Source organism: Cyanistes caeruleus, unplaced genomic scaffold (genome assembly GCF_971803275.1).
Source record: "Cyanistes caeruleus unplaced genomic scaffold, bCyaCae1.hap1.1 HAP1_SCAFFOLD_76, whole genome shotgun sequence".
Taxonomy (NCBI): Eukaryota; Metazoa; Chordata; class Aves; order Passeriformes; family Paridae; genus Cyanistes; species Cyanistes caeruleus.
Window position 1 is genome coordinate 977,356 of NW_028255888.1, and position 139,640 is coordinate 1,116,995.

The window sequence follows — 139,640 nt, forward strand, 5'->3', positions numbered from 1 at the left end:
ATTTAGTGTTACAGTGAGCAGCCAAAGCTCACAAATTGGTATTTTCAGCATTATTTCACATTATTGAGTTTTGGTTATATATATAAATATATATTATTGTGTTGTTATTGTTATTGTTATTGTTATTGTTATTGTTATTGTTATTATGTTACTTGCACAAACAAATCTGAGCTCAAGACTAAAACCTTTTTCTGTACCTTCATGTGGGAGCATTCCAAAAAACAACTGTTCCTTCTGTTGGTGCTGTTAAGAAAATCCATCCTTGTCTTCCCAAACCCACAAGTTCTTTTCCTTTTTCCATATGCAATGTTTGGATGCATTTTAAGACATCCTGCGGTTCAGCCTCTTTTAACCGACTGCCCCACTGCTCGCACGGTGCTCCCACCTCAGCCCCACTCCAGAGCCAGTGAACTCTGGGGAGGGCTTCCCTTCTGGGAATTTCAGATGGGACTGATTCCTTACATTTACATTTAAAAAGTGATATTTTGTTGTGATCTGGCCAGACTTTGCCAATTTTGTTTCACCAGTGGGCAGAGTCAGCACCAAAGGCACAAACACCACCTGAAGGAATCAGTGTCACTTACTGCAGCTCCAAGCACCAAAGGATCACAAAAGGAGCAGCTCAGCAATGCACCCAATCATCACTGCCAAAGATTGCCTGCAGGCATTAACAAAGATCCAGTTCCCCTCAGACTTTGCCATCCCCAGATCCACCCATCAGCTGGGGATGCTGTCACAGCCAAGGACTGGAGAGCCACTCCTGGACACTGGGAAATCCTGCAGGTGCCTCCAGCCACAGGTGAGGCTCAACCCCCGCTGTGAGAGAGGGCCCAGCTTTGATAGTGCTGAATAAACAAACTGACAGCACTTCTGCTGTGGGAACATCTGGTTTCATCCTCCTCTTGCGTCCCTACCAAAGCCTGGCCAGGCCTCAAGGAGGAACCAAGGGAGTTGACTCTGTCCATACACCCCAAACAAGGCCAGATGTCGGATTGAATGGCCTTGTCTGGCTTCTAAACACAGAAAGGTCAATCCATGTTTCATTGATGAGTGGATCCATCTATCACAGTGCTAATGACCATGCATATTTCAGTAATGAGCAGACAGACAGATAACCTCTGGTTGGAAGGTTCATCCAGAGGTCACCTTTGGCTCAGGGCCTGTTGTTCAGGCCTCACTCAGGGCCTGTTGTTCAGACCTTGGCACTTCAGGGACAAGGTTTAGTGCTGGGCTTCACACTGCTGGGTGACTGGCTGGACTGGATGAGCTCAGAGGCCTTTTCCAGCAAAATGGATTCTATAATTGCAGGATTCTATCTGCTGCATTCAGCTAGGTCCATTACTTAGCAGCATTACTTTGGCCCAAAAGCCCCCTCTTACTCAGCTCTTGTGGCCTGAGGCTTCAGCTCCTTCAGCTCCTGGTGCTGAGCTGCTCACACTGAACGAGACGACTCAGAGAGAAGAATACAGTTCATCCAATTCCTTCTGGGACACAGAGAGGGGAGGTGTGAAAACAGGAGCATTGTTTGGTGTGGCCTCTTCTCTGCCCTTCACACCTTTCAGGGCTTTGAACCAGCCAAGAGCTTCCTCCAGGAGTTCAATGAAGCAGCTGTTCCTGCTCCCAGGTCTGGCTCTTCCCAGTCTCTGACCTTGACTGCTTTTGTCCCTCTTGCTGTGCCCTCTGCTCCCCCAGGGCTTGGTGGCTGCTGCCCAGGACTGTGGGACTGGCACAGATCAAGGGGTTGAGCCCCTCCTTTCTGTGCCCTTGGAGCTGCCTGGTCACAGCAGCCTTTTCCATCTGGAAGCTCCACATGGGGAGGGAGTCCCCAGCTCTGTTCCTGGCGTAACATGCAGGAGCCCAGGGCTGCCATCTCAAGTACCTGCTGGCACTGAGGGCTCCCAGGTGCCTCAGGCTGCTGTGACACCGCTGCACAGGGAGGGAAGCATGGCAGAGGCTGCACTGAAAGTCAGCTCCATGTGCTGGTGTTGGTACTGCTGCGGGTGCTGGCACTGCTGGTGCTGGTGCTGCTGGTGCTGGTGGTGCTGGTGGTGCTGGTGCTGGTGCTGGTGCTGCTGCTGCTGCTGCTGCTGGTGGTGCAGGTGCTGGTGGTGGTGCTGCTGGTCCTGCTGGTTCTGGTGCTGCCACTGATGCTGCTGGTGGTGATGCTGGTGCTGCAGGTGCTGCTGCTGCTGTGCTGGTGATGCTGGTGCTGATCCTGCCCCTGGTGATACTGCTGGTGCTGCTGGTGCTGGTGATGCTGCTGCTGGTACTGGTGCAGGTGCTGGTGCTGGTGCTGGTGCTGCTCGCACTGGTGGCAGTGCTGCTGCAAATGCTGCTGCTGCTGCTGCTGCTGCTTGTGTGCTGGTGATGCCACTGATGCTGCTGGTGCTTCTGCTGGTGCTGCTGCTGGTGCTGCTGGTGCTGGTCCAGCCCCTGGTGCTGCTGCTGGTGCTGCTGGTGCTGGTGCTGCTGGTGCTGCTCTTGGTGGTGGTGGTGCTGTTGGTGGTGCTGCTGCAGGTGCTGCTGGTGCTGCTGCTGTTGCTGCTATTGTTGCTGCTGTTGTTGCTGCTGCCACTGATGCTGCTGCTGATGCTGCTTCTTCTGGTGCTGCTGCTGCTGCTGGTGCTGGTCCAGCCCCTGGTGCTGCTGCTGATGCTATGGCTGGTGCTGCTGCTGGTGCTGCTGGTGCTGATCCTGCCCCTGGTGCTACTGCTGGTGCTGGTGGTGCTGCTGCTGGTTCTGCTGGTACTGCTGGTGCTGCTGGTCCTGGTGCTGCAGGTGATGCTGCTGCTGGTGCTTCTGCTGGTGCTGCTGCTGGTGCTGGTGCTGGTGCTGCTGCTGGTGCTGCTGGTACTGGTGCAGGTGCTGCTGGTGCTGCTGCTGGCACTGCCGCTGGTGCTGCTGGCACTACTGGTACTGCTGCTGTTGCTGCTGCTGGTGGTGCTGCTGGTGGTGCTGCTGGTGGTGCTGGTGCTGCTGGTGCTGATCTTGCCCCTGGTACTACTGCTGGTGCTGGTGGTGCTGCTGGTGGTGGTGCTTCTGGTGCTGCTGGCACTGGTGGTGGTGGTGCTGCTGCTGCTGCTGCTGCTGGTGCTGCTCGTGCTGGTGGTGGTGCTGCTGCTGGCACTGCTGGTGCAGCTAGTGCTGGTCCTGTCCCTGGTGCTGCTACCGCTGCTGGTTCTGCTGGTACTGCTGGTGCTGCTGGTGCTGCTGGTGCTGGTGCTGCTGCTAGTGCTGCTGGTGCTGGTACTGCTGGCACTGCTGGTGCTGTTGGTGTTGGTGCTGCTGGTGCTGCTGGTCCTGCTGCTGCTGCTTCGGCTGCTGGTCGTGCTGCTGCTGGTGCTGCTTTTGGTGGTGCTGCTGCTGTTGGTGCTTCTGGAGCTGGTTCTGCTGGTGCTGCTGCTGCTGCTGCTGCTGGAGCTGCTGGAGCTGCTGGAGCGGGTTCTGCTGGAGCTGGTTCTGCTGGTACTGCTGGTACTGCTGGTGCTGCTGGTGCTGCTGCTGGTGCTGATCCTGCCCCTGGTGCTGCTGCTCGTGCTGCTGCTGATCGTGCTGCTGGTGGTGCTGCTGCTGGCGCTGCTGGTGAAGCTGGTGCTGGTGGTGGTGCTGGTACTGCTGGTGCTGCTGGTGCTGCTGCTGCTGCTGCTGCTGCTCCTGCTGCTGGTGGTGCTGCTGCTGATGCTACTGCTGGTGCTGCTGGCGCTGGTGCTGCTGGTGCTGCTGGTGCTGCTGCTGGTGGTGGTGCTGCTGCTGCGATCATATTTCCAGCACTGCCCCACACTGAGGGATCAGATCGAGGCACTGCTTCTGCTCCCTCAGGACCAGCCCCACTTTGGTTGTTGCTGTCAGTGCCAGCAGAAGCCGTGGCTGGAGGAGCGGGTGCTGACAGTGCCCCAAGGCCCAGGGCTGGAGGGGTCCCTGGGCTGGGGCTGGGAGGGAGCTGCCCCTTCTTCTCCCTGTGCCTCACGCAGAGCTGGGCCAGGCACAAGTGGGGCAGCAGAGCCAACAGGGAGCCTGCGAGTCTCTTCCAGCTGTGTCTGCTCAGAGTTTGGCCTTGGAGCTTCAGGTGGGCAAAGGCAGCTGCTCTGCTCCCTCTGCGTGTCCCTGTGTTCAGCAGTGCTGCTCCATCAGTCTGTGCCCAGCAACGGGGAAAAGCCTCAGCCCTGCAGGGCCAGGAGCTGCTGGGCTCTGCCTGAGCAGCTCAGCCAGCGGGAAGGGAGCTGCTCCACACAGGAACCAGGAGCAAAGGACACTTCTTTTTCATAGCATGATTTCTGTTTTAAGGGGAAAAATGCAGAAAAATAAAAGAAAAAAAACTTATATAAAATGTGAAAGATAAAAACAGAACCCAAGTGTGCAGTGAAATATCTTCTCTAACTTTGAATTAAGGTGTAATTGGTCTTTTGAAACATAAAACACAGTTATTTACTTTGTAAATGTGCTGATGGCATGATGCATCTTACTGGCCTCAGAAACCTTTCTGAAAAAGTTTTTGGGGTTTGATTCCAATATTGTTATTTGAAATTGTGGTGAAATTGGAGTGAAGCAAGAAGAAAGTGCTTTGCGCCTTGCCAGCTCCAAGCAGCGCTGGGAATCTAAACTCTGTCAAACCCCAAATCCTTTAGAAGGTGCCCTTCCTTCTCACCCTGTGAATGAGCTGCACATTCCCTTTCAAACATTCAGGGGTTTCTTAAAGATGCAAAGTCCCACTTACAGCTTTTTGCTCTGGTTTGGAAGTGCAGAAGGGCGATTCTTCATCCATCAGCTCCAGACTGAACTGCCTCAGGAACACAGCAGTGGCACTTCTAGAGGAGGAAGAAAGTGCAATTGCACAATTGCAGCCAAAAAGAAAGGAAGAGTGGGACACAGAAAACATCCTGTGCAGATGCAGGCATTCAGCTGGGACTGTGGAGAGTTTGGGTTCTTGCCAATTGGATGTGTGTCCCTAAGTGCAATCTCTTGGCCTGCAGGAGAGTCTCACTCACCTGCAAAAGCAGAAAGCTCAGGCGGTGTGCTGGGAACGGGCTCGTGTGATGCAAAGCTGTCAGAGCAATGGGAGGGCAGGGTGAGCCCAGCTGTGCCTGGGGCTGAGCCCAGCAGAGCCCTGGCAGAGCCCAGAGCAGCCTCAGCATCCGCAGAGCCCGGCTGCAAGGAGAGAAAGCAGAAACCGCCCGTCAGCTGAAGGCTCCTGTCCCCTTGTCCCAGCCACCCGCGGTGCCCAGGCCATGCTGGCCGTGCTCAGAGCTGGGCCCAAAGCTGCCCATCACTGCTGCCTTTGGGAGCAGAGCAGGAGGGCAGGCCATGTGCCCAGCCTGCAGCCAGCCACGGCAGACCCAGCCCCTCAGCAGCTGTCCAGAGACAAAAAGCAGCTTGGCAGCCAACTGAAGAATTGCTTGCATCCACCCCAGCCAAGGGGGGAACCTTTGGTGCCTGGCCAGGCTGTGCCATGCCCAGATCTGGGAGCATCCCCTGGCTGTGGACTCACCTGCAAATTGGGCGTGGAGCGAGTCTTTGAAGAAGACATGCCAGAATTGAAATCCATCATCTTCAGCTGGCCAGCTGGAGGAAGAGATTGCCATCCTTGAGGTTGCCCTTGGTGTCTCCAGCAGCAGCCCCAGCTGGTAACAGCTTCTCCAGGGGCTCCTTCTCCTTGCCTAGGGGCCAGACCAGGCTGTCAGTGCTCTGCCCAGGGTCCCAGCCATCAGTGAAGCAGACAAGCAAAAGCAGGGGGAATGGTGGCCACCAGTGCTTGCCACACCAGGTGCCCAGCTCAGCTCCAGCCCAAGAGCTGTGTGTTCCCTTCTGATGACCCCTGCTCAGAGCTACAGGCACGACAAAAACAGCCTGGTTTGCTTTGCCACCGATTGCCAAGAAATGTGTGGAGCTGTTACCTGCCAGGCCCCTGGATCCAACTGTGCATGTGGATCTCTCCCATCTCCTAGGGCAGATGAACAGCCTGCATCCAAGGATCGCGCAAAAGGTCTTCTAAGGATGGCCTGTCCGAGGGTTGCATGGACAAACACCTCTTAATAATATCTTGGCATTCTGAAGAGAGAAACCAGGAATCACCAGTCAGTTGGAGAAGTTGCCGCCCCCTTCCAGTGCCCAGGCCATGCTGGGTGTGCCCAGAGCTGGGCCTCAACTTCCCCATGGATTCCCTGTCTGCAGGAGAGCAGGACATGTGCCACCTCCTCAGCAGCTGCCAGAGCAGGATGCTCATAAGCCCACAGCTGTCTCCCAAGCCTGGTGTTCCCCCTGTGCCCAGAGATGAGGATTCACCTTGGGAGAGCCGTCGTGGGAACAAGATCCGCCCCCAGATGATCTGCTGGCCCCTCATGAATGGGTGCTTCCCTATGACCAGCTGGTAGAGCAGGAGGCCCAGGGACCAGATTGTTGCTGCCTGGCCATGGTAGCGTTGCTGGTGGATCCACTCTGGTGGGCTGTAGGACAGGGTTCCTGTGGAACACAGATGGAGCTCATCAGGGGGATGCTGCTGCTCCCAGAGCCTGGCCCCAGCATCCCTGGGCATGTGGGGGCTGCCCCAGCGGCACACGGGGTGACCCACTGCCCTCTTGCCAGCACCTGGCACTTGGCTACAAACCCAGGGTTGGAAAAGAAGCCACTGCTGCTGGAAGAGGGCAGCAGAAGCACTGGGGAGGCCCAACCATGGCAACCAAATAAAAACACACCCCGTGGTAGAGAAAACACACTCTCCTCCCTGCCTGCATGGCCTCCAAAAAATTGTTAATAGGCCAAGGCAAACGTGGGGAGCAGAGGAGTTCAAGCCCTTCCTCGCTGACTCACTAAACTCTCTGGGGCATGGTGTCAGACCCCTGCCCTCTGCTACCCCCATGGGGGTTTTTGTCAGGCTGGCTGTCCCAGCCCCAGCCCAGGGCACAGTGGGTGCTGAAGGCTCTTGGCAGGGCTGGGAGCTGGTCCCCCTCACACCCCCATCCAAATCAATTTGCCTCAAGCTTTGATCCCATCCTGGCAGCACCACGGGGAATCCCCGGTGCCACAGCCAGGCTGGGCCATGAGACGGCCAGGAGCATCCCCTGCGAGGGCTCACCTGCAAACTGGGTGTAGGCTGTGTCTTGCAGGAAGGCGCCACAGCCAAAGTCGATCAATTTCAGCTGCCCAGTGGCCAGGTCGAGCAGGATGTTCTCCGGTTTTATGTCCCTGTGCAGGACCCCGCAGCTGGTGCAGTGCTGCACGGCCTCCAGCACCTGGCGAAAGAGCCCCCGCGCCTCCTCCTCTGGCAGGAACCTCCGCTCCGCCAGCAAATGCGAGAGGTCCTGGCACCGCTGTGGACGCTCCAACACTAACACGAAGCTGTCGGGGAGCTCAAGCCACTCCAGCAGCTGAATGACTGCAGCACAGCCAGAGGAAACCCTGTCCAGCAGCACAATCTCCATGGGAGCACGGGTGCCGTCGGGCTGCGGGAGGAGCACGGTGCTGTCAGTGGGGCTGAGGCCGGGCCAGGGCTCTGGGACCCCTCAGCCAGCCCGGGATGCTCTGCACACCTCGCTCACCCCACGCCCGCTCTCCCCGCAGGGCTCTCGGCGGCTCCCACCCCGCCTGGCCCCGGCTCATCCCTGCCCGGCACGCCCCGGCTTCTGCCGCTGGCCCCGCACACTCACCAGCTCGCCCCAGAGCCGGACGCGATCCCGCGGCACACATTTGATGGCCACCTGCGAACAAGGAGCAGCAGAGGCTTGAGCTCGCTGCCCGCCCCGCCGCGCCCCCGCCATCTCCTCCGCCCCCTCCTCCTCCTCCTCCTCTGCCCACCGCTCACCGGGGCGCCGTCCGAGAGTCGCGTGGCCGCGAAGACGCTGCCGAAGCCGCCGCGCCCCAGCAGCGGGCCCAGCTCGTAGCGCTGCTGCAGGGCCTCCTGCGCCTTCCCTGGGGGAGAGTCGCGGCCATCAGCGCTCGGCCTGGGGACAGGAACGGCCCCCGAGCGCTCCCCGAGCTCCCCGGGCCGGGCATCCGCAGGCGTTCCCTCATTGGAACGCGGCAGCGGCGGCTCGGGGCCAGCGGCCGCGCTGCTGAGCGGCGGAGCTCGGGCCGGGGAAGCCGCAGCGGAGGCGGCGGCAGCGGCCCCGCCGCCTGTGTCCTCCGCGGGCCCCGGGAGGAGCCGGGGCCGGGGCCGGGGCCGGGGCCGGGGCCGGGGCCGGGGCCGGGGCCGGAGCCGGGGCCGGGGCCGGGGCCGGGGGCAGGGCTGCGGTCGGGACCGGAGCTGGGGCCGGGACCGGAGCCTGCGTCGGGGCCGGGGCCGGGATCGGGCAAGGCGGAGCCAAAGGGCAGCGATGCCGCCCCAGCCCCAGGCAATGATGCCCGCCCAGCAGCGCCAGCGCCAGCACAGCCAGAGCCCAGCGGAGGCGAGACCACGGCGGGACGGCCGGGGCCGGGGCCGGGGCCGCCGGGGCCGGGGCAACCCCGCCTGGGCCCGTGGGCGGGACCGGGGGCGGGCCGGGGGCATGGCCCGGGCGGGTACGGGGAGAGGGAACCTGGAAGAGGGGGGGACGCAGGAAAAGGGAGACCCGGAGGGAATGTGGGTCCGTGGGAAAGGGAGAGGAGAGACAGAAAAGTGATAAATTGGCTGCTTTCGCTGCTTCCACTGCTGCTGCTGCCGCCGCTGCTGCTGCTGCTGCCGCTGCCGCCGCTGCAACTGAAGCACCGGGACAGTTTGTCCCCGTGTCCGTTTGTCCGTTGCCCGCTCGGCCCCGGCCCGAGCCCCGCACTCCCCGGGCAGCCCCTGAGCCTTGCCAAACACGGGAACTTTGCCGTGTTGAGCCAAGAGCCAGAGTCTTGAATCCTGCACAGGGGCACAGGAATGCCCTTGGCTGCTGCTGTGCCTTGTCCCTGCTGAGGGTCAGGCACCATCTGAGCACATTCCCTGAATGCAGAATTTGTACCCGACCCAAGCGCTGCACTTGTGTCTCCAGCATTGCTTTCCAAGGAAAACAGGGCAAGGCAAACTGGGTATAGCTCATGGTATTTTACAGTGTCTAAAACTTGCCAAGTCTCAGATCTTAGAGGTGAGATCCATTTGGAATGAATGGGATGGAGAAAGTGCAAGATGGAAAAGGGGAACATAAAAATAAATAGAGAAAAATAGAGAAAAACATATTGGTTGTTTCTTTTGATTTGATTTTCATTTCATAAGAAAGTTGTTTCAATTTTCCCAGAATCTTCTCCACAGTCCCGTCTGTTCTTTCCAAAAACCTGTCCTGGAGAACAAGGCGCAGCTCCTATCACAAGATGTGCCCCCAGCTGCAGCTTCTCTTGGCTTCCCACACTGTAAGTGACTGCAGCACAACTCTTGCAGCAAAGCAGAACAAATATTTGAAGCACTTGAAACTTGTTCTTTCTTTTCCTTGTGCACTGGGGAGTTGTGCCATTGGTAAGGTTTCCACTGTTACTCTTCTAGCCAAAGAAAACATGATGAGGTACCAGGAATTGTTAGGGAATACAAGCCTGGCTGAATGTGGAGAAAGAATCTCCAGGGTGTGCAGCCAGAAGTGGAGAGCTGATCATTCCAAATCCCCCATGGACACCTTGAAAGTGATCTGGAACATGAAAATGGGCTGACAGAGAGAGTTTGTTTCTGTGTTCAGTTTAGATGATTCTACATCTCTTGCACTGGGAGAAATCAAGAGCACAATCAGTTGATGATAAGCATCAGAACATGATAAGCTGGACCTCTCTGGATGACAGAAAGAATGTGAAAAGGAGAAATGCAGGGAATGACTTGGTGAACTTTGTATATAAGAAGGTACATTTTTTCCTAATAATTTCCAATTCATTCCCTTTGTTTTATCCTTTTAAAAAGGCCAATTGCATCTCAGATTCCCCATGAAATGAGAACCCTGAGCTTGTGGAACTGCCTGAAAGGTGCCCTGTTCCTTTTTCTTCTGCTGCTCGGTAGAAACAGTGAAGTGAGTTGGGGAGTTCTGGGTTTTTTTTCTCCTAGTCGATTTTTTCATTTTATTTGCCACTGTAAAGGCAATTTCTGTGATGGCCTCTGTCAGTTGATTCTATTTCAGCAGCAGCAGCAGCAACAGGGCTGTGTTTGAGCACTGCAAATGTGACCTGTGTGGCTTTAATTCTCTTTGATTTTGTGCTCAGGGAGTTGGGAGCATTTGGAGATCTACTACTCATGAGGCCTTTTTAACAAGCAGTCCGAGTTCCCTGTCAGAAAAGCACAGTGGGTAGCACTGATTGAAAGAGGCAATTGCAGCTGTACTGCTAAAATTCAAGTGGCAAGCAGAAGAGGGGCAAGATCAGCTGGGATCTCCAATTGCCAAGGCCAAGGCACCAACAGCCTCCTGCTGTCACCTCAGGGTGAGCAAAACAGTGCTGAAAACAGCGCTGGAACCCGATCCTTTCTTCCTCTGAGGGCTGGCTGAGGGCAGCAGAGGCGGGCCTGAGGAATCAGGGCTGTTTGTGGGGGATTGTTGCTGTAGTCCAGAATTGCCCTGGCAAAAGCCCTGGGAAGCCGAGGCAGGTGGGAAGGGCCGGCGCTGCTGCTGCTCGTGGCCGGGAGCCCCGGCCGGGCCGGGCCGGCGCCCGCTGCGCTGCGGCTGCTGCTGCTGCCAGAGCCGGGCGGGACTCGGGGACAGGGAATGGACACGGGGGGACAGCAAAGGCCTTGGGGGCTGCAGGGATGTTGGTGCTCGGGCCAGCGCCAGCACAGAGCTTCAGCCTGCAATGAACCCCGAGGGAAACGCTGGGGAAAGGCTCCATTCAGCCTTTGTTTACTCGTCGCTATGAAGGGACCGAAATAAAAGGAGAAAGAGCAGGGCCCGACCCCTTCTCCTTTGGGAGGAGCCCCGCGCCTGGAGCTGAGAGGGGCCGTGAGGAAAAATGAGGGGCCATGAAGGGCTTTGAGAGGCCATGAGGGACCATGAGAGGCCATGAGAGGTTTTATGGGGCCATGAGAGGTTCTGTGGGGCAATGAGGGGCTGTGAGGGGCCATGAGGAGCCTCAGCCCTGGCAGGAGGGGGTCCCACCACGTCCCCAGGGCAGGGCCGCCGTGAGGGGCCGCGAGCGCAGACGTGGCAGCAGAGCGGGCTTGGGGCGCCTCTGGGAGGGGATGAGACCCTTCCCCAGCTCCAAACCACACCAAACCCGGCATTAACAGGATTTTCCGTCTTTAGAATCCACTGGCAACTTGGAGTTGAGTGTCCAGTTTAATTCTGGTGGGAAAAACAAGGGAATTTTCCCAGTGTGTGACATCCAGCATTTGTTATTTATGTCTAAGATTTAAAAGTCTTGACAATGAAAAGTAATACTAAAAAATAATAATAACAACAAGACCAAGAAATAAAGCCCCGAATCCCAACAGTCAGCTCAGAAACATGTTTTTGTTTGTAGTAATAGAGTAGTACTAAAGAAATAAATGAAAGGGATTTAATTTGTAATTCAGACAAAAGATGTTTCATCTTTTTCCAAGGTTCTGGTCCCCTTCCTCCAGGGTCATTTCCTTTACTCACCCACTTTCTAATAGGTAGAAGGGAGTTAAGGCCATTGGAAAAGACAACAGCTCCTGTTTCCAAGATTAGCAGCCACCACTCCAGGGACCCTGAATTGCCCCCAGGCACGTGTGTGCACTTGAAGGGTGAGCGGGTGTTGGGGACAGAGATCTCAAACTCCTTCTAAGGCTGTGAGAAACCCACAAGTGGCAAAGTATCATTGTGGGTCAGCTCCTGCTGAAATTGCATTCCCCCACACCCTCCAAATGGGCAGGCAGGGCTGGGCTCTGGCAGGGCTCAGTTTTGAGTGCCTTGTGCTCCCTGGCATGGAAGTGATCCTATGAACTCTGGCATTGATGGACTGTGGTATGGCTGCTGAAAGAGGAGGGGGAATCTCAGGAGACAGGAATGTCTCTTGTTCTCCCTTCTCCCTGCAGAACCCCCTCTCCAAAGAGAAATGCCTGTGCCGGGTTTCCATGAGACCCCTTCCCTCAGGCCAGTGTCTGAGCCACTGTGTGGTCTGCAGGAGCCAAAGCCAGGGGAGTCCCAATATCAGTCACCCCACGGTCCCCACACAGCAGGAGAAAGCACTGCTTGCAGTGGGGCTGCTGATCTGTGACCTGTCCTGGTTCCATCCACCCCACTCCTCTCAGCCACAGGACCAGAAGGATCCCAGGAAAGCCACAGTGCTCTACCAGATGTCAGGAGCACTCCCTGCTGTGGCCTCAGGGATGCTGGGTGACCTCGTCGATGAGGATCTCTGACTGGTGATGGAATGTACAGTTACAGCAGAGAACGTTGCTTGTTTCTAGAACTAGAACAAAGATCCCAGATGGAACAAGCCTTGCTGGTTATAGTCAGAAGCATCAGTGACCAAAAGTTGTATTTCCTTTGGTTTGGTCACTTCTTTGTTCGTTCTCAGTGTTCAGGCTGGGCTGTGGGGTGTCCTCATTTGCTGCATTTTCTGAGCTCCTCTTGGATCCTTTGAGCAATAGGTTGTGCCCTCTGAGGATCCTTTGTGCTCCTTGGTGACCCAGGAGAACCTTGCAAACAATTTTTGGGGGAGCTGCTGCTGTGATGTCACAGGAACGTTTCCGTGTCCTTGTGGTGTTCCCGTTGCTGTGGGGCACAGAGGCCTCAGTGTCAGAGCGGCTCTGGGCACCTGCTCATTGCCTGAGGATCGTCCTGCCCAAGGCATTCTCAGCAGCCAGCCCAGCCCCTGATGGGTGTCCTTCTGTCCTTGCAGGGGGACAGAGAGTCTGCAGACATGTGCAGCACAGCCAAAATGATCCAGCAAGTGGTTGTTGCAGTTTTGCACTCTGGACTCTGTGGCTTCTTATGGGTATTTTTTAACCCACTGGGCCCTGAAGTTGAGGATTTCCCCAGGTGCACCATATGTGCCTTTGGGATTGCTGTGGGCTTTCTGTTCATCCTTTGGAACGGAGGTGATTTTGAATGAAAATTGCCATTAAGATGCCATTTATTTGGGACAGCTCCTGCCAACAACTTCTTAAAAAAGGGGTTGTTTGTAGCCAGCAGGGTGTGCACAGCATTGGAATGGAGCCTTGGGGGGTTCTGTTCCCCAAGAGGAGAGTCTGTGGCAACGGACCCTGGCGCTCCCTCTGTTTGCTCACCCAGCCAAAAACTGGACACAGCCTTATATTTTGTGCTGTTCTCTTGCTTGCTGTGTGATCCAAAAGGACTATGACCCCAGGAGGGAAGTTGTGAAAGTAAAATGCTCTCTCTTGGCATTGACTTGTTGTGTGGGATTTGCCAGCAGAGGCAGCTTTTTCTCCTAACAGCATCTGGTTCAGGTGAAGGTCCCCTCACACATGGACACTGGGAAGCTCCTTCTTCAGTGGGCAGGAAAAAAACCTTTGGTGTTCAGAGATCCCAGCTGTTCCCTTTCAACACCAGTATGAGTCCAGTAAGCTCCAGTATGATCCTTGTCACATGGCAGCACTCCCAGGATGGTCCCATTTGCCTCGGACTAGATCAACCCAGTCAGTCCCAGTATGATGCCGTTGGCTCCCAGCACGCTCCCAGTTGCTCCCAGTCACCCCCAGTATGGGGGATGATGTGCATGGTATGTTCCCAGTCATTCTCAGATACTCCCAGTATGAGTCCAGTCACTCCCAGTATGATCCAAAACTGGATTGGTGGGAGGCTTCATGGAATCCTGGAGACCATTGTGACACTCTAGGGCCCCATGGAACCGTGGTGACACCAGCTTGGCTGGGAGTGTTGATGTGCTACAGGGTAGAAGGGCTCTGCACAGGCAGCTGGACAGGCTGGATCCAGGGCCCAAACCCAACAAGGTGAGGTTTAACAAGTCCAAGTGTCGGGTCGTGCACTTTGGCCCCAACAACCCCTGCAGTGCTACAGGCTGGGGACAGAGTGGCTGGACAGCAGCCAGGCAGAAAGGGAGCTGGGACACTGATGGACAGCAGGCTGGGCATGAGCCAGCAGTGTGCCCAGGTGGCCAAGAAGGCCAATGGCTCCTGGCCTGGATCAGGAACAGTGTGGCCAGCAGGAGCAGGGCAGGGATTCCTCCCCTCTACTCTGCACTGGTTGGGCAGCACCTCGAGTGCTGTGTCCAGTTCTGGGCCCCCAATTTATTTAGGAAGGTCATGGATGGGCTGGAGCGTGTCCAGAGAAGGGCAACAAGGCTGGTGAGGGGTCTGGAGCACACAAGTCCTGTAAGTGATAGTAAAAGGTCTCAAAATGTTAGAAAATTTGGGGACTTATAAAGTTAGTTAGGTTTGGAAAGGCCTTGGAAAAGTTGGCCCTGGGAAATGTTAGGCCTTGTACTTGCTAAAAATCAGGTCAAAATTGCACCTGTGTAATCAGTAGATGATGATGATACAATTGTTAGATGTGATTAGCTGTAATTATTGTTTAAAGAACGTGAGGAACAATGTTAGGGGGCTGGGGTGGATCAGGAGAAATCCATGCTTGGGTAAAAACAATGCATACAATAGAACAATGTAAGTTTAATAATTAATATGTGAGTTATATAATGCTAGACTATGAAAATATGTTCAACCCAAAACCAAGATGAGAGAGATTTGGGTATGTGTACCCCTGACACCCAGATCTCTTAATAAAGCACCCGCATATAATCATTTGTGGTTATGTGTGTTCCTGAACGCTAACAATTTAATCAGATTTTACTGGAATTTTCGGAGATATTTGTGGAATTTTGTGTAATACTTGTGGAATTCTGTGGGATGTTTCTGGAATTTTGTGGGATTTTTGTGGAATTTTGTGGGATACTGAGGAGACTTGAAAAATTCTGAGGGATTTTTCTTCGATTTTGTGGAAATCCGTAAAGATTTTGTGGGATGGTTCTGGAAAATGGTAGGGTTTTGAGAAGATTTACAGATTTTGTTGGGATGTTTGTGGAATTTTCTGGGATTTCTCTGAAATTTTCTGGGATGTTCCTGGAATTTTGAGGAATTTTGACTAGACTTGAAGAATTTTGAAATATTTTTCTTAGATTGTATAGAAATTTGTGGAGATTTTGTGGGATGTTTCTGGAATTTGGTGGAGTTTTGTGAAAACGTAAAGAATTTTGTAGGAGGTTTCTGGAATGTGCAGGTTTTTTGAAATGTTGTGGAATGTTCTGGAATTTGGTGAGATTTTGAGAAGACTTGAAAAATTTTGAGGGATTTTTCTAGGATGAGTGGAAATTTCTAAAGTTTTTGTGGGAAGTTTCTGGAATTTGGTGGAGTTTTGAGAAGATTTAAGGAGTTTGTTGGGATGTTCATGGAATTTTGTGGGATGTTTCTGGAATTTTGAAGGACTTTGAAGAGACATGAAGAATTTTGACGTATTTTTCATAGATTGTATGGTAATTTGTAAAGATTTAGTGGGATATTTCTGGAATTCGGTGGGGTTTTGATAAGACTTAGGGAGTTTATTGGGATGTTTGTGGAATTTTGTGGGATGTTTCGGGAATTTTGAAGGACTTTGAGGAGACAAGAAGAATTTTGAGGTATTTTGCTTACATTGTGTGGAAATTTGTGGAGATTTTGTGGGATATTTCTGGAATTTGGTGGGGTTTTGAGAAGATTTTTCTGGAATTTTGTGCGATGTTTTCGGAATTTTGTGGGAAGTGGAAGAGATTTTGTTGGATGTTTCTGGAATTTGGAAGGGTTTTGAGAAGATTTAGGGAATTGTGTGGGATGTTTGTGGAATTTCGAAAGACTTTGAGGAGACATGAAGAATTTTGAGGTATTTTTCTTAGATTGTGTGGAAATTTGTGGAGATTATGTGGGATGTTTCTGGAATATGGTAGGGTTTCGAGAAGATTTTGGGAGTTTGTTGGGATGTTTGTGGAATTTTGTGGGATGTTTCTGGAATTTGGTGTGATTTTTCTGGAATTGTGTGGGGTGTTTCTGGAAATTGAAGGACTTTGAGGAGACATGAAGCAATTTGAGGTATTTTTCTTAGATTGTGTGGAAATTTTTGGAGATTTTGTGGGATGTTTCTGAAATTTGAAAGACTTTGAGGAGTCATGAAGAATTTTGAGGGTTTTTTTAGATTGTGTGGAAATTTGTCAAGATTTTGTGGGATATTTCTGGAAATTCGTAGGGTTGTGAAAAGATTTTTCTGGAATTTTGTGGGATGTTTGTGGAATTTTGTGGAAATTTTTGTAGATTTTGTGGGAAGTTTCTGGAATTTGGTAGAGTTTTGAGAAGATTTAGGGAGTGTGTTGGGATGTTTGTGGAATTCCATGGAATGTTTTTGGAATTTGGTGGCATTTTTGAGGGATTTTGCTGGATGTTTCTGGAATTTCGTAGGGTTTTGAAAAGATTTTTCTGGAATTGTGCGGGATGTTTGTAGAATTTTGTGGAAATTTTTGGAGATTTTTGTGGGATGTTTCTGGAATTTGAGAGAGTTTTGCAAAAATGTAAACAATTTTGTGTGAGGTTTCTGGAATTTGCTAGGGTTTTGAGAAGACATGAAGAATTTTAAGGTATTTTTCTTTGTGTGGTAATTTGTAAAGATTTTGTGAGATATTTCTGGAATTTGGTAGGGTTTTGATAAGACTTAGGGAGTTTGTTGGGATGTTTGTGGAATTTTGTGGGATTTTTCTGGAATTTGTGGAATGTTTGTGGAATTTTGTGGAAATCGGAAAAGTTTTTGTGGGATGTTTCTAGAATTTGGTAGGGTTTTGAGAAGATTTAGGGAGTTTGTTGGGATGTTTGTGGAGATTTTGTGGGATGTTTCTGGAATTTGGTGGAGTTTTGCGAAAATGTAAAGAATTTTGTGGGAGGTTTCTGGAATGTTGTGCGATTTCTTTGAAATGTCGTGGAATGTTCTGGAATTTGGTGAGATTTTGAGAAGGCTTGAAGAATTTTGAGGGTTTTTCTAGGATATGTGGAAATTTGTAAAGATTTTGTGGGGTGTTTCTGGAATTTGGTAGGGTTTTGAGAAGACATGAAGAATTTTGAGGAATTTTTCTTAGATTGTGTGGTAATTTGTAAGGATTTTGTGGGATATTTCTGGAATTTGAGAAAGTTTTGCAAAATTGTAAAGGATTTTGTGGGAGGTTTCTGGTATTTGGTAGGGTTTTGAGAAGACATGAAGAATTTTGAGGTATTTTTCTTAGATTGTGTGGTAATTTGTAAAGATTTTTTGGGCTATTTCTGGAATTTGGTGGGGTTTTGATAAGACTTAGGGTGTTTGTGGGGATGTTTGTGGAATTTTGTGGGATTTTTCTGGAATTTTGTGGAATGTTTGTGGAATTTTGTGGAAATTGGAAAAGTTTTTGTGGGATGTTTCTGGAATTTGGAAGGTTTTGAGAAGATTTAAGGAGTTGGTTGGGATGTTTCTGGAATTATGAAGGACTTTGAGGAGACATGAAGCATTTGGAGGGTTTTTTTTAGATTTTGTGGAAATTTGTCAAGTTTTTGTGGGATATTTCTGGAATTTGGTAGCGTTTTGAGAAGATTTTTCTGGAATTTTGTGCAATTTTCGTAGAATTTTGTGGAAATTTTTGGAGATTTTTGTGGGATGTTTCTGGAATTTTGAAGGACTTTGAGGGGACATGAAGAATTTTGAGGGTATTTCTTAGTATGTGTGGAAATTTGTCAAGATTTTGTGGGATATTTCTGGAATTTGGTGGGGATTTGCGAAGATTTTTCTGTAATTTTGTGGGATGTTTGTGGAATTTTGTGGGAAGTGTAAAAGATTTTGTGGGATGTTTCTAGAATTTGGAAGGGTTTTGAGAAGATTTAGGGAGTTTGTTGGGATGTTTGTGGAATTTTGTGGGATTTTTCTGGAATTTATGGAATGTTTGTTGAATTTTGTGGAAATTGGAAAAGTTTTTGTGGGATTTTTCTGGAATTTGGTAGGGTTTTGAGAAGATTTAGGGAGTTTGTTGGGATGTTTCTGGAATTTTGTGGGATGTTTCTAGAATTTTGTGGGATGTTTCTGGAATTTTGTGGGATTTTGACTAGACTTGAAGAATTTTGAAAGATTTTTCGTAGATTGCTTGCAAATTGGTGGAGGTTTAGTGGGAACTTCTGCAATTTGGTAGGGTTTTGTGAAAATGTAAAGAATTTTGTATGAGATTTCTGGAAGGTTGCGCGATTTTTTTGGAATGTTGTGGAATGTTTTGGAATTTGGTAAGATTTTAAAGAGACTTGAAGAATTTTGAGGGATTTTTCGATGATGTGTGGAAATTTTTAAGGTTTTTGACTTTGAGGAGAGATGAAGCATTTTGAAGTATTTTTCTTAAATTGTGTGGAAATTTTTGGAGATTTTGTGGGATGTTTCTGGAATTTGAAAGACTTTGAGGAGACATGAAGAATTTTGAGGGTTTTTTTTTGATTGTGTGGAAATTTGTCAAGATTTTGTGGGATATTTCTGGAATTTGGTGGGGTTTTGAGAAGATTTCTCGAGAATTGTGTGAGATGTTTCTGGAATTTGGTAGGGCTTTGAGAAGGTTTAAGGAGTTTGTTGGGATGTTTGTGAAGTTGTGTGGGATATTTGTGGAATTTCAAAAGACTTTGAGGAGACATGAAGAATTTTGAGGTATTTTTCTTAGATTGTGTGGAAATTTTTGGAGATTTTGTGGGATGTTTCTGGAATTTGAAAGACTTTGAGGAGACATGAAGAATTTTGAGGGTTGTTTTTTGATTGTGTGGAAATTTGTGGAGATTTTGTGGGATATTTCTGGAATTTGGTAGGGTTTTGAAAAGATTTTTCTGGAATTTTGTGGGATGTTTGTGGAATTTTTGGAAATAGGAAGAGTTTTTGTGGGATGTTTCTAAAATTTGGAAGTGTTTTGAGAAGATTTAGGGAATTGTGTGGGATGTTTGTGGAATTTCGAAAGACTTTGAGGAGACATGAAGAATTTTGAGGTATTTTTCTTATATTGTGTGGAAATTTGTGGAGATTTTGTGGGATGTTTCTGGAATTTGATGGAGTTTTGCGAAAATGTAAAGAATTTTGTGGGAGGTTTCTGGAATGTTGTGCCATTTTTTTGAAATGTTGTGGAATGTTCTGGAATTTAGTGAGATTTTGAGAAGACTTGTAGAATTTTGAGGGAATTTTCTAGGATGTGTGGAAATTTGTAAAGATTTTGTGGGAAGTTTCTGGAATTTGGTGGGGTTTTGAGAAGATTTTTCTAGAATTTTGTGAGATGTTTCTGGAATTTGGTAGGGCTTTGAGAACGTTTAAGGAGTTTGTTGGGATGTTTGTGGAATTGTGTGGGATGTTTGTGGAATTTGTAAGACTTTGAGGAGACATGAAGAATTTTGAGGGTTTTTTTTAGATTGTGTGGAAATTTGTCAAGATTTTGTGGGATATTTCTGGAATTTGGTGGGGTTTTGAGAAGGTTTTTCTGGAATTTTGTGGGTTGTTTGTGGAATTTTTGGAAATAGGAAGAGTTTTTGTGGGATGTTTCTGGAATTTGGAAGGGTTTTGAGAAGATTTAGGGAATTGTGTGGGATGTTTGTGGAATTTCGAAAGACTTTGAGGAGACATGAAGAATTTTGAGGTATTTTTCTTAGATTGTGTGGAAATTTGTGGAGATTTTGTGGGATGTTTCTGGAATTTGGTGGAGTTTTGCGAAAATGTAAAGAATTTTGTAGGAGGTTTCTGGAATGCTGTGCGATTTTTTTGAAATATTGTGAAATGTTCTGGAATTTAGTGAGATTTTGAGAAGACTTGAAGAATGTTGAGGGATTTTTCTTCGATGTGTGGAAATTTGTAAAGATTTTGTGGGAAGTTTCTGGAATTTGGTGGGGTTTTGAGAAGATTTTTCGAGAATTGTGTGAGATGTTTCTGGAATTTGGTAGGGCTTTGAGAAGGTTTAAGGAGTTTGTTGAGATGTTTGTGGAATTGTGTGGGATGTTTGTGGAATTTGTAAGACTTTGAGGAGACATGAAGAATTTTGAGGGTTTTTTTTAGATTGTGTGGAAATTTGTCAAGATTTTGTGGGATGTTTCTGGAATTTGGTGGGGTTTTGAGAAGATTTTTCTGGAATTTTGTGGGTTGTATGTGGAATTTTGTGGAAATTGGAAGAGTTTTTGTGGGATGTTTCTGGAATTTGGAAGGGTTTTGAGAAGATTTAGGGAATTGTGTGGGAAGTTTGTGGAATTTCGAAAGACTTTGAGGAGACATGAAGAATTTTGAAGTATTTTTCTTAGATTGTGTGGAAATTTGTGGAGATTTTGTGGGATGTTTCTGGAATTTGGTAGCGTTTTGAGAAGACTTAGGGAGTTTGTTGGGATGTTTGTGGAATTTTTTGGGATGTTTGTGGAATTTTTTGGGATTTTGACTAGACTTGAAGAATTTTGAAAGATTTTTTTTAGATTGCTTGCAAATTGGAGGAGATTTTGTGGGATGTTTCTGGAATTTGGTAGACTGAAGAGACGTGAAGCATTTTGAGGTATTTTTCTTAGCTTGTGTGTAAAATGGAGGAGGTTTTGTGCGAAGTTTCTGGAATTTGGTAGGGTTTTGTGAAAATGTAAAGAATTTTGTGTGAGGTTTCTGGAAGGTTGTGCAATTTTTTTGGAATGTTGTGGAATGTACTGGAATTGGGTAAGATATTTAAAGAGACTAGAAGAATTTTGAGGGATTTTTTTAGATTGTGTGGAAATTTTTAAGGTTTTTGACTTTGAGGAGACATGAAGCATTTTGAAGTATTTTTCTTAAATTGTGTGGAAATTTTTGGAGATTTTGTGGGATGTTTCTGGAATTTGAAAGACTTTGAGGAGACATGAAGAATTTTGAGGGTTTTTTTTAGATTGTGTGGAAATTTGTCAAGATTTTGTGGGATATTTCAGGAATTTGGTGGGGTTTTGAGAAGGTTTTTCTGGAATTTTGTGGGTTGTTTGTGGAATTTTTGGAAATAGGAAGAGTTTTTGTGGGATGTTTCTGGAATTTGGAAGGGTTTTGAGAAGATTTAGGGAATTGTGTGGGATGTTTCTGGAATTTGAAAGACTTTGAGGAGACATGAAGAATTTTGAGGTATTTTTCTTAGATTGTGTGGAAATTTGTGGAGATTTTGTGGGATGTTTCTGGAATTTGGTGGAGTTTTGCGAAAATGTAAAGAATTTTGTGGGAGGTTTCTGGAATGCTGTGCGATTTTTTTGAAATATTGTGAAATGTTCTGGAATTTATTGAGATTTTGAGAAGACTTGAAGAATGTTGAGGGATTTTTCTAGGATGTGTGGAAATTTGTAAAGATTTTGTGGGAAGTTTCTGGAATTTGGTGGGGTTTTGAGAAGATTTTTCTAGAATTTTGTGAGATGTTTCTGGAATTTGGTAGGGCTTTGAGAAGGTTTAAGGAGTTTGTTGAGATGTTTGTGGAATTGTGTGGGATGTTTGTGGAATTTGTAAGACTTTGAGGAGACATGAAGAATTTTGAGGGTTTTTTTTAGATTGTGTGGAAATTTGTCAAGATTTTGTGGGATATTTCTGGAATTTGGTGGGGTTTTGAGAAGATTTTTCTGGAATTTTGTGGGTTGTATGTGGAATTTTGTGGAAATTGGAAAAGTTTTTGTGGGATGTTTCTGGAATTTGGAAGGGTTTTGAGAAGATTTAGGGAATTGTGTGGGATGTTTGTGGAATTTCGAAAGACTTTGAGGAGACATGAAGAATTTTGAGGTATTTTTCTTAGATTGTGTGGAAATTTGTGGAGATTTTCTGGGATGTTTCTGGAATTTGGTAGCGTTTTGAGAAGACTTAGGGAGTTTGTTGGGATGTTTGTGGAATTTTTTGGGATGTTTGTGGAATTTTTTGGGATTTTGACTTGACTTGAAGAATTTTGAAAGATTTTTTTTAGATCGCTTGCAAATTGGAGGAGATTTTGTGGGATGTTTCTGGAATTTGGTAGACTGAAGAGACGTGAAGCATTTTGAGGTATTTTTCTTAGCTTGTGTGTAAAATGGAGGAGGTTTTGTGCGAAGTTTCTGGAATTTGGTAGGGTTTTGTGAAAATGTAAAGAATTTTGTGTGAGGTTTCTGGAAGGTTGTGCAATTTTTTTGGAATGTTGTGGAATGTACTGGAATTGGGTAAGATATTTAAAGAGACTAGAAGAATTTTGAGGGATTTTTTTAGATTGTGTGGAAATTTTTAAGGTTTTTGACTTTGAGGAGACATGAAGCATTTTGAAGTATTTTTCTTAAATTGTGTGGAAATTTTTGGAGATTTTGTGGGATGTTTCTGGAATTTGAAAGACTTTGAGGAGACATGAAGAATTTTGAGGGTTTTTTTTAGATTGTGTGGAAATTTGTCAAGATTTTGTGGGATATTTCTGGAATTTGGTGGGGTTTTGAGAAGGTTTTTCTGGAATTTTGTGGGTTGTTTGTGGAATTTTTGGAAATAGGAAGAGTTTTTGTGGGATGTTTCTGGAATTTGGAAGGGTTTTGAGAAGATTTAGGGAATTGTGTGGGATGTTTCTGGAATTTGAAAGACTTTGAGGAGACATGAAGAATTTTGAGGTATTTTTCTTAGATTGTGTGGAAATTTGTGGAGATTTTGTGGGATGTTTCTGGAATTTGGTGGAGTTTTGCGAAAATGTAAAGAATTTTGTGGGAGGTTTCTGGAATGCTGTGCGATTTTTTTGAAATATTGTGAAATGTTCTGGAATTTAGTGAGATTTTGAGAAGACTTGAAGAATGTTGAGGGATTTTTCTTCGATGTGTGGAAATTTGTAAAGATTTTGTGGGAAGTTTCTGGAATTTGGTGGGGTTTTGAGAAGATTTTTCGAGAATTGTGTGAGATGTTTCTGGAATTTGGTAGGGCTTTGAGAAGGTTTAAGGAGTTTGTTGGGATGTTTGTGGAATTGTGTGGGATGTTTGTGAAATTTCAAAAGACTTTGAGGAGACATGAAGAATTTTGAGGTATTTTTCTTAGATTGTGTGGAAATTTGTGGAGATTTTGTGGGATGTTTCTGGAATTTGGTAGCGTTTTGAGAAGACTTAGGGAGTTTGTTGGGATGTTTGTGGAATTTTTTGGGATGTTTGTGGAATTTTTTGGGATTTTGACTAGACTTGAAGAATTTTGAAAGATTTTTTTTTAGATTGTGTGCAAATTGGTGGAGGTTTAGTTGGAAGTTTCTGGAATTTGGTAGGGTTTTGTGAAATTGTAAAGAATTTTGTAGGAGGTTTCTGGAAGGTTGTGCGATTTTTTTGGAATGTTGTGGAATGTTCTGGAATTTGGTAAGATTTTAAAGAGACTTGAAGAATTTTGAGGGATTTTTCTAGGATGAGTGGAAATTGGAAAAGTTTTTGTGGGATTTTTCTGGAATGTGGTAGGGTTTTGAGAAGATTTAGGGAGTTTGATGGGATGTATGTGGAATTTTGTGCGATTTTTCTGGAATTTGGTGGGATGTTTCTGGAATTTTGTGGGATTTTGACTAGACTTGAAGAATTTTGAAAGATTTTTCTTAGATTGCTTGCAAATTGGTGGAGGTTTAGTGGGAAGTTTCTGCAATTTGGTAGGGTTTTGTGAAAATGTAAAGAATTTTGTAGGAGGTTTCTGGAAGGTTGCGCGATTTTTTTGGAATGTTGTAGAATGTTCTGGAATTTGGTAAGATTTTAAAGAGACTTGAAGAATTTTGAGGGATTTTTCGATGATGTGTGGAAATTTTTAAGGGTTTTGACTTTGAGGAGACATGAAGCATTTTGAAGTATTTTTCTTAAATTGTGTGGAAATTTTTGGAGATTTTGTGGGATGTTTCTGGAATTTGAAAGACTTTGAGGAGACATGAAGAATTTTGAGGGTTTTTTTTAGATTGTGTGGAAATTTGTCAAGATTTTGTGGGATATTTCTGCAATTTGGTAGGGTTTTGAGAAGATTTTTCTGGAATTTGGTGGGATGTTTGTGGAATTTTTGGAAATAGGAGGAGTTTTTGTGGGATGTTTCTGGAATTTGGAAGGGTTTTGAGAAGATTTAGGGAATTGTGTGGGATGTTTGTGGAATTTCGAAAGACTTTGAGGAGACATGAAGAATTTTGAGGTATTTTTCTTATATTGTGTGGAAATTTGTGGAGATTTTGTGGGATGTTTCTGGAATTTGGTAGCGTTTTGAGAAGACTTAGGGAGTTTGTTGGGATGTTTGTGGAATTTTTTGGGATGTTTGTGGAATTTTTTGGGATTTTGACTAGACTTGAAGAATTTTGAAAGATTTTTTTTAGATTGCTTGCAAATTGGAGGAGATTTTGTGGGATGTTTCTGGAATTTGGTAGACTGAAGAGACGTGAAGCATTTTGAGGTATTTTTCTTAGCTTGTGTGTAAAATGGAGGAGGTTTTGTGCGAAGTTTCTGGAATTTGGTAGGGTTTTGTGAAAATGTAAAGAATTTTGTGTGAGGTTTCTGGAAGGTTGTGCAATTTTTTTGGAATGTTGTGGAATGTACTGGAATTGGGTAAGATATTTAAAGAGACTAGAAGAATTTTGAGGGATTTTTTTAGATTGTGTGGAAATTTTTAAGGTTTTTGACTTTGAGGAGACATGAAGCATTTTGAAGTATTTTTCTTAAATTGTGTGGAAATTTTTGGAGATTTTGTGGGATGTTTCTGGAATTTGAAAGACTTTGAGGAGACATGAAGAATTTTGAGGGTTTTTTTTAGATTGTGTGGAAATTTGTCAAGATTTTGTGGGATATTTCTGGAATTTGGTGGGGTTTTGAGAAGGTTTTTCTGGAATTTTGTGGGTTGTTTGTGGAATTTTTGGAAATAGGAAGAGTTTTTGTGGGATGTTTCTGGAATTTGGAAGGGTTTTGAGAAGATTTAGGGAATTGTGTGGGATGTTTCTGGAATTTGAAAGACTTTGAGGAGACATGAAGAATTTTGAGGTATTTTTCTTAGATTGTGTGGAAATTTGTGGAGATTTTGTGGGATGTTTCTGGAATTTGGTGGAGTTTTGCGAAAATGTAAAGAATTTTGTGGGAGGTTTCTGGAATGCTGTGCGATTTTTTTGAAATATTGTGAAATGTTCTGGAATTTAGTGAGATTTTGAGAAGACTTGAAGAATGTTGAGGGATTTTTCTTCGATGTGTGGAAATTTGTAAAGATTTTGTGGGAAGTTTCTGGAATTTGGTGGGGTTTTGAGAAGATTTTTCGAGAATTGTGTGAGATGTTTCTGGAATTTGGTAGGGCTTTGAGAAGGTTTAAGGAGTTTGTTGGGATGTTTGTGGAATTGTGTGGGATGTTTGTGAAATTTCAAAAGACTTTGAGGAGACATGAAGAATTTTGAGGTATTTTTCTTAGATTGTGTGGAAATTTGTGGAGATTTTGTGGGATGTTTCTGGAATTTGGTAGCGTTTTGAGAAGACTTAGGGAGTTTGTTGGGATGTTTGTGGAATTTTTTGGGATGTTTGTGGAATTTTTTGGGATTTTGACTAGACTTGAAGAATTTTGAAAGATTTTTTTTTAGATTGTGTGCAAATTGGTGGAGGTTTAGTTGGAAGTTTCTGGAATTTGGTAGGGTTTTGTGAAATTGTAAAGAATTTTGTAGGAGGTTTCTGGAAGGTTGTGCGATTTTTTTGGAATGTTGTGGAATGTTCTGGAATTTGGTAAGATTTTAAAGAGACTTGAAGAATTTTGAGGGATTTTTCTAGGATGAGTGGAAATTGGAAAAGTTTTTGTGGGATTTTTCTGGAATGTGGTAGGGTTTTGAGAAGATTTAGGGAGTTTGATGGGATGTATGTGGAATTTTGTGCGATTTTTCTGGAATTTGGTGGGATGTTTCTGGAATTTTGTGGGATTTTGACTAGACTTGAAGAATTTTGAAAGATTTTTCTTAGATTGCTTGCAAATTGGTGGAGGTTTAGTGGGAGGTTTCTGCAATTTGGTAGGGTTTTGTGAAAATGTAAAGAATTTTGTAGGAGGTTTCTGGAAGGTTGCGCGATTTTTTTGGAATGTTGTAGAATGTTCTGGAATTTGGTAAGATTTTAAAGAGACTTGAAGAATTTTGAGGGATTTTTCGATGATGTGTGGAAATTTTTAAGGGTTTTGACTTTGAGGAGACATGAAGCATTTTGAAGTATTTTTCTTAAATTGTGTGGAAATTTTTTGAGATTTTGTGGGATGTTTCTGGAATTTGAAAGACTTTGAGGAGACATGAAGAATTTTGAGGGTTTTTTTTAGATTGTGTGGAAATTTGTCAAGATTTTGTGGGATATTTCTGCAATTTGGTAGGGTTTTGAGAAGATTTTTCTGGAATTTGGTGGGATGTTTGTGGAATTTTTGGAAATAGGAGGAGTTTTTGTGGGATGTTTCTGGAATTTGGAAGGGTTTTGAGAAGATTTAGGGAATTGTGTGGGATGTTTGTGGAATTTCGAAAGACTTAGAGGAGACATGAAGAATTTTGAGGTATTTTTCTTATATTGTGTGGAAATTTGTGGAGATTTTGTGGGATGTTTCTGGAATTTGGTAGCGTTTTGAGAAGACTTAGGGAGTTTGTTGGGATGTTTGTGGAATTTTTTGGGATGTTTGTGGAATTTTTTGGGATTTTGACTAGACTTGAAGAATTTTGAAAGATTTTTTTTAGATTGCTTGCAAATTGGAGGAGATTTTGTGGGATGTTTCTGGAATTTGGTAGACTGAAGAGACGTGAAGCATTTTGAGGTATTTTTCTTAGCTTGTGTGTAAAATGGAGGAGGTTTTGTGCGAAGTTTCTGGAATTTGGTAGGGTTTTGTGAAAATGTAAAGAATTTTGTGTGAGGTTTCTGGAAGGTTGTGCAATTTTTTTGGAATGTTGTGGAATGTACTGGAATTGGGTAAGATATTTAAAGAGACTAGAAGAATTTTGAGGGATTTTTTTAGATTGTGTGGAAATTTTTAAGGTTTTTGACTTTGAGGAGACATGAAGCATTTTGAAGTATTTTTCTTAAATTGTGTGGAAATTTTTGGAGATTTTGTGGGATGTTTCTGGAATTTGAAAGACTTTGAGGAGACATGAAGAATTTTGAGGGTTTTTTTTAGATTGTGTGGAAATTTGTCAAGATTTTGTGGGATATTTCTGGAATTTGGTGGGGTTTTGAGAAGGTTTTTCTGGAATTTTGTGGGTTGTTTGTGGAATTTTTGGAAATAGGAAGAGTTTTTGTGGGATGTTTCTGGAATTTGGAAGGGTTTTGAGAAGATTTAGGGAATTGTGTGGGATGTTTCTGGAATTTGAAAGACTTTGAGGAGACATGAAGAATTTTGAGGTATTTTTCTTAGATTGTGTGGAAATTTGTGGAGATTTTGTGGGATGTTTCTGGAATTTGGTGGAGTTTTGCGAAAATGTAAAGAATTTTGTGGGAGGTTTCTGGAATGCTGTGCGATTTTTTTGAAATATTGTGAAATGTTCTGGAATTTAGTGAGATTTTGAGAAGACTTGAAGAATGTTGAGGGATTTTTCTAGGATGTGTGGAAATTTGTAAAGATTTTGTGGGAAGTTTCTGGAATTTGGTGGGGTTTTGAGAAGATTTTTCTAGAATTTTGTGAGATGTTTCTAGAATTTGGTAGGGCTTTGAGAAGGTTTAAGGAGTTTGTTGAGATGTTTGTGGAATTGTGTGGGATGTTTGTGGAATTTGTAAGACTTTGAGGAGACATGAAGAATTTTGAGGGTTTTTTTTAGATTGTGTGGAAATTTGTCAAGATTTTGTGGGATATTTCTGGAATTTGGTGGGGTTTTGAGAAGATTTTTCTGGAATTTTGTGGGTTGTATGTGGAATTTTGTGGAAATTGGAAAAGTTTTTGTGGGATGTTTCTGGAATTTGGAAGGGTTTTGAGAAGATTTAGGGAATTGTGTGGGATGTTTGTGGAATTTCGAAAGACTTTGAGGAGACATGAAGAATTTTGAGGTATTTTTCTTAGATTGTGTGGAAATTTGTGGAGATTTTCTGGGATGTTTCTGGAATTTGGTAGCGTTTTGAGAAGACTTAGGGAGTTTGTTGGGATGTTTGTGGAATTTTTTGGGATGTTTGTGGAATTTTGTGGGATTTTGACTAGACTTGAAGAATTTTGAAAGATTTTTTTAGATCGCTTGCAAATTGGAGGAGATTTTGTGGGATGTTTCTGGAATTTGGTAGACTGAAGAGACGTGAAGCATTTTGAGGTATTTTTCTTAGCTTGTGTGCAAAATGGAGGAGGTTTTGTGCAAAGTTTCTGGAATTTGGTAGGGTTTTGAGAAGATTTAGGGAGTTTGTTGGGATGTATGTGGAATTTTGTGTGATTTTTCTGGAATTTGGTGGGATGTTTCTGCAATTTTGTGGGATTTTGACTAGACTTGAAGAATTTTGAAAGATTTTTCTTAGATTGCTTGCAAATTGGTGGAGGTTTAGTGGGAAGTTTCTGCAATTTGGTAGGGTTTTGTGAAATTGTAAAGAATTTTGTAGGAGGTTTCTGGAAGGTTGTGCGATTTTTTTGGAATGTTGTAGAATGTTTTGGAATTTGGTAAGATTTTAAAGAGAGTTGAAGAATTTTGAGGGATTTTTCTAGGATGTGTGGAAATTTTTAAGGTTTTTGACTTTGAGGAGACATGAAGCATTTTGAAGTATTTTTCTTAAATTGTGTGGAAATTTTTGGAGATTTTGTGGGATGTTTCTGGAATTTGAAAGACTTTGAGGAGACATGAAGAATTTTGAGGGTTTTTTTTTGATTGTGTGGAAATTTGTCAAGATTTTGTGGGATATTTCTGGAATTTGGTAGGGTTTTGAAAAGATTTTTCTGGAATTTTGTGGGATGTTTGTGGAATTTTTGGAAATAGGAAGAGTTTTTGTGGGATGTTTCTGGAATTTGGAAGGGTTTTGAGAATATTTAGGGAATTGTGTGGGAAGTTTGTGGAATTTCGAAAGACTTTGAGGGGACATGAAGAATTTTGAGGTATTTTTCTTATATTGTGTGGAAATTTGTGGAGATTTTGTGGGATGTTTCTGGAATTTGGTGGAGATTTGCGAAAATGTAAAGAATTTTGTGGGAGGTTTCTGGAATGTTGTGCGATTTTTTTGAAATGTTGTGGAATGTTCTGGAATTTAGTGAGATTTTGAGAAGACTTGAAGAATTTTGAGGGAATTTTCTAGGATGTGTGGAAATTTGTAAAGATTTTGTGGGAAGTTTCTGGAATTTGGTGGGGTTTTGAGTAGATTTTTCTAGAATTGTGTGAGATGTTTCTGGAATTTGGTAGGGCTTTGAGAAGGTTTAAGGTGTTTGTTGGGATGTTTGTGGAATTGTGTGGGAAGTTTGTGGAATTTCAAAAGACTTTGAGGAGACATGAAGCATTTTGAGGTATTTTTCTTAGATTGTGTGGAAATTTGTGGAGATTTTGTGGGATGTTTCTGGAATTTGGTGGAGTTTTGTGAAAATGTAAAGAATTTTGTGGGAGGTTTCTGGAATGTTGTGCGATTTCTTTGAAATGTTGTGGAATGTTCTGGAATTTGGTGAGATTTTGAGGAGACTTGAAGAATTTTGAGGGAATTTTCTAGGATGTGTGGAAATTTGGAATGTTTTTGTGGGAAGTTTCTGGAATTTGGTAGGGTTTTGAGAAGATTTTTCGAGAATTTTGTGAGATGTTTCTGGAATTTGGTAGGGTTTTGATAAGACTTAGGGAGTTTGTTGGGATGTTTGTGGAATTTTTTGGGATGTTTGTGGAATTTTGTGGGATTTTGACTAGACTTGAAGAATTTTGAAAGATTTTTTTAGATCGCTTGCAAATTGGAGGAGATTTTGTGGGATGTTTCTGGAATTTGGTAGACTGAAGAGACGTGAAGCATTTTGAGGTATTTTTCTTAGCTTGTGTGCAAAATGGAGGAGGTTTTGTGCAAAGTTTCTGGAATTTGGTAGGGTTTTGAGAAGATTTAGGGAGTTTGTTGGGATGTATGTGGAATTTTGTGTGATTTTTCTGGAATTTGGTGGGATGTTTCTGGAATTTTGTGGGATTTTGACTAGACTTGAAGAATTTTGAAAGATTTTTCTTAGCTTGCTTGCAAATTGGTGGAGGTTTAGTGGGAAGTTTCTGCAATTTGGTAGGGTTTTGTGAAAATGTAAAGAATTTTGTATGAGATTTCTGGAAGGTTGCGCGATTTTTTTGGAATGTTGTAGAATGTTTTGGAATTTGGTAAGATTTTAAAGAGACTTGAAGAATTTTGAGGGATTTTTCTAGGATGTGTGGAAATTTTTAAGGTTTTTGACTTTGAGGAGACATGAAGCATTTTGAAGTATTTTTCTTAAATTGTGTGGAAATTTTTGGAGATTTTGTGGGATGTTTCTGGAATTTGAAAGACTTTGAGGAGACATGAAGAATTTTGAGGGGTTTTTTTTGATTGTGTGGAAATTTGTCAAGATTTTGTGGGATATTTCTGGAATTTGGTAGGGTTTTGAAAAGATTTTTCTGGAATTTTGTGGGATGTTTGTGGAATTTTTGGAAATAGGAAGAGTTTTTGTGGGATGTTTCTGGAATTTGGAAGGGTTTTGAGAATATTTAGGGAATTGTGTGGGAAGTTTGTGGAATTTCGAAAGACTTTGAGGGGACATGAAGAATTTTGAGGTATTTTTCTTATATTGTGTGGAAATTTGTGGAGATTTTGTGGGATGTTTCTGGAATTTGGTGGAGATTTGCGAAAATGTAAAGAATTTTGTGGGAGGTTTCTGGAATGTTGTGCGATTTCTTTGAAATGTTGTGGAATGTTCTGGAATTTAGTGAGATTTTGAGAAGACTTGAAGAATTTTGAGGGAATTTTCTAGGATGTGTGGAAATTTGTAAAGATTTTGTGGGAAGTTTCTGGAATTTGGTGGGGTTTTGAGTAGATTTTTCTAGAATTGTGTGAGATGTTTCTGGAATTTGGTAGGGCTTTGAGAAGGTTTAAGGAGTTTGTTGGGATGTTTGTGGAATTGTGTGGGAAGTTTGTGGAATTTCAAAAGACTTTGAGGAGACATGAAGCATTTTGAGGTATTTTTCTTAGATTGTGTGGAAATTTGTGGAGATTTTGTGGGATGTTTCTGGAATTTGGTGGAGTTTTGTGAAAATGTAAAGAATTTTGTGGGAGGTTTCTGGAATGTTGTGCGATTTCTTTGAAATGTTGTGGAATGTTCTGGAATTTGGTGAGATTTTGAGGAGACTTGAAGAATTTTGAGGGAATTTTCTAGGATGTGTGGAAATTTGGAATGTTTTTGTGGGAAGTTTCTGGAATTTGGTAGGGTTTTGAGAAGATTTTTCTAGAATTTTGTGAGATGTTTCTGGAATTTGGTAGGGTTTTGATAAGACTTAGGGAGTTTGTTGGGATGTTTGTGGAATTTTTTGGGATGTTTGTGGAATTTTGTGGGATTTTGACTAGACTTGAAGAATTTTGAAAGATTTTTTTAGATCGCTTGCAAATTGGAGGAGATTTTGTGGGATGTTTCTGGAATTTGGTAGACTGAAGAGACGTGAAGCATTTTGAGGTATTTTTCTTAGCTTGTGTGCAAAATGGAGGAGGTTTTGTGCAAAGTTTCTGGAATTTGGTAGGGTTTTGAGAAGATTTAGGGAGTTTGTTGGGATGTATGTGGAATTTTGTGTGATTTTTCTGGAATTTGGTGGGATGTTTCTGGAATTTTGTGGGATTTTGACTAGACTTGAAGAATTTTGAAAGATTTTTCTTAGCTTGCTTGCAAATTGGTGGAGGTTTAGTGGGAAGTTTCTGCAATTTGGTAGGGTTTTGTGAAAATGTAAAGAATTTTGTATGAGATTTCTGGAAGGTTGCGCGATTTTTTTGGAATGTTGTAGAATGTTTTGGAATTTGGTAAGATTTTAAAGAGAGTTGAAGAATTTTGAGGGATTTTTCTAGGATGTGTGGAAATTTTTAAGGTTTTTGACTTTGAGGAGACATGAAGCATTTTGAAGTATTTTTCTTAAATTGTGTGGAAATTTTTGGAGATTTTGTGGGATGTTTCTGGAATTTGAAAGACTTTGAGGAGACATGAAGAATTTTGAGGGTTTTTTTTTGATTGTGTGGAAATTTGTCAAGATTTTGTGGGATATTTCTGGAATTTGGTAGGGTTTTGAAAAGATTTTTCTGGAATTTTGTGGGATGTTTGTGGAATTTTTGGAAATAGGAAGAGTTTTTGTGGGATGTTTCTGGAATTTGGAAGGGTTTTGAGAATATTTAGGGAATTGTGTGGGAAGTTTGTGGAATTTCGAAAGACTTTGAGGGGACATGAAGAATTTTGAGGTATTTTTCTTATATTGTGTGGAAATTTGTGGAGATTTTGTGGGATGTTTCTGGAATTTGGTGGAGATTTGCGAAAATGTAAAGAATTTTGTGGGAGGTTTCTGGAATGTTGTGCGATTTTTTTGAAATGTTGTGGAATGTTCTGGAATTTAGTGAGATTTTGAGAAGACTTGAAGAATTTTGAGGGAATTTTCTAGGATGTGTGGAAATTTGTAAAGATTTTGTGGGAAGTTTCTGGAATTTGGTGGGGTTTTGAGTAGATTTTTCTAGAATTGTGTGAGATGTTTCTGGAATTTGATAGGGCTTTGAGAAGGTTTAAGGAGTTTGTTGGGATGTTTGTGGAATTGTGTGGGAAGTTTGTGGAATTTCAAAAGACTTTGAGGAGACATGAAGCATTTTGAGGTATTTTTCTTAGATTGTGTGGAAATTTGTGGAGATTTTGTGGGATGTTTCTGGAATTTGGTAGCGTTTTGAGAAGACTTAGGGAGTTTGTTGGGATGTTTGTGGAATTTTTTGGGATGTTTGTGGAATTTTTTGGGATTTTGACTAGACTTGAAGAATTTTGAAAGATTTTTTTTTTAGATTGTGTGCAAATTGGTGGAGGTTTAGTTGGAAGTTTCTGGAATTTGGTAGGGTTTTGTGAAATTGTAAAGAATTTTGTAGGAGGTTTCTGGAAGGTTGTGCGATTTTTTTGGAATGTTGTGGAATGTTCTGGAATTTGGTAAGATTTTAAAGAGACTTGAAGAATTTTGAGGGATTTTTCTAGGATGAGTGGAAATTGGAAAAGTTTTTGTGGGATTTTTCTGGAATGTGGTAGGGTTTTGAGAAGATTTAGGGAGTTTGATGGGATGTATGTGGAATTTTGTGTGATTTTTCTGGAATTTGGTGGGATGTTTCTGGAATTTTGTGGGATTTTGACTAGACTTGAAGAATTTTGAAAGATTTTTCTTAGATTGCTTGCAAATTGGTGGAGGTTTAGTGGGAAGTTTCTGCAATTTGGTAGGGTTTTGTGAAAATGTAAAGAATTTTGTAGGAGGTTTCTGGAAGGTTGCGCGATTTTTTTGGAATGTTGTAGAATGTTCTGGAATTTGGTAAGATTTTAAAGAGACTTGAAGAATTTTGAGGGATTTTTCGATGATGTGTGGAAATTTTTAAGGTTTTTGACTTTGAGGAGACATGAAGCATTTTGAAGTATTTTTCTTAAATTGTGTGGAAATTTTTTGAGATTTTGTGGGATGTTTCTGGAATTTGAAAGACTTTGAGGAGACATGAAGAATTTTGAGGGTTTTTTTTAGATTGTGTGGAAATTTGTCAAGATTTTGTGGGATATTTCTGCAATTTGGTAGGGTTTTGAGAAGATTTTTCTGGAATTTTGTGGGATGTTTGTGGAATTTTTGGAAATAGGAAGAGTTTTTGTGGGATGTTTCTAAAATTTGGTGGGGTTTTGAGAATATTTAGGGAATTGTGTGGGAAGTTTGTGGAATTTCGAAAGACTTTGAGGGGACATGAAGAATTTTGAGGTATTTTTCTTATAATGTGTGGAAATTTGTCGAGATTTTGTGGGATGTTTCTGGAATTTGGTGGAGTTTTGCGAAAATGTAAAGAATTTTGTGGGAGGTTTCTGGAATGCTGTGCGATTTTTTTGAAATGTTGTGGAATGTTCTGGAATTTAGTGAGATTTTGAGAAGACTTGAAGAATTTTGAGGGAATTTTCTAGGATGTGTGGAAATTTGTAAAGATTTTGTGGGAAGTTTCTGGAATTTGGTGGGGTTTTGAGAAGATTTTTCGAGAATTGTGTGAGATGTTTCTGGAATTTGGTAGGGCTTTGAGAAGGTTTAAGGAGTTTGTTGGGATGTTTGTGGAATTGTGTGGGATGTTTGTGGAATTTCAAAAGACTTTGAGGAGACATGAAGAATTTTGAGGTATTTTTCTTAGATTGTGTGGAAATTGGAAAAGTTTTTGTGGGATGTTTCTGGGATTTGGTAGGGTTTTGAGAAGATTTAGGGAGTTTGATGGTATGTATGTGGAATTTTGTGTGATTTTTCTGGAATTTGGTGGGATGTTTCTGGAATTTTGTGGGATTTTGACTAGACTTGAAGAATTTTGAAAGATTTTTCTTAGATTGTGTGCAAATTGGTGGAGGTTTAGTGGGAAGTTTCTGGAATTTGGTAGGGTTTTGTGAAATTGTAAAGAATTTTGTAGGTGGTTTCTGAAAGGTTGTGTGATTTTTTTGGAATGTTGTAGAATGTTCTGGAATTTGGTAAGATTTTAAAGAGACTTGAAGAATTTTGAGGGATTTTTCAATGATGTGTGGAAATTTTTAAGGTTTTTGACTTTGAGGAGACATGAAGCATTTTGAAGTATTTTTCTTAAATTGTGTGGAAATTTTTGGAGATTTTGTGGGATGTTTCTGGAATTTGAAAGACTTTGAGGAGACATGAAGAATTTTGAGGGTTTTTTTTTGATTGTGTGGAAATTTGTCAAGATTTTGTGGGATATTTCTGGAATTTGGTAGGGTTTTGAAAATATTTTTCTGGAATTTTGTGGGATGTTTGTGGAATTTTTGGAAATAGGAAGAGTTTTTGTGGGATGTTTCTGGAATTTGGAAGGGTTTTGAGAATATTTAGGGAATTGTGTGGGATGTTTGTGGAATTTCGAAAGACTTTGAGGAGACATGAAGAATTTTGAGGTATTTTTCTTAGATTGTGTGGAAATTTGTGGAGATTTTGTGGGATGTTTCTGGAATTTGGTGGAGTTTTGCGAAAATGTAAAGAATTTTGTGGGAGGTTTCTGGAATGTTGTGCGATTTCTTTGAAATGTTGTGAAATGTTCTGGAATTTAGTGAGATTTTGAGAAGACTTGAAGAATGTTGAGGGAATTTTCTAGGATGTGTGGAAATTTGTAAAGATTTTGTGGGAAGTTTCTGGAATTTGGTGGGGTTTTGAGAAGATTTTTCGAGAATTTTGTGAGATGTTTCTGGAATTTGGTATGGCTTTGAGAAGGTTTAAGGAGTTTGTTGGGATGTTTGTGGAATTGTGTGGGATGTTTGTGGAATTTGTAAGACTTTGAGGAGACATGAAGAATTTTGAGGTATTTTTCTTAGATTGTGTGGAAATTGGAAAAGTTTTTGTGGGATGTTTCTGGGATTTGGTAGGGTTTTGAGAAGATTTAGGGAGTTTGATGGTATGTATGTGGAATTTTGTGTGATTTTTCTGGAATTTGGTGGGATGTTTCTGGAATTTTGTGGGATTTTGACTAGACTTGAAGAATTTTGAAAGATTTTTCTTAGATTGTGTGCAAATTGGTGGAGGTTTAGTGGGAAGTTTCTGGAATTTGGTAGGGTTTTGTGAAATTGTAAAGAATTTTGTAGGAGGTTTCTGGAAGGTTGTGCGATTTTTTTGGAATGTTGTGGAATGTTCTGGAATTTGGTAAGATTTTAAAGAGACTTGAAGAATTTTGAGGGATTTTTCTAGGATGAGTGGAAATTGGAAAAGTTTTTGTGGGATTTTTCTGGAATGTGGTAGGGTTTTGAGAAGATTTAGGGAGTTTGTTGGGATGTATGTGGAATTTTGTGTGATTTTTCTGGAATTTGGTGGGATGTTTCTGGAATTTTGTGGGATTTTGACTAGACTTGAAGAATTTTGAAAGATTTTTCGTAGATTGCTTGCAAATTGGTGGAGGTTTAGTGGGAAGTTTCTGCAATTTGGTAGGGTTTTGTGAAAATGTAAAGAATTTTGTATGAGATTTCTGGAAGGTTGCGCGATTTTTTTGGAATGTTGTAGAATGTTTTGGAATTTGGTAAGATTTTAAAGAGACTTGAAGAATTTTGAGGGATTTTTCGATGATGTGTGGAAATTTTTAAGGTTTTTGACTTTGAGGAGACATGAAGCATTTTGAAGTATTTTTCTTAAATTGTGTGGAAATTTTTGGAGATTTTGTGGGATGTTTCTGGAATTTGAAAGACTTTGAGGAGACATGAAGAATTTTGAGGGTTTTTTTTTGATTGTGTGGAAATTTGTCAAGATTTTGTGGGATATTTCTGGAATTTGGTAGAGTTTTGAAAAGATTTTTCTGGAATTTTGTGGGATGTTTGTGGAATTTTGTGGAAAGTGGAAGAGATTTTGTGGGATGTTTCTGGAATTTGGAAGGGTTTTGAGAATATTTAGGGAATTGTGTGGGATGTTTGTGGAATTTCGAAAGACTTTGAGGCGACATGAAGAATTTTGAGGTATTTTTCTTAGATTGTGTGGAAATTTGTGGAGATTTTGTGGGATGTTTCTGGAATTTGGTGGAGTTTTGCGAAAATGTAAAGAATTTTGTGGGAGGTTTCTGGAATGTTGTGCGATTTCTTTGAAATGTTGTGAAATGTTCTGGAATTTAGTGAGATTTTGAGAAGACTTGAAGAATGTTGAGGGATTTTTCTAGGATGTGTGGAAATTTGTAAAGATTTTGTGGGAAGTTTCTGGAATTTGGTGGGGTTTTGAGAAGATTTTTCGAGAATTGTGTGAGATGTTTCTGGAATTTGGTAGGGCTTTGAGAAGGTTTAAGGAGTTTGTTGGGATGTTTGTGGAATTGTGTGGGATGTTTGTGGAATTTCAAAAGACTTTGAGGAGACATGAAGAATTTTGAGGTATTTTTCTTAGATTGTGTGGAAATTGGAAAAGTTTTTGTGGGATGTTTCTGGGATTTGGTAGGGTTTTGAGAAGATTTAGGGAGTTTGATGGTATGTATGTGGAATTTTGTGTGATTTTTCTGGAATTTGGTGGGGTGTTTCTGGAATTTTGTGGGATTTTGACTAGACTTGAAGAATTTTGAAAGATTTTTCTTAGATTGTGTGCAAATTGGTGGAGGTTTAGTGAGAAGTTTCTGGAATTTGGTAGGGTTTTGTGAAATTGTAAAGAATTTTGTAGGAGGTTTCTGAAAGGTTGTGTGATTTTTTTGGAATGTTGTGGAATGTTCTGGAATTTGGTAAGATTTTAAAGAGACTTGAAGAATTTTGAGGGATTTTTCTAGGATGAGTGGAAATTGGAAAAGTTTTTGTGGGATTTTTCTGGAATGTGGTAGGGTTTTGAGAAGATTTAGGGAGTTTGTTGGGATGTATGTGGAATTTTGTGTGATTTTTCTGGAATTTGGTGGGATGTTTCTGGAATTTTGTGGGATTTTGACTAGACTTGAAGAATTTTGAAAGATTTTTCGTAGATTGCTTGCAAATTGGTGGAGGTTTAGTGGGAAGTTTCTGCAATTTGGTAGGGTTTTGTGAAAATGTAAAGAATTTTGTATGAGATTTCTGGAAGGTTGCGCGATTTTTTTGGAATGTTGTAGAATGTTTTGGAATTTGGTAAGATTTTAAAGAGACTTGAAGAATTTTGAGGGATTTTTCGATGATGTGTGGAAATTTTTAAGGTTTTTGACTTTGAGGAGACATGAAGCATTTTGAAGTATTTTTCTTAAATTGTGTGGAAATTTTTTGAGATTTTGTGGGATGTTTCTGGAATTTGAAAGACTTTGAGGAGACATGAAGAATTTTGAGGGTTTTTTTTTGATTGTGTGGAAATTTGTCAAGATTTTGTGGGATATTTCTGGAATTTGGTAGAGTTTTGAAAAGATTTTTCTGGAATTTTGTGGGATGTTTGTGGAATTTTGTGGAAAGTGGAAGAGATTTTGTGGGATGTTTCTGGAATTTGGAAGGGTTTTGAGAATATTTAGGGAATTGTGTGGGATGTTTGTGGAATTTCGAAAGACTTTGAGGAGACATGAAGAATTTTGAGGTATTTTTCTTAGATTGTGTGGAAATTTGTGGAGATTTTGTGGGATGTTTCTGGAATTTGGTGGAGTTTTGCGAAAATGTAAAGAATTTTGTGGGAGGTTTCTGGAATGTTGTGCGATTTCTTTGAAATGTTGTGAAATGTTCTGGAATTTAGTGAGATTTTGAGAAGACTTGAAGAATGTTGAGGGATTTTTCTAGGATGTGTGGAAATTTGTAAAGATTTTGTGGGAAGTTTCTGGAATTTGGTGGGGTTTTGAGAAGATTTTTCGAGAATTGTGTGAGATGTTTCTGGAATTTGGTAGGGCTTTGAGAAGGTTTAAGGAGTTTGTTGGGATGTTTGTGGAATTGTGTGGGATGTTTGTGGAATTTCAAAAGACTTTGAGGAGACATGAAGAATTTTGAGGTATTTTTCTTAGATTGTGTGGAAATTGGAAAAGTTTTTGTGGGATGTTTCTGGGATTTGGTAGGGTTTTGAGAAGATTTAGGGAGTTTGATGGTATGTATGTGGAATTTTGTGTGATTTTTCTGGAATTTGGTGGGATGTTTCTGGAATTTTGTGGGATTTTGACTAGACTTGAAGAATTTTGAAAGATTTTTCTTAGATTGCTTGCCAATTGGTGGAGGTTTAGTGGGAAGTTTCTGCAATTTGGTAGGGTTTTGTGAAAATGTAAAGAATTTTGTATGAGATTTCTGGAAGCTTGCGCAATTTTTTTGGAATGTTGTAGAATGTTTTGGAATTTGGTAAGATTTTAAAGAGACTTGAAGAATTTTGAGGGATTTTTCTAGGATGTGTGGAAATTTTTAAGGGTTTTGACTTTGAGGAGACATGAAGCATTTTGAAGTATTTTTCTTAAATTGTGTGGAAATTTTTGGAGATTTTGTGGGATGTTTCTGGAATTTGAAAGACTTTGAGGAGACATGAAGAATTTTGAGGGTTTTTTTTGATTGTGTGGAAATTTGTCAAGATTTTGTGGGATATTTCTGGAATTTGGTAGGGTTTTGAAAATATTTTTCTGGAATTTTGTGGGATGTTTGTGGTATTTTTGGAAATAGGAAGAGTTTTTGTGGGATGTTTCTGGAATTTGGAAGGGTTTTGAGAAGATTTAGGGAATTGTGTGGGATGTTTGTGGGAATTTCGAAAGACTGAGGAGACATGAAGAATTTTGAGATATTTTTCTTAGATTGTGTGGGAATTTGTGGAGACTTTGTGGGATGTTTCTGGAATTTGGTGGAGTTTTGAGAAGATTTTTCTAGAATTGTGTGAGATGTTTCTGGAATTTGGTAGGGCTTTGAGAAGGTTTAAGGAGTTTGTTGGGATGTTTGTGGAATTGTGTGGGATGTTTGTGGAATTTGTAAGACTTTGAGGAGACATGAAGAATTTTGAGGTATTTTTCTTAGATTGTGTGGAAATTGGAAAAGTTTTTGTGGGATGTTTCTGGGATTTGGTAGGGTTTTGAGAAGATTTAGGGAGTTTGATGGTATGTATGTGGAATTTTGTGTGATTTTTCTGGAATTTGGTGGGGTGTTTCTGGAATTTTGTGGGATTTTGACTAGACTTGAAGAATTTTGAAAGATTTTTCTTAGATTGTGTGCAAATTGGTGGAGGTTTAGTGGGAAGTTTCTGGAATTTGGTAGGGTTTTGTGAAATTGTAAAGAATTTTGTAGGAGGTTTCTGGAAGGTTGTGCGATTTTTTTGGAATGTTGTGGAATGTTCTGGAATTTGGTAAGATTTTAAAGAGACTTGAAGAATTTTGAGGGATTTTTCTAGGATGAGTGGAAATTGGAAAAGTTTTTGTGGGATTTTTCTGGAATGTGGTAGGGTTTTGAGAAGATTTAGGGAGTTTGTTGGGATGTATGTGGAATTTTGTGTGATTTTTCTGGAATTTGGTGGGATGTTTCTGGAATTTTGTGGGATTTTGACTAGACTTGAAGAATTTTGAAAGATTTTTCTTAGCTTGCTTGCAAATTGGTGGAGGTTTAGTGGGAAGTGTCTGCAATTTGGTAGGGTTTTGTGAAAATGTAAAGAATTTTGTATGAGATTTCTGGAAGGTTGCGCGATTTTTTTGGAATGTTGTAGAATGTTTTGGAATTTGGTAAGATTTTAAAGAGACTTGAAGAATTTTGAGGGATTTTTCGATGATGTGTGGAAATTTTTAAGGTTTTTGACTTTGAGGAGACATGAAGCATTTTGAAGTATTTTTCTTAAATTGTGTGGAAATTTTTGGAGATTTTGTGGGATGTTTCTGGAATTTGAAAGACTTTGAGGAGACATGAAGAATTTTGAGGGGTTTTTTTGATTGTGTGGAAATTTGTCAAGATTTTGTGGGAAGTTTCTGGAATTTGGTGGGGTTTTGAGAAGATTTTTCGAGAATTGTGTGAGATGTTTCTGGAATTTGGTAGGGCTTTGAGAAGCTTTAAGGAGTTTGTTGGGATGTTTGTGGAATTGTGTGGGATGTTTGTGAAATTTGTAAGACTTTGAGGAGACATGAAGCATTTTGAGGTATTTTTCTTAGATTGTGTGGAAATTGGAAAAGTTTTTGTGGGATGTTTCTGGGATTTGGTAGGGTTTTGAGAAGATTTAGGGAGTTTGATGGGATGTATGTGGAATTTTGTGTGATTTTTCTGGAATTTGGTGGGATGTTTGTGGAATTTTTGGAAATAGGAGGAGTTTTTGTGGGATGTTTCTGGAATTTGGAAGGGTTTTGAGAAGATTTAGGGAATTGTGTGGGATGTTTGTGGAATTTCGAAAGACTTTGAGGAGACATGAAGAATTTTGAGGTATTTTTCTTAGATTGTGTGGAAATTTGTGGAGATTTTGTGGGATGTTTTTGGAATTTGGTGGAGTTTTGCGAAAATGTAAAGAATTTTGTGGGAGGTTTCTGGAATGTTGTGCGATTTCTTTGAAATGTTGTGGAATGTTCTGGAATTTAGTGAGATTTTGAGAAGACTTGTAGAATTTTGAGGGAATTTTCTAGGATGTGTGGAAATTTGTAAAGATTTTGTGGGAAGTTTCCGGAATTTGGTGGGGTTTTGAGAAGATTTTTCGAGAATTGTGTGAGATGTTTCTGGAATTTGGTAGGGCTTTGAGAAGGTTTAAGGAGTTTGTTGGGATGTTTGTGGAATTGTGTGGGATGTTTGTGGAATTTCAAAAGACTTTGAGGAGAAATGAAGAATTTTGAGGTATTTTTCTTAGATTGTGTGGAAATTTGTGGAGATTTTGTGAGATGTTTCTGGAATTTGGTGGAGTTTTGTGAAAATGTAAAGAATTTTGTGAGAGGTTTCTGGAATGTTGTGCGATTTCTTTGAAATGTTGTGGAATGTTCTGGAATTTGGTGAGATTTTGAGGAGACTTGAAGAATTTTGAGGGAATTTTCTAGGAAGTGTGGAAATTTGTAAAGATTTTGTGGGAAGTTTCTGGAATTTGGTGGGGTATTGAGAAGATTTTTCGAGAATTGTGTGAGATGTTTCTGGAATTTGGTAGGGCTTTGAGAAGGTTTTAGGAGTTTGTTGGGATGTTTGTGGAATTGTGAGGGATGTTTGTGGAATTTCAAAAGACTTTGAGGAGACATGAAGAATTTTGAGGTATTTTCCTTAGATTGTGTGGAAATTTGTGGTGATTTTGTGGGATGTTTCTGGAATTTGGTGGAGTTTTGTGAAAATGTAAAGAATTTTGTGGGAGGTTTCTGGAATGTTGTGCGATTTCTTTGAAATGTTGTGGAATGTTCTGGAATTTGGTGAGATTTTGAGGAGACTTGAAGAATTTTGGGGGAATTTTCTAGGATGTGTGGAAATTTGTAAAGATTTTGTGGGAAGTTTCTGGAATTTGGTGGGGTTTTGAGAAGATTTTTCGAGAATTGTGTGAGATGTTTCTGGAATTTGGTAGGGCTTTGAGAAGGTTTAAGGAGTTTGTTGGGATGTTTGTGGAATTGTGAGGGATGTTTGTGGAATTTCAAAAGACTTTGAGGAGACATGAAGAATTTTGAGGTATTTTCCTTAGATTGTGTGGAAATTTGTGGAGATTTTGTGGGGTGTTTCTGGAATTTGGTGGAGTTTTGTGAAAATGTAAAGAATTTTGTGGGAGGTTTCTGGAATGTTGTGCGATTTCTTTGAAATGTTGTGGAATGTTCTGGAATTTGGTGAGATTTTGAGGAGACTTGAAGAATTTTGAGGGAATTTTCTAGGATGTGTGGAAATCTGGAATGTTTTTGTGGGAAGTTTCTGGAATTTGGTAGGGTTTTGAGAAGATTTTTCTAGAATTTTGTGAGATGTTTCTGGAATTTGGTAGGGTTTTGATAAGACTTAGGGAGTTTGTTGGGAAGTTTGTGGAATTTTTTGGGATGTTTGTGGAATTTTGTGGGATTTTGACTAGACTTGAAGAATTATGAAAGATTTTTTTAGATTGCTTGCAAATTGGAGGAGATTTTGTGGGATGTTTCTGGAATTTGGTAGACTGAAGAGACGTGAAGCATTTTGAGGTATTTTTCTTAGCTTGTGTGCAAAATGGAGGAGGTTTTGTGCAAAGTTTCTGGAATTTGGTAGGGTTTTGAGAAGATTTAGGGAGTTTGTTGGGATGTATGTGGAATTTTGTGTGATTTTTCTGGAATTTGGTGGGATGTTTCTGGAATTTTGTGGGATTTTGACTAGACTTGAAGAATTTTGAAAGATTTTTCTTAGATTGTGTGCAAATTGGTGGAGGTTTAGTGGGAAGTTTCTGCAATTTGGTAGGGTTTTGTGAAATTGTAAAGAATTTTGTAGGAGGTTTCTGGAAGGTTGTGCGCTTTTTTTGGAATGTTGTGGAATGTTCTGGAATTTGGTAAGATTTTAAAGAGACTTGAAGAATTTTGAGGGATTTTTCTAGGATGAGTGGAAATTGGAAAAGTTTTTGTGGGATTTTTCTGGAATGTGGTAGGGTTTTGAGAAGATGTAGGGAGTTTGATGGGATGTATGTGGAATTTTGTGTGATTTTTCTGGAATTTGGTGGGATGTTTCTGGAATTTTGTGGGATTTTGACTAGACTTGAAGAATTTTGAAAGATTTTTCTTAGATTGCTTGCCAATTGGTGGAGGTTTAGTGGGAAGTTTCTGCAATTTGGTAGGGTTTTGTGAAAATGTAAAGAATTTTGTGTGAGATTTCTGGAAGGTTGCGCGATTTTTTTGGAATGTTGTAGAATGTTTTGGAATTTGGTAAGATTTTAAAGAGACTTGAAGAATTTTGAGGGATTTTTCGATGATGTGTGGAAATTTTTAAGGTTTTTGACTTTGAGGAGACATGAAGCATTTTGAAGCGTTTTTCTTAAATTGTGTGGAAATTTTTGGAGATTTTGTGGGATGTTTCTGGAATTTGAAAGACTTTGAGGAGACATGAAGAATTTTGAGGGTTTTTTTTGATTGTGTGGAAATTTGTCAAGATTTTGTGGGATATTTCTGGAATTTGGTAGGGTTTTGAAAAGATTTTTCTGGAATTTTGTGGGATGTTTGTGGAATTTTTGGAAATAGGAAGAGTTTTTGTGGGATGTTTCTGGAATTTGGAAGGGTTTTGAGAAGATTTAGGGAATTGTGTGGGATGTTTGTGGGAATTTCGAAAGACTGAGGAGACATGAAGAATTTTGAGATATTTTTCTTAGATTGTGTGGGAATTTGTGGAGATTTTGTGGGATGTTTCTGGAATTTGATGGAGTTTTGCGAAAATGTAAAGAATTTTGTGGGAGGTTTCTGGAATGTTGTGCGATTTCTTTGAAATGTTGTGAAATGTTCTGGAATTTAGTGAGATTTTGAGAAGACTTGAAGAATGTTGAGGGATTTTTCTAGGATGTGTGGAAATTTGTAAAGATTTTGTGGGAAGTTTCTGGAATTTGGTGGGGTTTTGAGAAGATTTTTCTAGAATTGTGTGAGATGTTTCTGGAATTTGGTAGGGCTTTGAGAAGGTTTAAGGAGTTTGTTGGGATGTTTGTGGAATTGTGTGGGATGTTTGTGGAATTTGTAAGACTTTGAGGAGACATGAAGAATTTTGAGGTATTTTTCTTAGATTGTGTGGAAATTGGAAAAGTTTTTGTGGGATGTTTCTGGGATTTGGTAGGGTTTTGAGAAGATTTAGGGAGTTTGATGGTATGTATGTGGAATTTTGTGTGATTTTTCTGGAATTTGGTGGGATGTTTCTGGAATTTTGTGGGATTTTGACTAGACTTGAAGAATTTTGAAAGATTTTTCTTAGATTGTGTGCAAATTGGTGGAGGTTTAGTGGGAAGTTTCTGCAATTTGGTAGGGTTTTGTGAAATTGTAAAGAATTTTGTAGGAGGTTTCTGGAAGGTTGTGCGATTTTTTTGGAATGTTGTGGAATGTTCTGGAATTTGGTAAGATTTTAAAGAGACTTGAAGAATTTTGAGGGATTTTTCTAGGATGACTGGAAATTGGAAAAGTTTTTGTAGGATTTTTCTGGAATGTGGTAGGGTTTTGAGAAGATTTAGGGAGTTTGTTGGGATGTATGTGGAATTTTGTGTGATTTTTCTGGAATTTGGTGGGATGTTTCTGGAATTTTGTGGGATTTTGACTAGACTTGAAGAATTTTGAAAGATTTTTCTTAGCTTGCTTGCAAATTGGTGGAGGTTTAGTGGGAAGTGTCTGCAATTTGGTAGGGTTTTGTGAAAATGTAAAGAATTTTGTATGAGATTTCTGGAAGGTTGCGCGATTTTTTTGGAATGTTGTAGAATGTTTTGGAATTTGGTAAGATTTTAAAGAGACTTGAAGAATTTTGAGGGATTTTTCGATGATGTGTGGAAATTTTTAAGGTTTTTGACTTTGAGGAGACATGAAGCATTTTGAAGCATTTTTCTGAAATTGTGTGGAAATTTTTGGAGATTTTGTGGGATGTTTCTGGAATTTGAAAGACTTTGAGGAGACATGAAGAATTTTGAGGGGTTTTTTTGATTGTGTGGAAATTTGTCAAGATTTTGTGGGAAGTTTCTGGAATTTGGTGGGGTTTTGAGAAGATTTTTCGAGAATTGTGTGAGATGTTTCTGGAATTTGGTAGGGCTTTGAGAAGCTTTAAGGAGTTTGTTGGGATGTTTGTGGAATTGTGTGGGATGTTTGTGAAATTTGTAAGACTTTGAGGAGACATGAAGCATTTTGAGGTATTTTTCTTAGATTGTGTGGAAATTGGAAAAGTTTTTGTGGGATGTTTCTGGGATTTGGTAGGGTTTTGAGAAGATTTAGGGAGTTTGATGGGATGTATGTGGAATTTTGTGTGATTTTTCTGGAATTTGGTGGGATGTTTGTGGAATTTTTGGAAATAGGAGGAGTTTTTGTGGGATGTTTCTGGAATTTGGAAGGGTTTTGAGAAGATTTAGGGAATTGTGTGGGATGTTTGTGGAATTTCGAAAGACTTTGAGGAGACATGAAGAATTTTGAGGTATTTTTCTTAGATTGTGTGGAAATTTGTGGAGATTTTGTGGGATGTTTTTGGAATTTGGTGGAGTTTTGCGAAAATGTAAAGAATTTTGTGGGAGGTTTCTGGAATGTTGTGCGATTTCTTTGAAATGTTGTGGAATGTTCTGGAATTTGGTGAGATTTTGAGGAGACTTGAAGAATTTTGAGGGAATTTTCTAGGATGTGTGGAAATTTGGAAAGTTTTTGTGGGAAGTTTCTGGAATTTGGTGGGGTTTTGAGAAGATTTTTCGAGAATTGTGTGAGATGTTTCTGGAATTTGGTAAGGCTTTGAGAAGGTTTAAGGAGTTTGTTGGGATGTTTGTGGAATTGTGTGGGATGTTTGTGGAATTTCAAAAGACTTTGAGGAGACATGAAGAATTTTGAGGTATTTTTCTTAGATTGTGTGGAAATTTGTGGAGATTTTGTGGGATGTTTCTGGAATTTGGTGGAGTTTTGTGAAAATGTAAAGAATTTTGTGGGAGGTTTCTGGAATGTTGTGCGATTTCTTTGAAATGTTGTGGAATGTTCTGGAATTTGGTGAGATTTTGAGGAGACTTGAAGAATTTTGGGGGAATTTTCTAGGATGTGTGGAAATTTGTAAAGATTTTGTGGGAAGTTTCTGGAATTTGGTGGGGTTTTGAGAAGATTTTTCGAGAATTGTGTGAGATGTTTCTGGAATTTGGTAGGGCTTTGAGAAGGTTTAAGGAGTTTGTTGGGATGTTTGTGGAATTGTGAGGGATGTTTGTGGAATTTCAAAAGACTTTGAGGAGACATGAAGAATTTTGAGGTATTTTCCTTAGATTGTGTGGAAATTTGTGGAGATTTTGTGGGGTGTTTCTGGAATTTGGTGGAGTTTTGTGAAAATGTAAAGAATTTTGTGGGAGGTTTCTGGAATGTTGTGCGATTTCTTTGAAATGTTGTGGAATGTTCTGGAATTTGGTGAGATTTTGAGGAGACTTGAAGAATTTTGAGGGAATTTTCTAGGATGTGTGGAAATTTGGAATGTTTTTGTGGGAAGTTTCTGGAATTTGGTAGGGTTTTGAGAAGATTTTTCTAGAATTTTGTGAGATGTTTCTGGAATTTGGTAGGGTTTTGATAAGACTTAGGGAGTTTGTTGGGAAGTTTGTGGAATTTTTTGGGATGTTTGTGGAATTTTGTGGGATTTTGACTAGACTTGAAGAATTATGAAAGATTTTTTTAGATTGCTTGCAAATTGGAGGAGATTTTGTGGGATGTTTCTGGAATTTGGTAGACTGAAGAGACGTGAAGCATTTTGAGGTATTTTTCTTAGCTTGTGTGCAAAATGGAGGAGGTTTTGTGCAAAGTTTCTGGAATTTGGTAGGGTTTTGAGAAGATTTAGGGAGTTTGTTGGGATGTATGTGGAATTTTGTGTGATTTTTCTGGAATTTGGTGGGATGTTTCTGGAATTTTGTGGGATTTTGACTAGACTTGAAGAATTTTGAAAGATTTTTCTTAGATTGTGTGCAAATTGGTGGAGGTTTAGTGGGAAGTTTCTGCAATTTGGTAGGGTTTTGTGAAATTGTAAAGAATTTTGTAGGAGGTTTCTGGAAGGTTGTGCGCTTTTTTTGGAATGTTGTGGAATGTTCTGGAATTTGGTAAGATTTTAAAGAGACTTGAAGAATTTTGAGGGATTTTTCTAGGATGAGTGGAAATTGGAAAAGTTTTTGTGGGATTTTTCTGGAATGTGGTAGGGTTTTGAGAAGATGTAGGGAGTTTGATGGGATGTATGTGGAATTTTGTGTGATTTTTCTGGAATTTGGTGGGATGTTTCTGGAATTTTGTGGGATTTTGACTAGACTTGAAGAATTTTGAAAGATTTTTCTTAGATTGCTTGCCAATTGGTGGAGGTTTAGTGGGAAGTTTCTGCAATTTGGTAGGGTTTTGTGAAAATGTAAAGAATTTTGTGTGAGATTTCTGGAAGGTTGCGCGATTTTTTTGGAATGTTGTAGAATGTTTTGGAATTTGGTAAGATTTTAAAGAGACTTGAAGAATTTTGAGGGATTTTTCGATGATGTGTGGAAATTTTTAAGGTTTTTGACTTTGAGGAGACATGAAGCATTTTGAAGCGTTTTTCTTAAATTGTGTGGAAATTTTTGGAGATTTTGTGGGATGTTTCTGGAATTTGAAAGACTTTGAGGAGACATGAAGAATTTTGAGGGTTTTTTTTGATTGTGTGGAAATTTGTCAAGATTTTGTGGGATATTTCTGGAATTTGGTAGGGTTTTGAAAAGATTTTTCTGGAATTTTGTGGGATGTTTGTGGAATTTTTGGAAATAGGAAGAGTTTTTGTGGGATGTTTCTGGAATTTGGAAGGGTTTTGAGAAGATTTAGGGAATTGTGTGGGATGTTTGTGGGAATTTCGAAAGACTGAGGAGACATGAAGAATTTTGAGATATTTTTCTTAGATTGTGTGGGAATTTGTGGAGATTTTGTGGGATGTTTCTGGAATTTGATGGAGTTTTGCGAAAATGTAAAGAATTTTGTGGGAGGTTTCTGGAATGTTGTGCGATTTCTTTGAAATGTTGTGAAATGTTCTGGAATTTAGTGAGATTTTGAGAAGACTTGAAGAATGTTGAGGGATTTTTCTAGGATGTGTGGAAATTTGTAAAGATTTTGTGGGAAGTTTCTGGAATTTGGTGGGGTTTTGAGAAGATTTTTCTAGAATTGTGTGAGATGTTTCTGGAATTTGGTAGGGCTTTGAGAAGGTTTAAGGAGTTTGTTGGGATGTTTGTGGAATTGTGTGGGATGTTTGTGGAATTTGTAAGACTTTGAGGAGACATGAAGAATTTTGAGGTATTTTTCTTAGATTGTGTGGAAATTTGTGGTGATTTTGTGGGATGTTTCTGGAATTTGGTGGAGTTTTGTGAAAATGTAAAGAATTTTGTGGGAGGTTTCTGGAATGTTGTGCGATTTCTTTGAAATGTTGTGGAATGTTCTGGAATTTGGTGAGATTTTGAGGAGATTTGAAGAATTTTGAGGGAATTTTCTAGGATGTGTGGAAATTTGGAAAGTTTTTGTGGGAAGTTTCTGGAATTTGGTAGGGTTTTGCGAAGATTTTTCGAGAATTGTGTGAGATGTTTCTGGAATTTGGTAGGGTTTTGATAAGACTTAGGGAGTTTGTTGGGATGTTTGTGGAATTTTTTGGGATGTTTGTGGAATTTTGTGGGATTTTGACTAGACTTGAAGAATTTTGAAAGATTTTTTTAGATCGCTTGCAAATTGGAGGAGATTTTGTGGGATGTTTCTGGAATTTGGTAGACTGAAGAGACGTGAAGTATTTTGAGGTATTTTTCTTAGCTTGTGTGTAAAATGGAGGAGGTTTTGTGCAAAGTTTCTGGAATTTGGTAGGGTTTTGAGAAGATTTAGGGAGTTTGTTGGGATGTATGTGGAATTTTGTGTGATTTTTCTGGAATTTGGTGGGATGTTTCTGGAATTTTGTGGGATTTTGACTAGACTTGAAGAATTTTGAAAGATTTTTCTTAGATTGTGTGCAAATTGGTGGAGGTTTAGTGGGAAGTTTCTGCAATTTGGTAGCGTTTTGTGAAATTGTAAAGAATTTTGTAGGAGGTTTCTGGAAGGTTGTGCGATTTTTTTGGAATGTTGTGGAATGTTCTGGAATTTGGTAAGATTTTAAAGAGACTTGAAGAATTTTGAGGGATTTTTCTAGGATGAGTGGAAATTGGAAAAGTTTTTGTGGGATTTTTCTGGAATGTGGTAGGGTTTTGAGAAGATGTAGGGAGTTTGATGGGATGTATGTGGAATTTTGTGTGATTTTTCTGGAATTTGGTGGGATGTTTCTGGAATTTTGTGGGATTTTGACTAGACTTGAAGAATTTTGAAAGATTTTTCTTAGATTGCTTGCAAATTGGTGGAGGTTTAGTGGGAAGTTTCTGCAATTTGGTAGGGTTTTGTGAAAATGTAAAGAATTTTGTATGAGATTTCTGGAAGCTTGCGCAATTTTTTTGGAATGTTGTAGAATGTTTTGGAATTTGGTAAGATTTTAAAGAGACTTGAAGAATTTTGAGGGATTTTTCGATGATGTGTGGAAATTTTTAAGGTTTTTGACTTTGAGGAGACATGAAGCGTTTTGAAGCATTTTTCTTAAATTGTGTGGAAATTTTTGGAGATTTTGTGGGATGTTTCTGGAATTTGAAAGACTTTGAGGAGACGAAGAATTTTGAGGGTTTTTTTTTGATTGTGTGGAAATTTGTCAAGATTTTGTGGGATATTTCTGGAATTTGGTAGGGTTTTGAAAAGATTTTTCTGGAATTTTGTGGGATGTTTGTGGAATTTTTGGAAATAGGAAGAGTTTTTGTGGGATGTTTCTGGAATTTGGTGGAGTTTTGCGAAAATGTAAAGAATTTTGTGGGAGGTTTCTGGAATGTTGTGCGATTTCTTTGAAATGTTGTGGAATGTTCTGGAATTTAGTGAGATTTTGAGAAGACTTGAAGAATTTTGAGGGAATTTTCTAGGATGTGTGGAAATTTGTAAAGATTTTGTGGGAAGTTTCTGGAATTTGGTAGGGCTTTGAGAAGGTTTAAGGAGTTTGTTGGGATGTTTGTGGAATTGTGAGGGATGTTCGTGGAATTTCAAAAGACTTTGAGGAGACATGAAGAATTTTGAGGTATTTTCCTTAGATTGTGTGGAAATTTGTGGAGATTTTGTGGGATGTTTCTGGAATTTGGTGGAGTTTTGTGAAAATGTAAAGAATTTTGTGGGAGGTTTCTGGAATGTTGTGCGATTTCTTTGAAATGTTGTGGAATGTTCTGGAATTTGGTGAGATTTTGAGGAGACTTGAAGAATTTTGAGGGAATTTTCTAGGATGTGTGGAAATTTGGAATGTTTTTGTGGGAAGTTTCTGGAATTTGGTAGGGTTTTGAGAAGGTTTTTCTATAATTTTGTGAGATGTTTCTGGAATTTGGTAGGGTTTTGATAAGACTTAGGGAGTTTGTTGGGATGTTTGTGGAATTTTTTGGGATGTTTGTGAAATTTTGTGGGATTTTGACTAGACTTGAAGAATTTTGAAAGATTTTTTTAGATCGCTTGCAAATTGGAGGAGATTTTGTGGGATGTTTCTGGAATTTGGTAGACTGAAGAGACGTGAAGCATTTTGAGGTATTTTTCTTAGCTTGTGTGTAAAATGGAGGAGGTTTTGTGCAAAGTTTCTGGAATTTGGTAGGGTTTTGAGAAGATTTAGGGAGTTTGTGGGAATGTATGTGGAATTTTGTGTGATTTTTCTGGAATTTGGTGGGATGTTTCTGGAATTTTGTGGGATTTTGACTAGACTTGAAGAATTTTGAAAGATTTTTCTTAGATTGTGTGCAAATTGGTGGAGGTTTAGTGGGAAGTTTCTGCAATTTGGTAGGGTTTTGTGAAATTGTAAAGAATTTTGTAGGAGGTTTCTGGAAGGTTGTGCGATTTTTTTGGAATGTTGTGGAATGTTCTGGAATTTGGTAAGATTTTAAAGAGACTTGAAGAATTTTGAGGGATTTTTCTAGGATGAGTGGAAATTGGAAAAGTTTTTGTGGGATTTTTCTGGAATGTGGTAGGGTTTTGAGAAGATTTAGGGAGTTTGTTGGGATGTATGTGGAATTTTGTGTGATTTTTCTGGAATTTGGTGGGATGTTTCTGGAATTTTGTGGGATTTTGACTAGACTTGAAGAATTTTGAAAGATTTTTCTTAGCTTGCTTGCAAATTGGTGGAGGTTTAGTGGGAAGTGTCTGCAATTTGGTAGGGTTTTGTGAAAATGTAAAGAATTTTGTATGAGATTTCTGGAAGGTTGCGCGATTTTTTTGGAATGTTGTAGAATGTTTTGGAATTTGGTAAGATTTTAAAGAGACTTGAAGAATTTTGAGGGATTTTTCGATGATGTGTGGAAATTTTTAAGGTTTTTGACTTTGAGGAGACATGAAGCATTTTGAAGTATTTTTCTTAAATTGTGTGGAAATTTTTGGAGATTTTGTGGGATGTTTCTGGAATTTGAAAGACTTTGAGGAGACATGAAGAATTTTGAGGGGTTTTTTTGATTGTGTGGAAATTTGTCAAGATTTTGTGGGAAGTTTCTGGAATTTGGTGGGGTTTTGAGAAGATTTTTCGAGAATTGTGTGAGATGTTTCTGGAATTTGGTAGGGCTTTGAGAAGCTTTAAGGAGTTTGTTGGGATGTTTGTGGAATTGTGTGGGATGTTTGTGAAATTTGTAAGACTTTGAGGAGACATGAAGCATTTTGAGGTATTTTTCTTAGATTGTGTGGAAATTGGAAAAGTTTTTGTGGGATGTTTCTGGGATTTGGTAGGGTTTTGAGAAGATTTAGGGAGTTTGATGGGATGTATGTGGAATTTTGTGTGATTTTTCTGGAATTTGGTGGGATGTTTGTGGAATTTTTGGAAATAGGAGGAGTTTTTGTGGGATGTTTCTGGAATTTGGAAGGGTTTTGAGAAGATTTAGGGAATTGTGTGGGATGTTTGTGGAATTTCGAAAGACTTTGAGGAGACATGAAGAATTTTGAGGTATTTTTCTTAGATTGTGTGGAAATTTGTGGAGATTTTGTGGGATGTTTTTGGAATTTGGTGGAGTTTTGCGAAAATGTAAAGAATTTTGTGGGAGGTTTCTGGAATGTTGTGCGATTTCTTTGAAATGTTGTGGAATGTTCTGGAATTTGGTGAGATTTTGAGGAGACTTGAAGAATTTTGAGGGAATTTTCTAGGATGTGTGGAAATTTGGAAAGTTTTTGTGGGAAGTTTCTGGAATTTGGTGGGGTTTTGAGAAGATTTTTCGAGAATTGTGTGAGATGTTTCTGGAATTTGGGAAGGCTTTGAGAAGGTTTAAGGAGTTTGTTGGGATGTTTGTGGAATTGTGTGGGATGTTTGTGGAATTTCAAAAGACTTTGAGGAGACATGAAGAATTTTGAGGTATTTTTCTTAGATTGTGTGGAAATTTGTGGAGATTTTGTGGGATGTTTCTGGAATTTGGTGGAGTTTTGTGAAAATGTAAAGAATTTTGTGGGAGGTTTCTGGAATGTTGTGCGATTTCTTTGAAATGTTGTGGAATGTTCTGGAATTTGGTGACATTTTGAGGAGACTTGAAGAATTTTGAGGGAATTTTCTAGGATGTGTGGAAATTTGGAAAGTTTTTGTGGGAAGTTTCTGGAATTTGGTAGGGTTTTGCGAAGATTTTTCTAGAATTTTGTGAGATGTTTCTGGAATTTGGTAGGGTTTTGATAAGACTTAGGGAGTTTGTTGGGATGTTTGTGGAATTTTTTGGGATGTTTGGAATTTTGTGGGATTTTGACTAGACTTGAAGAATTTTGAAAGATTTTTTTAGATCGCTTGCAAATTGGAGGAGATTTTGTGGGATGTTTCTGGAATTTGGTAGACTGAAGAGACGTGAAGCATTTTGAGGTATTTTTCTTAGCTTGTGTGTAAAATGGAGGAGGTTTTGTGCAAAGTTTCTGGAATTTGGTAGGGTTTTGAGAAGATTTAGGGAGTTTGTTGGGATGTATGTGGAATTTTGTGTGATTTTTCTGGAATTTGGTGGGATGTTTCTGGAATTTTGTGGGATTTTGACTAGACTTGAAGAATTTTGAAAGATTTTTCTTAGCTTGCTTGCAAATTGGTGGAGGTTTAGTGGGAAGTGTCTGCAATTTGGTAGGGTTTTGTGAAAATGTAAAGAATTTTGTATGAGATTTCTGGAAGGTTGCGCGATTTTTTTGGAATGTTGTAGAATGTTTTGGAATTTGGTAAGATTTTAAAGAGACTTGAAGAATTTTGAGGGATTTTTCGATGATGTGTGGAAATTTTTAAGGTTTTTGACTTTGAGGAGACATGAAGCATTTTGAAGCATTTTTCTTAAATTGTGTGGAAATTTTTGGAGATTTTGTGGGATGTTTCTGGAATTTGAAAGACTTTGAGGAGACATGAAGAATTTTGAGGGGTTTTTTTGATTGTGTGGAAATTTGTCAAGATTTTGTGGGAAGTTTCTGGAATTTGGTGGGGTTTTGAGAAGATTTTTCGAGAATTGTGTGAGATGTTTCTGGAATTTGGTAGGGCTTTGAGAAGCTTTAAGGAGTTTGTTGGGATGTTTGTGGAATTGTGTGGGATGTTTGTGAAATTTGTAAGACTTTGAGGAGACATGAAGCATTTTGAGGTATTTTTCTTAGATTGTGTGGAAATTGGAAAAGTTTTTGTGGGATGTTTCTGGGATTTGGTAGGGTTTTGAGAAGATTTAGGGAGTTTGATGGGATGTATGTGGAATTTTGTGTGATTTTTCTGGAATTTGGTGGGATGTTTGTGGAATTTTTGGAAATAGGAGGAGTTTTTGTGGGATGTTTCTGGAATTTGGAAGGGTTTTGAGAAGATTTAGGGAATTGTGTGGGATGTTTGTGGAATTTCGAAAGACTTTGAGGAGACATGAAGAATTTTGAGGTATTTTTCTTAGATTGTGTGGAAATTTGTGGAGATTTTGTGGGATGTTTTTGGAATTTGGTGGAGTTTTGCGAAAATGTAAAGAATTTTGTGGGAGGTTTCTGGAATGTTGTGCGATTTCTTTGAAATGTTGTGGAATGTTCTGGAATTTGGTGAGATTTTGAGGAGACTTGAAGAATTTTGAGGGAATTTTCTAGGATGTGTGGAAATTTGGAAAGTTTTTGTGGGAATTTTCTGGAATTTGGTGGGGTTTTGAGAAGATTTTTCGAGAATTGTGTGAGATGTTTCTGGAATTTGGTAGGGCTTTGAGAAGGTTTAAGGAGTTTGTTGGGATGTTTGTGGAATTTTTTGGGATGTTTGTGGAATTTTGTGGGATTTTGACTAAACTTGAAGAATTTTGGAAGATTTTTTTTAGAACGCTTGCAAATTGGAGGAGATTTTGTGGGATGTTTCTGGAATTTGGTAGACTGAAGAGACGTGAAGCATTCTGAGGTATTTTTCTTAGCTTGTGTGTAAAATGGAGGAGGTTTTGTGCAAAGTTTCTGGAATTTGGTAGGGTTTTGAGAAGATTTAGGGAGTTTGTTGGGATGTATGTGGAATTTTGTGTGATTTTTCTGGAATTTGGTGGGATGTTTCTGGAATTTTGTGGGATTTTGACTAGACTTGAAGAATTTTGAAAGATTTTTCTTAGATTGTGTGCAAATTGGTGGAGGTTTAGTGGGAAGTTTCTGGAATTTGGTAGCGTTTTGTGAAATTGTAAAGAATTTTGTAGGAGGTTTCTGGAAGGTTGTGCGCTTTTTTTGGAATGTTGTGGAATGTTCTGGAATTTGGTGAGATTTTAAAGAGACTTGAAGAATTTTGAGGGATTTTTCTAGGATGAGTGGAAATTGGAAAAGTTTTTGTGGGATTTTTCTGGAATGTGGTAGGGTTTTGAGAAGATGTAGGGAGTTTGATGGGATGTATGTGGAATTTTGTGTGATTTTTCTGGAATTTGGTGGGATGTTTCTGGAATTTTGTGGGATTTTGACTAGACGTGAAGAATTTGTAAAGATTTTTCTTAGATTGCTTGCAAATTGGTGGAGGTTTAGTGGGAAGTTTCTGCAATTTGGTAGGGTTTTGTGAAAATGTAAAGAATTTTGTATGAGATTTCTGGAAGGTTGCGCGATTTTTTTGGAATGTTGTAGAATGTTTTGGAATTTGGTAAGATTTTAAAGAGACTTGAAGAATTTTGAGGGATTTTTCGATGATGTGTGGAAATTTTTAAGGTTTTTGACTTTGAGGAGACATGAAGCATTTTGAAGCATTTTTCTTAAATTGTGTGGAAATTTTTGGAGATTTTGTGGGATGTTTCTGGAATTTGAAAGACTTTGGAGAGACATGAAGAATTTTGAGGGGTTTTTTTTGATTGTGTGGAAATTTGTCAAGATTTTGTGGGATATTTCTGGAATTTGGTAGGGTTTTGAAAAGATTTTACTGGATTTTTGTGGGATGTTTGTGGAATTTTTGGAAATAGGAAGAGTTTTTGTGGGATGTTTCTGGAATTTGGAAGGGTTTTGAGAATATTTAGGGAATTGTGTGGGAAGTTTGTGGAATTTCGAAAGACTTTGAGGGGACATGAAGAATTTTGAGGTATTTTTCTTATATTGTGTGGAAATTTGTGGAGATTTTGTGGGATGTTTCTGGAATTTGGTTGAGTTTTGCGAAAATGTAAAGAATTTTGTGGGAGGTTTCTGGAATGTTGTGCGATTTTTTTGAAATGTTGTGGAATGTTCTGGAATTTAGTGAGATTTTGAGAAGACTTGAAGAATTTTGAGGGAATTATCTAGGATGTGTGGAAATTTGTAAATATTTTGTGGGAAGTTTCTGGAATTTGGTGGGGTTTTGAGAAGATTTTTTGAGAATTGTGTGAGATGTTTCTGGAATTTGGTAGGGCTTTGAGAAGGTTTAAGGAGTTTGTTGGGATGTTTGTGGAATTGTGTGGGATGTTTGTGGAATTTCAAAAGACTTTGAGGAGACATGAAGAATTTTGAGGTATTTTTCTTATATTGTGTGGAAATTTGTGGAGATTTTGTGGGATGTTTCTGGAATTTGGTGGAGTTTTGTGAAAATGTAAAGAATTTTGTGGGAGGTTTCTGGAATGTTGTGCGATTTCTTTGAAATGTTGTGGAATGTTCTGGAATTTGGTGAGATTTTGAGGAGACTTGAAGAATTTTGAGGGAATTTTCAAGGATGTGTGGAAATTTGGAATGTTTTTGTGGGAAGTTTCTGGAATTTGGTAGGGTTTTGAGAAGATTTTTCTAGAATTTTGTGAGATGTTTCTGGAATTTGGTAGGGTTTTGATAAGACTTAGGGAGTTTGTTGGGATGTTTGTGGAATTTTTTGGGATGTTTGTGGAATTTTGTGGGATTTTGACTAGACTTGAAGAATTTTGAAAGATTTTTTTAGATCGCTTGGAAATTGGAGGAGATTTTGTGGGATGTTTCTGGAATTTGGTAGACTGAAGAGACGTGAAGCATTTTGAGGTATTTTTCTTTGCTTGTGTGCAAAATGGAGGAGGTTTTGTGCGAAGTTTCTGGAATTTGGTAGGGTTTTGAGAAGATTTAGGGAGTTTGTTGGGATGTATGTGGAATTTTCTGTGATTTTTCTGGAATTTGGTGGGATGTTTCTTGAATTTTGTGGGATTTTGACTAGACGTGAAGAATTTTGAAAGATTTTTCTTAGATTGCTTGCAAATTGGTGGAGGTTTAGTGGGAAGTTTCTGGAATTTGGTAGGGTTTTGTGAAAATGTAAAGAATTTTGTATGAGATTTCTGGAAGGTTGCGCGATTTTTTTGGAATGTTGTAGAATGTTTTGGAATTTGGTAAGATTTTAAAGAGACTTGAAGAATTTTGAGGGATTTTTCGATGATGTGTGGAAATTTTTAAGGTTTTTGACTTTGAGGAGACATGAAGCATTTTGAAGTATTTTTCTTAAATTGTGTGGAAATTTTTGGAGATTTTGTGGGATGTTTCTGGAATTTGAAAGACTTTGAGGAGACATGAAGAATTTTGAGGGTTTTTTTTGATTGTGTGGAAATTTGTCAAGATTTTGTGGGATATTTCTGGAATTTGGTAGGGTTTTGAAAAGATTTTTCTGGAATTTTGTGGGATGTTTGTGGAATTTTTGGAAATAGGAACAGTTTTTGTGGGATGTTTCTGGAATTTGGAAGGGTTTTGAGAAGATTTGGGAATTGTGTGGGATGTTTGTGGAATTTCGAAAGACTTTGAGGGGACATGAAGAATTTTGAGGTATTTTTCTTATATTGTGTGGAAATTTGTGGAGATTTTGTGGGATGTTTCTGGAATTTGGTGGAGTTTTGCGAAAATGTAAAGAATTTTGTGGGAGGTTTCTGGAATGTTGTGCGATTTCTTTGAAATGTTGTGGAATGTTCTGGAATTTGGTGAGATTTTGAGGAGACTTGAAGAATTTTGAGGGAATTTTCTAGGATGTGTGGAAATTTGGAAAGTTTTTGTGGGAAGTTTCTGGAATTTGGTGGGGTTTTGAGAAGATTTTTCGAGAATTGTGTGAGATGTTTCTGGAATTTGGTAGGGCTTTGAGAAGGTTTAAGGAGTTTGTTGGGATGTTTGTGGAATTTTTTGGGATGTTTGTGGAATTTTTGGGATTTTGACTAAACTTGAAGAATTTTGAAAGATTTTTTTTAGAACGCTTGCAAATTGGAGGAGATTTTGTGGGATGTTTCTGGAATTTGGTAGACTGAAGAGACATGAAGCATTTTGAGGTATTTTTCTTAGCTTGTGTGCAAAATGGAGGAGGTTTTGTGCAAAGTTTCTGGAATTTGGTAGGGTTTTGAGAAGATTTAGGGAGTTTGTTGGGATGTATGTGGAATTTTGTGTGATTTTTCTGGAATTTGGTGGGATGTTTCTGGAATTTTGTGGGATTTTGTCTAGACTTGAAGAATTTTGAAAGATTTTTCTTAGATTGTGTGCAAATTGGTGGAGGTTTAGCGGGAAGTTTCTGCAATTTAGTAGGGTTTTGTGAAATTGTAAAGAATTTTGTAGGAGGTTTCTGGAAGGTTGTGCGATTTTTTTGGAATGTTGTGGAATGTTCTGGAATTTGGTAAGATTTTAAAGAGACTTGAAGAATTTTGAGGGATTTTTCTAGGATGAGTGGAAATTGGAAAAGTTTTTGTGGGATTTTTCTGGAATGTGGTAGGGTTTTGAGAAGATGTAGGGAGTTTGATGGGATGTATGTGGAATTTTGTGTGATTTTTCTGGAATTTGGTGGGATGTTTCTGGAATTTTGTGGGATTTTGACTAGACTTGAAGAATTTTGAAAGATTTTTCTTAGATTGCTTGCAAATTGGTGGAGGTTTAGTGGGAAGTTTCTGCAATTTGGTAGGGTTTTGTGAAAATGTAAAGAATTTTGTATGAGATTTCTGGAAGGTTGCGCGATTTTTTTGGAATGTTGTAGAATGTTTTGGAATTTGGTAAGATTTTAAAGAGACTTGAAGAATTTTGAGGGATTTTTCGATGATGTGTGGAAATTTTTAAGGTTTTTGACTTTGAGGAGACATGAAGCATTTTGAAGCATTTTTCTTAAATTGTGTGGAAATTTTTGGAGATTTTGTGGGATGTTTCTGGAATTTGAAAGACTTTGGAGAGACATGAAGAATTTTGAGGGGTTTTTTTTGATTGTGTGGAAATTTGTCAAGATTTTGTGGGATATTTCTGGAATTTGGTAGGGTTTTGAAAAGATTTTACTGGATTTTTGTGGGATGTTTGTGGAATTTTTGGAAATAGGAAGAGTTTTTGTGGGATGTTTCTGGAATTTGGAAGGGTTTTGAGAAGATTTGGGAATTGTGTGGGATGTTTGTGGAATTTCGAAAGACTTTGAGGGGACATGAAGAATTTTGAGGTATTTTTCTTATATTGTGTGGAAATTTGTGGAGATTTTGTGGGATGTTTCTGGAATTTGGTGGAGTTTTGCGAAAATGTAAAGAATTTTGTGGGAGGTTTCTGGAATGTTGTGCGATTTCTTTGAAATGTTGTGGAATGTTCTGGAATTTGGTGAGATTTTGAGGAGACTTGAAGAATTTTGAGGGAATTTTCTAGGATGTGTGGAAATTTGGAAAGTTTTTGTGGGAAGTTTCTGGAATTTGGTGGGGTTTTGAGAAGATTTTTCGAGAATTGTGTGAGATGTTTCTGGAATTTGGTAGGGCTTTGAGAAGGTTTAAGGAGTTTGTTGGGATGTTTGTGGAATTTTTTGGGATGTTTGTGGAATTTTTGGGATTTTGACTAAACTTGAAGAATTTTGAAAGATTTTTTTTAGAACGCTTGCAAATTGGAGGAGATTTTGTGGGATGTTTCTGGAATTTGGTAGACTGAAGAGACATGAAGCATTTTGAGGTATTTTTCTTAGCTTGTGTGCAAAATGGAGGAGGTTTTGTGCAAAGTTTCTGGAATTTGGTAGGGTTTTGAGAAGATTTAGGGAGTTTGTTGGGATGTATGTGGAATTTTGTGTGATTTTTCTGGAATTTGGTGGGATGTTTCTGGAATTTTGTGGGATTTTGTCTAGACTTGAAGAATTTTGAAAGATTTTTCTTAGATTGTGTGCAAATTGGTGGAGGTTTAGCGGGAAGTTTCTGCAATTTAGTAGGGTTTTGTGAAATTGTAAAGAATTTTGTAGGAGGTTTCTGGAAGGTTGTGCGATTTTTTTGGAATGTTGTGGAATGTTCTGGAATTTGGTAAGATTTTAAAGAGACTTGAAGAATTTTGAGGGATTTTTCTAGGATGAGTGGAAATTGGAAAAGTTTTTGTGGGATTTTTCTGGAATGTGGTAGGGTTTTGAGAAGATGTAGGGAGTTTGATGGGATGTATGTGGAATTTTGTGTGATTTTTCTGGAATTTGGTGGGATGTTTCTGGAATTTTGTGGGATTTTGACTAGACTTGAAGAATTTTGAAAGATTTTTCTTAGATTGCTTGCAAATTGGTGGAGGTTTAGTGGGAAGTTTCTGCAATTTGGTAGGGTTTTGTGAAAATGTAAAGAATTTTGTATGAGATTTCTGGAAGGTTGCGCGATTTTTTTGGAATGTTGTAGAATGTTTTGGAATTTGGTAAGATTTTAAAGAGACTTGAAGAATTTTGAGGGATTTTTCGATGATGTGTGGAAATTTTTAAGGTTTTTGACTTTGAGGAGACATGAAGCGTTTTGAAGCATTTTTCTTAAATTGTGTGGAAATTTTTGGAGATTTTGTGGGATGTTTCTGGAATTTGAAAGACTTTGAGGAGACATGACGAATTTTGAGGGTTTTTTTTTGATTGTGTGGAAATTTGTCAAGATTTTGTGGGATATTTCTGGAATTTGGTAGGGTTTTGAAAAGATTTTTCTGGAATTTTGTGGGATGTTTGTGGAATTTTTGGAAATAGGAACAGTTTTTGTGGGATGTTTCTGGAATTTGGTGGAGTTTTGCGAAAATGTAAAGAATTTTGTGGGAGGTTTCTGGAATGTTGTGCGATTTCTTTGAAATGTTGTGGAATGTTCTGGAATTTAGTGAGATTTTGAGAAGACTTGAAGAATTTTGAGGGAATTTTCTAGGATGTGTGGAAATTTGTAAAGATTTTGTGGGAGGTTTCTGGAATTTGGTAGGGCTTTGAGAAGGTTTAAGGAGTTTGTTGGGATGTTTGTGGAATTGTGAGGGATGTTCGTGGAATTTCAAAAGACTTTGAGGAGACATGAAGAATTTTGAGGTATTTTCCTTAGATTGTGTGGAAATTTGTGGAGATTTTGTGGGATGTTTCTGGAATTTGGTGGAGTTTTGCGAAAATGTAAAGAATTTTGTGGGAGGTTTCTGGAATGTTGTGCGATTTCTTTGAAATGTTGTGGAATGTTCTGGAATTTGGTGAGATTTTGAGGAGACTTGAAGAATTTTGAGGGAATTTTCAAGGATGTGTGGAAATTTGGAATGTTTTTGTGGGAAGTTTCTGGAATTTGGTGGGGTTTTGAGAAGATTTTTCTAGAATTTTGTGAGATGTTTCTGGAATTTGGTAGGGTTTTGATAAGACTTAGGGAGTTTGTTGGGATGTTTGTGGAATTTTTTGGGATGTTTGTGGAATTTTGTGGGATTTTGACTAGACTTGAAGAATTTTGAAAGATTTTTCTTAGATTGCTTGCAAATTGGTGGAGGTTTAGTGGGAAGTTTCTGCAATTTGGTAGGGTTTTGTGAAAATGTAAAGAATTTTGTATGAGATTTCTGGAAGGTTGCGCGATTTTTTTGGAATGTTGTAGAATGTTTTGGAATTTGGTAAGATTTTAAAGAGACTTGAAGAATTTTGAGGGATTTTTCGATGATGTGTGGAAATTTTTAAGGTTTTTGACTTTGAGGAGACATGAAGCATTTTGAAGCATTTTTCTTAAATTGTGTGGAAATTTTTGGAGATTTTGTGGGATGTTTCTGGAATTTGAAAGACTTTGGAGAGACATGAAGAATTTTGAGGGGTTTTTTTTGATTGTGTGGAAATTTGTCAAGATTTTGTGGGATATTTCTGGAATTTGGTAGGGTTTTGAAAAGATTTTACTGGATTTTTGTGGGATGTTTGTGGAATTTTTGGAAATAGGAAGAGTTTTTGTGGGATGTTTCTGGAATTTGGAAGGGTTTTGAGAATATTTAGGGAATTGTGTGGGAAGTTTGTGGAATTTCGAAAGACTTTGAGGGGACATGAAGAATTTTGAGGTATTTTTCTTATATTGTGTGGAAATTTGTGGAGATTTTGTGGGATGTTTCTGGAATTTGGTTGAGTTTTGCGAAAATGTAAAGAATTTTGTGGGAGGTTTCTGGAATGTTGTGCGATTTTTTTGAAATGTTGTGGAATGTTCTGGAATTTAGTGAGATTTTGAGAAGACTTGAAGAATTTTGAGGGAATTATCTAGGATGTGTGGAAATTTGTAAATATTTTGTGGGAAGTTTCTGGAATTTGGTGGGGTTTTGAGAAGATTTTTTGAGAATTGTGTGAGATGTTTCTGGAATTTGGTAGGGCTTTGAGAAGGTTTAAGGAGTTTGTTGGGATGTTTGTGGAATTGTGTGGGATGTTTGTGGAATTTCAAAAGACTTTGAGGAGACATGAAGAATTTTGAGGTATTTTTCTTATATTGTGTGGAAATTTGTGGAGATTTTGTGGGATGTTTCTGGAATTTGGTGGAGTTTTGTGAAAATGTAAAGAATTTTGTGGGAGGTTTCTGGAATGTTGTGCGATTTCTTTGAAATGTTGTGGAATGTTCTGGAATTTGGTGAGATTTTGAGGAGACTTGAAGAATTTTGAGGGAATTTTCAAGGATGTGTGGAAATTTGGAATGTTTTTGTGGGAAGTTTCTGGAATTTGGTAGGGTTTTGAGAAGATTTTTCTAGAATTTTGTGAGATGTTTCTGGAATTTGGTAGGGTTTTGATAAGACTTAGGGAGTTTGTTGGGATGTTTGTGGAATTTTTTGGGATGTTTGTGGAATTTTGTGGGATTTTGACTAGACTTGAAGAATTTTGAAAGATTTTTTTAGATCGCTTGGAAATTGGAGGAGATTTTGTGGGATGTTTCTGGAATTTGGTAGACTGAAGAGACGTGAAGCATTTTGAGGTATTTTTCTTTGCTTGTGTGCAAAATGGAGGAGGTTTTGTGCGAAGTTTCTGGAATTTGGTAGGGTTTTGAGAAGATTTAGGGAGTTTGTTGGGATGTATGTGGAATTTTCTGTGATTTTTCTGGAATTTGGTGGGATGTTTCTTGAATTTTGTGGGATTTTGACTAGACGTGAAGAATTTTGAAAGATTTTTCTTAGATTGCTTGCAAATTGGTGGAGGTTTAGTGGGAAGTTTCTGGAATTTGGTAGGGTTTTGTGAAAATGTAAAGAATTTTGTATGAGATTTCTGGAAGGTTGCGCGATTTTTTTGGAATGTTGTAGAATGTTTTGGAATTTGGTAAGATTTTAAAGAGACTTGAAGAATTTTGAGGGATTTTTCGATGATGTGTGGAAATTTTTAAGGTTTTTGACTTTGAGGAGACATGAAGCATTTTGAAGTATTTTTCTTAAATTGTGTGGAAATTTTTGGAGATTTTGTGGGATGTTTCTGGAATTTGAAAGACTTTGAGGAGACATGAAGAATTTTGAGGGTTTTTTTTGATTGTGTGGAAATTTGTCAAGATTTTGTGGGATATTTCTGGAATTTGGTAGGGTTTTGAAAAGATTTTTCTGGAATTTTGTGGGATGTTTGTGGAATTTTTGGAAATAGGAACAGTTTTTGTGGGATGTTTCTGGAATTTGGAAGGGTTTTGAGAAGATTTGGGAATTGTGTGGGATGTTTGTGGAATTTCGAAAGACTTTGAGGGGACATGAAGAATTTTGAGGTATTTTTCTTATATTGTGTGGAAATTTGTGGAGATTTTGTGGGATGTTTCTGGAATTTGGTGGAGTTTTGCGAAAATGTAAAGAATTTTGTGGGAGGTTTCTGGAATGTTGTGCGATTTCTTTGAAATGTTGTGGAATGTTCTGGAATTTGGTGAGATTTTGAGGAGACTTGAAGAATTTTGAGGGAATTTTCTAGGATGTGTGGAAATTTGGAAAGTTTTTGTGGGAAGTTTCTGGAATTTGGTGGGGTTTTGAGAAGATTTTTCGAGAATTGTGTGAGATGTTTCTGGAATTTGGTAGGGCTTTGAGAAGGTTTAAGGAGTTTGTTGGGATGTTTGTGGAATTTTTTGGGATGTTTGTGGAATTTTTGGGATTTTGACTAAACTTGAAGAATTTTGAAAGATTTTTTTTAGAACGCTTGCAAATTGGAGGAGATTTTGTGGGATGTTTCTGGAATTTGGTAGACTGAAGAGACATGAAGCATTTTGAGGTATTTTTCTTAGCTTGTGTGCAAAATGGAGGAGGTTTTGTGCAAAGTTTCTGGAATTTGGTAGGGTTTTGAGAAGATTTAGGGAGTTTGTTGGGATGTATGTGGAATTTTGTGTGATTTTTCTGGAATTTGGTGGGATGTTTCTGGAATTTTGTGGGATTTTGTCTAGACTTGAAGAATTTTGAAAGATTTTTCTTAGATTGTGTGCAAATTGGTGGAGGTTTAGCGGGAAGTTTCTGCAATTTAGTAGGGTTTTGTGAAATTGTAAAGAATTTTGTAGGAGGTTTCTGGAAGGTTGTGCGATTTTTTTGGAATGTTGTGGAATGTTCTGGAATTTGGTAAGATTTTAAAGAGACTTGAAGAATTTTGAGGGATTTTTCTAGGATGAGTGGAAATTGGAAAAGTTTTTGTGGGATTTTTCTGGAATGTGGTAGGGTTTTGAGAAGATGTAGGGAGTTTGATGGGATGTATGTGGAATTTTGTGTGATTTTTCTGGAATTTGGTGGGATGTTTCTGGAATTTTGTGGGATTTTGACTAGACTTGAAGAATTTTGAAAGATTTTTCTTAGATTGCTTGCAAATTGGTGGAGGTTTAGTGGGAAGTTTCTGCAATTTGGTAGGGTTTTGTGAAAATGTAAAGAATTTTGTATGAGATTTCTGGAAGGTTGCGCGATTTTTTTGGAATGTTGTAGAATGTTTTGGAATTTGGTAAGATTTTAAAGAGACTTGAAGAATTTTGAGGGATTTTTCGATGATGTGTGGAAATTTTTAAGGTTTTTGACTTTGAGGAGACATGAAGCGTTTTGAAGCATTTTTCTTAAATTGTGTGGAAATTTTTGGAGATTTTGTGGGATGTTTCTGGAATTTGAAAGACTTTGAGGAGACATGACGAATTTTGAGGGGTTTTTTTTGATTGTGTGGAAATTTGTCAAGATTTTGTGGGATATTTCTGGAATTTGGTAGGGTTTTGAAAAGATTTTTCTGGAATTTTGTGGGATGTTTGTGGAATTTTTGGAAATAGGAACAGTTTTTGTGGGATGTTTCTGGAATTTGGTGGAGTTTTGCGAAAATGTAAAGAATTTTGTGGGAGGTTTCTGGAATGTTGTGCGATTTCTTTGAAATGTTGTGGAATGTTCTGGAATTTAGTGAGATTTTGAGAAGACTTGAAGAATTTTGAGGGAATTTTCTAGGATGTGTGGAAATTTGTAAAGATTTTGTGGGAGGTTTCTGGAATTTGGTAGGGCTTTGAGAAGGTTTAAGGAGTTTGTTGGGATGTTTGTGGAATTGTGAGGGATGTTCGTGGAATTTCAAAAGACTTTGAGGAGACATGAAGAATTTTGAGGTATTTTCCTTAGATTGTGTGGAAATTTGTGGAGATTTTGTGGGATGTTTCTGGAATTTGGTGGAGTTTTGCGAAAATGTAAAGAATTTTGTGGGAGGTTTCTGGAATGTTGTGCGATTTCTTTGAAATGTTGTGGAATGTTCTGGAATTTGGTGAGATTTTGAGGAGACTTGAAGAATTTTGAGGGAATTTTCAAGGATGTGTGGAAATTTGGAATGTTTTTGTGGGAAGTTTCTGGAATTTGGTGGGGTTTTGAGAAGATTTTTCTAGAATTTTGTGAGATGTTTCTGGAATTTGGTAGGGTTTTGATAAGACTTAGGGAGTTTGTTGGGATGTTTGTGGAATTTTTTGGGATGTTTGTGGAATTTTGTGGGATTTTGACTAGACTTGAAGAATTTTGAAAGATTTTTCTTAGATTGCTTGCAAATTGGTGGAGGTTTAGTGGGAAGTTTCTGCAATTTGGTAGGGTTTTGTGAAAATGTAAAGAATTTTGTATGAGATTTCTGGAAGGTTGCGCGATTTTTTTGGAATGTTGTAGAATGTTTTGGAATTTGGTAAGATTTTAAAGAGACTTGAAGAATTTTGAGGGATTTTTCGATGATGTGTGGAAATTTTTAAGGTTTTTGACTTTGAGGAGACATGAAGCATTTTGAAGCATTTTTCTTAAATTGTGTGGAAATTTTTGGAGATTTTGTGGGATGTTTCTGGAATTTGAAAGACTTTGAGGATACATGACGAATTTTGAGGGTTTTTTTTTGATTGTGTGGAAATTTGTCAAGATTTTGTGGGATATTTCTGGAATTTGGTAGGGTTTTGAAAAGATTTTTCTGGAATTTTGTGGGATGTTTGTGGAATTTTTGGAAATAGGAAGAGTTTTTGTGGGATGTTTCTAAAATTTGGAAGGGTTTTGAGAATATTTAGGGAATTGTGTGGGAAGTTTGTGGAATTTCGAAAGACTTTGAGGGGACATGAAGAATTTTGAGGTATTTTTCTTATATTGTGTGGAAATTTGTGGAGATTTTGTGGGATGTTTCTGGAATTTGGTGGAGTTTTGCGAAAATGTAAAGAATTTTGTGGGAGGTTTCTGGAATGTTGTGCGATTTCTTTGAAATGTTGTGGAATGTTCTGGAATTTGGTGAGATTTTGAGGAGACTTGAAGAATTTTGAGGGAATTTTCTAGGATGTGTGGAAATTTGGAAAGTTTTTGTGGGAAGTTTCTGGAATTTGGTGGGGTTTTGAGAAGATTTTTCGAGAATTGTGTGAGATGTTTCTGGAATTTGGTAGGGCTTTGAGAAGGTTTAAGGAGTTTGTTGGGATGTTTGTGGAATTGTGTGGGATGTTTGTGGAATTTCAAAAGACTTTGAGGAGACATGAAGAATTTTGAGGTATTTTTCTTAGATTGTGTGGAAATTTGTGGAGATTTTGTGGGATGTTTCTGGAATTTGGTGGAGTTTTGTGAAAATGTAAAGAATTTTGTGGGAGGTTTCTGGAATGTTGTGCGATTTCTTTGAAATGTTGTGGAATGTTCTGGAATTTGGTGAGATTTTGAGGAGACTTGAAGAATTTTGAGGGAATATTCTAGGATGTGTGGAAATTTGGAAAGTTTTTGTGGGAAGTTTCTGGAATTTGGTAGGGTTTTGCGAAGATTTTTCTAGAATTTTGTGAGATGTTTCTGGAATTTGGTAGGGTTTTGAGAATATTTAGGGAATTGTGTGGGAAGTTTGTGGAATTTCGAAAGACTTTGAGGGGACATGAAGAATTTTGAGGTATTTTTCTTATATTGTGTGGAAATTTGTGGAGATTTTGTGGGATGTTTCTGGAATTTGGTGGAGTTTTGCGAAAATGTAAAGAATTTTGTGGGAGGTTTCTGGAATGTTGTGCGATTTCTTTGAAATGTTGTGGAATGTTCTAGAATTTGGTGAGATTTTGAGGAGACTTGAAGAATTTTGAGGGAATTTTCTAGGATGTGTGGAAATTTGGAAAGTTTTTGTGGGAAGTTTCTGGAATTTGGTGGGGTTTTGAGAAGATTTTTCGAGAATTGTGTGAGATGTTTCTGGAATTTGGTAGGGCTTTGAGAAGGTTTAAGGAGTTTGTTGGGATGTTTGTGGAATTGTGTGGGATGTTTGTGGAATTTCAAAAGACTTTGAGGAGACATGAAGAATTTTGAGGTATTTTTCTTAGATTGTGTGGAAATTTGTGGAGATTTTGTGGGATGTTTCTGGAATTTGGTGGAGTTTTGTGAAAATGTAAAGAATTTTGTGGGAGGTTTCTGGAATGTTGTGCGATTTCTTTGAAATGTTGTGGAATGTTCTGGAATTTAGTGAGATTTTGTGAAGACTTGAAGAATTTTGAGGGAATTATCTAGGATGTGTGGAAATTTGTAAAGATTTTGTGGGAAGTTTCTGGAATTTGGTGGGGTTTTGAGAAGATTTTTCGAGAATTGTGTGAGATGTTTCTGGAATTTGGTAGGGCTTTGAGAAGGTTTAAGGAGTTTGTTGGGATGTTTGTGGAATTGTGTGGGATGTTTGTGGAATTTCAAAAGACTTTGAGGAGACATGAAGAATTTTGAGGTATTTTTCTTAGATTGTGTGGAAATTGGAAAAGTTTTTGTGGGATGTTTCTGGGATTTGGTAGGGTTTTGAGAAGATTTAGGGAGTTTGTTGGGATGTATGTGGAATTTTGTGTGATTTTTCTGGAATTTGGTGGGATGTTTCTGCAATTTTGTGGGATTTTGACTAGACTTGAAGAATTTTGAAAGATTTTTCTTAGATTGCTTGCAAATTGGTGGAGGTTTAGTGGGAAGTTTCTGCAATTTGGTAGGGTTTTGTGAAATTGTAAAGAATTTTGTAGGAGGTTTCTGGAAGGTTGTGCGATTTTTTTGGAATGTTGTGGAATGTTCTGGAATTTGGTAAGATTTTAAAGAGACTTGAAGAATTTTGAGGGATTTTTCTAGGATGAGTGGAAATTGGAAAAGTTTTTGTGGGATTTTTCTGGAATGTGGTAGGGTTTTGAGAAGATTTCGGGAGTTTGATGGGATGTATGTGGAATTTTGTGTGATTTTTCTGGAATTTGGTGGGATGTTTCTGGAATTTGTGGGATTTTGACTAGACTTGAAGAATTTTGAAAGATTTTTCTTAGATTGCTTGCAAATTGGTGGAGGTATAGTGGGAAGTTTCTGCAATTTGGTAGGGTTTTGTGAAAATGTAAAGAATTTTGTATGGGATTTCTGGAAGTTTGCGCGATTTTTTTGGAATGTTGTAGAATGTTTTGGAATTTGGTAAGATTTTAAAGAGACTTGAAGAATTTTGAGGGATTTTTCAATGATGTGTGGAAATTTTTAAGGTTTTTGACTTTGAGGAGACATGAAGCATTTTGAAGTATTTTTCTTAAATTGTGTGGAAATTTTTGGAGATTTTGTGGGATGTTTCTGGAATTTGAAAGACTTTGAGGAGACATGAAGAATTTTGAGGGGTTTTTTTTGATTGTGTGGAAATTTGTCAAGATTTTGTGGGATATTTCTGGAATTTGGTAGGGTTTTGAAAAGATTTTTCTGGAATTTTGTGCAATGTTTGTGGAATTTTTGGAAATAGGAAGAGTTTTTGTGGGATGTTTCTGGAATTTGGAAGGGTTTTGAGAATATTTAGGGAATTGTGTGGGAAGTTTGTGGAATTTCGAAAGACTTTGAGGGGACATGAAGAATTTTGAGGTATTTTTCTTATATTGTGTGGAAATTTGTGGAGATTTTGTGGGATGTTTCTGGAATTTGGTGGAGTTTTGCGAAAATGTAAAGAATTTTGTGGGAGGTTTCTGGAATGTTGTGCGATTTCTTTGAAATGTTGTGGAATGTTCTGGAATTTAGTGAGATTTTGAGAAGACTTGAAGAATTTTGAGGGAATTTTCTAGGATGTGTGGAAATTTCTAAAGATTTTGTGGGAAGTTTCTAAAATTTGGTGGGGTTTTGAGAAGATTTTTCGAGAATTGTGTGAGATGTTTCTGGAATTTGGTAGGGCTTTGAGAAGGTTTAAGGAGTTTGTTGGGATGTTTGTGGAATTTTTTGGGATGTTTGTGGAATTTTGTGGGATTTTGACTAGACTTGAAGAATTTTGAAAGATTTTTTTAGATCGCTTGGAAATTGGAGGAGATTTTGTGGGATGTTTCTGGAATTTCGTAGGGTTTTGTGAAAATATAAAGAATTTTGTAGGAGATTTCTGGAAGGTTGTGCGATTTTTTTGGAATGTTGTGGAATGTTCTAAAATTTGGTAAGATTTTAAAAAGACTTGAAGAATTTTGAGGGATTTTTCTAGGATGAGTGGAAATTGGAAAAGTTTTTGTGGGATTTTTCTGGAATGTGGTAGGGTTTTGAGAAGATTTAGGGAGTTTGATGGGATGTATGTGGAATTTTGTGTGATTTTTCTGGAATTTGGTGGGATGTTTCTGGAATTTTGTGGGATTTTGACTAGACTTGAAGAATTTTGAAAGATTTTTCTTAGATTGCTTGCAAATTGGTGGAGGTTTAGTGGGAAGTTTCTGCAATTTGGTAGGGTTTTGTGAAAATGTAAAGAATTTTGTGGGAGGTTTCTGGAAGGTTGTGCGATTTCTTTGAAATGTTGTGGAATGTTCTGGAATTTAGTGAGATTTTGAGAAGACTTGAAGAATTTTGAGGGAATTATCTAGGATGTGTGGAAATTTGTAAAGATTTTGTGGGAAGTTTCTGGAATTTGGTGGGGTTTTGAGAAGATTTTTCGAGAATTGTGTGAGATGTTTCTGGAATTTGGTAGGGCTTTGAGAAGGTTTAAGGAGTTTGTTGGGATGTTTGTGGAATTCTGTGGGATGTTTGTGGAATTTCAAAAGACTTTGAGGAGACATGAAGAATTTTGAGGTATTTTTCTTAGATTGTGTGGAAATTGGAAAAGTTTTTGTGGGATGTTTCTGGGATTTGTAGGGTTTTGAAAAGATTTAGGGAGTTTGTTGGGATGTATGTGGAATTTTGTGTGATTTTTCTGGAATTTGGTGGGATGTTTCTGTAATTTTGTGGGATTTTGACTAGACTTGAAGAATTTTAAAGATTTTTCTTAGATTGTGTGCAAATTGGTGGAGGTTTAGTGGGAAGTTTCTGGAATTTGGTAGGGTTTTGTGAAATTGTAAAGAATTTTGTAGGAGATTTCTGGAAGGTTGTGCGATTTTTTTGGAATGTTGTGGAATGTTCTGGAATTTGGTAAGATTTTAAAGAGACTTGAAGAATTTTGAGGGATTTTTCTAGGATGAGTGGAAATTGGAAAAGTTTTTGTGGGATTTTTCTGGAATGTGGTAGGGTTTTGAGAAGATGTAGGGAGTTTGATGGGATGTATGTGGAATTTTGTGTGATTTTTCTGGAATTTGGTGGGATGTTTCTGGAATTTGTGGGATTTTGACTAGACTTGAAGAATTTTGAAAGATTTTTCTTAGATTGCTTGCAAATTGGTGGAGGTTTAGTGGGAAGTTTCTGCAATTTGGTAGGGTTTTGTGAAAATGTAAAGAATTTTGTATGGGATTTCTGGAAGGTTGCGCGATTTTTTTGGAATGTTGTAGAATGTTTTGGAATTTGGTAAGATTTTAAAGAGACTTGAAGAATTTTGAGGGATTTTTCAATGATGTGTGGAAATTTTTAAGGTTTTTGACTTTAAGGAGACATGAAGCATTTTGAAGTATTTTTCTTAAATTGTGTGGAAATTTTTGGAGATTTTGTGGGATGTTTCTGGAATTTGAAAGACTTTGAGGAGACATGAAGAATTTTGAGGGGTTTTTTTTGATTGTGTGGAAATTTGTCAAGATTTTGTGGGATATTTCTGGAATTTGGTAGAGTTTTGAAAAGTTTTTTCTGGAATTTTGTGCAATGTTTGTGGAATTTTTGGAAATAGGAACAGTTTTTGTGGGATGTTTCTGGAATTTGGAAGGGTTTTGAGAATATTTAGGGAATTGTGTGGGAAGTTTGTGGAATTTCGAAAGACTTTGAGGAGACATGAAGAATTTTGAGGTATTTTTCTTAGATTGTGTGGAAATTTGTGGAGATTTTGTGGGATGTTTCTGGAATTTGGTGAGATTTTGAGGAGACTTGAAGAATTTTGATGGAATTATCTAGGATGTGTGGAAATTTGTAAAGATTTTGTGGGAAGTTTCTGGAATTTGGTGGGGTTTTGAGAAGATTTTTCGAGAATTGTGTGAGATGTTTCTGGAATTTGGTAGGGCTTTGAGAAGGTTTAAGGAGTTTGTTGGGATGTTTGTGGAATTGTGTGGGATGTTTGTGGAATTTCAAAAGAATTTGAAGAGACATGAAGAATTTTGAGGTATTTTTCTTAGATTGTGTGGAAATTTGTGGAGATTTTGTGGGAGGTTTCTGGAAGGTTGTGCGATTTTTTTGGAATGTTGTGGAATGTTTTGGAATTTGGTAAGATTTTAAAGAGACTTGAAGAATTTTGAGGGATTTTTCTAGGATGAGTGGAAATTGGAAAAGTTTTTGTGGGATTTTTCTGGAATGTGGTAGGGTTTTGAGAAGATTTAGGGAGTTTGATGGGATGTATGTGGAATTTTGTGTGATTTTTCTGGAATTTGGTGGGATGTTTCTGGAATTTGTGGGATTTTGACTAGACTTGAAGAATTTTGAAAGATTTTTCTTAGATTGCTTGCAAATTGGTGGAGGTTTAGTGGGAAGTTTCTGCAATTTGGTAGGGTTTTGTGAAAATGTAAAGAATTTTGTATGGGATTTCTGGAAGTTTGCGCGATTTTTTTGGAATGTTGTAGAATGTTTTGGAATTTGGTAAGATTTTAAAGAGACTTGAAGAATTTTGAGGGATTTTTCAATGATGTGTGGAAATTTTTAAGGTTTTTGACTTTGAGGAGACATGAAGCATTTTGAAGTATTTTTCTTAAATTGTGTGGAAATTTTTGGAGATTTTGTGGGATGTTTCTGGAATTTGAAAGACTTTGAGGAGACATGAAGAATTTTGAGGGGTTTTTTTTGATTTTGTGGAAATTTGTCAAGATTTTGTGGGATATTTCTGGAATTTGGTAGGGTTTTGAAAAGATTTTTCTGGAATTTTGTGCAATGTTTGTGGAATTTTTGGAAATAGGAACAGTTTTTGTGGGATGTTTCTGGAATTTGGAAGGGTTTTGAGAATATTTAGGGAATTGTGTGGGAAGTTTGTGGAATTTCGAAAGACTTTGAGGGGACATGAAGAATTTTGAGGTATTTTTCTTATATTGTGTGGAAATTTGTGGAGATTTTGTGGGATGTTTCTGGAATTTGGTGGAGTTTTGCGAAAATGTAAAGAATTTTGTGGGAGGTTTCTGGAATGTTGTGCGATTTCTTTGAAATGTTGTGGAATGTTCTGGAATTTAGTGAGATTTTGAGAAGACTTGAAGAATTTTGAGGGAATTTTCTAGGATGTGTGGAAATTTCTAAAGATTTTGTGGGAAGTTTCTAAAATTTGGTGGGGTTTTGAGAAGATTTTTCGAGAATTGTGTGAGATGTTTCTGGAATTTGGTAGGGCTTTGAGAAGGTTTAAGGAGTTTGTTGGGATGTTTGTGGAATTTTTTGGGATGTTTGTGGAATTTTGTGGGATTTTGACTAGACTTGAAGAATTTTGAAAGATTTTTTTAGATCGCTTGGAAATTGGAGGAGATTTTGTGGGATGTTTCTGGAATTTCGTAGGGTTTTGTGAAAATATAAAGAATTTTGTAGGAGGTTTCTGGAAGGTTGTGCGATTTTTTTGGAATGTTGTGGAATGTTCTAAAATTTGGTAAGATTTTAAAGAGACTTGAAGAATTTTGAGGGATTTTTCTAGGATGAGTGGAAATTGGAAAAGTTTTTGTGGGATTTTTCTGGAATGTGGTAGGGTTTTGAGAAGATTTAGGGAGTTTGATGGGATGTATGTGGAATTTTGTGTGATTTTTCTGGAATTTGGTGGGATGTTTCTGGAATTTTGTGGGATTTTGACTAGACTTGAAGAATTTTGAAAGATTTTTCTTAGATTGCTTGCAAATTGGTGGAGGTTTAGTGGGAAGTTTCTGCAATTTGGTAGGGTTTTGTGAAAATGTAAAGAATTTTGTGGGAGGTTTCTGGAATGTTGTGCGATTTCTTTGAAATGTTGTGGAATGTTCTGGAATTTAGTGAGATTTTGAGAAGACTTGAAGAATTTTGAGGGAATTATCTAGGATGTGTGGAAATTTGTAAAGATTTTGTGGGAAGTTTCTGGAATTTGGTGGGGTTTTGAGAAGATTTTTCGAGAATTGTGTGAGATGTTTCTGGAATTTGGTAGGGCTTTGAGAAGGTTTAAGGAGTTTGTTGGGATGTTTGTGGAATTCTGTGGGATGTTTGTGGAATTTCAAAAGACTTTGAGGAGACATGAAGAATTTTGAGGTATTTTTCTTAGATTGTGTGGAAATTGGAAAAGTTTTTGTGGGATGTTTCTGGGATTTGTAGGGTTTTGAGAAGATTTAGGGAGTTTGTTGGGATGTATGTGGAATTTTGTGTGATTTTTCTGGAATTTGGTGGGATGTTTCTGTAATTTCGTGGGATTTTGACTAGACTTGAAGAATTTTGAAAGATTTTTCTTAGATTGTGTGCAAATTGGTGGAGGTTTAGTGGGAAGTTTCTGGAATTTGGTAGGGTTTTGTGAAATTGTAAAGAATTTTGTAGGAGATTTCTGGAAGGTTGTGCGATTTTTTTGGAATGTTGTGGAATGTTCTGGAATTTGGTAAGATTTTAAAGAGACTTGAAGAATTTTGAGGGATTTTTCTAGGATGAGTGGAAATTGGAAAAGTTTTTGTGGGATTTTTCTGGAATGTGGTAGGGTTTTGAGAAGATTTCGGGAGTTTGATGGGTTGTATGTGGAATTTTGTGTGATTTTTCTGGAATTTGGTGGGATGTTTCTGGAATTTGTGGGATTTTGACTAGACTTGAAGAATTTTGAAAGATTTTTCTTAGATTGCTTGCAAATTGGTGGAGGTTTAGTGGGAAGTTTCTGCAATTTGGTAGGGTTTTGTGAAAATGTAAAGAATTTTGTATGGGATTTCTGGAAGGTTGCGCGATTTTTTTGGAATGTTGTAGAATGTTTTGGAATTTGGTAAGATTTTAAAGAGACTTGAAGAATTTTGAGGGATTTTTCAATGATGTGTGGAAATTTTTAAGGTTTTTGACTTTAAGGAGACATGAAGCATTTTGAAGTATTTTTCTTAAATTGTGTGGAAATTTTTGGAGATTTTGTGGGATGTTTCTGGAATTTGAAAGACTTTGAGGAGACATGAAGAATTTTGAGGGGTTTTTTTTGATTGTGTGGAAATTTGTCAAGATTTTGTGGGATGTTTCTGGAATTTGGTAGGGTTTTGAAAAGATTTTTCTGGAATTTTGTGGGATGTTTGTGGAATTTTTGGAAATAGGAACAGTTTTTGTGGGATGTTTCTGGAATTTGGAAGGGTTTTGAGAATATTTAGGGAATTGTGTGGGAAGTTTGTGGAATTTCGAAAGACTTTGAGGGGACATGAAGAATTTTGAGGTATTTTTCTTATATTGTGTGGAAATTTGTGGAGATTTTGTGGGATGTTTCTGGAATTTGGTGGAGTTTTGCGAAAATGTAAAGAATTTTGTGGGAGGTTTCTGGAATGTTGTGCGATTTCTTTGAAATGTTGTGGAATGTTCTGGAATTTAGTGAGATTTTGAGAAGACTTGAAGAATTTTGAGGGAATTTTCTAGGATGTGTGGAAATTTCTAAAGATTTTGTGGGAAGTTTCTAAAATTTGGTGGGGTTTTGAGAAGATTTTTCGAGAATTGTGTGAGATGTTTCTGGAATTTGGTAGGGCTTTGAGAAGGTTTAAGGAGTTTGTTGGGATGTTTGTGGAATTTTTTGGGATGTTTGTGGAATTTTGTGGGATTTTGACTAGACTTGAAGAATTTTGAAAGATTTTTTTAGATCGCTTGGAAATTGGAGGAGATTTTGTGGGATGTTTCTGGAATTTCGTAGGGTTTTGTGAAAATATAAAGAATTTTGTAGGAGGTTTCTGGAAGGTTGTGCGATTTTTTTGGAATGTTGTGGAATGTTCTAAAATTTGGTAAGATTTTAAAGAGACTTGAAGAATTTTGAGGGATTTTTCTAGGATGAGTGGAAATTGGAAAAGTTTTTGTGGGATTTTTCTGGAATGTGGTAGGGTTTTGAGAAGATTTAGGGAGTTTGATGGGATGTATGTGGAATTTTGTGTGATTTTTCTGGAATTTGGTGGGATGTTTCTGGAATTTTGTGGGATTTTGACTAGACTTGAAGAATTTTGAAAGATTTTTCTTAGATTGCTTGCAAATTGGTGGAGGTTTAGTGGGAAGTTTCTGCAATTTGGTAGGGTTTTGTGAAAATGTAAAGAATTTTGTGGGAGGTTTCTGGAATGTTGTGCGATTTCTTTGAAATGTTGTGGAATGTTCTGGAATTTAGTGAGATTTTGAGAAGACTTGAAGAATTTTGAGGGAATTATCTAGGATGTGTGGAAATTTGTAAAGATTTTGTGGGAAGTTTCTGGAATTTGGTGGGGTTTTGAGAAGATTTTTCGAGAATTGTGTGAGATGTTTCTGGAATTTGGTAGGGCTTTGAGAAGGTTTAAGGAGTTTGTTGGGATGTTTGTGGAATTCTGTGGGATGTTTGTGGAATTTCAAAAGACTTTGAGGAGACATGAAGAATTTTGAGGTATTTTTCTTAGATTGTGTGGAAATTGGAAAAGTTTTTGTGGGATGTTTCTGGGATTTGTAGGGTTTTGAGAAGATTTAGGGAGTTTGTTGGGATGTATGTGGAATTTTGTGTGATTTTTCTGGAATTTGGTGGGATGTTTCTGTAATTTTGTGGGATTTTGACTAGACTTGAAGAATTTTAAAGATTTTTCTTAGATTGTGTGCAAATTGGTGGAGGTTTAGTGGGAAGTTTCTGGAATTTGGTAGGGTTTTGTGAAATTGTAAAGAATTTTGTAGGAGATTTCTGGAAGGTTGTGCGATTTTTTTGGAATGTTGTGGAATGTTCTGGAATTTGGTAAGATTTTAAAGAGACTTGAAGAATTTTGAGGGATTTTTCTAGGATGAGTGGAAATTGGAAAAGTTTTTGTGGGATTTTTCTGGAATGTGGTAGGGTTTTGAGAAGATTTAGGGAGTTTGATGGGATGTATGTGGAATTTTGTGTGATTTTTCTGGAATTTGGTGGGATGTTGCTGCAATTTTGTGGGATTTTGACTAGACTTGAAGAATTTTGAAAGATTTTTCTTAGATTGCTTGCAAATTGGTGGAGGTTTAGTGGGAAGTTTCTGCAATTTGGTAGGGTTTTGTGAAAATGTAAAGAATTTTGTGGGAGGTTTCTGGAATGTTGTGCGATTTCTTTGAAATGTTGTGGAATGTTCTGGAATTTAGTGAGATTTTGAGAAGACTTGAAGAATTTTGAGGGAATTATCTAGGATGTGTGGAAATTTGTAAAGATTTTGTGGGAAGTTTCTGGAATTTGGTGGGGTTTTGAGAAGATTTTTCGAGAATTGTGTGAGATGTTTCTGGAATTTGGTAGGGCTTTGAGAAGGTTTAAGGAGTTTGTTGGGATGTTTGTGGAATTGTGTGGGATGTTTGTGGAATTTCAAAAGAATTTGAAGAGACATGAAGAATTTTGAGGTATTTTTCTTAGATTGTGTGGAAATTTGTGGAGATTTTGTGGGAGGTTTCTGGAAGGTTGTGCGATTTTTTTGGAATGTTGTGGAATGTTTTGGAATTTGGTAAGATTTTAAAGAGACTTGAAGAATTTTGAGGGATTTTTCTAGGATGAGTGGAAATTGGAAAAGTTTTTGTGGGATTTTTCTGGAATGTGGTAGGGTTTTGAGAAGATTTAGGGAGTTTGATGGGATGTATGTGGAATTTTGTGTGATTTTTCTGGAATTTGGTGGGATGTTTCTGGAATTTGTGGGATTTTGACTAGACTTGAAGAATTTTGAAAGATTTTTCTTAGATTGCTTGCAAATTGGTGGAGGTTTAGTGGGAAGTTTCTGCAATTTGGTAGGGTTTTGTGAAAATGTAAAGAATTTTGTATGGGATTTCTGGAAGTTTGCGCGATTTTTTTGGAATGTTGTAGAATGTTTTGGAATTTGGTAAGATTTTAAAGAGACTTGAAGAATTTTGAGGGATTTTTCAATGATGTGTGGAAATTTTTAAGGTTTTTGACTTTGAGGAGACATGAAGCATTTTGAAGTATTTTTCTTAAATTGTGTGGAAATTTTTGGAGATTTTGTGGGATGTTTCTGGAATTTGAAAGACTTTGAGGAGACATGAAGAATTTTGAGGGGTTTTTTTTGATTTTGTGGAAATTTGTCAAGATTTTGTGGGATATTTCTGGAATTTGGTAGGGTTTTGAAAAGATTTTTCTGGAATTTTGTGCAATGTTTGTGGAATTTTTGGAAATAGGAACAGTTTTTGTGGGATGTTTCTGGAATTTGGAAGGGTTTTGAGAATATTTAGGGAATTGTGTGGGAAGTTTGTGGAATTTCGAAAGACTTTGAGGGGACATGAAGAATTTTGAGGTATTTTTCTTATATTGTGTGGAAATTTGTGGAGATTTTGTGGGATGTTTCTGGAATTTGGTGGAGTTTTGCGAAAATGTAAAGAATTTTGTGGGAGGTTTCTGGAATGTTGTGCGATTTCTTTGAAATGTTGTGGAATGTTCTGGAATTTAGTGAGATTTTGAGAAGACTTGAAGAATTTTGAGGGAATTTTCTAGGATGTGTGGAAATTTCTAAAGATTTTGTGGGAAGTTTCTAAAATTTGGTGGGGTTTTGAGAAGATTTTTCGAGAATTGTGTGAGATGTTTCTGGAATTTGGTAGGGCTTTGAGAAGGTTTAAGGAGTTTGTTGGGATGTTTGTGGAATTTTTTGGGATGTTTGTGGAATTTTGTGGGATTTTGACTAGACTTGAAGAATTTTGAAAGATTTTTTTAGATCGCTTGGAAATTGGAGGAGATTTTGTGGGATGTTTCTGGAATTTCGTAGGGTTTTGTGAAAATATAAAGAATTTTGTAGGAGGTTTCTGGAAGGTTGTGCGATTTTTTTGGAATGTTGTGGAATGTTCTAAAATTTGGTAAGATTTTAAAGAGACTTGAAGAATTTTGAGGGATTTTTCTAGGATGAGTGGAAATTGGAAAAGTTTTTGTGGGATTTTTCTGGAATGTGGTAGGGTTTTGAGAAGATTTAGGGAGTTTGATGGGATGTATGTGGAATTTTGTGTGATTTTTCTGGAATTTGGTGGGATGTTTCTGGAATTTTGTGGGATTTTGACTAGACTTGAAGAATTTTGAAAGATTTTTCTTAGATTGCTTGCAAATTGGTGGAGGTTTAGTGGGAAGTTTCTGCAATTTGGTAGGGTTTTGTGAAAATGTAAAGAATTTTGTGGGAGGTTTCTGGAATGTTGTGCGATTTCTTTGAAATGTTGTGGAATGTTCTGGAATTTAGTGAGATTTTGAGAAGACTTGAAGAATTTTGAGGGAATTATCTAGGATGTGTGGAAATTTGTAAAGATTTTGTGGGAAGTTTCTGGAATTTGGTGGGGTTTTGAGAAGATTTTTCGAGAATTGTGTGAGATGTTTCTGGAATTTGGTAGGGCTTTGAGAAGGTTTAAGGAGTTTGTTGGGATGTTTGTGGAATTCTGTGGGATGTTTGTGGAATTTCAAAAGACTTTGAGGAGACATGAAGAATTTTGAGGTATTTTTCTTAGATTGTGTGGAAATTGGAAAAGTTTTTGTGGGATGTTTCTGGGATTTGTAGGGTTTTGAGAAGATTTAGGGAGTTTGTTGGGATGTATGTGGAATTTTGTGTGATTTTTCTGGAATTTGGTGGGATGTTTCTGTAATTTCGTGGGATTTTGACTAGACTTGAAGAATTTTGAAAGATTTTTCTTAGATTGTGTGCAAATTGGTGGAGGTTTAGTGGGAAGTTTCTGGAATTTGGTAGGGTTTTGTGAAATTGTAAAGAATTTTGTAGGAGATTTCTGGAAGGTTGTGCGATTTTTTTGGAATGTTGTGGAATGTTCTGGAATTTGGTAAGATTTTAAAGAGACTTGAAGAATTTTGAGGGATTTTTCTAGGATGAGTGGAAATTGGAAAAGTTTTTGTGGGATTTTTCTGGAATGTGGTAGGGTTTTGAGAAGATTTCGGGAGTTTGATGGGTTGTATGTGGAATTTTGTGTGATTTTTCTGGAATTTGGTGGGATGTTTCTGGAATTTGTGGGATTTTGACTAGACTTGAAGAATTTTGAAAGATTTTTCTTAGATTGCTTGCAAATTGGTGGAGGTTTAGTGGGAAGTTTCTGCAATTTGGTAGGGTTTTGTGAAAATGTAAAGAATTTTGTATGGGATTTCTGGAAGGTTGCGCGATTTTTTTGGAATGTTGTAGAATGTTTTGGAATTTGGTAAGATTTTAAAGAGACTTGAAGAATTTTGAGGGATTTTTCAATGATGTGTGGAAATTTTTAAGGTTTTTGACTTTAAGGAGACATGAAGCATTTTGAAGTATTTTTCTTAAATTGTGTGGAAATTTTTGGAGATTTTGTGGGATGTTTCTGGAATTTGAAAGACTTTGAGGAGACATGAAGAATTTTGAGGGGTTTTTTTTGATTGTGTGGAAATTTGTCAAGATTTTGTGGGATGTTTCTGGAATTTGGTAGGGTTTTGAAAAGATTTTTCTGGAATTTTGTGCAATGTTTGTGGAATTTTTGGAAATAGGAACAGTTTTTGTGGGATGTTTCTGGAATTTGGAAGGGTTTTGAGAATATTTAGGGAATTGTGTGGGAAGTTTGTGGAATTTCGAAAGACTTTGAGGGGACATGAAGAATTTTGAGGTATTTTTCTTATATTGTGTGGAAATTTGTGGAGATTTTGTGGGATGTTTCTGGAATTTGGTGGAGTTTTGCGAAAATGTAAAGAATTTTGTGGGAGGTTTCTGGAATGTTGTGCGATTTCTTTGAAATGTTGTGGAATGTTCTGGAATTTAGTGAGATTTTGAGAAGACTTGAAGAATTTTGAGGGAATTTTCTAGGATGTGTGGAAATTTCTAAAGATTTTGTGGGAAGTTTCTAAAATTTGGTGGGGTTTTGAGAAGATTTTTCGAGAATTGTGTGAGATGTTTCTGGAATTTGGTAGGGCTTTGAGAAGGTTTAAGGAGTTTGTTGGGATGTTTGTGGAATTTTTTGGGATGTTTGTGGAATTTTGTGGGATTTTGACTAGACTTGAAGAATTTTGAAAGATTTTTTTAGATCGCTTGGAAATTGGAGGAGATTTTGTGGGATGTTTCTGGAATTTCGTAGGGTTTTGTGAAAATATAAAGAATTTTGTAGGCGGTTTCTGGAAGGTTGTGCGATTTTTTTGGAATGTTGTGGAATGTTCTAAAATTTGGTAAGATTTTAAAGAGACTTGAAGAATTTTGAGGGATTTTTCTAGGATGAGTGGAAATTGGAAAAGTTTTTGTGGGATTTTTCTGGAATGTGGTAGGGTTTTGAGAAGATTTAGGGAGTTTGATGGGATGTATGTGGAATTTTGTGTGATTTTTCTGGAATTTGGTGGGATGTTTCTGGAATTTTGTGGGATTTTGACTAGACTTGAAGAATTTTGAAAGATTTTTCTTAGATTGCTTGCAAATTGGTGGAGGTTTAGTGGGAAGTTTCTGCAATTTGGTAGGGTTTTGTGAAAATGTAAAGAATTTTGTGGGAGGTTTCTGGAATGTTGTGCGATTTCTTTGAAATGTTGTGGAATGTTCTGGAATTTAGTGAGATTTTGAGAAGACTTGAAGAATTTTGAGGGAATTATCTAGGATGTGTGGAAATTTGTAAAGATTTTGTGGGAAGTTTCTGGAATTTGGTGGGGTTTTGAGAAGATTTTTCGAGAATTGTGTGAGATGTTTCTGGAATTTGGTAGGGCTTTGAGAAGGTTTAAGGAGTTTGTTGGGATGTTTGTGGAATTGTGTGGGATGTTTGTGGAATTTCAAAAGACTTGAGGAGACATGAAGAATTTTGAGGTATTTTTCTTAGATTGTGTGGAAATTGGAAAAGTTTTTGTGGGATGTTTCTGGGATTTGTAGGGTTTTGAGAAGATTTAGGGAGTTTGTTGGGATGTATGTGGAATTTTGTGTGATTTTTCTGGAATTTGGTGGGATGTTTCTGTAATTTCGTGGGATTTTGACTAGACTTGAAGAATTTTGAAAGATTTTTCTTAGATTGTGTGCAAATTGGTGGAGGTTTAGTGGGAAGTTTCTGGAATTTGGTAGGGTTTTGTGAAATTGTAAAGAATTTTGTAGGAGATTTCTGGAAGGTTGTGCGATTTTTTTGGAATGTTGTGGAATGTTCTGGAATTTGGTAAGATTTTAAAGAGACTTGAAGAATTTTGAGGGATTTTTCTAGGATGAGTGGAAATTGGAAAAGTTTTTGTGGGATTTTTCTGGAATGTGGTAGGGTTTTGAGAAGATTTCGGGAGTTTGATGGGTTGTATGTGGAATTTTGTGTGATTTTTCTGGAATTTGGTGGGATGTTTCTGGAATTTGTGGGATTTTGACTAGACTTGAAGAATTTTGAAAGATTTTTCTTAGATTGCTTGCAAATTGGTGGAGGTTTAGTGGGAAGTTTCTGCAATTTGGTAGGGTTTTGTGAAAATGTAAAGAATTTTGTATGGGATTTCTGGAAGGTTGCGCGATTTTTTTGGAATGTTGTAGAATGTTTTGGAATTTGGTAAGATTTTAAAGAGACTTGAAGAATTTTGAGGGATTTTTCAATGATGTGTGGAAATTTTTAAGGTTTTTGACTTTAAGGAGACATGAAGCATTTTGAAGTATTTTTCTTAAATTGTGTGGAAATTTTTGGAGATTTTGTGGGATGTTTCTGGAATTTGAAAGACTTTGAGGAGACATGAAGAATTTTGAGGGGTTTTTTTTGATTGTGTGGAAATTTGTCAAGATTTTGTGGGATATTTCTGGAATTTGGTAGGGTTTTGAAAAGATTTTTCTGGAATTTTGTGGGATGTTTGTGGAATTTTTGGAAATAGGAAGAGTTTTTGTGGGATGTTTCTGGAATTTGGAAGGGTTTTGAGAATATTTAGGGAATTGTGTGGGAAGTTTGTGGAATTTCGAAAGACTTTGAGGGGACATGAAGAATTTTGAGGTATTTTCCTTAGATTGTGTGGAAATTTGTGGAGATTTTGTGGGATGTTTCTGGAATTTGGTGGAGTTTTGCGAAAATGTAAAGAATTTTGTGGGAGGTTTCTGGAATGTTGTGCGATTTCTTTGAAATGTTGTGGAATGTTCTGGAATTTAGTGAGATTTTGAGAAGACTTGAAGAATTTTGAGGGAATTTTCTAGGATGTGTGGAAATTTCTAAAGATTTTGTGGGAAGTTTCTAAAATTTGGTGGGGTTTTGAGAAGATTTTTCGAGAATTGTGTGAGATGTTTCTGGAATTTGGTAGGGCTTTGAGAAGGTTTAAGGAGTTTGTTGGGATGTTTGTGGAATTTTTTGGGATGTTTGTGGAATTTTGTGGGATTTTGACTAGACTTGAAGAATTTTGAAAGATTTTTTTAGATCGCTTGGAAATTGGAGGAGATTTTGTGGGATGTTTCTGGAATTTCGTAGGGTTTTGTGAAAATATAAAGAATTTTGTAGGAGGTTTCTGGAAGGTTGTGCGATTTTTTTGGAATGTTGTGGAATGTTCTAAAATTTGGTAAGATTTTAAAGAGACTTGAAGAATTTTGAGGGATTTTTCTAGGATGAGTGGAAATTGGAAAAGTTTTTGTGGGATTTTTCTGGAATGTGGTAGGGTTTTGAGAAGATTTAGGGAGTTTGATGGGATGTATGTGGAATTTTGTGTGATTTTTCTGGAATTTGGTGGGATGTTTCTGGAATTTTGTGGGATTTTGACTAGACTTGAAGAATTTTGAAAGATTTTTCTTAGATTGCTTGCAAATTGGTGGAGGTTTAGTGGGAAGTTTCTGCAATTTGGTAGGGTTTTGTGAAAATGTAAAGAATTTTGTGGGAGGTTTCTGGAATGTTGTGCGATTTTTTTGAAATGTTGTGGAATGTTCTGGAATTTAGTGAGATTTTGAGAAGACTTGAAGAATTTTGAGGGAATTATCTAGGATGTGTGGAAATTTGTAAAGATTTTGTGGGAAGTTTCTGGAATTTGGTGGGGTTTTGAGAAGATTTTTCGAGAATTGTGTGAGATGTTTCTGGAATTTGGTAGGGCTTTGAGAAGGTTTAAGGAGTTTGTTGGGATGTTTGTGGAATTCTGTGGGATGTTTGTGGAATTTCAAAAGACTTTGAGGAGACATGAAGAATTTTGAGGTATTTTTCTTAGATTGTGTGGAAATTGGAAAAGTTTTTGTGGGATGTTTCTGGGATTTGGTAGGGTTTTGAGAAGATTTAGGGAGTTTGTTGGGATGTATGTGGAATTTTGTGTGATTTTTCTGGAATTTGGTGGGATGTTTCTGCAATTTTGTGGGATTTTGACTAGACTTGAAGAATTTTGAAAGATTTTTCTTAGATTGCTTGCAAATTGGTGGAGGTTTAGTGGGAAGTTTCTGCAATTTGGTAGGGTTTTGTGAAATTGTAAAGAATTTTGTAGGAGATTTCTGGAAGGTTGTGCGCTTTTTTTGGAATGTTGTGGAATGTTCTGGAATTTGGTAAGATTTTAAAGAGACTTGAAGAATTTTGAGGGATTTTTCTAGGATGAGTGGAAATTGGAAAAGTTTTTGTGGGATTTTTCTGGAATGTGGTAGGGTTTTGAGAAGATGTAGGGAGTTTGATGGGATGTATGTGGAATTTTGTGTGATTTTTCTGGAATTTGGTGGGATGTTTCTGGAATTTGTGGGATTTTGACTAGACTTGAAGAATTTTGAAAGATTTTTCTTAGATTGCTTGCAAATTGGTGGAGGTTTAGTGGGAAGTTTCTGCAATTTGGTAGGGTTTTGTGAAAATGTAAAGAATTTTGTATGGGATTTCTGGAAGGTTGCGCGATTTTTTTGGAATGTTGTAGAATGTTTTGGAATTTGGTAAGATTTTAAAGAGACTTGAAGAATTTTGAGGGATTTTTCGATGATGTGTGGAAATTTTTAAGGTTTTTGACTTTGAGGAGAGATGAAGCATTTTGAAGTATTTTTCTTAAATTGTGTGGAAATTTTTGGAGATTTTGTGGGATGTTTCTGGAATTTGAAAGACTTTGAGGAGACATGAAGAATTTTGAGGGTTTTTTTTTGATTGTGTGGAAATTTGTCAAGATTTTGTGGGATATTTCTGGAATTTGGTAGGGTTTTGAAAAGATTTTTCTGGAATTTTGTGGGATGTTTGTGGAATTTTTGGAAATAGGAACAGTTTTTGTGGGATGTTTCTAAAATTTGGAAGGGTTTTGAGAATATTTAGGGAATTGTGTGGGAAGTTTGTGGAATTTCGAAAGACTTTGAGGGGACATGAAGAATTTTGAGGTATTTTTCTTATATTGTGTGGAAATTTGTGGAGATTTTGTGGGATGTTTCTGGAATTTGGTGGAGTTTTGCGAAAATGTAAAGAATTTTGTGGGAGGTTTCTGGAATGTTGTGCGATTTCTTTGAAATGTTGTGGAATGTTCTGGAATTTAGTGAGATTTTGAGAAGACTTGAAGAATTTTGAGGGAATTTTCTAGGATGTGTGGAAATTTCTAAAGATTTTGTGGGAAGTTTCTAAAATTTGGTGGGGTTTTGAGAAGATTTTTCGAGAATTGTGTGAGATGTTTCTGGAATTTGGTAGGGCTTTGAGAAGGTTTAAGGAGTTTGTTGGGATGTTTGTGGAATTTTTTGGGATGTTTGTGGAATTTTGTGGGATTTTGACTAGACTTGAAGAATTTTGAAAGATTTTTTTAGATCGCTTGCAAATTGGAGGAGATTTTGTGGGATGTTTCTGGAATTTCGTAGGGTTTTGTGAAAATATAAAGAATTTTGTAGGAGGTTTCTGGAAGGTTGTGCGATTTTTTTGGAATGTTGTGGAATGTTCTAAAATTTGGTAAGATTTTAAAGAGACTTGAAGAATTTTGAGGGATTTTTCTAGGATGAGTGGAAATTGGAAAAGTTTTTGTGGGATTTTTCTGGAATGTGGTAGGGTTTTGAGAAGATTTAGGGAGTTTGATGGGATGTATGTGGAATTTTGTGTGATTTTTCTGGAATTTGGTGGGATGTTTCTGGAATTTTGTGGGATTTTGACTAGACTTGAAGAATTTTGAAAGATTTTTCTTAGATTGCTTGCAAATTGGTGGAGGTTTAGTGGGAAGTTTCTGCAATTTGGTAGGGTTTTGTGAAAATGTAAAGAATTTTGTGGGAGGTTTCTGGAATGTTGTGCGATTTCTTTGAAATGTTGTGGAATGTTCTGGAATTTAGTGAGATTTTGAGAAGACTTGAAGAATTTTGAGGGAATTATCTAGGATGTGTGGAAATTTGTAAAGATTTTGTGGGAAGTTTCTGGAATTTGGTGGGGTTTTGAGAAGATTTTTCGAGAATTGTGTGAGATGTTTCTGGAATTTGGTAGGGCTTTGAGAAGGTTTAAGGAGTTTGTTGGGATGTTTGTGGAATTCTGTGGGATGTTTGTGGAATTTCAAAAGACTTTGAGGAGACATGAAGAATTTTGAGGTATTTTTCTTAGATTGTGTGGAAATTGGAAAAGTTTTTGTGGGATGTTTCTGGGATTTGTAGGGTTTTGAGAAGATTTAGGGAGTTTGTTGGGATGTATGTGGAATTTTGTGTGATTTTTCTGGAATTTGGTGGGATGTTTCTGTAATTTTGTGGGATTTTGACTAGACTTGAAGAATTTTAAAGATTTTTCTTAGATTGTGTGCAAATTGGTGGAGGTTTAGTGGGAAGTTTCTGCAATTTGGTAGGGTTTTGTGAAATTGTAAAGAATTTTGTAGGAGATTTCTGGAAGGTTGTGCGATTTTTTTGGAATGTTGTGGAATGTTCTGGAATTTGGTAAGATTTTAAAGAGGCTTGAAGAATTTTGAGGGATTTTTCTAGGATGAGTGGAAATTGGAAAAGTTTTTGTGGGATTTTTCTGGAATGTGGTAGGGTTTTGAGAAGATTTCGGGAGTTTGATGGGATGTATGTGGAATTTTGTGTGATTTTTCTGGAATTTGGTGGGATGTTTCTGGAATTTTTGGGATTTTGACTAGACTTGAAGAATTTTGAAAGATTTTTCTTAGATTGCTTGCAAATTGGTGGAGGTTTAGTGGGAAGTTTCTGCAATTTGGTAGGGTTTTGTGAAAATGTAAAGAATTTTGTATGGGATTTCTGGAAGGTTGCGCGATTTTTTTGGAATGTTGTAGAATGTTTTGGAATTTGGTAAGATTTTAAAGAGACTTGAAGAATTTTGAGGGATTTTTCAATGATGTGTGGAAATTTTTAAGGTTTTTGACTTTGAGGAGACATGAAGCATTTTGAAGTATTTTTCTTAAATTGTGTGGAAATTTGTGGAGATTTTGTGGGATGTTTCTGGAATTTGGTGGAGTTTTGCGAAAATGTAAAGAATTTTGTGGGAGGTTTCTGGAATGTTGTGCGATTTCTTTGAAATGTTGTGGAATGTTCTGGAATTTAGTGAGATTTTGAGAAGACTTGAAGAATTTTGAGGGAATTTTCTAGGATGTGTGGAAATTTCTAAAGATTTTGTGGGAAGTTTCTAAAATTTGGTGGGGTTTTGAGAAGATTTTTCGAGAATTGTGTGAGATGTTTCTGGAATTTGGTAGGGCTTTGAGAAGGTTTAAGGAGTTTGTTGGGATGTTTGTGGAATTTTTTGGGATGTTTGTGGAATTTTGTGGGATTTTGACTAGACTTGAAGAATTTTGAAAGATTTTTTTAGATCGCTTGCAAATTGGAGGAGATTTTGTGGGATGTTTCTGGAATTTCGTAGGGTTTTGTGAAAATATAAAGAATTTTGTAGGAGGTTTCTGGAAGGTTGTGCGATTTTTTTGGAATGTTGTGGAATGTTCTAAAATTTGGTAAGATTTTAAAGAGACTTGAAGAATTTTGAGGGATTTTTCTAGGATGAGTGGAAATTGGAAAAGTTTTTGTGGGATTTTTCTGGAATGTGGTAGGGTTTTGAGAAGATTTAGGGAGTTTGATGGGATGTATGTGGAATTTTGTGTGATTTTTCTGGAATTTGGTGGGATGTTTCTGGAATTTTGTGGGATTTTGACTAGACTTGAAGAATTTTGAAAGATTTTTCTTAGATTGCTTGCAAATTGGTGGAGGTTTAGTGGGAAGTTTCTGCAATTTGGTAGGGTTTTGTGAAAATGTAAAGAATTTTGTGGGAGGTTTCTGGAATGTTGTGCGATTTCTTTGAAATGTTGTGGAATGTTCTGGAATTTAGTGAGATTTTGAGAAGACTTGAAGAATTTTGAGGGAATTATCTAGGATGTGTGGAAATTTGTAAAGATTTTGTGGGAAGTTTCTGGAATTTGGTGGGGTTTTGAGAAGATTTTTCGAGAATTGTGTGAGATGTTTCTGGAATTTGGTAGGGCTTTGAGAAGGTTTAAGGAGTTTGTTGGGATGTTTGTGGAATTCTGTGGGATGTTTGTGGAATTTCAAAAGACTTTGAGGAGACATGAAGAATTTTGAGGTATTTTTCTTAGATTGTGTGGAAATTGGAAAAGTTTTTGTGGGATGTTTCTGGGATTTGTAGGGTTTTGAGAAGATTTAGGGAGTTTGTTGGGATGTATGTGGAATTTTGTGTGATTTTTCTGGAATTTGGTGGGATGTTTCTGTAATTTTGTGGGATTTTGACTAGACTTGAAGAATTTTAAAGATTTTTCTTAGATTGTGTGCAAATTGGTGGAGGTTTAGTGGGAAGTTTCTGCAATTTGGTAGGGTTTTGTGAAATTGTAAAGAATTTTGTAGGAGATTTCTGGAAGGTTGTGCGATTTTTTTGGAATGTTGTGGAATGTTCTGGAATTTGGTAAGATTTTAAAGAGGCTTGAAGAATTTTGAGGGATTTTTCTAGGATGAGTGGAAATTGGAAAAGTTTTTGTGGGATTTTTCTGGAATGTGGTAGGGTTTTGAGAAGATTTCGGGAGTTTGATGGGATGTATGTGGAATTTTGTGTGATTTTTCTGGAATTTGGTGGGATGTTTCTGGAATTTTTGGGATTTTGACTAGACTTGAAGAATTTTGAAAGATTTTTCTTAGATTGCTTGCAAATTGGTGGAGGTTTAGTGGGAAGTTTCTGCAATTTGGTAGGGTTTTGTGAAAATGTAAAGAATTTTGTATGGGATTTCTGGAAGGTTGCGCGATTTTTTTGGAATGTTGTAGAATGTTTTGGAATTTGGTAAGATTTTAAAGAGACTTGAAGAATTTTGAGGGATTTTTCAATGATGTGTGGAAATTTTTAAGGTTTTTGACTTTGAGGAGACATGAAGCATTTTGAAGTATTTTTCTTAAATTGTGTGGAAATTTTTGGAGATTTTGTGGGATGTTTCTGGAATTTGAAAGACTTTGAGGAGACATGAAGAATTTTGAGGGTTTTTTTTTGATTGTGTGGAAATTTGTCAAGATTTTGTGGGATATTTCTGGAATTTGGTAGGGTTTTGAAAAGATTTTTCTGGAATTTTGTGGGATGTTTGTGGAATTTTTGGAAATAGGAAGAGTTTTTGTGGGATGTTTCTAAAATTTGGAAGGGTTTTGAGAATATTTAGGGAATTGTGTGGGAAGTTTGTGGAATTTCGAAAGACTTTGAGGGGACATGAAGAATTTTGAGGTATTTTTCTTATATTGTGTGGAAATTTGTGGAGATTTTGTGGGATGTTTCTGGAATTTGGTGGAGTTTTGCGAAAATGTAAAGAATTTTGTGGGAGGTTTCTGGAATGTTGTGCGATTTTTTTGAAATGTTGTGGAATGTTCTGGAATTTAGTGAGATTTTGAGAAGACTTGAAGAATTTTGAGGGAATTTTCTAGGATGTGTAGAAATTTGTAAAGATTTTGTGGGAAGTTTCTGGAATTTGTTGGGGTTTTGAGAAGATTTTTCGAGAATTGTGTGAGATGTTTCTGGAATTTGGTAGGGCTTTGAGAAGGTTTAAGGAGTTTGTTGGGATGTTTGTGGAATTTTTTGGGATGTTTGTGGAATTTTTTGGGATTTTGACTAGACTTGAAGAATTTTGAAAGATTTTTTTAGATCGCTTGCAAATTGGAGGAGATTTTGTGGGATGTTTCTGGAATTTGGTAGACTGAAGAGACGTGAAGCATTTTGAGGTATTTTTCTTAGCTTGTGTGCAAAATGGAGGAGGTTTTGTGCAAAGTTTCTGGAATCCGGTAGGGTTTTGAGAAGATTTAGGGAGTTTGATGGGATGTATGTGGAATTTTGTGTGATTTTTCTGGAATTTGGTGGGATGTTTCTGGAATTTTGTGGGATTTTGACTAGACTTGAAGAATTTTGAAAGATTTTTCTTAGCTTGCTTGCAAATTGGTGGAGGTTTAGTGGGAAGTTTCTGCAATTATGTAGGGTTTTGTGAAAATGTAAAGAATTTTGTATGAGATTTCTGGAAGGTTGCGCGATTTTTTTGGAATGTTGTAGAATGTTCTGGAATTTGGTAAGATTTTAAAGAGACTTGAAGAATTTTGAGGGATTTTTCTAGGATGTGTGGAAATTTTTAAGGTTTTTGACTTTGAGGAGACATGAAGCATTTTGAAGTATTTTTCTTAAATTGTGTGGAAATTTTTGGAGATTTTGTGGGATGTTTCTGGAATTTGAAAGACTTTGAGGAGACATGAAGAATTTTGAGGGTTTTTTTTTGATTGTGTGGAAATTTGTCAAGATTTTGTGGGATATTTCTGGAATTTGGTAGGGTTTTGAAAAGATTTTTCTGGAATTTTGTGGGATGTTTGTGGAATTTTTGGAAATAGGAAGAGTTTTTGTGGGATGTTTCTGGAATTTGGTGGAGTTTTGAGAAGATTTAGGGAATTGTGTGGGAAGTTTGTGGAATTTCGAAAGATTTTGAGGGGACATGAAGAATTTTGAGGTATTTTTCTTATATTGTGTGGAAATTTGTGGAGATTTTGTGGGAAGTTTCTGGAATTTGGTGGGGTTTTGAGAAGATTTTTCGAGAATTGTGTGAGATGTTTCTGGAATTTGGTAGGGCTTTGAGAAGGTTTAAGGTGTTTGTTGGGATGTTTGTGGAATTGCGTGGGATGTTTGTGGAATTTCAAAAGACTTTGAGGAGACATGAAGAATTTTGAGGTATTTTTCTTAGATTGTGTGGAAATTTGTGGAGATTTTGTGGGATGTTTCTGGAATTTGGTGGAGTTTTGCGAAAATGTAAAGAATTTTGTGGGAGGTTTCTGGAATGTTGTGCGATTTCTTTGAAATGTTGTGGAATGTTCTGGAATTTGGTGAGATTTTGAGGAGACTTGAAGAATTTTGAGGGAATTTTCTAGGATGTGTGGAAATTTGGAAAGTTTTTGTGGGAAGTTTCTGGAATTTGGTAGGGTTTTGAGAAGATTTTTCTAGAATTTTGTGAGATGTTTCTGGAATTTGGTAGGGTTTTGATAAGACTTAGGGAGTTTGTTGGGATGTTTGTGGAATTTTTTGGGATGTTTGTGGAATTTTGTGGGATTTTGACTAGACTTGAAGAATTTTGAAAGATTTTTTTAGATCGCTTGCAAATTGGAGGAGATTTTGTGGGATGTTTCTGGAATTTGGTAGACTGAAGAGACGTGAAGCATTTTGAGGTATTTTTCTTAGCTTGTGTGCAAAATGGAGGAGGTTTTGTGCAAAGTTTCTGGAATTTGGTAGGGTTTTGAGAAGATTTAGGGAGTTTGTTGGGATGTATGTGGAATTTTGTGTGATTTTTCTGGAATTTGGTGGGATGTTTCTGGAATTTTGTGGGATTTTGACTAGACTTGAAGAATTTTGAAAGATTTTTCTTAGCTTGCTTGCAAATTGGTGGAGGTTTAGTGGGAAGTTTGTGCAATTTGGTAGGGTTTTGTGAAATTGTAAAGAATTTTGTAGGAGGTTTCTGGAAGGTTGTGCGATTTTTTTGGAATGTTGTGGAATGTTCTGGAATTTGGTAAGATTTTAAAGAGACTTGAAGAATTTTGAGGGATTTTTCTAGGATGAGTGGAAATTGGAAAAGTTTTTGTGGGATTTTTCTGGAATGTGGTAGGGTTTTGAGAAGATGTAGGGAGTTTGATGGGTTGTATGTGGAATTTTGTGTGATTTTTCTGGAATTTGGTGGGATGTTTCTGGAATTTGTGGGATTTTGACTAGACGTGAAGAATTTTGAAAGATTTTTCTTAGCTTGCTTGCAAATTGGTGGAGGTTTAGTGGGAAGTTTCTGCAATTTGGTAGGGTTTTGTGAAAATGTAAAGAATTTTGTATGGGATTTCCGAAAGGTTGCGCGATTTTTTTGGAATGTTGTAGAATGTTTTGGAATTTGGTAAGATTTTAAAGAGACTTGAAGAATTTTGAGGGATTTTTCTAGGATGTGTGGAAATTTTTAAGGTTTTTGACTTTGAGGAGACATGAAGCATTTTGAAGTATTTTTCTTAAATTGTGTGGAAATTTTTGGAGATTTTGTGGGATGTTTCTGGAATTTGAAAGACTTTGAGGAGACATGAAGAATTTTGAGGGTTTTTTTTTGATTGTGTGGAAATTTGTCAAGATTTTGTGGGATATTTCTGGAATTTGGTAGGGTTTTGAAAAGATTTTTCTGGAATTTTGTGGGATGTTTGTGGAATTTTTGGAAATAGGAACAGTTTTTGTGGGATGTTTCTGGAATTTGGAAGGGTTTTGAGAATATTTAGGGAATTGTGTGGGAAGTTTGTGGAATTTCGAAAGACTTTGAGGGGACATGAAGAATTTTGAGGTATTTTTCTTATATTGTGTGGAAATTTGTGGAGATTTTGTGGGATGTTTCTGGAATTTGGTGGAGTTTTGTGAAAATGTAAAGAATTTTGTGGGAGGTTTCTGGAATGTTGTGCGATTTCTTTGAAATGTTGTGGAATGTTCTGGAATTTGGTGAGATTTTGAGGAGACTTGAAGAATTTTGAGGGAATTTTCTAGGATGTGTGGAAATTTGGAATGTTTTTGTGGGAAGTTTCTGGAATTTGGTAGGGTTTTGAGAAGATTTTTCGAGAATTTTGTGAGATGTTTCTGGAATTTGGTAGGGTTTTGATAAGACTTAGGGAGTTTGTTGGGATGTTTGTGGAATTTTTTGGGATGTTTGTGGAATTTTGTGGGATTTTGACTAGACTTGAAGAATTTTGAAAGATTTTTTTAGATCGCTTGCAAATTGGAGGAGATTTTGTGGGATGTTTCTGGAATTTGGTAGACTGAAGAGACGTGAAGCATTTTGAGGTATTTTTCTTAGCTTGTGTGCAAAATGGAGGAGGTTTTGTGCAAAGTTTCTGGAATTTGGTAGGGTTTTGAGAAGATTTAGGGAGTTTGTTGGGATGTATGTGGAATTTTGTGTGATTTTTCTGGAATTTGGTGGGATGTTTCTGCAATTTTGTGGGATTTTGACTAGACTTGAAGAATTTTGAAAGATTTTTCTTAGCTTGCTTGCAAATTGGTGGAGGTTTAGTGGGAAGTTTCTGCAATTTGGTAGGGTTTTGTGAAAATGTAAAGAATTTTGTATGAGATTTCTGGAAGGTTGCGCGATTTTTTTGGAATGTTGTAGAATGTTTTGGAATTTGGTAAGATTTTAAAGAGACTTGAAGAATTTTGAGGGATTTTTCTAGGATGTGTGGAAATTTTTAAGGTTTTTGACTTTGAGGAGACATGAAGCATTTTGAAGTATTTTTCTTAAATTGTGTGGAAATTTTTGGAGATTTTGTGGGATGTTTCTGGAATTTGAAAGACTTTGAGGAGACATGAAGAATTTTGAGGGGTTTTTTTTGATTGTGTGGAAATTTGTCAAGATTTTGTGGGATATTTCTGGAATTTGGTAGGGTTTTGAAAAGATTTTTCTGGAATTTTGTGGGATGTTTGTGGAATTTTTGGAAATAGGAAGAGTTTTTGTGGGATGTTTCTGGAATTTGGAAGGGTTTTGAGAATATTTAGGGAATTGTGTGGGAAGTTTGTGGAATTTCGAAAGACTTTGAGGGGACATGAAGAATTTTGAGGTATTTTTCTTATATTGTGTGGAAATTTGTGGAGATTTTGTGGGATGTTTCTGGAATTTGGTGGAGATTTGCGAAAATGTAAAGAATTTTGTGGGAGGTTTCTGGAATGTTGTGCGATTTTTTTGAAATGTTGTGGAATGTTCTGGAATTTAGTGAGATTTTGAGAAGACTTGAAGAATTTTGAGGGAATTTTCTAGGATGTGTGGAAATTTGTAAAGATTTTGTGGGAAGTTTCTGGAATTTGGTGGGGTTTTGAGTAGATTTTTCGAGAATTGTGTGAGATGTTTCTGGAATTTGGTAGGGCTTTGAGAAGGTTTAAGGAGTTTGTTGGGATGTTTGTGGAATTGTGTGGGAAGTTTGTGGAATTTCAAAAGACTTTGAGGAGACATGAAGCATTTTGAGGTATTTTTCTTTGATTGTGTGGAAATTTGTGGAGATTTTGTGGGATGTTTCTGGAATTTGGTGGAGTTTTGTGAAAATGTAAAGAATTTTGTGGGAGGTTTCTGGAATGTTGTGCGATTTCTTTGAAATGTTGTGGAATGTTCTGGAATTTGGTGAGATTTTGAGGAGACTTGAAGAATTTTGAGGGAATTTTCTAGGATGTGTGGAAATTTGGAATGTTTTTGTGGGAAGTTTCTGGAATTTGGTAGGGTTTTGAGAAGATTTTTCGAGAATTTTGTGAGATGTTTCTGGGATTTGGTAGGGTTTTGATAAGACTTAGGGAGTTTGTTGGGATGTTTGTGGAATTTTTTGGGATGTTTGTGGAATTTTGTGGGATTTTGACTAGACTTGAAGAATTTTGAAAGATTTTTTTAGATCGCTTGCAAATTGGAGGAGATTTTGTGGGATGTTTCTGGAATTTGGTAGACTGAAGAGACGTGAAGCATTTTGAGGTATTTTTCTTAGCTTGTGTGCAAAATGGAGGAGGTTTTGTGCAAAGTTTCTGGAATTTGGTAGGGTTTTGAGAAGATTTAGGGAGTTTGTTGGGATGTATGTGGAATTTTGTGTGATTTTTCTGGAATTTGGTGGGATGTTTCTGCAATTTTGTGGGATTTTGACTAGACTTGAAGAATTTTGAAAGATTTTTCTTAGATTGCTTGCAAATTGGTGGAGGTTTAGTGGGAAGTTTCTGCAATTTGGTAGGGTTTTGTGAAATTGTAAAGAATTTTGTAGGAGGTTTCTGGAAGGTTGTGCGATTTTTTTGGAATGTTGTAGAATGTTTTGGAATTTGGTAAGATTTTAAAGAGAGTTGAAGAATTTTGAGGGATTTTTCTAGGATGTGTGGAAATTTTTAAGGTTTTTGACTTTGAGGAGACATGAAGCATTTTGAAGTATTTTTCTTAAATTGTGTGGAAATTTTTGGAGATTTTGTGGGATGTTTCTGGAATTTGAAAGACTTTGAGGAGACATGAAGAATTTTGAGGGTTTTTTTTTGATTGTGTGGAAATTTGTCAAGATTTTGTGGGATATTTCTGGAATTTGGTAGGGTTTTGAAAAGATTTTTCTGGAATTTTGTGGGATGTTTGTGGAATTTTTGGAAATAGGAAGAGTTTTTGTGGGATGTTTCTGGAATTTGGAAGGGTTTTGAGAATATTTAGGGAATTGTGTGGGAAGTTTGTGGAATTTCGAAAGACTTTGAGGGGACATGAAGAATTTTGAGGTATTTTTCTTATATTGTGTGGAAATTTGTGGAGATTTTGTGGGATGTTTCTGGAATTTGGTGGAGATTTGCGAAAATGTAAAGAATTTTGTGGGAGGTTTCTGGAATGTTGTGCGATTTTTTTGAAATGTTGTGGAATGTTCTGGAATTTAGTGAGATTTTGAGAAGACTTGAAGAATTTTGAGGGAATTTTCTAGGATGTGTGGAAATTTGTAAAGATTTTGTGGGAAGTTTCTGGAATTTGGTGGGGTTTTGAGTAGATTTTTCTAGAATTGTGTGAGATGTTTCTGGAATTTGGTAGGGCTTTGAGAAGGTTTAAGGTGTTTGTTGGGATGTTTGTGGAATTGTGTGGGAAGTTTGTGGAATTTCAAAAGACTTTGAGGAGACATGAAGCATTTTGAGGTATTTTTCTTAGATTGTGTGGAAATTTGTGGAGATTTTGTGGGATGTTTCTGGAATTTGGTGGAGTTTTGTGAAAATGTAAAGAATTTTGTGGGAGGTTTCTGGAATGTTGTGCGATTTCTTTGAAATGTTGTGGAATGTTCTGGAATTTGGTGAGATTTTGAGGAGACTTGAAGAATTTTGAGGGAATTTTCTAGGATGTGTGGAAATTTGGAATGTTTTTGTGGGAAGTTTCTGGAATTTGGTAGGGTTTTGAGAAGATTTTTCGAGAATTTTGTGAGATGTTTCTGGAATTTGGTAGGGTTTTGATAAGACTTAGGGAGTTTGTTGGGATGTTTGTGGAATTTTTTGGGATGTTTGTGGAATTTTGTGGGATTTTGACTAGACTTGAAGAATTTTGAAAGATTTTTTTAGATCGCTTGCAAATTGGAGGAGATTTTGTGGGATGTTTCTGGAATTTGGTAGACTGAAGAGACGTGAAGCATTTTGAGGTATTTTTCTTAGCTTGTGTGCAAAATGGAGGAGGTTTTGTGCAAAGTTTCTGGAATTTGGTAGGGTTTTGAGAAGATTTAGGGAGTTTGTTGGGATGTATGTGGAATTTTGTGTGATTTTTCTGGAATTTGGTGGGATGTTTCTGGAATTTTGTGGGATTTTGACTAGACTTGAAGAATTTTGAAAGATTTTTCTTAGCTTGCTTGCAAATTGGTGGAGGTTTAGTGGGAAGTTTCTGCAATTTGGTAGGGTTTTGTGAAAATGTAAAGAATTTTGTATGAGATTTCTGGAAGGTTGCGCGATTTTTTTGGAATGTTGTAGAATGTTTTGGAATTTGGTAAGATTTTAAAGAGACTTGAAGAATTTTGAGGGATTTTTCTAGGATGTGTGGAAATTTTTAAGGTTTTTGACTTTGAGGAGACATGAAGCATTTTGAAGTATTTTTCTTAAATTGTGTGGAAATTTTTGGAGATTTTGTGGGATGTTTCTGGAATTTGAAAGACTTTGAGGAGACATGAAGAATTTTGAGGGTTTTTTTTTGATTGTGTGGAAATTTGTCAAGATTTTGTGGGATATTTCTGGAATTTGGTAGGGTTTTGAAAAGATTTTTCTGGAATTTTGTGGGATGTTTGTGGAATTTTTGGAAATAGGAAGAGTTTTTGTGGGATGTTTCTGGAATTTGGAAGGGTTTTGAGAATATTTAGGGAATTGTGTGGGAAGTTTGTGGAATTTCGAAAGACTTTGAGGGGACATGAAGAATTTTGAGGTATTTTTCTTATATTGTGTGGAAATTTGTGGAGATTTTGTGGGATGTTTCTGGAATTTGGTGGAGATTTGCGAAAATGTAAAGAATTTTGTGGGAGGTTTCTGGAATGTTGTGCGATTTCTTTGAAATGTTGTGGAATGTTCTGGAATTTAGTGAGATTTTGAGAAGACTTGAAGAATTTTGAGGGAATTTTCTAGGATGTGTGGAAATTTGTAAAGATTTTGTGGGAAGTTTCTGGAATTTGGTGGGGTTTTGAGTAGATTTTTCTAGAATTGTGTGAGATGTTTCTGGAATTTGGTAGGGCTTTGAGAAGGTTTAAGGAGTTTGTTGGGATGTTTGTGGAATTGTGTGGGAAGTTTGTGGAATTTCAAAAGACTTTGAGGAGACATGAAGCATTTTGAGGTATTTTTCTTAGATTGTGTGGAAATTTGTGGAGATTTTGTGGGATGTTTCTGGAATTTGGTGGAGTTTTGTGAAAATGTAAAGAATTTTGTGGGAGGTTTCTGGAATGTTGTGCGATTTCTTTGAAATGTTGTGGAATGTTCTGGAATTTGGTGAGATTTTGAGGAGACTTGAAGAATTTTGAGGGAATTTTCTAGGATGTGTGGAAATTTGGAATGTTTTTGTGGGAAGTTTCTGGAATTTGGTAGGGTTTTGAGAAGATTTTTCTAGAATTTTGTGAGATGTTTCTGGAATTTGGTAGGGTTTTGATAAGACTTAGGGAGTTTGTTGGGATGTTTGTGGAATTTTTTGGGATGTTTGTGGAATTTTGTGGGATTTTGACTAGACTTGAAGAATTTTGAAAGATTTTTTTAGATCGCTTGCAAATTGGAGGAGATTTTGTGGGATGTTTCTGGAATTTGGTAGACTGAAGAGACGTGAAGCATTTTGAGGTATTTTTCTTAGCTTGTGTGCAAAATGGAGGAGGTTTTGTGCAAAGTTTCTGGAATTTGGTAGGGTTTTGAGAAGATTTAGGGAGTTTGTTGGGATGTATGTGGAATTTTGTGTGATTTTTCTGGAATTTGGTGGGATGTTTCTGGAATTTTGTGGGATTTTGACTAGACTTGAAGAATTTTGAAAGATTTTTCTTAGCTTGCTTGCAAATTGGTGGAGGTTTAGTGGGAAGTTTCTGCAATTTGGTAGGGTTTTGTGAAAATGTAAAGAATTTTGTATGAGATTTCTGGAAGGTTGCGCGATTTTTTTGGAATGTTGTAGAATGTTTTGGAATTTGGTAAGATTTTAAAGAGAGTTGAAGAATTTTGAGGGATTTTTCTAGGATGTGTGGAAATTTTTAAGGTTTTTGACTTTGAGGAGACATGAAGCATTTTGAAGTATTTTTCTTAAATTGTGTGGAAATTTTTGGAGATTTTGTGGGATGTTTCTGGAATTTGAAAGACTTTGAGGAGACATGAAGAATTTTGAGGGGTTTTTTTTGATTGTGTGGAAATTTGTCAAGATTTTGTGGGATATTTCTGGAATTTGGTGGAGTTTTGTGAAAATGTAAAGAATTTTGTGGGAGGTTTCTGGAATGTTGTGCGATTTCTTTGAAATGTTGTGGAATGTTCTGGAATTTGGTGAGATTTTGAGGAGACTTGAAGAATTTTGAGGGAATTTTCTAGGATGTGTGGAAATTTGGAATGTTTTTGTGGGAAGTTTCTGGAATTTGGTAGGGTTTTGAGAAGATTTTTCGAGAATTTTGTGAGATGTTTCTGGAATTTGGTAGGGTTTTGATAAGACTTAGGGAGTTTGTTGGGATGTTTGTGGAATTTTTTGGGATGTTTGTGGAATTTTGTGGGATTTTGACTAGACTTGAAGAATTTTGAAATATTTTTTTAGATCGCTTGCAAATTGGAGGAGATTTTGTGGGATGTTTCTGGAATTTGGTAGACTGAAGAGACGTGAAGCATTTTGAGGTATTTTTCTTAGCTTGTGTGCAAAATGGAGGAGGTTTTGTGCAAAGTTTCTGGAATTTGGTAGGGTTTTGAGAAGATTTAGGGAGTTTGTTGGGATGTATGTGGAATTTTGTGTGATTTTTCTGGAATTTGGTGGGATGTTGCTGCAATTTTGTGGGATTTTGACTAGACTTGAAGAATTTTGAACGATTTTTCTTAGATTGCTTGCAAATTGGTGGAGGTTTAGTGGGAAGTTTCTGCAATTTGGTAGGGTTTTGTGAAATTGTAAAGAATTTTGTAGGAGGTTTCTGGAAGGTTGTGCGATTTTTTTGGAATGTTGTGGAATGTTCTGGAATTTGGTAAGATTTTAAAGAGACTTGAAGAATTTTGAGGGATTTTTCTAGGATGAGTGGAAATTGGAAAAGTTTTTGTGGGATTTTTCTGGAATGTGGTAGGGTTTTGAGAAGATTTAGGGAGTTTGATGGGATGTATGTGGAATTTTGTGTGATTTTTCTGGAATTTGGTGGGATGTTTCTGGAATTTGTGGGATTTTGACTAGACTTGAAGAATTTTGAAAGATTTTTCTTAGCTTGCTTGCAAATTGGTGGAGGTTTAGTGGGAAGTTTCTGCAATTTGGTAGGGTTTTGTGAAAATGTAAAGAATTTTGTATGAGATTTCTGGAAGCTTGCGCGATTTTTTTGGAATGTTGTAGAATGTTTTGGAATTTGGTAAGATTTTAAAGAGAGTTGAAGAATTTTGAGGGATTTTTCTAGGATGTGTGGAAATTTTTAAGGTTTTTGACTTTGAGGAGACATGAAGTATTTTGAAGTATTTTTCTTAAATTGTGTGGAAATTTTTGGAGATTTTGTGGGATGTTTCTGGAATTTGAAAGACTTTGAGGAGACATGAAGAATTTTGAGGGTTTTTTTTTGATTGTGTGGAAATTTGTCAAGATTTTGTGGGATATTTCTGGAATTTGGTAGGGTTTTGAAAAGATTTTTCTGGAATTTTGTGGGATGTTTGTGGAATTTTTGGAAATAGGAAGAGTTTTTGTGGGATGTTTCTGGAATTTGGAAGGGTTTTGAGAATATTTAGGGAATTGTGTTGGAAGTTTGTGGAATTTCGAAAGACTTTGAGGGGACATGAAGAATTTTGAGGTATTTTTCTTATATTGTGTGGAAATTTGTGGAGATTTTGTGGGATGTTTCTGGAATTTGGTGGAGTTTTGCGAAAATGTAAAGAATTTTGTGGGAGGTTTCTGGAATGTTGTGCGATTTCTTTGAAATGTTGTGGAATGTTCTGGAATTTAGTGAGATTTTGAGAAGACTTGAAGAATTTTGAGGGAATTTTCTAGGATGTGTGGAAATTTGTAAAGATTTTGTGGGAAGTTTCTGGAATTTGGTGGGGTTTTGAGTAGATTTTTCGAGAATTGTGTGAGATGTTTCTGGAATTTGGTAGGGCTTTGAGAAGGTTTAAGGAGTTTGTTGGGATGTTTGTGGAATTGTGTGGGAAGTTTGTGGAATTTCGAAAGACTTTGAGGAGACATGAAGCATTTTGAGGTATTTTTCTTTGATTGTGTGGAAATTTGTGGAGATTTTGTGGGATGTTTCTGGAATTTGAAAGACTTTGAGGAGACATGAAGAATTTTGAGGGGTTTTTTTTGATTGTGTGGAAATTTGTCAAGATTTTGTGGGATATTTCTGGAATTTGGTGGAGTTTTGTGAAAATGTAAAGAATTTTGTGGGAGGTTTCTGGAATGTTGTGCGATTTCTTTGAAATGTTGTGGAATGTTCTGGAATTTGGTGAGATTTTGAGGAGACTTGAAGAATTTTGAGGGAATTTTCTAGGATGTGTGGAAATTTGGAATGTTTTTGTGGGAAGTTTCTGGAATTTGGTAGGGTTTTGAGAAGATTTTTCGAGAATTTTGTGAGATGTTTCTGGAATTTGGTAGGGTTTTGATAAGACTTAGGGAGTTTGTTGGGATGTTTGTGGAATTTTTTGGGATGTTTGTGGAATTTTGTGGGATTTTGACTAGACTTGAAGAATTTTGAAAGATTTTTTTAGATCGCTTGCAAATTGGAGGAGATTTTGTGGGATGTTTCTGGAATTTGGTAGACTGAAGAGACGTGAAGCATTTTGAGGTATTTTTCTTAGCTTGTGTGCAAAATGGAGGAGGTTTTGTGCAAAGTTTCTGGAATTTGGTAGGGTTTTGAGAAGATTTAGGGAGTTTGTTGGGATGTATGTGGAATTTTGTGTGATTTTTCTGGAATTTGGTGGGATGTTGCTGCAATTTTGTGGGATTTTGACTAGACTTGAAGAATTTTGAAAGATTTTTCTTAGATTGCTTGCAAATTGGTGGAGGTTTAGTGGGAAGTTTCTGCAATTTGGTAGGGTTTTGTGAAATTGTAAAGAATTTTGTAGGAGGTTTCTGGAAGGTTGTGCGATTTTTTTGGAATGTTGTGGAATGTTCTGGAATTTGGTAAGATTTTAAAGAGACTTGAAGAATTTTGAGGGATTTTTCTAGGATGAGTGGAAATTGGAAAAGTTTTTGTGGGATTTTTCTGGAATGTGGTAGGGTTTTGAGAAGATTTAGGGAGTTTGATGGGATGTATGTGGAATTTTGTGTGATTTTTCTGGAGTTTGGTGGGATGTTTCTGGAATTTGTGGGATTTTGACTAGACTTGAAGAATTTTGAAAGATTTTTCTTAGCTTGCTTGCAAATTGGTGGAGGTTTAGTGGGAAGTTTCTGCAATTTGGTAGGGTTTTGTGAAAATGTAAAGAATTTTGTATGAGATTTCTGGAAGCTTGCGCGATTTTTTTGGAATGTTGTAGAATGTTTTGGAATTTGGTAAGATTTTAAAGAGAGTTGAAGAATTTTGAGGGATTTTTCTAGGATGTGTGGAAATTTTTAAGGTTTTTGACTTTGAGGAGACATGAAGCATTTTGAAGTATTTTTCTTAAATTGTGTGGAAATTTTTGGAGATTTTGTGGGATGTTTCTGGAATTTGAAAGACTTTGAGGAGACATGAAGAATTTTGAGGGTTTTTTTTTGATTGTGTGGAAATTTGTCAAGATTTTGTGGGATATTTCTGGAATTTGGTAGGGTTTTGAAAAGATTTTTCTGGAATTTTGTGGGATGTTTGTGGAATTTTTGGAAATAGGAAGAGTTTTTGTGGGATGTTTCTGGAATTTGGAAGGGTTTTGAGAATATTTAGGGAATTGTGTTGGAAGTTTGTGGAATTTCGAAAGACTTTGAGGGGACATGAAGAATTTTGAGGTATTTTTCTTATATTGTGTGGAAATTTGTGGAGATTTTGTGGGATGTTTCTGGAATTTGGTGGAGTTTTGCGAAAATGTAAAGAATTTTGTGGGAGGTTTCTGGAATGTTGTGCGATTTCTTTGAAATGTTGTGGAATGTTCTGGAATTTAGTGAGATTTTGAGAAGACTTGAAGAATTTTGAGGGAATTTTCTAGGATGTGTGGAAATTTGTAAAGATTTTGTGGGAAGTTTCTGGAATTTGGTGGGGTTTTGAGTAGATTTTTCGAGAATTGTGTGAGATGTTTCTGGAATTTGGTAGGGCTTTGAGAAGGTTTAAGGAGTTTGTTGGGATGTTTGTGGAATTGTGTGGGAAGTTTGTGGAATTTCGAAAGACTTTGAGGAGACATGAAGCATTTTGAGGTATTTTTCTTTGATTGTGTGGAAATTTGTGGAGATTTTGTGGGATGTTTCTGGAATTTGGTGGAGTTTTGCGAAAATGTAAAGAATTTTGTGGGAGGTTTCTGGAATGTTGTGCGATTTCTTTGAAATGTTGTGGAATGTTCTGGAATTTGGTGAGATTTTGAGGAGACTTGAAGAATTTTGAGGGAATTTTCTAGGATGTGTGGAAATTTGGAAAGTTTTTGTGGGAAGTTTCTGGAATTTGGTAGGGTTTTGAGAAGATTTTTCTAGAATTTTGTGAGATGTTTCTGGAATTTGGTAGGGTTTTGATAAGACTTAGGGAGTTTGTTGGGATGTTTGTGGAATTTTTTGGGATGTTTGTGGAATTTTGTGGGATTTTGACTAGACTTGAAGAATTTTGAAAGATTTTTTTAGATCGCTTGCAAATTGGAGGAGATTTTGTGGGATGTTTCTGGAATTTGGTAGACTGAAGAGACGTGAAGCATTTTGAGGTATTTTTCTTAGCTTGTGTGCAAAATGGAGGAGGTTTTGTGCAAAGTTTCTGGAATTTGGTAGGGTTTTGAGAAGATTTAGGGAGTTTGTTGGGATGTATGTGGAATTTTGTGTGATTTTTCTGGAATTTGGTGGGATGTTTCTGGAATTTTGTGGGATTTTGACTAGAGTTGAAGAATTTTGAAAGATTTTTCTTAGCTTGCTTGCAAATTGGTGGAGGTTTAGTGGGAAGTTTCTGCAATTTGGTAGGGTTTTGTGAAATTGTAAAGAATTTTGTAGGAGGTTTCTGGAAGGTTGTGCGATTTTTTTGGAATGTTGTGGAATGTTCTGGAATTTGGTAAGATTTTAAAGAGACTTGAAGAATTTTGAGGGATTTTTCTAGGATGTGTGGAAATTTTTAAGGTTTTTGACTTTGAGGAGACATGAAGCATTTTGAAGTATTTTTCTTAAATTGTGTGGAAATTTTTGGAGATTTTGTGGGATGTTTCTGGAATTTGAAAGACTTTGAGGAGACATGAAGAATTTTGAGGGTTTTTTTTTGATTGTGTGGAAATTTGTCAAGATTTTGTGGGATATTTCTGGAATTTGGTAGGGTTTTGAAAAGATTTTTCTGGAATTTTGTGGGATGTTTGTGGAATTTTTGGAAATAGGAAGAGTTTTTGTGGGATGTTTCTGGAATTTGGAAGGGTTTTGAGAATATTTAGGGAATTGTGTGGGAAGTTTGTGGAATTTCGAAAGACTTTGAGGGGACATGAAGAATTTTGAGGTATTTTTCTTATATTGTGTGGAAATTTGTGGAGATTTTGTGGGATGTTTCTGGAATTTGGTGGAGATTTGCGAAAATGTAAAGAATTTTGTGGGAGGTTTCTGGAATGTTGTGCGATTTTTTTGAAATGTTGTGGAATGTTCTGGAATTTAGTGAGATTTTGAGAAGACTTGAAGAATTTTGAGGGAATTTTCTAGGATGTGTGGAAATTTGTAAAGATTTTGTGGGAAGTTTCTGGAATTTGGTGGGGTTTTGAGTAGATTTTTCTAGAATTGTGTGAGATGTTTCTGGAATTTGGTAGGGCTTTGAGAAGGTTTAAGGAGTTTGTTGGGATGTTTGTGGAATTGTGTGGGAAGTTTGTGGAATTTCAAAAGACTTTGAGGAGACATGAAGCATTTTGAGGTATTTTTCTTTGATTGTGTGGAAATTTGTGGAGATTTTGTGGGATGTTTCTGGAATTTGGTGGAGTTTTGTGAAAATGTAAAGAATTTTGTGGGAGGTTTCTGGAATGTTGTGCGATTTCTTTGAAATGTTGTGGAATGTTCTGGAATTTGGTGAGATTTTGAGGAGACTTGAAGAATTTTGAGGGAATTTTCTAGGATGTGTGGAAATTTGGAATGTTTTTGTGGGAAGTTTCTGGAATTTGGTGGGGTTTTGAGAAGATTTTTCGAGAATTTTGTGAGATGTTTCTGGAATTTGGTAGGGTTTTGATAAGACTTAGGGAGTTTGTTGGGATGTTTGTGGAATTTTTTGGGATGTTTGTGGAATTTTGTGGGATTTTGACTAGACTTGAAGAATTTTGAAAGATTTTTTTAGATCGCTTGCAAATTGGAGGAGATTTTGTGGGATGTTTCTGGAATTTGGTAGACTGAAGAGACGTGAAGCATTTTGAGGTATTTTTCTTAGCTTGTGTGCAAAATGGAGGAGGTTTTGTGCAAAGTTTCTGGAATTTGGTAGGGTTTTGAGAAGATTTAGGGAGTTTGTTGGGATGTATGTGGAATTTTGTGTGATTTTTCTGGAATTTGGTGGGATGTTTCTGCAATTTTGTGGGATTTTGACTAGACTTGAAGAATTTTGAAAGATTTTTCTTAGATTGCTTGCAAATTGGTGGAGGTTTAGTGGGAAGTTTCTGCAATTTGGTAGGGTTTTGTGAAATTGTAAAGAATTTTGTAGGAGGTTTCTGGAAGGTTGTGCGATTTTTTTGGAATGTTGTGGAATGTTCTGGAATTTGGTAAGATTTTAAAGAGACTTGAAGAATTTTGAGGGATTTTTCTAGGATGAGTGGAAATTGGAAAAGTTTTTGTGGGATTTTTCTGGAATGTGGTAGGGTTTTGAGAAGATTTAGGGAGTTTGATGGGATGTATGTGGAATTTTGTGTGATTTTTCTGGAATTTGGTGGGATGTTTCTGGAATTTGTGGGATTTTGACTAGACTTGAAGAATTTTGAAAGATTTTTCTTAGATTGCTTGCAAATTGGTGGAGGTTTAGTGGGAAGTTTCTGCAATTTGGTAGGGTTTTGTGAAAATGTAAAGAATTTTGTATGAGATTTCTGGAAGCTTGCGCGATTTTTTTGGAATGTTGTAGAATGTTTTGGAATTTGGTAAGATTTTAAAGAGAGTTGAAGAATTTTGAGGGATTTTTCTAGGATGTGTGGAAATTTTTAAGGTTTTTGACTTTGAGGAGACATGAAGCATTTTGAAGTATTTTTCTTAAATTGTGTGGAAATTTTTGGAGATTTTGTGGGATGTTTCTGGAATTTGAAAGACTTTGAGGAGACATGAAGAATTTTGAGGGTTTTTTTTTGATTGTGTGGAAATTTGTCAAGATTTTGTGGGATATTTCTGGAATTTGGTAGGGTTTTGAAAAGATTTTTCTGGAATTTTGTGGGATGTTTGTGGAATTTTTGGAAATAGGAAGAGTTTTTGTGGGATGTTTCTGGAATTTGGAAGGGTTTTGAGAATATTTAGGGAATTGTGTTGGAAGTTTGTGGAATTTCGAAAGACTTTGAGGGGACATGAAGAATTTTGAGGTATTTTTCTTATATTGTGTGGAAATTTGTGGAGATTTTGTGGGATGTTTCTGGAATTTGGTGGAGTTTTGTGAAAATGTAAAGAATTTTGTGGGAGGTTTCTGGAATGTTGTGCGATTTCTTTGAAATGTTGTGGAATGTTCTGGAATTTGGTGAGATTTTGAGGAGACTTGAAGAATTTTGAGGGAATTTTCTAGGATGTGTGGAAATTTGTAAAGCTTTTGTGGGAAGTTTCTGGAATTTGGTGGGGTTTTGAGTAGAATTTCGAGAATTGTGTGAGATGTTTCTGGAATTTGGTAGGGCTTTGAGAAGGTTTAAGGAGTTTGTTGGGATGTTTGTGGAATTGTGTGGGAAGTTTGTGGAATTTCAAAAGACTTTGAGGAGACATGAAGCATTTTGAGGTATTTTTCTTTGATTGTGTGGAAATTTGTGGAGATTTTGTGGGATGTTTCTGGAATTTGGTGGAGTTTTGTGAAAATGTAAAGAATTTTGTGGGAGGTTTCTGGAATGTTGTGCGATTTCTTTGAAATGTTGTGGAATGTTCTGGAATTTGGTGAGATTTTGAGGAGACTTGAAGAATTTTGAGGGAATTTTCTAGGATGTGTGGAAATTTGGAAAGTTTTTGTGGGAAGTTTCTGGAATTTGGTAGGGTTTTGAGAAGATTTTTCTAGAATTTTGTGAGATGTTTCTGGAATTTGGTAGGGTTTTGATAAGACTTAGGGAGTTTGTTGGGATGTTTGTGGAATTTTTTGGGATGTTTGTGGAATTTTGTGGGATTTTGACTAGACTTGAAGAATTTTGAAAGATTTTTTTAGATCGCTTGCAAATTGGAGGAGATTTTGTGGGATGTTTCTGGAATTTGGTAGACTGAAGAGACGTGAAGCATTTTGAGGTATTTTTCTTAGCTTGTGTGCAAAATGGAGGAGGTTTTGTGCAAAGTTTCTGGAATTTGGTAGGGTTTTGAGAAGATTTAGGGAGTTTGTTGGGATGTATGTGGAATTTTGTGTGATTTTTCTGGAATTTGGTGGGATGTTTCTGGAATTTTGTGGGATTTTGACTAGAGTTGAAGAATTTTGAAAGATTTTTCTTAGCTTGCTTGCAAATTGGTGGAGGTTTAGTGGGAAGTTTCTGCAATTTGGTAGGGTTTTGTGAAATTGTAAAGAATTTTGTAGGAGGTTTCTGGAAGGTTGTGCGATTTTTTTGGAATGTTGTGGAATGTTCTGGAATTTGGTAAGATTTTAAAGAGACTTGAAGAATTTTGAGGGATTTTTCTAGGATGTGTGGAAATTTTTAAGGTTTTTGACTTTGAGGAGACATGAAGCATTTTGAAGTATTTTTCTTAAATTGTGTGGAAATTTTTGGAGATTTTGTGGGATGTTTCTGGAATTTGAAAGACTTTGAGGAGACATGAAGAATTTTGAGGGTTTTTTTTTGATTGTGTGGAAATTTGTCAAGATTTTGTGGGATATTTCTGGAATTTGGTAGGGTTTTGAAAAGATTTTTCTGGAATTTTGTGGGATGTTTGTGGAATTTTTGGAAATAGGAAGAGTTTTTGTGGGATGTTTCTGGAATTTGGAAGGGTTTTGAGAATATTTAGGGAATTGTGTGGGAAGTTTGTGGAATTTCGAAAGACTTTGAGGGGACATGAAGAATTTTGAGGTATTTTTCTTATATTGTGTGGAAATTTGTGGAGATTTTGTGGGATGTTTCTGGAATTTGGTGGAGATTTGCGAAAATGTAAAGAATTTTGTGGGAGGTTTCTGGAATGTTGTGCGATTTTTTTGAAATGTTGTGGAATGTTCTGGAATTTAGTGAGATTTTGAGAAGACTTGAAGAATTTTGAGGGAATTTTCTAGGATGTGTGGAAATTTGTAAAGATTTTGTGGGAAGTTTCTGGAATTTGGTGGGGTTTTGAGTAGATTTTTCTAGAATTGTGTGAGATGTTTCTGGAATTTGGTAGGGCTTTGAGAAGGTTTAAGGAGTTTGTTGGGATGTTTGTGGAATTGTGTGGGAAGTTTGTGGAATTTCAAAAGACTTTGAGGAGACATGAAGCATTTTGAGGTATTTTTCTTTGATTGTGTGGAAATTTGTGGAGATTTTGTGGGATGTTTCTGGAATTTGGTGGAGTTTTGTGAAAATGTAAAGAATTTTGTGGGAGGTTTCTGGAATGTTGTGCGATTTCTTTGAAATGTTGTGGAATGTTCTGGAATTTGGTGAGATTTTGAGGAGACTTGAAGAATTTTGAGGGAATTTTCTAGGATGTGTGGAAATTTGGAATGTTTTTGTGGGAAGTTTCTGGAATTTGGTGGGGTTTTGAGAAGATTTTTCGAGAATTTTGTGAGATGTTTCTGGAATTTGGTAGGGTTTTGATAAGACTTAGGGAGTTTGTTGGGATGTTTGTGGAATTTTTTGGGATGTTTGTGGAATTTTGTGGGATTTTGACTAGACTTGAAGAATTTTGAAAGATTTTTTTAGATCGCTTGCAAATTGGAGGAGATTTTGTGGGATGTTTCTGGAATTTGGTAGACTGAAGAGACGTGAAGCATTTTGAGGTATTTTTCTTAGCTTGTGTGCAAAATGGAGGAGGTTTTGTGCAAAGTTTCTGGAATTTGGTAGGGTTTTGAGAAGATTTAGGGAGTTTGTTGGGATGTATGTGGAATTTTGTGTGATTTTTCTGGAATTTGGTGGGATGTTTCTGCAATTTTGTGGGATTTTGACTAGACTTGAAGAATTTTGAAAGATTTTTCTTAGATTGCTTGCAAATTGGTGGAGGTTTAGTGGGAAGTTTCTGCAATTTGGTAGGGTTTTGTGAAATTGTAAAGAATTTTGTAGGAGGTTTCTGGAAGGTTGTGCGATTTTTTTGGAATGTTGTGGAATGTTCTGGAATTTGGTAAGATTTTAAAGAGACTTGAAGAATTTTGAGGGATTTTTCTAGGATGAGTGGAAATTGGAAAAGTTTTTGTGGGATTTTTCTGGAATGTGGTAGGGTTTTGAGAAGATTTAGGGAGTTTGATGGGATGTATGTGGAATTTTGTGTGATTTTTCTGGAATTTGGTGGGATGTTTCTGGAATTTGTGGGATTTTGACTAGACTTGAAGAATTTTGAAAGATTTTTCTTAGCTTGCTTGCAAATTGGTGGAGGTTTAGTGGGAAGTTTCTGCAATTTGGTAGGGTTTTGTGAAAATGTAAAGAATTTTGTATGAGATTTCTGGAAGCTTGCGCGATTTTTTTGGAATGTTGTAGAATGTTTTGGAATTTGGTAAGATTTTAAAGAGAGTTGAAGAATTTTGAGGGATTTTTCTAGGATGTGTGGAAATTTTTAAGGTTTTTGACTTTGAGGAGACATGAAGCATTTTGAAGTATTTTTCTTAAATTGTGTGGAAATTTTTGGAGATTTTGTGGGATGTTTCTGGAATTTGAAAGACTTTGAGGAGACATGAAGAATTTTGAGGGTTTTTTTTTGATTGTGTGGAAATTTGTCAAGATTTTGTGGGATATTTCTGGAATTTGGTAGGGTTTTGAAAAGATTTTTCTGGAATTTTGTGGGATGTTTGTGGAATTTTTGGAAATAGGAAGAGTTTTTGTGGGATGTTTCTGGAATTTGGAAGGGTTTTGAGAATATTTAGGGAATTGTGTTGGAAGTTTGTGGAATTTCGAAAGACTTTGAGGGGACATGAAGAATTTTGAGGTATTTTTCTTATATTGTGTGGAAATTTGTGGAGATTTTGTGGGATGTTTCTGGAATTTGGTGGAGTTTTGTGAAAATGTAAAGAATTTTGTGGGAGGTTTCTGGAATGTTGTGCGATTTCTTTGAAATGTTGTGGAATGTTCTGGAATTTGGTGAGATTTTGAGGAGACTTGAAGAATTTTGAGGGAATTTTCTAGGATGTGTGGAAATTTGTAAAGCTTTTGTGGGAAGTTTCTGGAATTTGGTGGGGTTTTGAGTAGAATTTCGAGAATTGTGTGAGATGTTTCTGGAATTTGGTAGGGCTTTGAGAAGGTTTAAGGAGTTTGTTGGGATGTTTGTGGAATTGTGTGGGAAGTTTGTGGAATTTCAAAAGACTTTGAGGAGACATGAAGCATTTTGAGGTATTTTTCTTTGATTGTGTGGAAATTTGTGGAGATTTTGTGGGATGTTTCTGGAATTTGGTGGAGTTTTGTGAAAATGTAAAGAATTTTGTGGGAGGTTTCTGGAATGTTGTGCGATTTCTTTGAAATGTTGTGGAATGTTCTGGAATTTGGTGAGATTTTGAGGAGACTTGAAGAATTTTGAGGGAATTTTCTAGGATGTGTGGAAATTTGGAAAGTTTTTGTGGGAAGTTTCTGGAATTTGGTAGGGTTTTGAGAAGATTTTTCTAGAATTTTGTGAGATGTTTCTGGAATTTGGTAGGGTTTTGATAAGACTTAGGGAGTTTGTTGGGATGTTTGTGGAATTTTTTGGGATGTTTGTGGAATTTTGTGGGATTTTGACTAGACTTGAAGAATTTTGAAAGATTTTTTTAGATCGCTTGCAAATTGGAGGAGATTTTGTGGGATGTTTCTGGAATTTGGTAGACTGAAGAGACGTGAAGCATTTTGAGGTATTTTTCTTAGCTTGTGTGCAAAATGGAGGAGGTTTTGTGCAAAGTTTCTGGAATTTGGTAGGGTTTTGAGAAGATTTAGGGAGTTTGTTGGGATGTATGTGGAATTTTGTGTGATTTTTCTGGAATTTGGTGGGATGTTTCTGCAATTTTGTGGGATTTTGACTAGACTTGAAGAATTTTGAAAGATTTTTCTTAGCTTGCTTGCAAATTGGTGGAGGTTTAGTGGGAAGTTTCTGCAATTTGGTAGGGTTTTGTGAAAATGTAAAGAATTTTGTATGAGATTTCTGGAAGGTTGCGCGATTTTTTTGGAATGTTGTAGAATGTTTTGGAATTTGGTAAGATTTTAAAGAGACTTGAAGAATTTTGAGGGATTTTTCTAGGATGTGTGGAAATTTTTAAGGTTTTTGACTTTGAGGAGACATGAAGCATTTTGAAGTATTTTTCTTAAATTGTGTGGAAATTTTTGGAGATTTTGTGGGATGTTTCTGGAATTTGAAAGACTTTGAGGAGACATGAAGAATTTTGAGGGTTTTTTTTTGATTGTGTGGAAATTTGTCAAGATTTTGTGGGATATTTCTGGAATTTGGTAGGGTTTTGAAAAGATTTTTCTGGAATTTTGTGGGATGTTTGTGGAATTTTTGGAAATAGGAAGAGTTTTTGTGGGATGTTTCTGGAATTTGGAAGGGTTTTGAGAATATTTAGGGAATTGTGTGGGAAGTTTGTGGAATTTAGAAAGACTTTGAGGGGACATGAAGAATTTTGAGGTATTTTTCTTATATTGTGTGGAAATTTGTGGAGATTTTGTGGGATGTTTCTGGAATTTGGTGGAGTTTTGTGAAAATGTAAAGAATTTTGTGGGAGGTTTCTGGAATGTTGTGCGATTTCTTTGAAATGTTGTGGAATGTTCTGGAATTTGGTGAGATTTTGAGGAGACTTGAAGAATTTTGAGGGATTTTTCTAGGATGTGTGGAAATTTGTAAAGCTTTTGTGGGAAGTTTCTGGAATTTGGTGGGGTTTTGAGAAGATTTTTCTAGAATTTTGTGAGATGTTTCTGGAATTTAGTAGGGTTTTGAGAAGATTTAGGGAGTTTGTTGGGATGTTTGTGGAATTTTGTGGGATTTTTCTGGAATTTGGTGGCATGTTTCTGTAATTTGAAAGACTGAGGCGACATGCAGCATTTTGAGGTATTTTTCTTTGATTGTGTGGTAATTTGTGGTGATTTTTGTGGGATGTTTCTGGAATTTGGTAGGGTTTTGAGAAGACTTAGGGAGTATTTTGGGATGTTTGTGGAATTTTGTGGGATGTTTTTGGAATTGGGCGGGATTTTTGTGGAATTTTGTAGGATGTTTCTGGAATTTTGAAGGACTTTGAGGAGACATGAAGAATTTTGTGGGATTTTTTCTTAGATTGTGTGGAAATTTTTGGAGATTTTGTGGGATGATTTTGGAATGTGGTAGTGTTTTGAGAAGGTTTAGGGAGTTTGTTGGGATGTTTGTGGAATTTTGTGGAATTTTGACTAGACTTGAATCATTTTGAACGATTTTTCATATGTTGTGTGGAAATCTGTGGAGATTTTGTGGAATGTTTCTGGAATTTGATAGACTTTGAAGAGATGTCGTGGTTTTAAACCAATAACTGAGAAAATTATTTATTTCTTTCTTTGAGATACGTATTAGAACAAGAGCAAAACAGGCCTAAAACTTAAAAGGAAAAAGTAAAGTTTATTGACAAACTACAATAATAAGAACACCAGAATAAACTTCCAGAAAACCTTTTCATCCCCTATCTACCCACTATTTCCTTGTTCACATGACAACAGAGACAAAAACTTTGGAACTTTGATGGTTAAAACAGTCGCAATTCTTGCTACAGTCTTTTCACCAGTCTTTGTAGAGAAACAGAAGTTTCTTCCTGTTAATTTATGGAGTTTCTTAGAAGAAAACTATTTTTGTTATAGTTTTCCATTGCCTTAATGTTAGCTGCCCAGAGCTGTTATTATTAGAGCCCACTCCTCCCATTTTCACATCACTCTGAGGTTTGTATGGGCCATGAGTCTAGGGGTAGCATTTTTAAGGATAAGTTATTCAAAGGCAAAATGTCTTCTTCATCTATTCTGTGAGCTTCACTAGAAAACAGTTTTTTCATTGCCTCTCAAGGCTTCAAATCTCCCAGCACTTCACTATACCATAATTACTCTACTTTTTACTCAAATTTACACTTTGAACACTTTATTCCTCTCTAGATTCTGTATCATGAATTAAAGGAGTTCTTTTCAGAACTGTCCATCTCCATAGTTTTAACAGAAAGATATTTCAGCTTAATTAAAGCATCTTCTTAATTCTCTACCTTTCCTGAAGCTTCTTTTCTTTCCTGTCAGTGGTAGTTTATAAAGTCTCTTTTCATGTTGATCCCTCTCTCTCTCTCTCTGGATAAAAAGATTAATCCGCAAGTCTCATCTGGGTAATGAAAGAGTTAAAATCTTGCCCAGGCTTTTGTAGGTGGTTCGGTGATCTCTGCCGAACAGGAGCTGGAGCCGTCTGCGATGGAAAGTTCCTCATGGCTGCTCTGGAGAGTGTAGTCGCTGCTCCAGCCCGCTGCAAGTCCAGGGCCTCTCTCTTTCTTCACTCGGCATTTTCCAGTGAATTTAGTTACAGCAAAACCTGCAGCTGAGCCAGAGATCGGTTCGGCCCGGCCCGGGCCCAAGGAAAACCTTCCGCAGGCCCCCCGCCATCTGGCGGCCGGGACACGCGGCTGGCCTCGGCCCCGGCCCCGCCCGGCCGCATGGTCTGGGCAGGGAACGGGAGGCCTGGAGCTCTGCCACCCTTCACAGCCAGGAAACAAAGAGAACCAAGAGAGCTCTGGTTTTACACTTTAAGGTAGGGTTCACAAGTTGATCCCACTTTTCAATGGCGTAAACTGCTGTCAATTCTCAGCAATGACCGATAATTGGTCAGGAGAAAAGACTCCAGGCAGTTCCCAGCAACTCCAACTCCCTTAAAGGTAAAGTTAACTCCATGACAATATGATTATATTGTTTTAATTAAAGGTTTCAAGCTAGGACAGCAGTGCTGCCCACAATTTTTCATCAGTTAGTTCTTTTTGAGGCTAAATTTGATTAATGAGAGGGGTTTCCCTCTCTACTGTTTTTTTGGTGAGTAAGCATTCTTTGAATTTTTAACCCATTCCTCTCTTCGGGCCACTGGCAAGAGATGGATCTCATTCCTTTCTTCATCTAATTGTTTTTGCAAAATTTCAACTAGGTTTTGAAAGGAGATGTCATGGTTTTAAACCAGTAACTAAAAAATTACTTATTTCTTGCTGTGAGATATGGATTAGAGCAAGAGCAAAACAGGCTTAAAACTTAAAAAGGGATAAAGAAAGTTTATTAACAAAACTACAAGAATAAGAACACCAGAATAAACTTCCAGAAAACTCTTCTATCTCTCACTACTTGACCATTTCTTTGTATACATGACAACATAGAGACAAAAAAAATTTTGAACTTTGGTGGTTAAAAACAGTCCCAATTCTTGCTACAGTCTTTTCATCAGTCTTTGTAGAGAAACAGAAGTCTCTTTCTGATAACCTATGGAGTTTCTCACAAGAAAACTGTTTCTGTTACAGTTCTCTGTTGCTCTGATGCCAGCTGCCCGGAAATCTGTCATCAGTTCTTCTCCTCTCATTTCACATCACTCTGAGGTGTGTATGGGCCATGAGTCTAGGGATGTCATTTTAAGGATGAGTCATTCAAAGGCAAAAGTCTTCTTCATCTGTCTCTGTGAGCTTTCCTAGAAAACAGTTTTCTCATTGCCCCCAAGGCTTCAAAATCTTCGCTTTACTCAGTTCCAGCAACTCACTGTATCACAATTACTCTCTCTTTTGCTCAAAAATCCACACTTTGAACACTCCAAGCTTCCCAATACTCTGTCATGAATTAAAGGAGTCTTTTTAAGCTACTATTGTCCATCTCCATAGCTTTAACAGAAAGGTATTTCAGCTTGTAAAGCATCTCCTTATTCTCTCTTCCCCATTTAAAACTTAACTCTTTTCCTCACTGGTTTTAGTGGTTTTATGATGTCTTCTTCATGTTGATTGTCTCTCTCTTTCTCTGTCTTTCTGGGAAAAAGGAGTAATCTGTACATTTTATTCAGGTAGTAAAAGAATTAAAAGCTTTAGAAAAGCTGCAAGAGTTCATGGTGTCAGGTTTCAGTCCAGCAGCAGAAACTGAAAACTAAACCAGGTTGGCCGGCTCTGCTTTCTTTTCCTCGGTGCCCCCCCTGCCCCCGTCCCCCCCCCTTTGTCCTCTGCGGCCTTGTCCGGCTTGGCGGGGGAGGGGGCAGGGGAGAAGGAGGAGGCCACGACAGAGCCTTGTTACCTTTTCAGAAGCCGGAAACAAAAGAGCGGACCAGAGTGCTCTGACTTTACATATTAGGGCGGTGTTCACAGTTTGAATTCACTTTTTAATGGTCAAAACTGCTGTCAGTTCTTAAAAATGACTGATAATTGGTCAGGAGGAAAGTTGGGCTCCCATCAGCCACCAGCACCTTCAACTTCCTTAGCTCCTAAAATCACTATAAAGGTAAAGCCACCCCATGACATCAATTAAAGACAGGAATGGCAGCGTGGTGGGGAAAAAGGGTTTCTGGAAGTTCTATTCTGCATTCTTAACCTTGTAGTTTGGTTAATAAACTTACTCATTCCTTTAGGTTTTAAGCTTCTTTTGCCCTTCTCATCATCCACATCTCACAGCAAGAAATGAGTAAGTTTTACAGTGATTTTCTAACTAATGCTTTAAAACCACGACAGGCGTAACAGAGAGTGGAACACTGGGGCTGTGCCTGCTGTGGTGTCACAGAGAGGAGAACACTGGGGCTGTCCCTGCTGTCATGTCACAGAGAGGGGGAAATTGGGACAGTCACAGCAGTGGTGTCACAAAGAGGAGGACATGGTAGCTATCACTGCTGTGGTGTCACAGAGAGGAGAACACTGGGGCTGTCCCTGCTGTGGTGTCACAGAGAGGGGAACACTGGGGCTGTCCCTGCTGTGGTGTCACAGAGAGGGGAACACTGGGGCTGTCACTTGTGCCAGTGTGTGTTAGATTGACATTTATGAAAAAAAGAGAAACAGCTAAGGAAGTTAAGGTTGCTGGAAACTGATTGGAGATTTTTGTCCTGGCCAATACCTGGCCATTTCTGGAATTGACAGTAGTTTTGCCCATTGAAAAGTGACATCAACCTGTGAACACCACCCTTTCAATTTTAAGCCTGGGAATTTCTCTTTCTCTTTGCTTTCTGGCTTTTGAAGAGGTAACAGGGCTCTGGTTCAACCTCCACCGCTCCACGTCAGACAAGGCCGCGGCGGGGAGCGGGGCTGGCTGGAGTTCTGCGGTTCCTGGTGCTGGATGGCGACTGTGAAGTGACAGGAGCCCCTTCCCAGAGGGGCTGAAGCCCTTGCAGGGCTCGCTGCGCCTTGTGCAGCGGGGCTGCCGGGTCAGGCCGCTTCCTGGCTCGGCTGCAGTTTCTGACGCTGCTGGCTTTCAGCAGAGACTGCCGAGGAAGGGGAGGGAAAGCTCTTGAGCTGCGGCGTGCTGAGACAGTGGCCACACTCCTCCAGAGCAGCTACCAAAAATCTTCCCTGGCAAATGGCTCCAGCCGCTGCCTCGGCAGAGATCAAGGCCTGGGCAAGAGTTTAACCCTTTCACTAGGCAGATGAGACTTGCAGATTAATCCTTTTTCCGGAGAGAGGGGAAGAGAGAGGGATCACCATGGAAAGAGACAGCATCAAGGATCAAAGGCAGCAAGGGAAGGAATTAACCCTCAGATGGAAAGACAATAAGGAGATGCCTGAATAAGCTGAAGTTTTCTTTTGTTCAAGCTATGGAGAGGGACAATAATGTCCTGAAAAAACTCCTTTCATTCCTGAAAGAGTATTTTGGGGGGAATGGAGTATTTCAAAGTGTAGATCTGAGCAAAAGTAATTCATTGATAAAGCTGAGTCAAGGGTGAAGTGGTTGTAATCCTAGGAGATGCTGGAAGAGAAAAGGAGAAGTGAGAGTTGTTGAAGATTTGTGGCTCTTAAGAGACAAAGCAAAAATTTCTGTTTCCAGAGATGGTCACAGAGACAAATGAAGAGAACTTTTGCCTTGGAAGATCTCATCCTTCAAAGGACACCCCTTGAATCATGGCCCAAGAACACAGCTCAGAGTGGTGTGAAATGGGAGGAAAGGACTGATGGCAGAGTTTTCTGGGCCACTGGCATCAGAGCAATAGGAAGCCACGAGAAAATGGTTTTCTTATGAAAAACTCCATAGATTGACAAAAAAGAACTTCTTTTTCTCGACAAAGACTGCTGAAAAGACTATAGCAAAGTTTGGACTGTTTTAACCACCAGGGTTTGGTTTTTTTCCTCTATGTTGTCAATTAAAGACAGGAATGGCAGCGTGGTGGGAAAAAAGGGTTTCTGGAAGTTTTATTCTGCTTTCTTACCCTTGTAGTTTGGTTAATAAACTTACTCATTCCTTTAGGTTTTAAGCTTCTTTTGCCCTTCTCATCATCCACATCTCACAGCAAGAAATGAGTAAGTTTTACAGTGATTTTCTAACTAATGCTTTAAAACCACGACAGGCGTAACAGAGAGTGGAACACTGGGGCTGTGCCTGCTGTGGTGTCACAGAGAGGAGAACACTGGGGCTGTCCCTGCTGTGCTGTCACAGAGAGGTGGAAACTGGGACATTCACAGCGGTTGTGTCACAGTGTCATGGGGTGGTTTTACCTTTATGGTAGTTTTGAGAGCTAAGGAAGTTGAAGGTGCTGGTGGCTGATGGCAGTCTTTCCTCCAGACCAATTATCAGTCATTTCTAACAATTGACAGCAGTTTTGACCATTAAAATGTAGAGTCACCCTGTGAACACCTCCTTAAGATGTAAAGTCAGAGCACTCTTGTCCTCTTTTGTTTCTGGCTTCTGAAAAGGTAACAAGGCTCTGTCTTGGCCTCCTCCTCTCCCCCCCCGCCCTCCAGGCCGGACAAGGCCACAGAGGATGAAGGTGGGGGCGGAGGAAAAGAAAGCAGAGCCGGCCAACCTGGTTTAGTTTTCAGTTTCTGCTGCTGGACTGAAACCTGACACCATGAACTCTTGCAGCTTTTCTAAAGCTTTTAATTCTTTTACTACCTGAATAAAACGTACAGATTACTCCTTTTTCCCAGAAAGACAGAGAAAGAGAGAGACAATCAACATGAAGAAGACATCATAAAACCACTAAAACCAGTGAGGAAAAGAGTTAAGTTTTAAATGGGGAAGAGAGAATAAGGAGATGCTTTACAAGCTGAAATACCTTTCTGTTAAAGCTATGGAGATGGACAATAGTAGCTTAAAAAGACTCCTTTAATTCATGACAGAGTATTGGGAAGCTTGGAGTGTTCAAAGTGTGGATTTTTGAGCAAAAGAGAGAGTAATTGTGATACAGTGAGTTGCTGGAGCAGGGTGAAGTGAAGATTTGAGGCCTTGAGGGCAATGAGAAAACTGTTTCCAGAGAAGCTCACAGAGACAGATGAAGAAGACTTTTGCCTTTGAATGACTCATCCTTAAAATGACATCCCTAGACTCATGGCCCATACACACCTCAGAGTGATGTGAAATGGGAAGAGGAAATCTGATGACAGATTTCTGGGCAGCTGGCATCAGGGAAATGTAAAACTATAACAAAAGAGGTTTTCTTGTGAGAAACTCCATAGGTTATCAGAAAGAGACTTCTGTTTCTCTACAAAGACTGATGAAAAGACTCTAGCAGGAATCGAGACTGTTTTAACCACCAAAGTTCTAAAGTTTTTTGTCTCTATGTTGTTACATGTACAAGAGAATGGTCAAGTAGTGGGGGATAAAAGAGTGTTCTGGAAGTTTATTCTGGTGGTTTTATTCTTGTAGTTTTGTTAATAAACTGTCTTTATTCCTTTTAAGTTTTGCCCTTGTTCTAATCCATATCTCACAGCAAGAAATAAGTAATTTTTTTAGTTACTGCTTTAAAACCATGACAAGGCCATCGCCTGCCCTTTTGGAACGACGTTCGCCTGTTGCTTAGGACCAACTGACCCATGTTCAACTGCTGTTCACATGGAACCCTGCTCCACTTCAGCCTTTGTAAGAGATGGTCCGAAGAGTCTCCCATCTGTCTTACAACTGCTGCAAGGTAGGACCCTGAATATCACAAGGGACTCGGTACAGGGGCTCTGACCTGGTTGAGGTGGAAGCTTGCCAAGTGATTGTTTGCCAGTGTGCTTGCTGTGCTGCCATGGTACACTGCCCTCGTTCCTGCTGGCGAGAAGAGATTTGTACCACACATCTGCCCCCCCTGAGCAATGGGTTTCATCACAATGGTCATCAATCTCCTCTGTTTTTGGCCTTGTGCCCCTCGCTTTGTAAAAAACTATAAAATACACCCAAATATAAAATAAAATATAATATAATAATAATAATAATAATAATAATAATAATAATAATAATAATAATAATAATAATAATATAAAAGAAATAATTCTATAATAAATATAAAATTTATTTCTATAATAAAATATAAACATAATAATAAAAATTATAAATATTATAAAATAAAATAAAAATTGTAAAATAAACCCAAAACTTACTTTCCTTTGAGATCTCACCAACAGACAGAAGACTCTGCATCGTTGGATGGCGGAGTGGACTTCGACATTGGTAGCTATAATCCCCTTACTCTCTTTCTTTGTGCTTTGCTTTCTCCTCTTTTCCCTCTATCGCATATTAGTGCTGATGAGCACTCAGTAAAATGTGTTCTGCTGTTTGAGTCCCTGGTTTGCTGATAATCTTTTGTACTCTACGATCAAATAAAAGAGCCACATCACGAATCCCACCTTGCGGATCATGACATAAATTGGCATCATGGACAGGATTCTGAGAGACAGAAGTGGTTGCAGGTTGTTGTGCAGTCTGTATCAGGGGAAGGACGTTTCGCTTCAGCCGCCCCTAGCCTGCCACGCTGCTGAGCAGTGTTTAGAAAGCAAGGGAGGCAACTCGAATTTCTCACAAACTGCACATGCCCAGGTGAAAAGCACCCCTACACTCATTTGAGGGCTCTGTCTTCAGAATTTCACAAGGCATCTTCGAGTGCAAAAGGTGGGACTGATATTTTTTTCTATTTTGACTGCTTGGTGTAGCAGAGAGACCAGCAGATATTTTAAACTGAAAGAGTCACAAGCAGATTTGGTCTCTTCACCCATTCAGGGAAGCAAAGGGAAACATAGCATGGGCTACGTAGTGTAACTAAGTTTTACTTTACTCCCTGTAGTGGTATTGGTCCCTTCACAAACAAAGATGAATGAAAACTCTGAAAACTCTAGTGCAAAAGATAAAGCTGCATTTTGTTTTGTTAGCAAAACATAATGCTAGGCCCTCTCCAGCTGGGGAAGAATGGGCTCAAAATAATTGGTTCAAGCTGGAAAATGTAACTGACAGAATTTGCTCCCTGCAACATGAGGCAAAGTTCAAATTTGGCCGTAATAAAGCCATAATTTGTTCTGTATTGGGAGCTTGCCTTACGTCAGCTGTAGAGGCTTGCATGAGACAAAGGTAGGAAGAAAATGCAATTAGTCAATCCCTAGAAAATTTAGTTGAAAGTTTGCAAAATGAAGAAAATAATTTCTTACAAACTGCCCTGAGTGAGGAGTGTGCCAAAAATTCACAGTGTGCTGACTCCTTTAAGGAGTTGCTGGAAAAAGAAACTCCTCAGACAAATCACATATATCCTCAAGCAGATTTACATTTGGTAAAAAATTGTGGTGAAAACTGTTGCTCCCAAGTAAGACCTTTGATTAAAACAGAATATAACTACATCAATGATGAAGATCTTGATCTGCATATAACCACTAAAGAAATCCCGTACACTGCTACTGCATTGGCTAAGTTAAAAAAGGAGTACGGGCATCTCCCTCATGACTCAGAGACAGAATACGTATTCCGAGTGTCTCTCTCACAGGGGGAGATCAAATTCGATGAACAGAACAAGAAGCAAGTGGTTATTTGGGACATGGTGTTTTCTTAACAACAGGAGATAACCGCAACCCATGGTCCCTAACCCAGCGAGCTGCATATTGGCCAGGGGGACTTAACCCCCTGGAAAGGGGAGATCCTGTAGCTTTGGCTGGTTCCCCAGACCAAATTCTAGAAAATATTCATAAGGCAGCTTGTTTGCAAGTGATTCATGAAAGAAAATTAAATGCTGGTTATGAATCACCAATGTTGCTACCTGTGAATGCTAAAATTATGACCCCTTTAATTTGTGGTCTTCCAGAATCACTGAAACCTACAGCAATTCTCCTCGAAACAACCATAGATGATATCCTCGTGGGAGGAGATGAAAAAGAAGTAATAAAAAATAAAGACGCTGAAAAGAGTTACACTACCTGGGAAAAAGGATTGTTTGTAGTTATTCCAGCTCTCATAGAAGTAGGAAAAACTGCACAACAACAACCAATTGCATTAAAAGGCCCTTTTGAAGTTATGAAGACAGTCAGTACTGGGACTCCCCCCTCCAATGGGGTGGTCCAGAGGGCCTCAGTGAGAAAGTGGTATGCACAGATTGAACATTACTCTAACATCTTCTCAATAACAGAAGGAGCTGTAAAAAATCAGGTGATACAAAAAACTGAGAGCTTAAGTAGCAGCTATGACAAACCTGACTTGATAATTAAAGAAACCCCTCCTAATATAAAAACAGAAAACGGTAGGCAAATTTCTAGTCTACAGTATTGGTGGAACTTGGGGGTGAAGAAAAGGGTACTGAAGGGTTTAATGGTTAACCTGCCGCTTGAAAAATTAAGTAAATTGGTCTCTCAGTGGCAGGATTCCAGCCCCATTGTACCAAGCACTCCACCTTGCCCTCAACTGATTCTGGGCAGTGGGCTGAAGCAACACCACTCACAGGTTCTGGACAGTGAGCAAAAACAATCAGCAAACTCTTGGTTCACTGATACCTCTGCCAAACGAGAGGGAGAGGTGTGGAGGTGCAGGGCAGTAGCCCTCCACCTTTCCTCTGCTGAACAAATTGTTACTGAGGAAGAAAGCAGCGCTCAGGATGCAGTGCTGAGAGCTGTTTGGAGTGTTTTCCAGCGTGAGGCTCAGAATACCTCTCTTGTCTGTATCTACACTAACTCCTATGCTATGTTCAAGGGATATACTGAGTGGCTTCCTTTTTGGCAACAAAAGGACTGGGAAGTAAACAGGATTCAGGTATGGCAAAAGGAAAAGTGGCAAGAAATTCTACGCTTTGTGCTGGTAAGAGTGGGGATTATATCTTGGTTAGTCCAAGCTGAAGCTTTTAAAAGAACTACAGGAGAATATGCATGGGTATCCTTCGATGCCTTGGGGAAAGAGCATCGGATAAACACGTGCTGGATAATTCCATTGTTCTAATCTCCTGCCCCTATGTGGCAGACTCTGCTTTGTTTATTCTCTACAGAAGAATACCGAGGGACATGAAGATCAGATAAACCATGAACTTCCAGATTTAAAACAAATGCTGTAGCAAGGCCTATATTTAGTGTAATAATCACATACCATGATGTGAACACTCCTTTTTGTGCTAAATTACAAAACTAATGTTTCCCCTTCTTTCCTGTTAACTCAAGGTGATGATGTTTCAATACGCTGCAGACTGAGTACTGGATCCCATACTGAGCCTGTACACAGTCAAGTCGCCAGATCTCGTGGCCAGGTTAAATCTTGTGAAACTCGGAATCAAGATTGTTGGCTGAATTTAACAGCTGTACAATTGTCCTCCGAAGTTGTGTGTGGTAAAAACAATACCAAATATTGGGGAGAGCTTAATGTTCATGTTGTAATACCTACCACACAGCCACCAATTAGATTGACTCCAAAAATTTCTGAAACTGGACCCTATGTAATCAGGAAAACTGGCCAACAACAAATGCTATTTAATCCAGCATGGTCTATCAAACTGTGATGGATTGGCATTTAAGAAAACAAAGAGAAATACCTAAGGAAGTTCAAACCGCTGGAGCCTGATGGGAGTTTGTCTCCTAGCCAACAGCTGGTCATTTCTAAGAATTGACAGCAGTTCTTAACCATTGAAAAGTGAGACACCACCTTAAGACCCAAGCCTGGGAATTTCTTGGTCTCTTTGTTTCCTGTCTGTGAAAGGTAACTGAGCTTTAGCTGGCTTCCCGTCCCCGGCCCAGCCCATGCGGCCCGGGCAGGGGCTGGGCTGGGCCTGCCGCGGCTCCCGGCTGGGAGATGGGGCCTGCGGGGCTCGCCCCGGGCTCTGGCCGAGCCAGGCCGGTCCCTGGCTTGGCTGCAGTTTTTGCTGTGACTGAATTCACCAGAGACTGCCAAGTAAGGAAAGAAAAGAAGCTCTTGACCTGCGGCGGGCTGAGACAGTGACCACACTCTCCAGAGCAGCCATGAACAATCTTCCATCGCAGACAACTCCAGCTGCTGCTCCGGCAGAGATCACAGAACCATCTACAAAGCCTGGGCAAGATTTTAAGTCTTTCATCACCCAGATGAGACTTTCAGATTAATCCTTTTTTTCCAGAAAAAGAAAAATATAGTAATCAACATGTAAAGAGACTTTATAAACTATCAGAGACAGTAAAGAAAAGAGTTAAGCTTCAGAAGAGGTAGAGAATAAGGAGATGCTTTAATTAAGCTGAAATATTTTTCTGTTAAAGTTATGGAGATGGACAATAGTGTCCTGAAAAAACTCCTTTAATTCATGACAGAGTATATAGGGAGGAATGGAGTGTTCAAAGTGTAGATTTTGAGCAAAAGGTGGAGGAATTGTGATACAGTGAAGTGCTGGAACAGAGAGGGGAGAAGTAAAAGTTGAAGATTTGAAGCCTTGAGAGGCAAAGAGAAAATTTCTTTTTTCCAGGGAAGCTCACAAAGACAAATGAAGAGAACTTTTGCCTTTGAATAACTCATCCTTAAAAATGACATCCCTAGACTCATGGCCCATAACACACCCCAGAGTGATGTGAAATGGGAGGAGAAAATAGGATGACAGATTTCTGGACATCAGAAAAATAGAAAGCTATAACAAAAATAGTTTTCTTGTGAGAAACTCCATAGATTAGCAGAAGAAGACTTCTGTTTCTCTACAAAGGCTGATGAAAAGACTCTATCAGGGATTGGGACTGTTTTAAACACCTGAGTTCCAAACATTTTTATCTCTATGTTGTCATTTGAACGAGGGAATGGTTAAGTAGTGGGGGATAAAAAGGTTTTTCTGGAGGTTTATTCTGGTGTTCTTATTCTTGTAGTTTTGTTAATGAACTTACTTTATTCCTTTTAAGTTTTAAGCCTGTTTTGCTCTTGTTCTAATCCACATCTCATAGCAAGAAATAAGTAAATTTTCTAGTAATTTTTTAGTTACTGCTTTAAAACCACAACACTTTTGTAGTCTAAAAGGATTGCTCCTTTGAAAAAGAAGCCAAATTTTAAATTATAATTTACTTTTTCTCTCTTATTTTTTAAACCTCTTCAGGGCTTCATATAATTCTATTTTATAGCAAAAAGAACATTTGCCAAAAAAGCTTTAAAACAAATAGCCAAGCACTGATACATGGTAAAATGCTGATCTTTTTATCTTTTTTTTTTTACCATTTCTTATCAGTTTTTTTTCTTCTTCTTTTCACTGCAATAGCATCACAAGTAAGGAGAAAGAAAAAAGGCCACAGTCCATCATCATTTTCATCATTTTACAGAAATTTCTAAAAACTTTTGGGAATGAGGATGGGCAAAATCAGAACTACAAGAACAGGAGGCAACTGCAAGTCCCATCAGAAAGAAACCGGGATTTTCCTGGAAAAAACCAAAATGCAATAACATTGATAAACACAAAAAAAATTCCCAAATAAAATGAAAAATTTGGGCCCTCCCAGGCCTTGGTAACCTGTTGTGTTGGAATTTCTCCTATTCCACCTCCAAGTTATTCTTTTCTCTCGCACTGTATTAGGAACGGCGAGGAATACGACACTGACTCCCTTGGCTGCATTGTCCAAGAGAGCAAAGTTTATTATTCTTAATCTTCTTTTATACACATGTTCGAGAAGGTCTGAGAGGTAAAACTCCCATTGCTCATTAAAGGTACACATCACCTTCATTGCTTAAGTGGAACACCAGCCCTTGACTAACACCTGCAAATTGGTGTCCTTTACCAAGAACTGTTGGGATTCCTTCTTATGCTTTCCCAGGCCAGAGAGAGAAGCCTGTGTGACTTAGTTTCACACAGGCTCTGTGCCCCCTGCCTGCTTTCAGCATCCATACACATCCAGTGCATTTGGTTGGAATGTTATCCTTTTTTTCCCTTCTTAAAAATGCTTTTTTTCCCAGTTCCTTTGTGCTTGTTTCTACTGCGATTTCCCCATTCCCAGCACTATCCGGTATTTTTCTGGATCTGGATTCTCTCCTGCCTCACTCCCCGCTGTCTCAGACACCTGAAATCCCGCCCCCAAAAAAATCCCCAAAACTCTCAGAAGACTGAATCAGCACAACTTGTATCAGCACCATCACCGGAGTGTTCCTAGACAAACAGGCAGATTATTTGGGACGAGAACCCATTATCCAGCAGATCCATGAGTTCCTCCAATGTGGAGCTGGAAAAAGCTGCTAAAATTGTGATTTTGCCATTCTGGGACTGTTTTGGAGCCCAGGTTTATTCCCATGGGGGATAAAATCCTTCCTGGTTTGAACCAATCCATTTGGAAGGCTGCACATGGCTCATCTGGACTGGGAACAACTGGGGAAAAAATGGGAAAATCATGGATTACAAACATGATAGCTCCATCCCTCTGGAATGCTGCACATGGCTCACCTGGGCTGGGAAAAAGCAGAAAAATCCTGGATCACACACCTGAGGGAGGGGTCTGTTAATCCTGGCTCATCCCACAAACTTCCATTCCTCAATCAGGGAAGGATGGATTAGGGAAATCCCCCATCCAGGAGCACCTATGGCACCTCCCAAATAAACATTTCCTTCTTTTTCCAGTTCCAGGGACTGAAATCCTGGATTATTTCCCATCAGGAAATGGGGTTCATTAAAGATCAGGTTTTTTCCCAGCATTCCGGTCTTAAGCACTCCAGCGATTCTGCTATTCTCTATCCCTGGTGTGATTCAGAGGGTTGGGATCTCCTGGAAAAGGGGATTGATGGTTTCTTCCTTGGAAACCCCAGGGCTCTGGTCCTGGCACATCCTGCCATTCTCACCCCCCTCAGATAAACCTGCTCCAGTTAGGAGCTCCAGGGAAGCACCAGAGCAGCCGGCTGTCAGGAACAAGGCAAATCAAGCCTGGGGGCTGCTCATGGAGTTGGAGCAAGATGCACCTGGGAGCCCTCAGCAATCCAGCCAGCACCACATGGGCAGGAGGACACAGACGGCACTGCCAGGCTGGGACAGGGCTTGTGCCTTCAGCAGAACCACCAAAGGCCAAGGGGCTTCTGGCCATTTTCCCTGCACCACTGCACACCTCAGCAGCTTGCTGAGCACAAAGACCCTTTTCCCCCTCTTCCCCTATGCCCTGCAGACCCTGGGCAGCAAAAGAACAGTCTTGCAGTCTGTTTATTAGAACACATCTTTTATTTATACACTACAGAAAAATGATAAAAGAACAGTCTTGAAATAAATGGAGAATGCCTTGCAGATCAGGTCCCTGTGGAGCTCCAGCAGCACAGCCAGGCACAGCCCCACGGACGAGGCCGTGTTCTTTTCCCAGCTGTGCATCTCTTTAAATACCTTCATGCAGTCTTTGGTTATTTCACTAATGGTGTGGGTGGGATTCTTATTTTTCTTTTTGAGAATTTCTTGGAAGGCTTCCTGATACAAAATGAAGGTGCCATCACTGATCTTTGATGGGATAATATCTTCCTAGTGTTTTTTCAACTGCTTTATTTTGGTTTCTTTACGCTTTGATGGCTTTTGAATTTTTTCCTGTGGCTGCTCTTCTGTTTTTCTGTTAGTTTGTAATCCAATTGAGGCTTGTTGTTTTAACATCAGATAGCATCTCTTGTCACTGATTTGTTTTGCAGTTTTGGATGGGATGTGTTCAGCAATCAGTTTATTAATGTTTTTATTACCCTCATATTGTTTTATTAGTTGGATTAGCAGATTTTCCTCCTCTTCACTCCAGCATTTCTTGTGGGCTCCTCTTGCTGATGTTTCTTTTGGTCTCATGGCTTCTAGCCTCTCCTGGTTTCTGACTGCTGGATGTGCAATTCTTTTATGTTGTCCCAGTCCAATTTTAGTTTGAAAACTCATCTGGCATACATTGCAGGGCCATTTTCCTGGGGATGTTTTTTTTATTTTACCTTTGCATTTTGGATAGTGGCAGGCAATGCTGTGAAAATTTGTATTTTCCAAATCACATTTGGTGCATTTAAATTTGCATTCTCTAATTCCATGTGCTCTGAGTAAATGTTCAATTAATCCAGGCATTTTATTCGTTTTAATACCGCAGCACGGGCAGGGTGGATTCTCATCTGGAACTGATATGACAGGGCAGTCTTCTGATTCCCCATTGTTTGGTGGTTGAATAGTGGTTTCCTCTGGCTCTGATAAAACGGCTGCTTCTTCCTGGGTGGGTGGGGGTGTGGCAGTCTTTTCCTGGCTCTTATCAATCCCGTTATCATCTAGAGATAAACAAGTCATTGTATCATCACAGTACACATCAGGGTATTCCTCCAGCCCCTCCCGCCCCACACAATGGGCATTACATTCTTCGGCACAATGCATCGAGTTGTAGAACTCCAGTTTTAAACTTTTCCAAACCTCCCTTTCCAATTCTGAGGGTTTAAAATTTGGGTTTTGTGGCGATTTTATATGCCAGTCTTTAAAATTAGTTTGAGTTGCCGTGGACACACGGAGTAGCTTTAAAGCCTTTACCGTGGTGCCGTTTCAAAGTAAAACTAAGTCCAATTGAGGGAATATTGACTAACAGCACCCCCTCAAGCGCTGTCAGCTTTGCCCAACTTGACCGCGGGCTCGGTTTCAGGCAGGGAGCTTTTAAGGAGCTTCTGCCGATAACTTTTCGACGCAAAATCGTGAAACTGCACTTTGGGTGGCGAGTCCAAAGGCAGGGAGGCAGTGAAAAACACAACCTCACTCACACTGGGGCAGAAATCAGCTAGTTACCCTTGCGGGTATCCAGCGGGACCACGAGGAGGTTCTGATTTCAGCGGCTAAGCCCAGTTAGGAATGCAAACTTACCTCTGTTAAGAGTCATAGTGACTCGACTCGAGTCGCCGGCAGAGGCGGCGAGCGGGCGGCCGCTTGCACAGGCCGGCAACGGGGCGTCCCCACCCCGCGGGGAGCAGACACGGCACCAGCCAGCAAGCGGCACCTCGGGGCGGACAGCGGGGAAAAGGAAGCAGGCGGAAGCGGGCGGTGGGACGCGGCTGGAAGCCGCCGGCCCCCGGCGTGACTCGACTCGAATCCCCGGCAGAGGCGGCGAGCGGGCGGCCGCTTGCACAGGCCGGCTCTTGGGCGCTCCGCGCAGGTCTTTGGCCCCGGGCCCGCCTCCGGGGGCTCGCCGGGCGGCCCCGCCCTCTGACGTCACCCTGCCTTGGCACCGCCTTCCGGGCTTTCCCCGCCCCCCTGCGGCTTGGGTTCGGGCCGCCGCCGTCGGCCCCTCCCCGCCCACGGCCCAGGCGGCTCCTCAAGCGGCCGGCCGCTCGGCACCGCGACAACGCCTGCGGGGGCTGAGGAGCGGGCCGACGGGGCCGCCGGCGGCTTGAGGCTCGGTCTCCTCCCTTTCCGAGGAAGCTTTCTCGCCGGCGCTCTCTCGGAGGCTTTCGCTCCGACGGCGGCTTCCTTCCCGCTCGCCCCCGGCCGGCCCCACCGAAACCTGCAGGCGGACGGCAGCCCCGCTGACCGAGCCAGCCGGGCAGAAACCGAGGCGGGAGCAGGGCCGCCATCTGCTCGGGCCCAGACACGGGAGGGAGCGCCGCCGGCTTCTGAGGGTTCCCTCCTTCCCTCTCAGGGAGACGCGAAGGCGGCGAGGCGCTCAGGCCGATAGGGGAGAGCCGCTCGACGCGTCACACGGCGGCCCGCCGGCCGACAGCAGGTCTACCCAGCGGGCGGCCGACAGCAGCCACCAAAGGCCGCTCGCGTGCCACTGGGCTCCACCCCAAAGGCAGCCAACTGCCGAGGGACGCTGTCCTGGTTTAGGGCAAATTTGGGAGAAAACCTCCAATGGGGCTCCCCCCGGGAAGCAAACCCAGGTGGCCCTTTTCTCCCACCCCTCAACCGGTTCGGAAGAGATTTCTCTGAGAGAAGTGGAAAAATCCTGTTTATTTCACAGGCACAGCTCTACCCAGCACAAAAATTAATGATATCAAATTACAAAACCTCTCGCCATTCAGAAGAGATGACAAACTTCAGAGGGTCTCTTTCTGTGGGTGTTCGCTCTGTTATCAGTCCCTCTGGTGCTGGAAAATGCCGCTGCCCAAGCTGGGCTCTCGGTAGTCCACGGGTGCAAGCTCCCGGTGCTCCCCCGAGTCCCCAGTCCAGAGCAGGTTCGATTCGTTTCAGAAAAAGGGAAAGAAAACAGTCCAGGAAGACCTCTCTGCTCCGGCTAGTTGGAAAGCCAAGGCGATCTGTGTCTTGTTGTCTGTCTGTGCTGTAGTCAAAACTCCCGATGTGGGGGGAGCAAGTACAGTCTGATAACAGGCTCAGTGCTTCTTTTCCACTCACTTTTAGATGGAATATTAAGAATACAAAATCTGTGTCTGGGTTAGGTGGACGAATGGGGATACAATTTAACATCATAATCAACCCAGGACACGGGGGGTCCCTCAATTTTTTTTTTTCTGGAGGTTCACCCCCTCCCCCAATATTTCCTCCATCCCCTTCCCCCCAAACTGAGGTGAGAAAATATTTTTTTAATTTTTTCTCTGGCTTTTTTTTTTTTTTACCTTTCCCCCCCCCTCTTTTTTTTTTTTCCTTTTTTCATCTTTTTATTTATTTACACTTAATTTGGGGGGCCGAGGGGCAGGAATTTTGGGGTGGGGTCACCTGGGGGGACAGGAAACAGGGAGACCCCACTCCCCAAAAAAACGGGAAAAATCCTGAGATTTCTGGTGTTTCTCCCCCCACCCGCGGCGTGAAAAAATTTATGTTCTCAGATTTTTGGCGATTTTTAGGGAGAGAGTTGCAATTTTGGTGGAGGTTTTGGGAAGGCTTGCTGTTTTTTGGGGAGTTCTCCCAGGATTTGAGGTGGAATTGGAGAAATTTGGGGGTTCAGAGGGAAATTTGGGGTTATGGGGCAAAACTCTGAAGGTCCTGGGGGGAATTTTGGGGTTTTAGGGCAAGAATTTAAGGATTTTTTTTCTAACATTTGGGTGTTTGGGGAGGAAGTTTGGGACTTTGGGGAGAACTTTGGGGTTTTTAGGGAGAGGATTTGGGATTTGGGGAAAAAAATTGGGGATTTGGGGGGGAAAATTTGGTGGTTTTGGGGGGAAATTCAGGGGTCCTGGTGGAGTTCTGATTTTGGGAAGGGGATTTGGGGAGGATTTTTTGTGTTTTGGGGGAATTTCCATTGATGGGGAGAGGTCCTAATCCCAGTGAGGAGGGGCATTTTGGGGAGGCCTGAATTTGGGGAGGGGTCTCAGGGAGGATTCCCAATTTTGGAGTGAGATTTGGGGGATTTTCCAGCGATGGGGAGGTGTCTTGGGGGTGGGATTTGGGGAGGGGTCTCATTGGGGCACCATCCTGAGCTGGAAGCGGGGGAGATGTTGGGAGTGGAATTTGGGGAGCGTAATAAATGGAAATGATTTGTGCTAACTAAATTGTAACTATTTGGAAAGTTATTCTTAGAAGCAATCAAGGGAATTGGTGATACAAGGCAGATGTACCCCTTTGCAGATGTTACGTGTTGAAATTAAGGTACAGGATGTAGTTTTGAGGTAAGTGGTGTCCCAAGAAGAAATCAACCTTGAGATGGATAAAGTTGGAACAACTTTAGGCATAGGCCTGAAGATTATGAAGTGTAAGACTAATTAGTGGAACACAATGCTTATTTACATAACACTTAGTACCCATGCAAAACCTGTAAGGTTATCCAGAGGACAATGAGGATGAGCGTAAGCCTTCATCCAAAATACCATCGAAAGGAGACTGAAGACCCCCTAGCAACAAGTGAGGCTTGCACCATGAAGAATAGTGATGTAAAATTAAAGAATCAAAAATAGGAAGAGACTTAGGGGAACATTAATGAATATGTATAAGCATACAGTATATAAGTTTAGTTTGAATTGCTTTGTTTTGGTACGTGAGGCAGGGTGAGAAGCCCTGCCCATATCCCAGTCAGTTTTGCTCATGCTTTAATCATACTCAATTACTAGCAAATTATATTCACATATATATATATATATATGAAGATATTCACTAAATTGTACTCTTTTACTGAATTGTTTTCCTTTTATACCAAATTTCTATTCAATCCACTAAATAGTATTATTTTATTATATTGCATCCTTGTATTCAATTCACTAAGTTGTATAATTTTTTCCCTTGTTATTTAATTGCTGTTAACTCAATAGATCTTGTTGTCTGATTTTAATTTCATTTACAACAGCACCAAGAAGAAAAGGGGCTTACTGAGAGCAAGCAAACTTAATCCTCTGCCAGGACACAAATTTAGAGGCCAAAAAATTAAAAAACCCCACAGCATCAGCCCAGCTTCCCAGTGAGAAGGGTTGGAACTCTCTGCCCTCAACACTTCCCCAGCAGGTTTACAAAGGTAACTGGGATCTAAGCTGTGCCCTCTGAACCAACAGAGCCAGCCTCCCTTCAAGCTGAAAAGCCACGGCCCCAGTTATAGCCCTGGGTGCCTCCTGTGCCCCAGAGAATGGCCCGGCTCACCCGGCCCAGCCTGGCCCGAGCAGCCCGGACTGGCCTCAAGGGATGGGCTCCACCTGCCCGCTGTGCCCACAGGCCGGGCCCAAGGGCTCACAAGAGGCTTCCTCCCAGCTCTGCAAAACCTCGGCCAAGACTGTCCCCTTTGCTGTGCTGAGAAGAGTAAAAAACCCTCTCAGTTTAACCCCACTGCACTCCTCCTGGGGAATCCCTGCACACCTTAGGAGAGAGCCCAAATTTTCCCTGTGTGCCTCATGAGGTGCAGGCCCAGGTGATGCCACTGAAGGAAATGTGCCCTCACAGCCCAGGGATGCTCAGCACGGGTTCCCCCAGCGCCTCGGGGCCCCACCGCTGGTCACGGCAGCCCCTGCCTGGCTCCTGCCTGCCCACACCATGGTCAGCCCTGCCTGCTCCTGGACATGGAGCTCAGCCAAGGCTGGTGCCATGTGGGCTTTGCTGGTGGTACCAGCCAGACACTGGGGTGACAGCTCCATCTCTTTATTTGAACAAAAAACATGGGCCAACCCCTGCTCTGGTGTCGCTGCCTGCTCGGCCCTTCACACCCCGGCTAGCTTGTGCCAAGCGTCGGCGGCAGGAGTGGGGAACCAGGTGAGCACTATGTGGCTCGACCTGGAACCTCTAGAGCTCCTTTGGGCTTGGGCTCTATAGTATGCAGGGAGACACGAGGTGAAGTAAAGGGAGAGAGAGTGCTCGGAGTCCTCCAATTTCCCAGGAACAAGTTTATTCCAGCAGGTGCAGGGAGAAGGCGATGAGGGACGGGGCTGGGATCTCGAGGAGAAAGTCCGAGCCGAGCCCCTGGGCACCTCTGTGCGCCAGGTTTTAAAGCCCGTGGGCGGCTCATACAACAACCAATAATATTGCAGCAGGGGAGGTGTTGTGGGAAGGGGTTACAATACACAAATCCAATGGTAGGGACTTGGGGGAGGTAGGATAGCTATACAACCAATAGGGCATCGAGTAAGGGATGATGAGCAGGGAAGGAACCAGAACAAAAGGTGTGGTGTACATAGATTGATAGGGCTTGGGGGTAGGACCAAAGTGATGGATGGGGAACAATCTGGAAAGAGGGGAGAGGTTTACAATGACAGGCAACTGGGAACAAACTATATCGGGATAGTGGGGAGTAACTGGGGCAAACCAACTCTAAACTCAATGAAGGTGAACAAACATACTTAATGAAGGTAAACTAACAGGCAGCAACACTCTGGTGGACAGGGGCTGCCCAATTTCAGTCCTGGCCAGGGAACAGGGCCAGGGGGCTCAGGGGCAGAGGGTCTCGCTTGGGAGGTGTGGGTCTTGGGATGCCCTCAAGACGGGGTTGCAGCTGCAGCACAGCAGATAGGGAGAGATGTGGAGAGCGAGGATAACAGGTCAGCTTCTCAGACACTGGAATCTTTGGCTGCTCTTCTGAAGCTGCAGAGGTGCTCCTGTGGAGAGAGGAGGTGGCTGAGGCCCCCAGCTACTGCTGGCACTCAGGGACCCTCCTGAACAGCAGGGCCCAGAGCGGCCAAGGCTCCCCAGCACCGCTGGAGCTGCTGGCACAGCTTGGCCCAGCTGGACAGCTGCCCCTCAAGGCCCCAGCGAGCAGGGGATGGCTCTGGGCAGGGTCCCTGGCCGGGAGCGGGCCCCAGAGCACCTCTGCCTTTCAAGGGCAATCTCGTCCCTGCTCTTTCTCCTGCCCACCTTGCTTTGCCTCTGCCCACTGCTCCTGGGGCTGCTCTTGGCCAGGCAGCCTCAGTGGGAGCCAGCACTGGCTGCAGCCCCAGCGGGCTCCCCAGGACAAGGCCCAGCAATTAAGAGGCCAATGAAAGGCCTGGGCAGCAGCAGAACTCTCAGCAGAGTTATTTGGGCAACCAAGGCCTACCCACAAGTGCACAGCAGCCTCACTGGGAATGTTTCCTGACTATGAGCAGCCTTTCAAGAAGCTGTTTGAGGCTGAGATCGCAAAACACTCACCGTTTTCCCTTCCAGCAATACCAGATTCCGGCACAGCACATCATCAGGAAAACTGCTCCACCAGCCACAATGGCCATTAACTTAATCAAACCATCTGTTCCCTGGTAGAAAACTCTTCTCATGCTCTCCCAGATCTTCTGAGCATGTGCTGTGGTGCCAGCTGCATCTGTGGGAGCAATGGGCAGCGTGAGCCTTTGCTGTGCTCCACTGCTGAGCTGGCAGCACGCTGGATACAGCCAGGACGTTCTCTGTTTCCCCCAGAGCTGGGGCCTGCAGGCACCTTGCCACCCCTTGGCACAAGACTGCTCAACCCCCTGAGCTCGAATGGCACAATTTCTCTGTGCTGTGCTGGTCTTCTCCAGGCAATACTTGTCAAAGACATGGATAAGGATCAGGAAAATGCCCACGGTTTTGGAAATGCTCCAGGGCCACCCCTCTTCCAAACAGACCCTAAACCTGAACTAGCCTGAGACTGGAAATTTTCAGGGGATCTCAAGGTGTGCGTGCCCCATGGTGCAGTTTGGGTTCCCTGTCACCTGATGCCAAATGCTTTCCTGCAGAGGCTGGGGAGAAGCTGCAGCCAGGCCAGGCTGGGAAACAGCCCTGTAGGCCATGAAAGCAGCAGTGGGGCAGCAAGGCTGCCATGGATCCCTTCCTGCTGTACCGGGCACGGCGTGTCCAGATGTGCAGAGAAAGCCCCTGGCTGCTGAGTGTCAGGAGGAGGCTGAGGGACATGGACCCACCATGGCGTCCCTCCAGATCATTCAGGACTATGTCCAGGTATTTGAGTTCCCCCATTGCTACATTAGTATCTCCTATAGGTTTGTCCTTCTTTCTCAGGGGACCATTATATAAAGTATTTGCATTTCTCAGGAATGGATCCCACAGAACCTGTGGTCAGCCTGTGGGATCAGCAGGGAGGCACCACACACCCCAGCGATGGGAGCTGGGCTTGCTGGCAGAATTTAGCTCAGGAGCTGGGAAAGTCCTCCCTGCAGACACACCTATAACTCAACAGCCACAGAAGCTTCAGTCATGTCTGCTGATCTGCACAGGCAGCACTGAGCCACAGGAGCAGTGAGAGGATCACGCAGGGTGAGGGCACAACCATGCACGGCTCTGTCCTGGCACCTGCAGAGATGCCACCGTGGCCGACCCTTGGGCTCTGAGCTGGCGGCTCTCCCAGGGGGAAAGGCCTTGACCTACCCTCAGAATCTTCCTCATCATCAGGCTCAGTAACTGATATGGATTGGGAATCCGGATCATCTTCATCATCAGGTTCATCTGCAAAGAAAGTCAGGACAGAACAACTCCCGTGACACTGCTGAAGATTCTTCTTCAGGCTGGAGTGGCAGTGAGTACACCCAGGTGACTGCTGCCCTCCAAGGCACTTCCTCATCTCTGCTTTCAACTCAGTAGCAAGGGCAGGGGGACCACGTGCCTGCAGTGGGCCCACAGTGGGATGGAAGGAGCCCCTTGCACGGCAGTCAGGGGAGAAAGGACTCCCTGGAGCTGCCAGCAGCTCTGAACTGAGCCTCAAGCAGGGCCAGGGCTTGGCAGCTGGAGCAGGAGCATCTCAGGTTCCCTGGGGCCAGAAAGGAGCCACACAAGGCAGAGCCCCAGGGCACAGCCCTGAGCCCAGCCCTTCCCTCTCTGCTCTTCTCCGTGGCTGTACAGAGCACACGGAAGGAGACACTGGCATTACACACAGGAAGAGGATTGACAGCTAAATGCTCCTTCCTCCCACTGACAGCAATGCTGTGGGATCACTCAGGGCTCCAGAAGGGAGCAGGGCAAGGTTTCCAGAATCCGTCAACCTTCAGACTCTTGAGGGAAATGGCACATGAGTGAGCTTTTGCCACCTTGACACGGATTGTTCTGTGCGGAAAGGGACATTGAGAACTTGCCTCCAGCATCTGGCAAGGTCTTCAAACCGCCATTTACCAGCACTTCCAGATGCTCCATGTCACGATCCCAGTCTAGAAGGGAGAACAGATCAGAACCATTCCATGGTGTGCTGGGATCCCTTTCTGCCTTAGGGAACTGGGCACTGCAAGGAGGTCACGTAAGGCCGTGGGAGCCAGATGTCAATGGACATGGCCAAAGCTGCAGAGAGGCCTGAGGAAAGCTCTGGACTGGCTCTGGACATTCTCAACACCTTTTCCATGCTCTGTGCAAAATCCCTGAAAGGCAGTCACTGCCAAGGAGCAGAGATTTACATCTCAAGCCTCAGCAGGGCTCAGGCCCAGAGGCACAGCAATTACCTCCTGGGACTGTGCCTGGCATGGCCTCCCTTCCTGCAGCAGAGGCTGCCCATGAGCCACTGCTTCCTCCGGGAAATGGCACCTTCAGCACAGCCTTTGGGTTCATCTCTGGAGGAAGGAAGAGCCACAGCTCGATCAGATAGAACCATTCCCCATTGAGGAGGTGGCATGTTCAAGTGGCAATATTTGTTAAAGTCATGGTTAAGGATCAGGAGAAAGGCCAGGTTATTTGGGCTGGCCAGGGCCCTCCCTCCTCCAAACAGCCCCTACACCTGATCTAGCCCAAGACCAGGAAATTGCAAGGGATCTCAGGGTGTGCATGGCCCATGCTGCAGTTTGGGCTCCCTGTCAGCTGATGCCAAATGCCTTCCTGCAGGGACGGGGGAGAAGCTGCAGCCAGGCCAGGCTGGGAAACAGCCCTGTAGGCCGTGAAAGCAGCAGTGGGACAGCGAGGCTGACATGGATCCCTTCCTGCTGTGCCAGCCATAGCATGTCCAGATGTGCAGAGAAAGCCCCCGGCTGCTGAGTCACAGGAGAAGGCTGAGGGACATGGACTCACTATGGCGTCTCTCCAGTTCACTCAACATCTTATCCATGTGTTTGGATGTCTCCAGCGACTTACTATCCTCTGTAGGTTTGTTCCTCCCTCTCGGAGAACCTTAACAAAAAGTATTTCCATTTCAGATGTATGGATCCCATAGAACCAGGGCTCAGCCTGTGGGATCAGCAGGGACACACCACTCACCCCTGTGATGGGAGCTGGGCTTGCGTGCAGCAACCAGAAAAGGAGCTTGAAATGTCCTTGATGCAGACACACCTGTAACTCAACAGCCACAGAAGCTTCTGTCACCTGGTTTGTGACAGGTTGTCAATGATTATTTCTTGTTGGGACAGTGAGAACATACCTGCATGGGGCTCCAGAGGCTTAAAATCTTCATGCAGCCAAGCTGCTGGAGGAGCCTTCCTACCACCCTCATCTGGAAGGGAGCACAGATCAGAACCATTCCATGGTGTGCTGGGACCCCCTTCTGCATTAGGAAACTGGGCACTGCAAGGGGGTCGGGGGATGGCCAAGGGAGCCAGATGTCAGTGGACATGGCCAAAGCTGCAGAGGGGCCTGGGGAGCTCTGGGCTGGCTCTGGACACTCTCCACCTTCTTTGCAGGCCCTGTGCAATATCCCTGGTGGGGCAGCGGCACCAGCCCAGGGCCCAGGGGCTCTCCCTGCCACAGAGGAAACCATTAAGCCCTGGGCCAAACTGCAGCATTCAGTGCCACAGACATCCCTACCTCCGTCCTGCCCTCTCTCCTGCCCTCCGTCCTTCAGCTGGGACAGCTCCCCCAGCCCAAGGGGACAGAGCCAGGCCCTCTCAGGGCACACTGGAGCTTTACCCTCCCCTCAGCCCTTTCCCCACCATGGGCATTCCTTGCAGCCGCTGCCAGGTTTTGGGATGTGTCTCCCATGGAGGGACTTCAGCAGAACTGCTCAGTAGCCGAGTGCCCTGAGCCTGCTCAGGATAATTCCTCTGCACTGTGCTCACAAAGCCAAGCAACAGAGATGGCAGCTCAAGCCTCAGCAGGGCTCAGGCCCAGAGGCACAGCAATTACCTCCTGGGACTGTGCCTGGCATGGCCTCCCTTCCTGCAGCAGAGGCTGCCCATGAGCCACTGCTTCCTCCGGGAAACGCTGCCTTCAGCACAGCCTTAGGGTTCATCTCTGGAGAAAAGAAGAGCCACAGCTGGATCAGGTGGGGCTGTTCCCCAACAGGAAGGTGGCATCTTCAAAAGGCAATACTTGTCCAAGTCATGAATAAGGTTCAGGAAGCCATCAAAACTTCGGAGCCAGGCCAGAGCCTTCCCTCCTCCAAAGAGCCGCCATTCCACATCTACCCCAAGACTGGGAAATTGCAAGGGATCTCTGGCTGTGCATGGCCTGTGCTGCAGTTTGGGCTCCCTGTCAGCTGATGCCAAATGCCTTCCTGCAGAGGCTGGGGAGAAGCTGTAGCCAGGCCAGGCTGGGAAACAGCCCTGCAGGCCAAGAAAGCAGCAGCGGGGCAGCAAGGCTGCCATGGATCCCTTCCCACTGTGCCAGGCACGGCATGTCCAGATGTGCAGAGAAAGCCCCCGGCTGCTGAGTCTCAGGAGAAGGCTGAAGGACATGGACCCACCATAGCGTCTATCCAGTTCACTCAGCATCTTGTCTTCTGTGGGTTTATTCCTCCCTCTCAGAGAACCTTAACAAAAAGTATTTCCATTTCAGATGAATGGATCCCACAGAACCAGGGCTCAAGCCTGTGGGATCTGCAAGGACACACCACTCACCCCCGTGATGGGAGCTGGGCTTGCGTGCAGCAACCAGAAAAGGAGCTTGAAATGTCCTTGATGCAGACACACCTGTAACTCAACAGCCACAGAAGCTTCTGTCACCTGGTTCGTGACAGGTTGTCAATGATTATTTCTTGTTGGGACAGTGAGAACATACCTGCATGGGGCTCCAGAGGCAGAAAATCTTCATGAAGCCAAGCTGCTGGAGAAGCCTTCCTACCACCCTCATCTAGAAGGGAGCACAGATCAGAACCATTCCATGGTGTGCTGGGACCCCCTTCTGCCTTAGGGAACTGGGCACTGCAAGGGGGTTGGGAAAGGCCGTGGGAGCCAGATGTCAATGGACATGGCCAAAGTTGCAGAGGGGCCTGGAGAGCTCTGGGCTGGCTCTGAACACTCTCCACCCTCTTTGCAGGCCCCATGCAACATCCCTGGTGGGGCAGCGGGACCAGCCCAGGGCCCCTGGGGACTCTCTCCCATCCATAGAGGAAACCCTCCCTGAAGCCCTGCGGAAAACCATCCCCAACGCTTCCCAGGGAGAAGGAAGTGCTGTCTCAGGAAAGGGAAGCCAGGCCCTGGGCTCACCTGCTCGCCTTGCTCGCCACGGAGCAGCCTGGGCAGCCCTGTCAGGCAGGGCCACTGCCAGGAGGAGCAGGAGGAAGAGGTGCAGAGCAAAGGCCATGGTGCCTTGTCCACTGCCAGTCCTGCAGCTCTTGCTGCCACCACTGTCCTGACACTGCTGTCCCAATGTCAGCACCGCTGCTGCCGCCGCCGCTGCTGCCACAACAGTCGTGGTCAAGGACTGACTGCTCGGTCCTTGTGGTGCTGTGCAACCACGGGGCTCTGGGACCTCTGTGACCTCAGAGCCTGCTGTCACCTCAGCCTGCTGTCACCCCAGAGACTGCTGTGACCTCATGGCCTTGGCTGTACCCCCCGAGTGTACTCCCATCTGTACTCCAAACTGTACGGGACTGATTGTAAATATTTGACTTCATCAAAGGGTCATTGCTAAACAAAACCTTGGTTTTGCCTGCTGACATTGCTGGTCATGTTCTGTCCCAGGAGATGCTCTTGATGGTTGCCTCTTTTCCTGGGCATGGCACTGGAGGAGGTCCAGGCCCAGGTGATGCCACTGAAGGAAATGTGCCCTCAGCCCAGGGACACTCAACACAGACTCCCCCAGCCCCTCGGGGCCCTGCCGCTGGTCACAGCAGCCCCTGCCTGGCTCCTGCCTGCCCACACCGTGGTCAGCCCTGCCTGCTCCTGGACATGGAGCTCAGCCAGGGCTGGTGCTGTGTGGGCTTTGCTGGTGGTACCAGCCAGACACTGGGGTGACAGCTCCATCTCTTTATTGGAACAGAAGAGCTGTGTCAGGCCCTGCCCTGGCAGGAGGGACCCACCTTCAGTCCAGGCCACAGAGCAGGGCGGGTCCCTTCAGGGACACAGGGCCTTGCTTTGGGTGGTGGCAGCATCTGCACAGCAGCAAGCTGGTAATGCAGCTGTGACAGGGACATCACGTATGGGCATGGAGATGTGAAATGTGTGGTGCAGGTGTCCCTGAGGGAGGTGTTTGGCCATTCCTGTGAAGCTGCAGAGGGGAACCTGTTGAGAGAGGAGATGGCTGAGGCCCCAGCTGCAGCTGGCACACAGGGACCCTCTTGCACACTGGGAGATTCTCACTGTGCTCAAAGTTTCCCTCTGAAGACTAAGAGCTTAATGTGGATGGGCTTAGAAACTGGTCTGCAGGCCAAACAATTGAGGTAGCAAAAAAAGAAACTGAGAAAATACAAGTTTATCCATAGCAAGGAAGAAAGCAAGGCCGTTAGCATGGAAACCAATAAAAAGGGACATAAGGGGTATTTGCAGTTGTAATAAATGGAATTGGTTCGTGCTAACTAAATTGTAACTGTTATTAAAGTTATTATCAGAAACAATCAAAAATCAGTGTTACAAAGCAGATGTACCCCTTTGCAGATGTTACATGTCAAAATTGAGGTACAGGATGTAGTTTAGAAGATAAATGGTGTCTCAAGACCAAAATGGCCTTGAGATGGATCAAAATTAGAACAAATTTAGGCATTGGGCCTAAAGATTAGTAAACATAAGGCTAATTAGTATACTAACATAACACAAGGCTTAGTAGGCACACGCAAACCTGTAAGGTTATCCAAAGGACAATGAGGAAGAAGAGAGGCCTTCACCAAAAGACCACCAAAAGAAGACTGAAGACCCCATTGCAACAAGTGAGGCATGTGCCGTGAAGAAAAGTGATGTTAAGTCAGAAAAATTTGCAATAGGAGGAAACTTACAGGAA

At 39.8% G+C, this 139,640-nt stretch overlaps 2 protein-coding genes and 1 long non-coding RNA gene across 5 annotated transcripts; all 3 read right to left on the reverse strand.

Annotated features, from left to right (window-relative positions):
- Positions 1-2,785: 2,785 nt before the first annotated feature.
- On the reverse strand, positions 2,786-118,571 carry LOC147646905 (serine/threonine-protein kinase pim-1-like). The gene is made up of 10 exons (XM_086872721.1): positions 118,522-118,571; positions 7,796-7,934; positions 7,641-7,691; positions 7,070-7,436; positions 6,280-6,456; positions 5,892-6,045; positions 5,486-5,654; positions 4,986-5,145; positions 4,715-4,805; positions 2,786-4,274 (listed from the first exon to the last, which is right to left on the reverse strand). The coding sequence occupies exons 1-6, from the start codon at positions 118,569-118,571 to the stop codon at positions 5,939-5,941; spliced, it is 891 nt and encodes a 296-aa protein (XP_086728847.1). The 3' UTR covers positions 2,786-4,274; positions 4,715-4,805; positions 4,986-5,145; positions 5,486-5,654; positions 5,892-5,938.
- Positions 118,572-125,470: 6,899 nt separating this feature from the next.
- On the reverse strand, positions 125,471-127,485 carry LOC147646906 (uncharacterized). Its single transcript, XR_015281759.1, has 2 exons — positions 127,116-127,485; positions 125,471-126,538 (listed from the first exon to the last, which is right to left on the reverse strand). It is a non-coding gene; the product is annotated as an uncharacterized LOC147646906 (long non-coding RNA).
- Positions 127,486-131,488: 4,003 nt separating this feature from the next.
- Positions 131,489-138,176, reverse strand: LOC147646907 (uncharacterized). Of its 3 annotated transcripts, XM_086872764.1 has the most exons (13): positions 137,912-138,176; positions 137,484-137,555; positions 137,324-137,395; positions 137,170-137,235; positions 136,611-136,718; positions 135,910-135,981; positions 135,750-135,821; positions 135,564-135,662; positions 135,005-135,112; positions 134,648-134,719; positions 133,947-134,024; positions 132,741-132,906; positions 131,489-132,211 (listed from the first exon to the last, which is right to left on the reverse strand). In XM_086872764.1, exons 1-13 carry the CDS (start codon positions 138,006-138,008, stop codon positions 132,013-132,015), a joined length of 1,281 nt encoding a protein of 426 aa, XP_086728890.1. In that variant the 5' UTR covers positions 138,009-138,176; the 3' UTR covers positions 131,489-132,012. The 3 variants fall into 3 exon arrangements, with proteins under 3 accessions (XP_086728890.1, XP_086728891.1, XP_086728892.1); XM_086872765.1 differs by lacking the exon at positions 135,750-135,821 and having other exon boundaries at positions 137,912-138,141; XM_086872766.1 differs by lacking the exon at positions 135,005-135,112 and having other exon boundaries at positions 137,912-138,141.
- Positions 138,177-139,640: the final 1,464 nt, after the last annotated feature.

Bases quoted from the DNA above. Each gene is read 5' to 3' on its own strand.
- LOC147646905 (XM_086872721.1), bottom strand. From the start codon at position 118,571: ATGTCGAAGTCCACTCCGCCATCCAACGATGCAGAGTCTTCTGTCTGT. The intron at 7,935-118,521 runs GTGAGATCTCAA...TCCTGTCCCCAG, and splicing joins GCAGAGTCTTCTGTCTGTTG to GCCGAGCGCTGATGGCCGCG. The intron at 7,692-7,795 runs GTGAGCGGTGGG...CCTTGTTCGCAG, and splicing joins GACTCTCGGACGGCGCCCCG to GTGGCCATCAAATGTGTGCC.
- LOC147646907 (XM_086872764.1), bottom strand. From the start codon at position 138,008: ATGGCCTTTGCTCTGCACCTCTTCCTCCTGCTCCTCCTGGCAGTGGCC. The intron at 137,236-137,323 runs GTGAGTGGTGTG...CTTTTTGTTAAG, and splicing joins GCCCAGCTCCCATCACGGGG to GTTCTCTGAGAGGGAGGAAT. The intron at 135,113-135,563 runs GTGAGTCCATGT...TCCTTCCTCCAG, and splicing joins TGAACTGGAGAGACGCCATA to AGATGAACCCAAAGGCTGTG.